This window comes from Amphiprion ocellaris, chromosome 16, assembly GCF_022539595.1.
Source record: "Amphiprion ocellaris isolate individual 3 ecotype Okinawa chromosome 16, ASM2253959v1, whole genome shotgun sequence".
Taxonomy (NCBI): Eukaryota; Metazoa; Chordata; class Actinopteri; family Pomacentridae; genus Amphiprion; species Amphiprion ocellaris.
The window spans coordinates 11730388-11861195 of NC_072781.1; the positions used below are offsets into that span (position 1 = coordinate 11730388).

Below are 130808 nucleotides of genomic sequence, written 5' to 3' on the forward strand. Positions count from 1 at the left end.
CCTTGAAAATAATGTGATTGGTTGATTAAAAACGTTGTGATATTATTACATATTTTGTAACAGTCTGACCTGTTTACTGAGGTAAAAATATCTTTCTGTCATGTCAGGTGCTTAATTATGGAGATTTTCTTCCATTTTAAAGGTCTATCACAGGGATTTGATACTGAAATCATTTTTGTATGGTGGTTTCTCAAGAAATACAAAAAACAATACTGCACATTGCTTAAAAGGAGTTTGATTAAAGAAATAATTCTAAACTGTATGATGTGATAAAAGTAATCGTAACGTCACAAACAGTGACACGATCCATAGTGGTAAGTGAATTGACAACCTTCTAGCAATAAAAATGTTAACATACAAATCTAAAAAAAAAATCTATCAAATATTTACCATTTGATTCCAATTAATATATGCTCCTTTTGTCCTCTTGAAAAATGCTAATTTTGTTAGTGTCTCATTTCACCAGTTGCATATTGTTAAAATAAGACATTCTTCTTTGTCATTTTAATAAGAACAAAATGTTTTTGAGCACCACAAAGTACATGCTGTCTTTAAAGAAATCTGATTTTTAACTTGAATCAAGTTTCTTCTGCAGGTTGTAGTAAGGAAGGTAATATTTGTAGAAGTGTGTCAAGTTAGGAGTTAAGGCACTGACATGATTCTAAAGTATACAGTTTGAGAAAGTGTCACATTTTTCCAAACTCACTCTTTGACAGCTGAAGCCCAGTCCGCCTCTGCAGTTGCTCTTCTCTCCGCCTGTTCGCCATCTTTGCCGGCCTCCTTCCAGCTCCTCCTCTTATGCTAAACAGCCTCGGTATCCGGAAATTAACAATCCCGTGATGTCAGGGGCAGTGCTAGCATAGCATCGAAGTAACCGGAGTGCCTTTCTCGATTTAGTCTTAAAAGTTATTCCCCGGTTACTGTCAGTTAACATTTCGGCTCCGTTGTCGTCTACCGACATGGGTTTAACCGGGTGGAAGGCTGTCGGCGGCTGTATCCCTCCGCTCGGACGTTAACGGGATGAAGGCTCCGTACAGGACCTAACGGGATGCCGCTCGGTTAGCCTCTCTGGAGCCCGAGGTCAGACTTATGTGCCACACAAGCTAGCAGGCTAGTTAATAACGCTGTGGCAAAGTAATTTACAAACTGTTCAGTGGAGAGAAAAAAATGGCGCAGTTTGTGTTGGAGCAACTGTCAGATTTCAGGGACTACACTGGCAGTCAGGAGCTGACCGAATTAATCAACCCGAATAACAGCAAACTGTCAAATGTCCGCCTGAGCCCAGATGGTCGTCACATCCATGTCATCCTCCGCAAACCTCAGGTCGGTCTTGTGACTTTTGACAAGTATGAAAGACCACCGCTGGCTCAGAACCAGGAGAAGCAGGATTTGTGGCTGACACGAACTGTGCCCATTGTGGATGTCTTATATTTGGACCATCACAACAGTAAAGACACAGCTGTAGTAGCGGTGGTTTATGAGAATGGAAAAGCTGAGTTCTGGAAATTCCGGGAGTTTAAGTCTGGCTGGCATCTCTTGCAGACATCAGATTTGTGCAACAGCCCCCGGGCCAGAGTGGTGTCTGTGTGTGTTTGCTCCAATCTTATCATCTGGTGTGAGGAGCGGCCGCCCTCAGAAAGCTCCCCTGCTCTCAGCTCCACAAGGAACAAGTTAAGATACTGTGTTTGCAGACGGGACTTTGACGTGGAGGAGGGGGCTGTCAGCTTGGGAGGGGTGAAAATCGCCCTCCACAATAATCCCAAATTCACTGTGACCAGCTCAGGTGAATATGTTCATCTTCTTCCTGACTTGAAAGTGAAACCGCTGCTGAGCATCTCCAATTTTTTCCTCGCCTGGTCCCCCCACCATGACTCCTTCACAGTCAGCACCACGTGTAAGAACATTCCTCTGAAAAAACTTTCAGCTAAAGAGTCTGACTTTAAGAAGCTGGTGACTGATTGTTTGGGATATTTATCAGCTCTGGAGCCGCCTGAGATCTACAACTTCTCTCCTACAGCATGTGGAGACCTGCTTCTGCTGCTCAGCACAGGATGGCTGTGTCTCCTGCAGAAAGATGGGATGCTGCGCAAGGTATACAAACTGGCAGACAACTGTTTGGTACAACACAATACTCACACCAGCCTATGTATATACCAGGATACTGTGGCACTACTGATCGGGCAAAATCTGTATCTGATAGACTTGAACTGTGGCAGAGAGCTGGAAAAGATTGTCCTGAAGAGGGAGGGGTCATTATATGTAAACCAGGCTGAAAGACGGACACCTCACCTGCTCTCAGAAACTGGACTTTTTGTGGTTGTGAACAGGGAGACAGACTCCAGAGACTGCCACTCTAAAATGAAGCCCTCTGGTTTCAGTACAGAGGAGGCTATTCATCCTGGAGCCCTCCTGGTGGAGGCTGTCTTTGAAGAGGCCTGTAAATACTACCAGCAGAGGAGCCTGAGCAGCGCCCAGCTCACAGTGGACATACTGAAAAAAGGAGGCAGATTCCAAGCTCCCATCTCTTTAGCCTCCATCCTCAGGAACTATCTCAACACGGGGTGGAGGCAGAAGGGAGCAGAGCTGTCCCAGAATGGAGGAGGTGGATATGTGGCAGGACAAGATAAGCTAATGGGCTCTCTGGAGGCGGAGCTCAAGGCTTTGGTCTCTCTGGAAGAGCTAAAGGGGAGTTTAGTGAGGGGAGGTGTTAAAGAGGTGGAGGCAGTGTGTGAGAGTCTAGTTGAGAAAGAAGTACTGAGGCTGCTGTCATCTTCTGAGCTGGATAAAGAGGCTCTGCTCTACCTCAACTCCATCTTCAGCATCTTCCCCTGCCAGGCGTGGAGGGCCGCACAGGCTGCTCTACAGCTACACTACAACGGGGAGGGCTGTCTGTCCAGCAGGGCTCCACCAGATGTGTGGAAAACTGTCCTCAGTCCTGCTCTGAGTTCCAGCTCCATAGCCTCCCTCTCATTCACAAACGGTGGGACAAAACACAATCACAGCCTTAAAGATGATCGCCTTGCCAACTGTAAAGCCAAACTTACAAGCTCCACTACCCCAGCTGTCCTGCCTGTATTTGAGCTCCTCTGCCAGTCAGTTGTTCACTTCCAGCCCAGCTGGCTGCCCAGGTTCCTCGAGCTCACCCAGCAGCAGCAGGGTTCTGCAGGTTTGGGCCTGAGCCTTGCCTCTTCCTCCTGGAGCTTTTCCAGCGGGAGAGGAGGGGAGGGAGGGGAGAACAACGTGCCGCTTTACAAACGAGCACTGTGCATCTTGTCCAGCCTAAACCCAGACAGAGACCAGCATCAGGACTTAGAGGTGGAGCTGCTGCTGGTCAGTGGGCGGCCCAACGCCATCCTGCAGGCACTGAGGATCCTCATGGGCAGGCAGCAGTGGGAGCGGGTCACCCAGGTGGCCCAGAAATTCTGCAAACAGAGTCCGCTGCTCAACAAAGAAATTTTCACTATTCTGCTGTGCGAGGTGGCCCATCACAGGGACCTGGATCCCTACCTGGACCTGTTGTGGACTCTCTGCCCTGAGGACTTCACCGTCACCACCATCCTCAACTTGGTGCTAAAAAACCTCCCCTCTCCCAGCGCTTCCTCTCATTCCACTTCTTTCTCCATGTCCGGTACAAACTCCCCATCTCCTGCTCCTTTTGCAGACTCCCACAGCAGCCAGCTGACCATTGGGCTGTTGAAGCCCCTGCTGAGAAAAGTGCTCCAGAGGGAGACCAAGCCGAGCCAGCGCTACGTCGACATCCTCCAGTCACCATCATTCCCCCCTGCAGCTCCTCCTCGCCAGCCTACTGTGCAGGCCAGCACTGTCACAGATCCCACTACGGACTCAGCGCTGTGCAACAACATTGCCCCGACTCTTCTTGCAGAATCACCTGAACAACGGAGAACAAAACCTGTCTCGTGAAGCATTCCACACATAATCGAAACCAAAGTGTGAATCAGTGTTGACGATCATATCAAAACAGAATATCAGTATGTTACAAATAATACAAGTATAATGCGACTAATTGTCACATTTGATGGTGTTTTTAAACAGGTTGCTAATGTGACTTGGAATATGACTACTAGTTCCTATGAAATGACTTCTGAAGATTCTACCAGTGTAAATACTTGAGTTAATTTTAAGTCTTAATGTGTATATACTTTATCTGCATTGTTATTTATCTCTTAGGCCTTAACTGCACATGGATGAGAATGTTCTTGCATTTAGTAACCTATATCAAAATACCATCAAAACATAATATGTTTCTGAGTTAACACAACTGCTCAGGTGAAGAAAAAGCCACAGACTCTTATTCTTGTGTATTAGCATGATGATTTGGGGGGAAAAAAAAGAAGAAAAAAGTTTCTGCCTTTAAAATGCTAATTGTTGACAAGTATAGCTTCCTTTCACTCACTGAAGTGTGTTCATGCGGCAGGTAATCAGCTGTGTAATTTCAGACAAGTTGGCTTTTGTGAGTAAACGTTTGTTTAAGTGAGGCATGATTTGGAAGGGGAAGAAGGGGAGGCGAAGGGGGAGGTCAAGGTTCCTTTACTGACTTTTAGTTTTGTAATTAGTTTATTAAACGAGCTCAAACATTAACCATGTTTTAATTGGCTCAACTGGACTATGTAACGTCTGTAAAGCAAACCCCAAACAGGATGCCTGTTCATCTTTTGCCTGTATTTTTCCATTCCTGTCATCCATTTTTCTCCTTAGACTCCATGTTGTCCGCTCTGCTCCCTCACAGGACATTCCAGACGGAATGTCCACTAAAACTGACGCACAGTTCGATGTTCAATTCAATTTCAGTGGTAACTCTGTTAAGATTCGAGTGTGTGTGGGACGTATTGTGACTAATGCAGGCACCCTGCTGCTTGCATAAGGTCACGTATGTCCTCCTTTGTGGATCCAGTGAGGGTAATGTTATTACAGATGATAGACCCTCTGTCTTCTTGCCCCTGCTAGTCATGCTCTGAAACTGATTGCACTTTTATATCTTACCAGTCAGCATTGTTTGTACCCTGCTTTTGATGCCTCTGTTGAAATGAATGTTCTCTGATTAAGTGCTCTAAACAAGGGTATGTTAATGTGCCTATTGTTGTTGCTGCCTTTACTACCCTTTGGGTGGTTCCATTTAGCTGGTTTTATTCAAAGAAAATGTTTTTTTGCTTATTTATTTTCTAACAATCTTTGAAAGACTACTAAAAGATAACCCCAGACCCATTGCATTGTGAGTTCCTAGGGAAATTCAGGCACCTCATAAGTGTTCAGTGACAATCAGACTCTAAAATGCTGCAGAATAATCAGAGTGCCTTTCACAGTGCTGCTCTTCATTTACAGGGTAGTGTCACATTTCCCACTGCGTCTCCTCAGCTTCAGTTGTATTCTGGAGAAAGAACATGAGGTGGTGCAGAGGATGTGTTTTCTGTATTGTAGAGTACAGTGGAATGTTTAATGCAATCCGCTCTTCTTGTGTGGATCAGATTTTCAATCATTGGCTGGTGTGACATTTTAATTTCAATATGAGGCCCTCTGATTTCTCACTCAAGTGTAAATCGTCTCTTTCCAAGATCTGTGCTCTGGCTAACAACACAAGACACAATCTGTGCAGCTGTGAGTTTCGCTTTGTGTTAGGCGTGTGCCAGCCAATCCGAGATTCACTGGGAACTCCCTAATTTCCTCATGCAAGTCACAAACAGCCTCATAATGACTGCTGGGATGTTAAATATTAATCTGCCTTAAACTCTGGCTCTGGTTGCTCTTAACAAATAGGAATTCCTCCTGGTTTTCCTTGAAGAAGCTTCATATCTACAATGTAACTTTGTTTACTCCTGGTGATGCTCACTTTTAGGCAGTATATTTTAAAAAAAAGAAGAAAATGTATAAGTATTTATGAACAGATACTGTATGCCATTAAACTGAAGATAAAAAATGTTTGCTGTTGAGTTTTTCCACAATTTATTATTTTGAATGTATTAATATGCTTGTTTTAATAGCACTGCAACAAATATGAAGTCTGGGGGTTTGATTGTACTTTGGTAGCCTTTAAGAGTTTTAATTTGGTCAATTGTTGCTTTACATTTCAATACACTGTTGTATTCCTCCCTGGTGCATGGGGAAGTTTAAGCACAATCAACGATAAATTTGTCTGACAGCTCATTTCAATGGTATTTTCAAACATGCATCATTATTAGCTACCTGTCAGGTTCATGTTCTCACAGTTTAAAGAAGTTCAGGTTTGTTCAGCTCCAGCAACATACTCCTTTGACATGACTGCACAACAGCAAGCTGACAAGTCAAACTCGGAACAACTGCGATGTCATGGCCAACGGGCAGCTTTTTACAGTCCATTCAGTCTAACCTGGAAAAGTACTGATATAAAAGCTAAGTTACAGCAATGTTTGAGATCTTGTGCACACAAATATTCATTCATATGATCCACTGCCTCCGTTTCTGAGTTTTGCCACATCCCCCCTCCATGGGCAAATCCACTTACAGCTGCAGTCATATGTGTGTGTGTGTGTGTGTGATCCAGTGGAGGGATTTGAGTGTGTAAATGCACTCAGATGTTTTCATGGCCGAGGCCTGTAAGAGGAATGTTGTTCAGCTTTTGATTTGAGAACTGACTGGGTGCATGTTTGCGGCTCTCGCAGCAAATAAGCAGGTTCCACATGAGGCTGTGAAGGTGTAATCACAGAAAATGGAGGGTTATTCCTGCATGTTCACTGTAAGAAGTAGAGGGTAATAAAAGGCTTATAAAACAGCAGAGGTGGATAAAACCTGCAGAACCTGATACCTGCCATCCCTCAGCCGATCGTTATTTCCTCCTTTCTCCTCCCTGTTTCTTTCTCTTTCACTTTATCTCACTTTTTTTCCCCCTGTGGATCGATTTTCCCCGCACCCAGCATCTCCTGTTACAAGATTTTGAGTCATGCTGGTGCTGTAATGCCATTGATTCACTTGTTCTAATTATAGATGGCATCCTGTAAACAGCAATAAATCTAAACAGATGCTGGCTGGCCCTCCCCGCTGCTCCGTCCTCTGCTTGTCTTTGAACAGCTGAACGCATCCTACAGAGCGACACAAATTAATGCATCGGTTCTAGCACATTTTCATCACTTGTGGAGGTAATTAATATTTCACACATGTCAGAAACCCACTCTAAACCCAAGCTTGTAGGGATTCCAATGCTTCTGATGGTGGTGATCATTTTTAATCTGTATGCAGTTCTAGGATTTAATAACCAAAGTTCTGCTTCTGTTTTGTTTCCATCCATGGATCACTGGCCTAATAATAAGTTTGGACTTTCCCCCAGAGGATCATTATTAAATTTGTATGCTGATTGGCAGAACAGTTGAATGTGTTATGAATGCAAACAAGTTTAAGTCAAGGATGAAAAGTGTATTTGTATAAAACGTCCCTTGCTTTAAAAGTCCTAAACCCTTATTTGATTTTTCCATTCAAATGAATAGTTTCATTTGAATCCCTACAAGCTTTGGTTGAGAATAGTTTCCAACAACATCAAACAAAGATCAAGTAGTGCTCAAATAAAAGTCAAATCTTTACATTTCAGTTTTCAACCAGATCACTAAAGGTTTTCTTCCAAGCATGTTGATCTACAGCGTCACGAGTAAAGAAGTGAGTTCTTGATGTGTTTTTCATGGACGGTCGAAATAACAGAGGCATGACAGTAATCATGGTCATAAAGACACACCATAGTAAAGCATGACGTTGTATAATCAGTGTAATCTGTGTAAATATGCAGGTATGTGTGTTTTAACTGTATGTGAAAGCTTCATGTTTACAAGGCACAAGACAGAGTCAAGTCAAGAGTACAGAGGTTAGAGCTATACACAATAATATTAATGGTGTGTTATTGTTACACACAGTTACTACATTTATCACTTGTGACACTGCCTCTCTCCCTCGACCCTTGACTACAGACTGAGACTCGATGCATTTCATTAATGCAAAATAGGATTATTATCCTTTGCACATCTCAGGTTGTTTGCATCATACAATATGTCATTTTTCACTTTCTCAGGCATGTAATTTGCACATTCCTGCACACTGTACGTATCTGTATTACTTTATATGACTTATAAACCCTACAATTTGCTGTACTTGCTTCTAATTTCCTTGTACCGCTTGCACCCTTTGCTTTTAAAAATCTTTTGATGCTTCTTTAAAGATTTTCTACTTGTCAGCGTTTGACACCGCATCAGATTCCACATATGTGAAAACGTACTTGGCAATAAAAGTGATTCTGAATCTAATTCTATTAAAAGCAGTTTCTGAAAAAGTGTAGCAGTGCGATAAAGTTTCATGTACTCTGCAAAAACATATCCATAGCAACAAATGTGCACGATGGAAAACACCGTCATGGTTATGTATAAAAATCAGACAGTGGCAGATCTCAGATAATAAAATTATGTGACAGTCAGTAGTTTGTTCGTTGAGCAGTGGCAATTTTTTTACTCAGTCATTTTCACAACAGCTGGCAGAAATGTTCACAACCTTTCAATCACACTGAGCAAACAGACCATATAAAGTGCTGTGGTACAAAGGATAAAACTCAATCTGCTGCCGAGTACAAATAAAGTAAAAAAATCATCTTTATCAAATCATGAATCACAGCAGTCGAAATCAATATTTACAGCAAGATATCTCTAAACAAAATGGTTAAAAAAATTTAAAAAACTCAATAGTGGCATTGTATAGTCAGCAAACAGCAGGTGACGAGTGTATTCATCGAATTATTCATACAGGAAGTTGTGCTTCTAATGTTAGTGCAAGTGTAATTAGGAATTTAGTTAAATAGTCTTTCATATTAGAATTATGCTGTCGAACCATAGTGATGTGTAGACAGAGACACGATCTCTGAGAGAACTGCACACCAACATTTATACACATGTATAAATGTGATGGACTCTAAAAAAAAGTCACATTTACAGTTTGAAATAAGGACAATTCTGCAGCAGCTCAGTTCACACATGAAATGCATATAAACCATTTATGGAAAAAAAAAGAAAAGAAATAAAACTCTTTAAAATGTTTATCTCAAATAATGAAAAAAAATCCCTGCAGGTTCCCTTATGCCCTGTGTCCCCCTGAGGTCTATTCAGAGATGCTGTGTGTGACATGTGAAACATTATTTAAAGACTGCAGTCCCTTTATTAAATGGCTTTGCTTCTCCACCTAATGGTGAAAATTAGAATTTAAAAAAGACTCAAGTATGAATCCTAATGTGGTTTTTTTTCAGTCAGGGATTTTTGGGTTGGAGTGGCAATGTGCCACATCTGTGCAGGCGTGCACCATGTGTTTTTACTTTGTCAAGCGCAGCAACATTTGTGCCTGCAGTCTATTAAAGTTGTACCGCACATGTGCCATCCTCTCAGGTGAATTTCATCTGGGCCCGTGGGATGTGGTTCATGATTATGTGGTTTCTGCAAACAGAGACATTAATAGCGGTCAGAAGCAGATCACCACGGTCAGATGAACCAGTCATTTAAATCATGATGCATGCTTAAAGCTGCCGTTTGTTTGTGACACTTACTCGTGGACATCAGAGTACTTCATTCTCCTGTAGTACTTGGCTAGTTTGATGGAAAAGATGATGCTGGGGATGAAGAAGATCATGCACCAGCCCAGACTGAACCAGAATGCATTCTGAGGAGAAGAAAGATTAATGAATTCCTACAGAGGCAGCAATATGTGTGCAGCACATGAGTCAAAGGCAAATTTCCATTTGAGAATATAAATTGTATGCTGCATACTGCATCTTGTCATATCATTGTTTCGTATTATCATAAGAATACAATGACCTCATACAAATATAAACAAAATAAATGGCTTCCCAAACGTGACACTACTCTCCTGACTGTATCGTATCAGAGTATTTGTCAAAAAGAAATCAGACAGCTAGAATTGTAGGTGGAGCTAATAAAAGCTGATCCTCACCAGAGACTCCACCATGTATTCACAGAGGATGATCTCAGCAGAGTCCACAGCTCCCGCCACCGGCCCACAACGACCCACCTGCTGTGTGATCTGCAGAGAAAGACACACACATCAGTAACAGTGCAAAAAAGGTGTGTACGAACACAAGGTATTTATCTGAACAAGCGTAGAGAAAGAGTAGAATACGACTTTACCGTGACATTGGCCCAGTCAGCATAAGCAATGAAGTACTCCAGTTGACAGTCTAAAAACTCTCTGCTCTCCTGGGATTGAGAGAGAGAGAAAAAAAAGAAAGTAAATTCCTGACATTTTCTCAGTGCTTTACAGTGGGAAGTCATGAGGAATCAATGGAACGCCTAACCATCTTGGAATTCTGGTTAAATCCGCGGAAGTGACCCATGCATAACTGCAGTGGCATTACGATTAGACAAGGCAAGAAAAGGTTATTCATACAGAGATTTCACACTCAGAGTCAATTCAAAGTGCTTTACAGAATGCATTAAAACTAACACATTAATCCGGTGATATGGTCTATGGTTTTTCTAATGTACTGACTGCGCATCCAAACCCTCTACATCTGGGTCACGTTGTTTTGTTACAAAAAATGTGGGCATTGACTGACACTCGGTGATCATAAACCCGAGCACCATATATGTATCTATAAAAATTGAAATAGTCCACAACAAATGCACTAATGAAGAGGCTGTTGCAGAAAGTTGCATCTTAAGATTTCTGTCTTCAGTAGGAATGAATGGAGCCTTGGGGCAAAGTGGAGCTAATGCTAACACAATATCAGTTCCAGGAAATATACCACAATATCAGCCTTGTAAATGCAAGGTGGATAATTAAAGTCTCAGTTAAAGGAAATGGATTTAAAGGTCATTAAATGTAGGACAAGCTTGTTTGTTCCACTTTGTTGCAACACTGAGGGTCAATGCTATTTCTGCATGTTTAGTTTGGACTCTATTTACCCTATTTGCATTTGAATCCCCCCTTTGATACTCCGGATGCAGCTTTTATAATAAAATCCACACTGGTGGCTAAAATACATGCACGACAATAACTGAAGACAAACAAAACTGGACACCAAATGTAACCCTGTGAATGTGGAACCAACAGCCACATTATTTCCACTACAAGCAGCAGATCTGCCTCTGCTCTCGCCCCCCCACTGGCTAAATGACTGACCCACCTCGGGCATTAACAGACCACATGGAGCACTTTTCTTCAAACTCGTGACTCGTGGCTCTACTCACGGTCTTGACGATCTGTGTTGTATTTGTGTTGAGGAAGTCTTGTGCTGCCCCCACGCTGCTTAGCACCTCCCCCACTGTTCCCTGGAAAAGGCAGAGAGGAAAGAATGATCCCCAGAAAGTCAGAAAAAGAAGAAAAAGGAGAATGCTTTCTGTTCTTGGCAGCTCCAGGTGTTACTCAGTGTACTCACATTGATCTTTTCTGCAGTGGATTGAAGGATCTTGATGGTTGAATTCAGGTTTTCCTTTGGGCAAAAGCAGTAATTATTTTTTTAAAATTTGGATGGAATGTTAGCATGGGGAAACTGAATACCAGAATGAGGAAGATAAGGAGAGATGGCAAGAAAGATGGGACAAGTGCTCACCAGCTGTGGGATGATGGTTGTTTCTATGTCTGGCTGGATCTGCCTCAGGTCCTTGGCCCCATTTTGGAGTTCTGTTTGAATTTCAGGGTTAGTCTAATAAAAGGCCAAAGCGCAAACAAAGTAGCAGTGATTAGTTACAGAGTAAAATATTAACAAGGGACGGTGAGTTATCTTCAAGTCTCGTGACTCACTTGACGACCAGCGAGCTCATCCAGCTTATCTGCTGTTGAATTCAGATTGATGCTGGAAATGTTGTTCATCTAAAAGAGATGAGCAAAGGGCATCGGAGTACAAATACGTTACTCATTGATACGTAGCATCACAGCAAATCTACAGATGGATGAGGCCTACCTGCTGTGTGATAGCAGTAGCGTCGAAATCTTTAGCCTTTGCAGAGATGCTGATGAGTTTGTTTTTAACTTCGGCGCTCAGAAGAGTGACTGATGACAGAGTGATATTGGTATTTTCAAAGTGCTGTTGGATCTCCTCTGTGTACTGTGTGAGACAAAACAAATATTATAGAGATAATCATTTCTGTTTGGTGAGCAAAGCATTTCTGCATGTATCAAATTCACACTAAGTTTGGATTTGCTTTATTTTTGACACTTAAAAACTCACTTTAGATACATTGAGTAGATCTCCTAGATCCACCATCTCATACAAGTGGAGTGTTGTCCACAGAGGCTGGTTTTCTTCACAGTCCCTGTAAAAATTCAATCAAACATAACTAAATCCAGCATCTGTATACAGCTCCTGATCACAGTTACAGATTTAAATTGTGTTATAAAACCCATTACAGAAAAAACATATGCAAAAAGCAAATTTTAGGTGATTAGGTGGTAATGGATGTCATAAAAAACAACAAAATTATAAGCTGGGTAAACTTGTATTACGTACCTATAAATGTCAGAGATGTTGATTTTGGTTTTCAGTCCCAAAGTTGAACTTATATCCAACTCTGGAATTAAACCTGGAGTGTCAAGAAACTGCAGGCAGAAAAGACACAGCATTTGTAGCATCTTTGTATGCTCTGTGAATGTGTGCAGATGCTGCATGTCTGACTGTACATCACTACCTTCAGCAGCTGTCCGTTGTTCCAGGGCTTACAGACAAGAGTGTAAACGTTTCCACCCAGTACAAACAGCACCAGCACCGCTATCATGAAGAGCCAGGAGAAGAAGAAGCTCAAACCAGCACCCCTGCAAGCACATCCAGGAAAAGTGGTTAGAACGGGTCCATGTTTCTCCTCTGGAAATGACACCGACAAGAGAATACAGAACTCACATCATGAGGAAGGTGCCTCCACAGTCTGCTGTACAGGAGCGTTTTGTGGGATCAGCTTTGGCCGTCAGACCCAGAGGACCCAGGATGAGACCCAGCAGGTTACATACGACCACCAGGAGAACCACACAGCACAGAGCCACACACACCCCCCATCTGGATGAGGATGCACACATGATGAGTGGTGATTATTGTTTTTTCCTTCACTGATGATCTGCACTTTCAGGCTTTTTACCTGATATGCTCCACTCTTTCAACTTCTGGCATGGTTCTGTCGACTTCTGTCTGCAGCTGGTTCAGACTCGCCGACACGTCGTTCAGATCAGATAAAGGAATTTCACTGGAAACCTGGGAGATCTGCATTTTTATGTCTTGTAGCTGTTGCTTGCTTCCTGAAACACATAGAAATATAAAGTATATCCTTTGAAAATTGATTTAACTAATTGATTCTTTAACTTATTCAGGTAAATCAGACATTTTGTGACTACAAGAGGCATCATTTACTCACTTTGAACTACATCCTTGGTCTCACTGGTCACCCTTTGGGGGATGCTTTGGAAGTAGTCCTCCACCTGAGATATCAAGAAAACAGCTTGTTTTTTTTTACATTACAAAAAAATCAGTAGAGTATGTATCTTTCTGTCCTCCTTGCTATTACAAAGTAGCTCTGTTGCTGTCAGCCAAAGATTTATTTATTTTTACTTACATTTAATACGCTTCACCTCAAAGCGTGAGGCTAAACAACACAGCCTCAGAGAAGTAAAAATCCATTCTCCACGTTTAATGACATTATCCTCTTCACATCACCACCCCACCTCATCCGTCTACTTACTGATACGTCAACAAGACTGGCGTTATATTCTAAAGATTGATGATTTTGTAATCATGTTTTCATCTGGCAGGATTCACTGACCTCATCGATTCGGGATTGGAGATTAGCTTTGACCACTTCATCCACTGCAGACTGAAACTCATTCAAACTGGGAAACTGTGGAGAAGAACCAGACGCACAGCAACTACATGTAATCACAGGCCTCAAACTAACAGTAGGGGGCAGCAAGCTGCAGCAAAACAAGCATCAGTAAGTTTTCTCTGATGATCTCAAAGAGCCACAAAGGTAAATGAGCAGAATTCAAAGAGTAATGAACGCTTTAGTCAGTGTGGTTTCTTGCTGCCACGATGGAGGTTATAAATTATCCAGTACATTCCCTTAAATAATGATGAAGAAAGGAGATGAAAAGAAAGGAGTGGAGACCACAGAAGGGAAGAAGAAAGGAGAGATGAAAGGACAGGAGGCAGAGAGCAGAGAAGAGGAGACTAAATGTGTCAGAGCTGGAGAGGCGTAGGAGGAGCAGATGAGAGGAGGACAAATCAGCTGTTCAGACAAAGCTAAGAATGAAGAGCTATTATCATGTGTCACGGTGTCTCAGCCTGCGTCAGAGCTAGTTTCTGGAACAGGCCAGAATATTTTAACAGTGATGGCATTCATCCAAACAGGTCCGGCAGATCACTTTTAGTCTCAAATATCCAATACACCGTCCACACTTCAGACTGACTAGTGCCAGTGTTTACATCCATCTCTTCTTCACGCTCCACTGAACCGCCTCCCAGCTACAGCGCCCCCCTCTGTCCCCACCTGGAACTCCCCCCATCTTCCCCTCCAGCACACCCACTGCCTCCCCCCTCTGGCTCCCCCTGCCCGTCACCCCGGCTCTACCAGAATTCAACTAGCTGCCAAATCCCCACCATCATCAGCTTCAGACAACCTCGGCAGCCCTCCCTCAGAAACTGCCATTTTGCTAACCTTCGCCCACTTCCACGGACCTCACAGCCTTGTCCCCAGAAGCCCTCCCCTAATCACACATCCACACTTCACCTGAACTTTGCCCTCTTCAACACCCGCTCCGTCACCAGCAAAGGCCCCATTCTACAATTATTCATCCTGGACAATAAACTGGACTTCCTCTGTCTAACCGAAACATGGCACAAACCACTGGACTTCTACCCACTCAACCAAGCCACTCCCTCCGGATACACGTACCTCAACTCACCCCGCCCAGAAGGTCGAGGAGGCGGCATCGCAGTCATCCACAAACAGGTCTTCACAACCATCCCACTTTCCATCCCTGCCTCCCCCTCCTTTGAACACCTTGTTTTTAAATTACCCGGTCCCACCCCAATGGTCACTGCTATCATTTACCGCCCACCTAAACCAAACCCCTCATTTCTCCCTGACTTTTCCCACTTTGCCACCCAGCTATTAGCTACATCTCCGTCAGTCCTCATCCTTGGTGACTTCAACTTTCACATGGACAACCTTCACAGTAAATCTGCCTCTGACTTCCTAGACCTCCTACAATCACTCAACCTCACCCAGCATGTCAATTTCCCCACCCACAACCATGGACACATCCTCGATCTGGTTTGCTCCTCTGGTCTTACAGTCCTAAATATCTCCAGCTGTCATCTCTCCATCTCTGACCACCTAGCAATAACTATGGACATCAGCCTCCCCACCCCCCTGCCCAAGGAAAAACGGACAATCTTTTTTAGAAACACTAGATCACTCTCCCCCTCTGTATTCTCCGCCTCACTGACCACTGCATTGTCCATCTCCCCTCCCCCATCAATCAATAACCCCACTGACCTCATCAACCACTATAATCATACTCTCTCTTCCTGTCTTGATCAGCTTGCTCCCCTCAAATCCAAATTAGTCACTTTCTCCCACTCTGCTCCATGGTACACCCCCGAACTCCACCGCATGAAAGCCCATAAACGACAGCTGGAACGTCTTGTCAAGAAAACAAACCTGACAGTTCACCGTCAAGCCTACTCCGACTTCCTCCAACAATACAAAGATGCCCTGAAATCTGCACGGTCCACTTTCTACTCTGACCTGATCAATACCAGCTCCAACAACCCCAAGTCCCTCTTCTCAACTGTCAATAAACTCCTTGCCCCCCCGGACACCGTCTCAAACTCGTTCACCACTGACAAGTGCAACCTATTCCTCTCTTTTTTCCATAACAAAATCATCTCCATCCACAGCAGCCTTGTCACCTCTCCCACCTCACTTGATCCCCCCTCTCCTCCACCAAACCCTCTGAACTTTCCCCCCCTGGCCCACTTCTCGCCCGTTTCCCCCCTGGACCTGCCCAAATTCATCACTGGAACTAAAAACTCCACATCCTGCCTGGACCCCATCCCCACTGACCTCCTCAAAAACTGCCTCCCTGTTATCTCCCCCCTCATCTCTAACATCATCAACACTTCCCTCAGTACTGGCTGTGTCCCCTCACCCCTCAAGCTCGCCTCTGTCTCCCCCATCCTCAAAAAACCTGGTTTGGATCCAACCTCCCCTCACAACTTCCGGCCCATCTCCAACCTCCCCTTCTTATCCAAAACATTAGAACGTGTCGTCGCTGCCCAGTTGAAAACTCATCTCACCTCCAACAACCTGTATGAAACCTTTCAATCCGGATTCCGCTCTCATCACAGCACTGAAACTGCTCTCCTCAAGGTCACCAACGATCTCCTCCTCTCCTCAGACTCTGGACAAGTCACCATCCTCATTCTTCTCGACCTCTCTGCAGCATTTGACACAATCAATCACTCCATCCTCCTGTCCCGCCTTCAATCCTCCATTAACATCACCGGCACCGCCCTCACCTGGTTCACATCATATCTCACAAATCGACAACAATTCATCAAGGTCAACAACTGCACATCCGCCACCGCCCCCCTGTCCCATGGTGTCCCTCAAGGATCAGTCCTTGGCCCCCTCCTCTTTATCCTGTACCTCCTCCCCCTCGGCAACATCATCCGCCGCCACAACCTACACTTCCATTGCTACGCCGACGATATCCAACTCTACATCTCCACCAACACCACCGCCACCACCACCCTCCCCTCTCTCTCCAGCTGCTTGGCCGACATTAAATCCTGGATGAGGAAAAATTTTCTCCTGCTAAACTGCGACAAGACTGATCTCATCTTTATTGGACCTAAATCACTCACACCATTTCCCCACCCCCCCATTACCATTGATAACACCACCCTATCTCCTTCTGCTCACATCCGCAACCTCGGTGTGATATTTGACAGCAACCTCACTTTTGAACCCCACATTAATCAGATCACCAAAACTGCCTATTTCCATCTCCGCAACATCGCCCGTCTCCGCCCCTTCCTCTCCTTCTCAGCCGCTGAAACCCTCATTCATGCCTTCGTCACTTCCCGCCTTGACTACTGCAATAGCATTCTCTTCGGCTCCACCTCCAAAGTTCTCAATAAACTTCAACTCATTCAAAACTCTGCTGCCCGACTCCTCACCCGAACCTGTTCTCACGACCATATCACCCCCGTCCTGCAGAACCTCCATTGGCTCCCCATTTCACACCGCATCCAGTACAAACTGCTTCTCCTCACCTTCAAGTCCATCCATAATCTTGCCCCCTCTTACCTTACCGATTTGCTCCTCCCCTACACCCCCCCCAGGAATCTCCGCTCCTCCCACACAAACCTCCTTTCCATCCCGCACAGGACCAGCCGGCGACATTGGGGGGACAGAGCCTTCGCCATTGCCGCCCCCACACTCTGGAACTCACTCCCCCATGCCCTCCGTGACTGCACCAACCTCACCACATTTAAATCCCTTTTAAAGACTCACCTTTTTAGATCTGCTTTCCTTAAGTGATTCTGTATTTTATCTTGAACTTGTTTTACTATCTATTGATTTTAATTAACAGTTTTGTTTTATCTTATTGTATTTTATGTACAGCGTCTTTGAGTTTTTGGAAAAGCGCTTTATAAATAAAATTTATTATTATTATTATTATTAGTTTGATTACATAAATGATTCTTCCTGTTTCTCCGTAAAAACGTCCAGCAACAGGGCTGATTCATCGTCTGTCAAACCAGACTCCTCTTTTACTTAAACACACTTCAGATGAGTGGAGTGGATGCTCAGACCCGCCTGGATGTTTTTGTCTTTCAGAAATTTGAGCACAAATTCATCAGTGTAATTCATCTTTTATATGAGGCTTTACTGAATCACTACTTACAGAAATGGAGGTGTCCACTGTCAGTTTCTGCAGCTCCGGCTTCAGGTTGTCGCAGTGAAAACATTCTGGCTTGGATAAAGTCTGATCGATGTGATTTTTAACAGCTGTGACATTGGCTTGGATGCGGTCCAGGCTGGACTGCAGCTGGACCAGGGATGAGTTCAGGTTGTTCAGCTGAGCACTGGTGTTTACAGTCTCTGCTCATTCAGATGGAGAACACACACATATCAACACGGCATACACACCTTTAAAAACTAATAATCACTTGAATGCATCCATCTCTGTCATTTTTGTTACTATGAATGCTTTGTTGCTTTGAATTCAAAGCTAAAGGACAATGAGCAGGAGGATAGTCTGTTTCGGGAGATATTACACAGATGCCTTTAGCAAAGCTTCACAAATATTTTCCATATTGCCTCTACTAAGTTTGCTCTGTGTTACTCTGAGAGTAGATGAGCTGTGTAAAGAAATCTTTTAGTAAATGGTGTGTGAGCACTTAATTCATTATCTTGGGAATGGGAGAACTACTGCAGCCAAAAAAAAAATAGAAATACTGGAAATTCCAGTATGATTTACAAACACTCGAGTTTGTTCACACTTGCATGGGAGCATAACTCAAAAACTAAGAATACTTTGGGCTGGAAGTATGTTTTAGTTTGTTGGTCTGAATAGCATTAAATAATTATCCACATTTATTTTACTGTATTTATTTTCATTGTGTCTGAAGAATTTCAGTGAGATTCTGGATGAGTTTTTGTTGACAGAATCTGACACAATAGAACCGTGGCAACAGGAATGTACACAGGTTTAGTGTTACAGATCAGCCTTCACCACTGCCATCTGAACTGAAGTATTTTGGCGTAGATGAAGATAGGGGCTGTCTCAACATGCACCAGATTATTACACAGCAATAAAACCTGCGTGTGACTACAATGCTTTATTAATGTTGAAGCTTTGTGTACCCAAAGTATTATAATGATAATAATACTTTCCCTCAGTCCCAAAATGGTCTTGCTTACCTTTAAATAACATTGGAATCATCTTACTAGTGGGAGGAAATCAAAAGACATGCTGATAAGATATGAGGATGTAATATTTTGATAGTACAAAATAAGCCTCCGTGCTCTTTTAAAAGAATATACACTACCTGTCAAAAGTTTTAGAACACCCTAATTTTTCCAGTTTTTTATTAGAAATTATGCATGTTAATGTTTCATTGTACTCTAAAATGAAAGCATAGAACAAATAAACAAATGAAGTTAAAAGAAAATAAATTTAGAAACCAAAATGTATTCTAAGCATTTGACTAATCAAAGTACACAGATATAACAGCTGAACATACTCATGGCATTCTTTCTACAATGGAAATCAAATGTTCTTCAGAAAGTTCTTCCAACTCTTTAGCAGAAGTTCCCATAAATGTGTGGCACTTGTAGGTTGCTTTGCTTTCACTCTTCTGTCCAGTTCAACCCAAACCAGCTCCATGGGGTTTAAGTCTGGAGACTGCTGGACTCTCCATGTTTTCAAGCTTAGCATCTTGTTCTTTTTTCCTAAGGTAGTTCTGGCATAGCTTGGACTTATGTTTTGGGGTCATTATCTTGCTGTAGGATGAACCTCTGAAAAAGGACTTTGTGAATAATTCTGAAATGTATATTATTTTTTTCGTTTTGGGTAACCTTAGCTTTTTTTTAACCTCTGGCTGTTCACCACTTACCTTTGTACCATTTCACGCTATTCATTGGACTTGAACTACTTGAATTTCAATAAAAAACTGGAAAAATTGGGGCGTTCTAAAACTTATGACCAGTAGTGTATATAAGCAAACGTTCTTTACTGTTAACATGAGAGTCTTTTCTGATGTGTTATCTATTAGTTTGAGCAAAAAAATAGTTTTTTGTAATATGTGAAAGTGGCCTCCCTGAAGAATTACTTGCTACTTCACGCCAAGCATCCCTTTTGTTTTTTTCCACTAAAGAATGTCAAGATACTTTGAGCAAAAATGTGAAAGTGATTCCCACCTCAGGTCCACTGGATTGCAGATGTTTTCTGCCTGACACATTTGTTCACACAAGATGATAAAAAGAAAACCCCTTTGCTGAAATTGATATTTTTGAAGGAAAATATTCCTAAACTTGTATCGTATTTTGTCCTTTAGCTTGAAGTAGTAAATGACTTTTGATTGCCGAATACAATAGACATCTCATTTTATATAGATTGGATGTTTTCAAGTTCAAAAGTATGTTACACATTTTGCAGTAACCACACAAGTCATGGAAAAATGCCAATTTGTAACGGAGAATGTTTGATTTGTGATTTGACATTGAGATTGCACTCTCGCAGTTAAATGGATGAGATGTCACTGGGACATTATTTCTGTATTTCTATGCGTTTATATGTATCTCTCCTCTCCTTTTTTGTTATGCAATGACTAAACTTATGAAAACAGCTGGTCCCAACCAAACCTTTTAGTGCATTAAAGACTTAACTCAAGACTTCCCATTGTCAGAGGTAAGAAGTTATGCAGATAAACTGTGCGGTGCCCGCAGGAGCAGGAGTCGCCTCCAAGATTACTGATCTTGTCAAATATGTACACAAGCATTTACATGTTCACCCTGACGCAGGACACAGCATGCAGGCACATTATACCTTGGTCAAGAAGTTTAACTGACTGCAGCGCTGGGTCCAGGGTTCCTCTAAATCGCTTTTGGATCTCTGTTCCCAACAGAGGTCCAATTTCTACAAAAAAAAACCCAGCGTGAGATAGTTAAACAAGAGGTGGGACTGAAGTGGTTCCTCTGATTTACATAATTTGTTCCTTGTTATTACCTTGTAGGTTTCTAGTGACCTCGTCCACAGTTCTGTAGCTCTCATTCACCACATTGTCAACTTGCTGAAGAACGCAGAGGAAAAACAAACTATTTCAAAGTGTGTACATAAGATATGGGTTGAAATACAACATGCAGCAAGACCGATTATATGAGCTAATCGTACATTGCAGCTTGGGCAAATGAAGAACAACAAACAGAGGACACCCTTGTCTTTACCAGCAACCTTTTCCCACTCTCCTGTACCTTGAGATAAGTATATTGACACAGCCAAACACGGAGCTGCTCTTTAACAAGCGGCTGACTGGAGAATTCGGAGTCTGTTTGCATCTCACACAAAAACTGTCGACTCACAGCAGAGTGATGGAGGAGTGTGAGACTTAATGTGACTGATGCTAAACACTAATGACATTATTCATGGTTTTCACATCAAAACCACAATTAGTCATCTGGACATTGCTGCCACAATGAAGCCATCGACCTTTGCACTTTGTATGTTTCCATACTTCAGTCAACAGGAAATTTTCTCTTACCTGAGGCACAGATGTGAGGAAGGTGTGGATATTGTCTACAGTGTTGCTGAGCTCCACTGGGCTTTGGTCCACACTCACTTTGAGGGCTTCATTACTTATGAACATGCAGATGTTCCCAGCGCTACAAAACAATCAAACAAACAATATATATATTATTATATATAAAAATATAAATATATATGTATGTATGTATGTATATGCAATTGAATGTGTGCCATGAACATAATGTTGATCTGAGGGAGACGCACATGGGCAGTGAGCCATTCATATTCAAGCTGTCATCTTTCAGTGCTAATTTCAGATAACACGCCATCATTACGCTGTTCAAAAACAAGAACACAACAGCGCACGCACACACTCACAGAATAATGATTGTGGTGACGAATGCACTCCAGTAGAGAGTTCTTCTGCGACAGTGAATGGCGGATGTCTGCTTCTGGTACATCTTCCCACCACAGTTGCCACAGCAGCGACAGCAGGCCAGGAAGAAACCAACTATGGGCATCAGAACGATGTACAAGATGCCGATGGCTATACACACCAGGAAACCCACTTGATACACCAGGGCCTAAACACACACATGCATACAAATTACATATATTACAACTAAAATGACACAAATATTACTTTCTAGGCCAAGATGGCAGAAGTGCGGGAGGTTTTTGTGGCCTGTTGTGACGTCAAACATCGGTGGGACATCACTAAACAGTAGTTTTATTTTACTCTGGTGATGGTCCACAGTCACAGTGCATGAAAGAGGCTCAGTCACTTCAGTGGACTGTGATATATGCACACAAGGAAGCTTTCATGTTAAACATTCTCAGATTACCAGCTGGAGGGGCTCTGATGAGGGTGTGTCTGTTTGTAACACACAAACCTCCCACGGAAGTTCATTTCAACGTCCTAGAACACAAAAAGCTGACGGACATTCACTTACTTCTTTGATGTGTTCTTGATTTAGCTGCATTTGATCAAAATCCTGGACTATTTTCAGGATCAAATCTACAAAGAAATGGGAGAGAAAAGACATTGTGGTTCAAGAAGGCACAGGAACACATTTTTCTGAAGAGCAGGGGTAGCTTTTAGTATTTTATGGTCACGGTCTCTGTCAACCTTGGACAAAAGTGGGGATAATGTGTCTTGTTCCCTGTACAAACGTTTTAATCTTTTGCATTGTAAAAGTGGACATCTGACACCTCCATCTCCTTGTTACTTGGAAACCAGAACAGCTTTCAGGCAAGATTAACAAAAAAATATGATACAAAGCAGGCGGTTTATGGTTCCACTGGACCCTGTTATTGTGGGAATTTAAAAAACACAACAAAACAAAAAAAAAACCCTGGAGTTAGCTGAGAAGACATGTTCAGGCATTTATGTTGGTCTCACCGTCTGTCTGTGACACATCAGATAGCAGCCTGCCATTAATGTTTTGTAAATTTGCATTTTACCTCACTGCTTTGCATTTCCACTTTCTGTCAAACAAAATCTCACAATCAGCCTTTAAGTTACTTCCCTCCCCCCTGTATTACCCAAGATAGATAAAAGACTGTGTGTTCAAGCTCTTATTGTCACCTACCAGTTAACACAAAAAGTTTTACAAGCTCTTTGTGAGTCATACAGTGACAATTGCTGGAAGTCTACTCATAAGATCTACATTCAGTCCACCAGATCCGATGACCATCACTGAGTGTACAAAGAGTTTGAACTGGTCAAAGGTTGCAGGGCAGGAGTTTTCTTTCTTCTTTTGTTTTCTTTTCTGAAATCAATACTGAGTAGGAAGTAAAGTGTGAAATAGAGAAGGGGATATGGAGCAATTACAACCCATCACAGGAACAGACGAAAGAGCACAGGTGTGGCATAAGTCATAGACGTGAAACACTGGGCTGAAAACAACAGAGCCCATCAAGGTTAAAGGCTGACTGGGTGAAACGCAAGAATTTCCATTAAATTACTGATTAACAACCCCGTCATCTTTTTGTATCGGTGTGATTAACACAGAGGAAGTCATGTCTCAACTTTGGCCCCGTAGGGAAATCTAATCCAGCAGTGTGAAAACCAAAGGATTTTAATGTGATTTAAATTGCACCTGTGAGCTGTCAGCAGGAAATGGAAGCTATGAAAGACTCAGAAAGGTGAAATACATCAGAACATGACAACAGACAGCCAACACATGTTTTGGGGGAGTGATACTGATGATACTGACCTGCAGGAAAGGGGTTAGGTTGGATTGTGTGGAGGAAGGACCGGACCACAGGTGCCATGAAGCCCACACCGGTGTCCTCCTTCACTGTCTCATTGTACTGAGGCTGGGTGAGGCTCTGTGGCATCGCAGCTCCCGAACACGCCGCCTGCGGAGGGACGGACTGGGCCGAGCTGAGACCCAGCAGCAGCATCACTCCCACGACACCCCTGAATGCTGCAACGCTGCCCTGCCACCTCCAGCTCCTCGTATTCTCACATAACGCCATGTTTAGGAAAGACTTGGCAGGAGAAAGCTGGCGTATAGATTCATTAACTCATGGCACGAGCTCTGTCATGATGCATCTGGAAACAAGACAAAGGAGCTGAACACAATGGTACACTCATACAAGGCAGGAAAATTAGAGATTGGAGATGAAACTCACAGAAACCCACAGACTGAGTCACGCTGAAAGAGGTCGCAGCGCAGTTCATTGCAGCACGGCGACTAGAAAAAAAAAAGAGAGAGACTGCTGCTATTTTGCAGAAGAATGGCAACAATGGCATTTAGTAAATGGGAAATCTAAATGTTAAGCCAACGCCTGTTCAGTTTTTTAAAAGGAACCGTGCCCTTTAAGCTTCTGTTTCATACTATACTCATCTGGAGACCTGATGTCATGGAGTATAGGAAGTGCTGACATTTAAAAGTTAAAAGGAAAGTTTTGAAAAATTAGATAACACATGAAGGATACATACAACCTGTCCAGGTTGTGTTCACAGTGTAAACTCACAGATAAGCTGCGTCTGCCTCAGATACCTGCATCTCCTCTGTTTATCCCAAACCATGTTTTTCTGTGAGAACTATAGACTATAAAACATTTATCAGAGAGAAGCCATCTTCCACCTATAATAAGCCCATGCGCAGTATTTGAATATCACTGTATGTTTCTAAGGTGTAGCTCCCTTAAGCAAATAACTTAAGCAGAAACTAACTGATATCTACTTCTTTTAATGCTCAAAGCAGTCCTCCTGTTTTTCTTGGTGTCTGTAAACACACTATTATTAACCAAAGACAAAGCAGCCTGAGGATTTTTAGTTTACATGAAAAGTAACTGCTCATTTCCCAAGTGAGAACAAGGTGAAAAAGTGAGCTCAAAATGAAAAAAGAAGCAACAGAAACATAGAGGAAAAGAGAATCTAACAGCATAAGACCAGAGTGAACATTGAGCAGTTTTCTTTCAATCAACTCACCTTTCTTAGCTGGACACAGAAGGACAGTCAGGCTGCTCTGATCCCCAGTAATTCACCAAGGGGTGTTTGACTCTTATAGTCCTGTAGGAGAAATCTGATATATGCTCTGCTCCTGTTGTCAAGTTGACTGTGTGCTGGCCTACAGAGCACTGGCACTAAGCAGAGAGGGAGGGAGAAACGGGATCGGAGGAGGGAGGAAGGGAGGGTCTTATAGAGAGAAATAGGGAGAGAGAGGGAGGGAATGACATGTAGGAGTGAGAGATGAAGTAAATAAATGACAGGGTTACCATCAGACGGATGAGATTTGACTATTCTGTTTCCTGGATCCTAAAAGTCTTTGAGGTCAAGAGGGTTTTGTGCCAGTAACAGTCATGGAAATAGTTATGAAAATGTGTTCATGGAGAAGTAAACAACAACCAAAAAAAAGGTTAAAATCAGGAAATTATTATTCTGATAAAAAAAACATTTTTTGCTCGCAGGCTAAAAAAGCAATTTTCAGTCGTGCAACTCACTCCACATAAATCCATCTAAATCTGCAGCGGTGTGGTGTCCAGATGAAGAAACAGCCCAAACATCCAGGACAAGATAGCTGGGGAGGATACACTTGGGGAAGGGAGTTGGGAAAACAGCAAAAAGCTGCCAAGAAATTCTCAAAAATATTCCATCGCACTAGCATATTATTGGCAACAGCTGACAGATAATATGTTCCTCATGTTATCAGCTTGTCAAGAATGAAGATACACAGTATAACATTGCAGCTGAGCAAGCAAAGACAAACATATAACCTTTGTTTTACAGACTGAGTATTAAACTGTTCTCAGGAGAACAGCCAATTGTGTACCGATAACCTACTTCTTTTCTTTGATGGGATTGTAGAAACTGTGATGAGATTTTTTTTCATTTTTGAGAAGTTGGTCCACAATATGCAGGGAAATGTAATCCTGAACATTCTGCGAAGAAACTCTAGAAGTCTGCGCTCTTCTGTTATAGAAAAGAAAGAAAACATATTCACAAAAAACACAGAGGCATAGCAGTGCAATAGATGTGAATCTAGCTTCCCTTTTGTTCCTGAAGCGATGGAAATAAAGCATCTATCCTCTTCTCTTGTTTGCATTATCAAGTCCACAGTCTCTTGTCCCTGATTCACCTCAGCTCCAAACTCATCAATTACCAGCTGATCCTTTAATCCACTAAAAAACGCTTATCAAGTGGCTTTGGCACATGGGGGCTATTATGGCCTTGCAGTGTTGTCTCTGATGACTGTGTTTCTAAAATAACAAAACCTCATGGTCACAGGAATGTCCTTGTGAAAATATGCTAAAGTGGGCAGCTTGACAGGATATTTTTCCCCTCTTTCTCTCAATTTGGAGAACTGATACACAGAGCTGTTTCCTCTGCCAGTTCCTAGTGAGAAGCCTGTAAGCGATCATGTCCTTTTCCCAACACTGGCGACTCCTACTGGCTGTTATGCAAATATTCCAATGAGGCTATCAGACTCCACTGGTTTCCCACGTGTAAACATTCCCACTGAGAGGGACTGGAGTGTGACCGAGGGTGACTTTTTTGTTAGTTCAAGCTGATTTGCAACAAAATTGAAGTGTGCAAAACCGTGTAAATGTCGAAAAATATTAAAGTGATACAGAGAATTGTGTGGCACAAGTTTATCCACAGTCATTTACATTGTGTATCTGTTAAGTAACCGCTTTGAAAAATGACCTGAATTACATACTTTCAGTGTGTAGTATGAAAGCAAATATCTGCTCATGCCCACATTTTGCTTTTTTTGTTTCACAGATGACCTATATCTGACTTTCTTGTTTGACTTACAACAAAAACAAATACTTTGCTCTACTTTATTGACTGTACATCACATAAATTGACGTCACAGTCTGTCATTAGCTGGCCTTCCTCTTTTTGCAACTGCCACCCATCATGGTTACTCATTTTTAACGTCACTGCCGCCTTTACCGACAGAATGAATGAGTTCCTTTTAGAAAATGGCAAAAGAGATGAGTCACAATTTTGTGTTTAACTCACAAACAAGGGCTGCAGCGTCTCAGATTCCACTCCAAACTTTCAGTAAAAAAAAAAATCAAACAAACAGCCCACTGCTCTTGTGGTTGATTTCCATTCTGTAATGAACTTGTCTTGTTTGTTTTGTTTGCAAGAACTAGTGATTTACGAATCCACTGAGGTTAGAGTTACCAAAGTATACTTAATTGCTCCCACACGACTAACAGAGAACATATCAACGATCTACTTTCTTATTTTTAGGTCTTTTGTGCAGTTTTCTTACAGCTCTTTGTGATGAGAAACAGCCAAAGCATTTTGTCTGACTGAGAATCACCAACAATAAAGACAAACATGTTTTTCAGTGAAAATTCATCTTTATTGATACCATACATGAATTATCAATGACAGAAACCTGGCAAAAAAATATAGATATAAAATCACCCCTATGATGAGGTGCTACAAGAGCCAGCTATGGGTGCACTGCCATTTCATCTCTGTCTCACACACCCTTATATTTCCCAAATTATGTCAACTTAGGAAACGCATTGTGTCGATAAGTTGCCCCTAGATTCAACTCCGAGTCTGCCCGCTGAACTGATACACCACAAAAGTAGACTAGGGGTGCTGGAGACAATGAATAAGGATTTAAACACAACGGCCTGCAGCTCAGTGCGGATTTACAGATGGCATTTCTGCCAGGTATAATGATGGAGGAATTTCTGACAGGCTGCTCAGTCTGGTGCTGAGAGACCCCTAGTGGCAGAGTCAGGAAATTACCATCAAGTATCTGATCAGCTGAGTGGCATTAGAGTGCTGCCGAGTTAGGCTTTTTTTCTTTAATTCTACTGTATGCAGGAAATTCTGATACAGCAGCTTCTATTTTCCCGTTAATTAAATATCCATCACACGCAGATTTGAAATTTATCTGAAAAATAGCACAAAGAGCAAAACGATAATCACCACATCATTGAAGATCAAGGTGAATTTCAGTAAATTTCATAAAACTGCACCATTATGGCACATTTTTAGCATATGAGGCAGAAAAACAGACAAATTACAGCTTGACAGATTCTCTAAATGTGGTTATTTACTGGTTTTCAAGCATCTGATGAGCATAAAATGCCTCCTTCATGATCACAAGTGATAGACAATCCTGTATTAGCATTAACAGACTGAGCAGCGCCATAAATTCCTCCATATATTGTCATGAATATTGTACAGGTGATTTGGACCTAAACAGAATGTCAGTACATAGAAAAATAAATACAGTTTGCTAAAATGAGGGCAAAATTCTTTTATCAGTGATTGTACCATTAAAAATCACGTTTAAAAAAAACTTTTAAGAGGCTTTTCATCTCTTTACATTAGATTGAGTTTCTCATAGTTCTAAGGAGGAATACATAGAATAACTTTTACAGAAATTACTACCTAAAAATATACAAGCACAGACACAAACATGAGGAGTAAAGCCAACAAAATGATTCATCATAAAACATAAAACAGCGCCGTGTAATCAGTATAAGAATCTTTACATGTAGCTCCTTGGTCTGCAGCTTTCTTAATTGTAATTAAAAACATTTCTGGGAAACTTAAGTTAATACAAAAGTCTTTTTTTCTTATTTTACAATCCTGTCAAAATGTGTTTTTAAAATATTTTTTGAGTAGCAAATTTGAGAAGTTTTCAGTTATTATAATGTCTGAAGAGAGGACCCCAAGATAAGAGATTTCAAGACAAAGCAAACATTTCTGCGATGATAAGACGACAGATCCGAACCAGGTGCTTGATGGAAATTTAATGGGGAAATTGGTTTCCAGTGTGCTGCTTTGGACTCGCATCAAACAAGATGTAGTACCGGATTACAACACTAGCACTGATCTCCCCAGACTGTTTTAGCACTGAAGCCAATGGGCCTGATGACAGTGTGATGGCTGACACAGATGGATGACTCTATATCAAGCATAGACTTACATGAAAGTTATTACCATCACAATAAGAATGATCTAACAGCAATACTTATACACTAATATACTGCAGGTTTCAGATGTTTTACAGTTCTTACATTAGCAATAATAGAAAAGAAAAAAAATACACCGTCAATTCATAAGAAAAATAGATTGCCGTTAATAGTGGAAAACAGTGCAAAGAATATTCTGGGGTGTTTTTGTTTGCTTGCTTGTCTGTTTATTTTTAGAAATTGTTTACAAAAATAAAAAACAAAATCAAAACAAGTCTAAAACATAGAAAATAAAAACACACTTCTGTAGCGTCTGGTGCTCTGGTCCAGACATGCTGCGTACCGCCTCTCTCCAGTACCTCAATGCTTTATGCTGAAGGTGTGGGTGACTGTGTGTGTGTGTGGGTGACTGTGTCTGTCTGTGTGTGTGTGTGTGTGTGTGTGTGTGTGTGTGTGTGTTAGTGTGTGCACTGGTCTGGGTGTGTGTGTCAGTGTTTGTGTGTGTGTGTTTAACATTTAGCGTAGTGGTTCTCAACTCCGGTCCTCAAGCTCCGGCACTGTACAGGTTTTTGTTCCAACCAGGTCCTACAAAAACAAATAATTGAGTTTTTAAAAACCGAACGTTGAATTTTGATACTAAGAGTGCACACAGTTTTCTGCAGCCTGCAAAAAAATATGTTAAATAAAAGCTAAGCATTTCTTCCCTGTGATATGAGCACAACAGAAACACCGAGGTGCGTCGTCAAGGTAAACGCACGCCTGAGAGACCCGAGGTTGGAACAAGAACCCACTGACATGGTCGCCATGGCGAGCACTCGGACAACAGGAAGCGCCAACTTTGGCTCAAACACCGTGGTGAGCGATGATGGGGGTAAACACACACGCACACACACCGCCACCCCGCCAGTCTCACCACCACACCTCTAGGAGGCCGGACTGGAGCCGAGCACACAAGGGCCAAGGCTGAGCACCACTGATCATGTGCAACAATGTGACGGAGCGAGAGTGGGATTCTTCTGAACTTCCCTTCATGTGACAGCAATAATCTATCAGTCCATCAGCTGGTATCCCTTTCCCTAACCGCTCTGCCTTCATAAGAACATAACGAAACAAAACAAACAAAAATTAACTGAACACAAGTGCTCGAGGCCACCCTCCCTGACTCCTCTTGCTAGTGCGTTGGCTCAGGTGGATCCCAGTAGGTTTTAAGCACTGAAAAAAGGGGCTGGCTGGGACCTCAGCAGTCTACTGGGATGACTGGGAGTTGTCATTCTTGCTCTCCTGACTGGAGGGGGCTTTGTTGTTCCAGGGCGAGTGTGCCCCCAGTGCAGGCGAGCTGTGGAAACTGTCCTCATCCTCCAGGCCATTCGCCCCATCGTACTGCGTGTTCTCCAGCCGCGTGATCAGACGCTCGTCCTCGTCACCAAACTCCCCTCCCATCAGAGTGGGCTCTCCCACCATCATCACATCCTAAAGGGGACAGCAAGGGCCGGTACATATTATCCCCATAATACAGGGGGGTGCGCGGAATGACTGGCTGCACGGACGGGTTGCTAACTCTGTTGGTTTTTTTGGCATATCGTCAAGGTGCAATCTAACTGGGTCCAACACTTGTGTTACAAATGAATCTTAACTAATGAAATGCATTATAATTCATATAAGGTGAGTTTTGGGGACCAAGAGACCTCAAGTAATATAATCCTGAGATATCTGTGTCCTCGCTTCTGAACTCAATCACTGTGTTATCAGGGCGTCTACCCCGAAGGTTCAGCAGTCCATGTGGCCCTGACTCCCTGCCCCCGTTCCAAGAACCAGGGTGAAGAGGCCCTTCCTACTGGCCAGCAGTGGGCATCCCTGATCCTTGAGTGCTGCATCACAGGGGTTTTCATTCCACCTCGGGTCTCGTTCGCTCAATCAAGCAACCAAGTAAGCAAAGACAGCAGTGCTGTGTGAATCATGTGCTCTGATAGACTCAGTGGTAACTCTAAGACCAAGTTTATACAGCAGATTTAGAGAGAAAACCTATCTGTCCCACTGGAAATCAGAGCAAGGTAACCCTCCCCCATGGCCCCAAAATATATTAAGCACTACTCAGAGTCAGAGGTCACTTGTACCTCCTCTATAAAAACCCATTAACCTGTTGCCCTAGAGGACCAGGGACTGCCCATCACTGGTTCACATGAAGGGATCTACTAACTGCATCTACTCATCCTCTATAGAATTACAGAAACCAGCCCTTATCCTCCCCTCCCCACCTAAGTAGAACCTCCACCTCCAGAAGCCTCCCTAAGCTAACTATCCTGACCCGCTGTTACACCTACTCCTAAACAGACTAACCACCCCAGCTCCCACCCTCTACACCCCCAAATAACTTTCTAACCTCCTTGTCTTTCTTTCTAAACCTTCCACCCTCTGTCTTATTCTCCAGTGCCTTGCTCAGCTGAAGCTGGGAGGTTCAGAAAGAGGTCAAGTAGATGTAATGCTTACAGGTACCTGGCTGGAGAGTGAAAAGCTGTTGGCTGGACTCTTCTTTTTGCTGTTACTGTTGTTATTGCTGCCTCCGCCGGAGCTCACGGTGCTTCCACCGGACACCTTCCTTTTCCGCCGCTTGTTTGGAGCTTGTCTGGCTGGCTCAGCTGCAAACAGAGAAAGGGGGAAGATGTGTTTCATAATCAAGTGTTTAAATCTCTATAAATCTGCAGTTTCTAGGTCATCTGCAGATAAGAAACTCTAATGCAACTGCAGCTGTATTTGTTTGTAGGAACACGACAGCTTAAAGAACTTAAAGGAAACTCTGCAGTAGATGTCACTAGCAATTTTAAAGGCATTACCTGGAGGTGCTACCATTCTTTGCCACTTCTGGAAGAGGCAGGTCTTCAGGCAGTCTCTGGGGCTCAAGCTATAGGTCTTATGCCTGGACATCAACTCCTGCATGGGCTCCAATATCACACATAGCTTAAAAGAAGACAAAGAGAACAATACATGAAGGAATATTAGCAGGTTGTTTATGTGTAGTTAAGTTTAATTCAGCGACTGATTAAAAAAAAAAAAACTCTTTTCAGCTGCTATGAGTAAAATGTACTTACACGGAGGTAGTTGAGCGTGGAATTAGACAGCCCACATCTGGTGATATTTTTAGCCAGCTGATCGAGCATCTGGGGATCCTGGATGAAGGGGTTAGAAACGTGTGATGAGTAAGTGTATGTACTGTATGCAAATTTGTCTGTGAGTGTGTGATTTTTTATTTTTTTTACTCTGTAACCCACATGCATAGCCAAAATGCTCCTTGGTAGGACTTCTCTGTGTTGCCTGATGCTGAAATGCCACGTCTTGATCCGCATCATGTCGTCAAACATGAACTCTAGATACAAACGGCCCTCAACACAAACCTAGTCCACAGGAAAGAGGTCACAGGTCAGACGTCAACAAGTAATAGAAAAGTGATGGTAAGATGTACATTTCTTATCCGTCATGAGATTGACACAGGTAACTATACCTGTGTGAACATAGGTTTGCCATTCTGGGTCACCATGGTGCACTGATCGCAGTCGAGAGACACAAAGTTACTGTGGAAGGACTCCTTCGGATGCTTCAAAACATAGAAGAGCTCTGTGGCACCCCCCTCAAAAATGCTTCTAAAGTATCGAGGAATCAACGTCCTGCCGATAGCTGCAGGCAAAATGACAAATAAATTAAACTTCAATCACCCACATAATAAAAACATATGGAAATTCGAGTGTGAGATATACATTATACGCGATGCTTTACCCAAACAAAAACAGCCGAATTAATATTTGCAATTAGAAAATGAAAATTCTCTCTTACTATATCGTTTGGGACCATCTTCAAGACAGAAAGTGATGGTAAGCATGGCGTCATCTTCAAAAAACTCTGTGGTGAAGGCATCCCACCAGAGATTATCACAGTCCTGCAAGAAGAGCAAGAACCATTCCTCTCAGTTTTCATTTCCATTTCGTAATATGTGCAATCCAAAAGTTTGTTAATTTGATGCACATTCATTAGAAAGAATGTGCTGTTGACTAGAAAGAGGCGAGGAAGCTACATAAGATCAAACACATAAAAAAAAACCCACCATGAATATAGATAAACTGCTGAAAAGGAAGAAGTGGTGATTGTTATTTCCTCAAATGTACCACTTCTTCAACCTTTATAATATGATCAAGACAACATTTGTGTGTGTAAACCAGTAGAAGTACTCAGATTACATGAGAGCTCATTGGTTCTAAACATTTATTTAAAATGTTTGGTTACTGGTTCAATGAAGAAAAGCAATTTAAACTGAAAGGTAAGGGGATGAATTTTCAAAATAAACGCATACTGCAATTTGGACATTGCTGGATGCAAAACTGAACTGTCGTTAAATTTCCTCTGATGTGCAAAGGTTAGCTTGCATGTATTTGCATGTATGGCTCATAGTTGCTACTCGTTTGCACGTTTCTGCATGCAAACAGTTGGCACTCAAATTACATTTTAGCCAGGTTGATCAGATAATCCTATTACAGCTTGAATGTAAATTAAGTCAGTGAGCTCTCTGGCTTAATTTCCCACAAAATCTCTAGCACCATTAGTTATACATAAACAGCTGCTGGAAGGGAAATCTGAAAACACAGACACAGTTGTTACGCGCTGCAGAATGAAGCATTATGCGTGAATATGAAACGCTGATTATGCCTTGCGATACAGCAACAGTTTGGTGTTGAGTTCTAATTAAGAAGTGACTCTCACCTCTGTCCAGTTCTGTAATCTTTTGTTCAGCTCATATATCCGATAATCTGTCTGGTTCCCATACGGTGTGGGTCTCCTGAAACAGAAAACAGGGGCAATTCATCACTCTGCGCTTGGAGCTGCTTCAGTGGATTTCTACTCCCACAGTGAAAACAAATGCCATAAGCCAAGAGCAGCCTAAAACTAAAGTTAACTAAATGCTAATTTTATGCTGAAGTTTTTACGTAAATGGAGACAAAACACTATGAACATTTAACAAATGATTTGTGACTTCGAACAAACCACAACTGTGTGTGAATGATTCAAGTGTCAGTGTACTCACCCCATTCCAGGCTCCATGTATGAGGGGGGGTACATGGGTGTGGGCCTGCAAGGGAATAATTACAGAGGCAATTATTGATTTCAAGGCTTTGTTACTCTTACATGACTAACACAGAGCTTCAGATAACCCACAACACAAAAGAACAGAGAGGCGTAGGAAAAAGCTTTAAATATTTAGTGCTTGAAGCAAACAAGTGTACATTTAACAATCAGGGCGACACTAGATGTTAGCCTTTTAGTTAAATGCAGCCTTTAAAAGCCACACATTTATGACCAATCTGCTTCTGTATGGTCTCATTTGATTTTATTCCAGTATCACTATCAAAGGCAGGGTGTTCAGACAGTTCTGTCCAATAAATGCATTTATTAAACACGCGAAATACAGACCATAAAACAGAAATATAGGTTTTTATTTAAAAACACAATCTAAAAATACAAGAATACGCATGTATTCTTCAGTAGACATATTGAGGTTAAAACATATAATGACATAATCAAAATTTACGGCTCACTACACATCATTAAAACTAGTAATTGACAGGCTTTATTGATCGATTCCATGCAGGAAATGCCCTACTTTTAGACATATTTTGCTTTCGACAGAACATCCTTCGACAGAAAAACCCAGACCTACCCCACATCTCTGTCCAGCATAGCGCCTGGGTGGAAGGGGGGAAAGCTGCCGCCGTTGGGGGGCTCCTTAGGAGAGTACAGCTTGAATGACTTTGACGAACAGCCTGCACAAAAACCCAGGGCAGAGGAGGAGGAGGGAAAAAAAAGAGCAGAGAATTAAAAGAGATTTAGATTACTTTGGATTTAGCTCATTCAAATCACAGCATCATCTAAGCAATCTAGTGTTGGACGATTTTGTTGAGATTTGCTGAAATAAAAGCATGCTGCCAAAACAATTTCCTGCTGCTTTCATTATCTAATGCGTCTTCAATCTGCTAAATGGACGAGAAAACAAATCATAGTGAAGGAAATAATGCAGCACTGTTTATTAGCCTGCAGAAATCTGAAAAAACAATCAGGGAAATGGAGGGATGCAAGAAGAAAAAAAGGTCTGGCATGTTCTTTGTGTTTTTGTACCACTTGTATTATAACAGGGAACCCTCTTCTCTGCATACAGCCCCATGTGATCCAAACCATGCTCAGCACTGTGTGTGTTTGTCTCCCCCTCTAGTTGCCTCTTCTACCCATCCCCCAACTCCATATCCTGGCTGTTGTTAACCCTTGTCTGCCCAGATAATTCATTCATGCTTAAAGAACTCTGGGTGCTGACAAAACATCCAATCTGGCAAAACACAAACAGCACCAACATGTAATTAAGTCTGACCAAAGACATTTTATTCACAAGCAGACGAAGGTAGACTTGAGATGTTACGGGAAGAACCGCCAGTGGAAATTTGACCCAGACTGGCCAATCACCACTACTCTCCTGTTACCTCTACTTTCTAACACAGAAAAATGTGAAGCTAACAAGAGGAACTGAAAGCATGTGGTGTTGCTACATTCACAATCCAATAAGCAGATATCAGCAACATCGAGGTAAAAGCAATTCATGTTTGTTCCTGCAGCTGCACACTTAATGTTTATGCAAGCTGTGTTTTTGAATGTGGCGTTCCCAAACAGGCACCTGAAGGCAACATAATGTTAATCTGACTTAATGTATACCCAACAGTCGGTCACTGTAAACTCAGCATATGAAAGGCTGACTGTACCTAATTAAAACCAGCAGGGGGAGAAACATGGACTCCCAACATGGACCACTCTAAATGCAGGACCAGACCTTACAGGAAGGTAATATTAATATATTCACATCAATTTTAGTGAACTAATGGGAGTCCCGCAGGCAGACTACTGCACAAACAGTGGTGATTAAAATCGAGACAAATACAAATAGATAAAGAATCACAACCTTTTCTTTTTTTTCCCCAAGAACAACTGCAACTCCTCCTTCATTCACTTCCAGTCTTTCTTCATTGCTTCTGTATACCCAGGAGAGTCATGGCAGGTCACCTTCTCCTCCCCATTACTATGAGGGTGAACCTGCTGTGTGGCACCCAACAATGCTTTTCTATGCATTACCTCTGACCTATACACCCACCCACCTCCCAACACCAGCCATTAGCCCCACACCACACTCAGCCCCATATAAGTCTTTGTTTAATCTGATGCTGATCCACCAGCGATGTGCAAAACACAATTTCCACTGCAACGGATGATTCTTTCATTGTGAAACATGTTCATAATAACAATGTTCGCTGTGAATTTAACAGAGGGTATCTAATTTTTTTGATATACAATTACTACATTTTATGAAGCAAAGCTGCTCTCTGCAAAAAAATAAAATGCTGACATAAATTATACTGGCATGTAATAAACACCAACACGTACCCTTTAAACAGGCCCAGTTGCCAACATTAAACCAATGTAAAAATGTTGATTACAGGACTAAGCCTCACAGAAGCATGTATCCAATTACAAGTGCTCAACCCAAACATAACATCGTAATTAAAGACGGGATCAGTCAGTGAAGCAATCTCAGTTAAGGTCCACATGACAAACAGAGATGAATGAGTCCAGCCTTTAAACATCCTTCAACAGAGGAACCTGATTAAGATAGGATGAGAGCTCATGATGCACAAGCGCTCCAACAAAGGTTAATTTTACATAACGACACTTTGGTGCAGTTTAGTCCGCCCCAACTGTCCATTGCAAACAATAGAGCTGCATCCAGATAATGGCCCACAGCCAATAAAACATCCGAAGCTATGTGCAAACACTCCCAGCACACTTGCAATGCACACTGGGTGTCCCCCTATTCCTCCGTGTGTGAGCATGTACTGTGAACATTTAAAAATGAGCTACCATTCACTTTACCAGCAGGGACCAGGCGTGAACTGAGCCGCAGGGCCGCATTCATTTACACAAGACGGATGCCATTGCTAAGCTATTAACCCAGTTGCTAAATTACCAACATGCCCGCCGCTCACTTCTAACTCACACGGCTTGTTTACAACCGGTTTCGGCGGTTTACTGTGAACCAGTGGCGTGGCTGACGTGTGTAACATTTGAGTTACCTGCAGAGAAACGTCCACCGAAACGCGGTGTCGCTCAACACCTCGGCTCGGTGCTTGTAGCCAGCTAGCCTCGCTGCTAGCCAGAGCGGCAGGACGGGGAGAGCTCCAGCGCCGACCGCCGATATTTCACTCCTGCGATCCGAAACAAGGCGGCAAGCGACGGGAAGTGAAACGCGTCGGCTAGTTGCCCCGGTTCCGCTCAATTTGCAATTCCCAGCTACGCGTTTTAAATGTCATTTGCGAAGAGGACGGGGCTACCTATGTTCCACTATTATAGGACCCTTTGTTCATGCCAGCCGAGACACGAACAAACAAAGGCCCCGCCTCCTCCAGGCTCCTCCGCCCATCAGACACACAGGCCGGGACAAAAACAGGCCTCCCTCCCTCTCAGCGGCCCCCAATTTGTCTTGTCCGGGACCCATCAGTGGACCAGCGGCCCCCAGTGTGACACAAGGTGGGTCTCCATTGTGAGGAACAAGCCCCATTACAGACAGTTAATCCTATTCCACAGTCTGACAGCAACATGTACAGTCAGTACCAATAGTCAAAACTAAACGGCTTTATGTTTTCATCACTGCGCCATTCTAACAGATAGAAGATGTTCTTAATGTCTGAAAATCTGTATGCATATTTCCACAAAACTTATCCTCACTAAATTTAGGTTTAAACACTATTTGTCTGCACAGTCTGAGTTGGAAATGATAAACTGGTAGGTCAGTCTTAAGGGATGAATCTCATTTAATTGCTGCAAGTCTTGCACAAACATAGTGTCCTCAGATTTAAGCAGCACTGAGAAGTAGGATTTGCGATAAAGACAGTCTATATATGTGTCATAATAAAATTGGATGTCTGAAATATATTTCACCAGATTATATTAAATAATATAGAAACTCTGAGACTTAAAGTATACACTCTCCTGGTTCCAAAGGCCTAGATTTGGGAAATCTGTATTAGATGTGCTTTCCCTCAGATATGCTATCTTTTTTCCCCAATTAATTTCAGACATGCCACAGTACCATACAGGCAAAGCATAAAATAAATACACAATTTAAAAAAGAGCAGACTGAAGTTCAACTTATTAGTTCCTACCCACTACATATCTGTACATCTCATATGTTATATTACATCAAACTTTGTACTTTTATACCTCTTTAGAAACTCCAGAACACATTAACTTTTCCACATTATTATATTTTTCAATTATTTTTTAAATTGTTTTACAACTATGATCATTCTGAGATCATCAATCAGACAGATCCATAAATTTACCCTACAAACTGATGCGAGCAAATGGCTTTTTAAATTGAAAATATCCTCTTTATTCATAATTAGCAATTTTACTTCTGAACAGTTGTTGTATGTTATTAGGTAGTAAGTCTTTGCTTGTTCTGAACATTATTTGAGGAGCTCTAAATGTAACTTAATCAATACATTTCTGAGTATTTGCTTCGGAAAACAATGTTAGTGTGCTCATTATACCAAACATTATGTACTATCCTTACAGCTTTTTTTGGTAATATGTTTATTGGATGTAATGTATTATATGTGTTACCTTCAGGTATCACCCAACTAAAATTAGTTTGGGGTAGTTTAAATTAGTTTGCCAGCTGTCCTCAGGGAAGATAACATTTTATCTTTCCCCCTTAACTAGTGCTATGTGAAAGTTTTCTATTTTCTTTGTGCTTGTTTGTCATCTCAGAAAGAAATGAAAGGTTACAAAAATGTCAGCACTTTTTATTAGTAATAAATAAAAGATGAAATTGAAATATGATGAATATATTTCTATGCAATGGAGTTTGAAAAGTCCTGTGTTCAACCATGGATCTAAAACCGGCACAATTATGTGTATAGATATAGAGATAAGCTGGCGTGTATAGATTTATACAGTATATATAGATGTCTAGCTATTAAGATGTATTACATATGAAGTCTTATTTTGCTGGGGCTGCTGGAACTATGCAGAGTCTATCCTGACCTTTACAACAGTAAAATGAAAAAAAACATATCTTTGATTTCCATATTCTTTATTAAATCCAAGGAATGTGACTCAAATGCTCTGTTTATACTGTTCAGAAGTTTTAATTTAAGCCAACTTTGTAAAGGCTTATTAAAAATGATTGACTTGGCTGATGACTCACATCTTTAGGAGCACAGCATTGAGCCTGCCATAGCCTCAGATTATGTAAGGGTATAATCTGCAGCCTCACTTTTAATCAATAACCGCTCTAATGTTTACAAGCAATATATCTGAAGGTTAGAGAACCTTTTGTGGTCTTAAAGTGCATTTAAAGCTCATTTGAGGCTTTCACTTGAGTTCCCAGTCAGTTTGTAGAATTTATACAAGCCAATCGAGAGAAGTGAAGCAATGCATTTCATTGATATGGTAAATATATCTGACCCACTCTAGTCCCTCTTACTGCATAAACCCTACATCATGCATAGAGCAAAGATAGAAATTTGTATGCCAGTTTGAGCCCCACTCTGCAAATTACACATTTTGGTGAGTTTAGAAGTGAAAAGAAGTAAATATAACTACTGCTGAAAGCAGACATTCAAAAGGATTGCTTAGAAATCAGCAGCATATGTGCTTTGCTAAGGGGTGCAGAAATGTTTGCATGAGACTGTACAGAATCAAAACTAAAAACATACATAGACTGAAAAGATGTAGTCAATTCTTGTCAAGATAATGCTGTTAATCTAATAGTTATCCTGCATCATTTGGATGAAGGGATACAACTCAAAATATTATTCAAAGGTAAAGTAAACGGGGCCGCATTTAGAGTGCTGATTTTGTAGTTTTGACCAAAAATAAGAGACTGAAAGACTAAAGCCTTTAGTTATAAGGTAGGTTCAACTGTAAGATCTCTTGTTGAATAAATTGATGCCTGCAGTCTGTTTGGTGTGAATGGACGCAGACAAGGAGAGATGTGAAAGAACAACATCTCCCTCTGCTGGCCAATGCTGAAAACATTTTCATTGTGCCTTAGATTGGAATCAAGCAGAATACAATAGAATGAACTTCCGATCAAAGTTGAATTAAACTTAAACAGCTAACATATTGTTTTCCTATTAATCTTTCATTTTATCATATAGTGAAATCTTTATTTTTGTGCCTATTCTATAATTATAAAAGTCAATAGTTTTTTCATGCACAATAATGCTTTTATGTCAGGTCTAGGGCATCTAAATGCAGTCTGCTTTACATACAGAAATAAAACCAATAAACATGGACCAAATGGTACTGTGGATCATACGGCACAAAAAATGGGATATCGCAGGCATTGCTGTGGGAGTGCTTCTGTACCGAGGATTGAATCCCATTTCATCTGTATTCAGTAAGAGTCACATTTAGTACACACATTCACCGAGTACCTGGCAAGAAGGGCTGGTAGGCAGCGATAACATTAAAAGCAGAATACACGACTACTAAGTCCTATTTTAGTCACCGGAAAACCGGTCTTGTACTCCACAAGATCTGATGTACCGTCTTGTATTTATAGATCCCTCACTCCCAAGGCCACTTTACACATGTACTGTTTTATGCAGAGATGGGCTACACTGAATTCAGACTGTACTGCCACCCATGCGCTGTCATGGAAAATAATAGTGTGGTTGCCAAGATAGTAAAATATAAAATCAATCAGACTTTTAATTATGTGGTTTATTAGTCAAATGCTGGTTCATCAGAGGAAGCTGACCTTGATAAACATAATGAGGTCATGATACGAGCCACATGTCAACACGGCTTGAAAACATTTTCCAAAGCCTTCAGACGTGTTGTGTCTTTACAAAAGTGTTTGACAAAGGCAGTGAAGCAGCTTTGTGTAAATCTGAAACAGGATGTTCAGATCCCTGTTGCTGCTTTGCAAGACACCACAGTGGAAGCACAAACCTGTCAGGGAAACTGTTGTGACACCTGACTGGTAGTGATAGCAACAAGGCAGCAGACAGGACTAACACAGGCTGCACTCGGAGGACGCAACTGTGGCTTGACAAGAGGAAGTTAAATAGCACGTGTTAAATCAGAGATAAAAAAATGGGAAAAAAAAGCAGAATGTGTGTGTGAGAAGGCTGGTGTTGTAGACACTTGCAGTAACAGATCACTGATCTGCATCCAGACAGAATTAGCCAATCCCTTACAAACAGGATTGTTGTTGACACATGGGATTTGTTGCAGTTTAAATTGTAGGTTTATTGCTGCACCAAATACTTTTTAAGCATGCACTTGCAATTCTGCACAGTGTAATCCTAATGTCTCTTTTTAAATTGAACAACAGAGACAGACTGTAGTAAAGATGTTATTTAGAGACTAATTATGGAGCCGCACCGCAGATGTATGAAAAATAACATCGTGATACTGGAATACATAACACAAAGCCTTTAAATAACAGTTATCACGCCTCAAATGTAAATTCTACAAGCCAATTCAACCCCTTTTCAGTTTAGGGAGACACTTTGCTGATTTTACTGCTCTAAATCCCCAGCAGCAGCACATATTTTCTGCTTTATGGCAGAAATCCCTTGAGCAGTCTCAAAATTTCCACGACTTACATATGTTTGATCCCATGTACAGTGTGCCATTCACTGTTCATATGCACAATTTATCTTTGACACCAACCAGGCTGTGAAATACAAGATATAAGAGACAAATATAAATCCAGTTGATAACATTAACACACTATTCCTGAGGATTAAACAGTCTCAAGCCCACACACTTATACGTACACAAGTGGCACAAAGATACAGTTTTCAGACAACACTGCAGCTGTCCTCACACCTTTTGTTTCCAGGACAGCTTCCTTTCATTCTGAACACTGCCTCCGTCACCTTCTGTGCACCAAACCTGCTTTTATGTTTTTAAGACTCTGCAGCTTGTATATCTCTCACAAATACAGGTGTGCTTTGATAGGCAATCGTTTTCTTCTCAGGCGTTTTAGTTTCCTGCCCATCCTCCCCCTCCTCTCGAGCTGCGTGGCACATGCCAGCTTTCTATTGCCATCCTGTCGGCCTGCAGCAGATGTGACATCACTACAGCTCATCTCCACTCTGCAACCTCCCCCCCCTCCTCATTTCTCTGACTCCCCAGCATCTCTGTCTCCCACGCATTCCATCTTTCTCTCTGCCTCTGCACACACAGCCATTTTGATCTAGCAAACAAGATCTGAGAGACTCAACCAGGGTAGAGAGAGGAGGGGAAGAGAAAAAGTGAAGAACTGAGGATGAAAAGAAAGAGAGGCACACGCTTTCAGTGCAGTGAGATAAAGCTGAGGCAGTCGTGTTGTTGTGTAACAGTCATAAAAAAAAAAGAAAAAAAAAACCCTGGCTGTTTGGCTGCCATCTTGGCTCTGCTTTAAGTCACTTTTTCTCCAATCAGGAACCATGTGACTTTCTGCATGAGGTAGCACCACTGTTACTGCAAAAGGCAGTCAGTGAGGGATGAAGGAGTGACAGAGAAGGAGAGAAAGAGGGGGAGAGGGTGAAAGAGGAAGAGGGGGGAGAGAGTGAGATGAGGAAGGCAGAAATGGGAGGGAGGGGTTAGAGTGAGATGGGTGAGAGACGGAGAGAGTGGTGAGCAAAGGGGAGCGCATGCTTGAGTGGGTGCATGTGAGAATGGGGAGGGGGGTATCTTCAGCTCACAGGCAATCTATTTTTACCATTTAGCCTGAATAAAGGATGTGATTGGCTCCACTGTGTTAGGACGAATCTCCTTCATGCCGGGAACAAAGCCTTAAAAAGGCTGATTCACAGCAAAGTCACAACAACGGCAGGATGTCACAGGGTTGTCAGTGAACTAGACACACAGGAGAAAGTCTGTTCTTTATTACATTATCCTCCATGCATATATGCTTAGTCGAAATTCTTCTATTATATAATATTCTAACCCAATAACCAAACAAAGACAACCACGACCAGATGAAAGCGAAAGTGACGTTCAGCCAAGAGAGGATTTGTTTTTACAATACAGATTCGCACACAAACCATGAGGAGGATCTTCCATCCACCATCATACAAGAATGTAAACAAACCAGCCTTCGAGCATAATGATTTACAGCACACGCACAGGGAGGGAGAGCGAAACTGCACACCAGTGTTGATCAATGCTGTTCTGTGGTTATCTGTGAGATCTACTAGTCTGAACTTGTCCCAGCGGGCTCCTCATGAAGGTGCACATGTGCACGAGTGTTCAAACGCGCTGTGTCTTTGCAAGCAAGCAGGAGTACAGCTTGGTAAGCCTGTGATTGTTCGAATATTGGTACACAGCATCCAGATGGCAGATCTTTCCAGTGGACCTCATACTCTGTACATCCTTCAGAAACATGTGGATGTCATTAAAAGTTTCTGCTCCACGGTAAAGTCGGTCAGCAGGGGGAGCGAAGGAGGTAGAGATACTGAGAAACTACAAGAGGGAGTGAGGAAGCCAGATAGTGGAGAAAAAGGAAAGATGTGAGAGGAGAACATCAAGCAGAGGCCTCATATTATTCCATCTGATAGCCCATTGCCAATGAATCAGAGCAGCCCCATTAAAATGATACTGACACCCTAATTCAATCTGCCCTCTCTGAGATCCCCCCGAGCAGATGCTACGATTCAATTTCTATCTGATACTCGCTCCCCTGTGCTTCACAGAGCCCGTCCCCTGGCACTGTGAGGCTTTTCACTGTGCACAAGGCAACCATCTCTGTAGCCTGCCTGCTCTCAGTGGGACAGCATTAAAGAGAAATTGCTCCAAAGTCAAAAAAAAAAAGGATCAAACACTCCATGGAGGAGAACAGATTATAAGATCTACTTGATAAAAATTGCCAAAACATTCTGCTTGCCAAAGACTGACATGTGCAGACAGACTCAGACTGTACAAGATTTCCTTCTTCTTGCTCTGATACAGCAGCACAAGAGCGAGAATACCAACAAAATTCTACACAATGGTACTAACCTCAAGAGCTTGATTTCGGAAGAAGTGTAACAGTTTGCATCAGGAAGACAAAATGCAAAGTTGCAATGACAAAGAGCTGTCTAGATTCCAAACAGTGACTTAACGCCGAGCAAATTCAACTCTCAGTTCAATCTTAAGCACCTCATTAATGGTTTAAATTCCTCAAGAGAAACCAGCTGCAAACCATGTTGCAACAAGTAAATTAATATACTTATTCCTCAGTCTGTTCTCTCTCACTAAGCAATAATTCCTACCAATGCTTTTATTTATATATATATATATATATATATATATATATATATATATATATATATATATATATATATATATATATATATATATATATATATATATATAAGAGCACAAATAATTTAAAAACAGATCTATTGTGCCCATATAAAGCAGAGAAAGAGTAAAAAGAGTCAGCAAGCAAAGTACTTATTGACATCTCAGTGTCTCTGTTTGTGGTAAAACTCCAACAGCCATTGATCTGCTGCACAGCCAGCTAGCGTGACTGAGAGGGTCTGCTGAACAACTCAATCCTAAAGTGTGGTAGCCTCAGTCTATAACCTTGTTTTAGGACATGTGTTGAGTGTGTGAGCATGGCTTCACCAACACACATCCATGCACACACAAACTCACACAGCTTGGCGCTGGCCCTGGGGGGCTTTGCAGCACTTTTACATAAGTCATCTTTCTGACAGCACCACTGAGCACAGAGACGGAGGAGGAAAGAGGGAGACGGCAGAAGAAGAGAGAGTCGGCACTCACCGGGACAAGCACAACCTCCAACAGACATCTTCTCACATGTTGGGCTCTTCTCTGAACGAAACAGCTGCACTCAGTCCACACGCTGCTCGCATGGGCTAACTCTGAGGAAAACAACACAGACAGAGGGGTGGAGAGATAAGAGGGAGTGGTACAAAGCAGGGCATGTACACCACAACTACACTCCTCTCTCTCTCTGTCAGAGGCAGGAAGTTGGCAGCGGTGCTCTAGCTGCATCATTAATAGGCATATTGCAACACAAGTGGGAGGGAAAATGAGAGAGGAGTGAAATAGGAAGAAAGAGCCTTAGCGGTATGTAAGACTGGAGAAAGTAATATGGAACGGAGCGAGGGAGTGTGTGTGAAATGGGGAATGCAGGAGGGAGGCAATTAGAGCAAAGGAGAGGAAAAAGAGAAAACGCACAAGGTGTGTGTGTGTGTGTGTGGCAGTGATGCATCGTCTATTTTTGCCCGGTGCTGCTGTGGGAGATAAACATACTCAGTAGGAGCCCAGAGGCAGAGGGTCATTACTGCCAAACAAACACACACAATCACACAGAGGCACACTAACTCACACACCATGCCTCATGTATGACAGACTTCCATCTCTCTTTCTGTCTCCCCTTCCTTCCTTCTATTTTTCTGCTGCAGAGAGAACACTGGTGTTAATCACTACAGACAGTATCGATTAAAAATGCAAAGCCCACCTGGAGCGCAGGGACACTGGAGACCCATGGGAGGCAGGAAGAGCGTGCACGTACTAATGTGCGCACTCTCACAACCAACAAGCTCCATGTAAACAGTCTGACTCGACTGCAGACGTCTACCCACCAGCCTCTGCCTTGTCTCTCTCTTTTCGGCTTTTTTTCCCCCCTACCGCTTTTTAATCTCACTTCACTCTGTCAATTTAATCTCCTCGCCCTGTTGATATTACCTCAGCCTTTCTGCAGCGTGATGTGGCTTGATGTGATTGTGTTTCATTTCCTTTCCCTCCTCCACTTCTCTGGTTTCCCTTCCCCTTCATCCCATAACTTCTCTTGGCTCAAGACTGCCTGTTCTCCGAGCCAATAATCTCCTAATCTGACACTTCACTGCATAAACACACAGGCACATAACTGACTCCCATTAGTTGACATCTTTGTTGCTCATGCTCCTGATCCTGTCAGGTGGATAACAGACAGTTCTGTATCACTGAGTTATTGTGACAGAATAAAGGGAAAAGTAAAGAACGCAGTTAAGGGAAATACATACTGAGTCTTAAATAGTAGTCAAACATACAGTACAGTTTAGTATATAAAAACTGTGGGGAAGCGCTCAAAAAATAAGATTTCATTAAAACATACATTCACATATTGAGTCATTTTTAAAACTTGAACACTACCAGCCAGTTTCATCCTAAACTAAAAGAAAAAGCCAATCAAGATTTCCATACAAACAAGATTTTAGTCTAACACTGCCTGACTTGTTTTCCATGTCTGAGAAACTGAGCCACATGTTGCAGTTGAGAGTGCATGAAAACTAGTGCAAAGCGTAGAGAAGTCTAAACATGGCTAGGTGCAACTGTTAGCTCTGAAGTAATGGATAAATATTTGGGAGGCAGCTAAAAGTTATGGGTCCATTCTTCCATTTCCATTGTCTTCAGGTTGCAGTGGCAGCAGGCTAAGCAGGGCATTCCAGATGTCCATCTCCCAAACAACATTTTCCAGTCCAGTTTCCAAGTCAGCCACAACAATAAAACCACTGACAGGTGGACTGAATAACACTGATCAATGCAGGGCTCTGCCAGGAAACCTTAGGTTCTGACATTCATGTTGATATTTCTTTAATACAAACCACTCATCTAAGCATTTTGCACTGTAAAAACTGCAAAGGGACATGACAAGGAACCCAAAGTGTTGACCTGGCCTCCACAGTCCCAAGATTGTAGTTCAATGAAGCATCCACAGGTTGCGTTGGAACAAGCCCAATCCAAGGAGAGCCCACAGTATCCAAAGGACACCCCAGAGGTCCTGTGTCGATGCCACAACAGTTATTTTTCTGACACAAAGGTCATCTATACAATATTAAGTAGGTGGTTTAAATCCTTTAGCTGATAAGTGAGTGTGTAAGTCAAGTGGCAAGCAAAGTTGGATGGGGTCATGGCAAGCAAAAAAAAGGGTTAAAAGCAATAAATAAATTAGTACAATCATGTACAGCTCATTTAATCTACAGGTAATTGTATGAATGCAAATTTGACAGTCATTCAATCGTATGAAAAAATGGAAGAATATCAACTATTGCACTATCCACTTTCAAATTTAATTCAAATGGACGTACTCATTTGTTTCAAATTTGTGACAGTTTGTGTCAGTAAAGGGGTACTTTGGTATAAGCAGAGCGGTGAAAAAGGTTACAACCCCCTAGTCTATTATAGCCATGTATTCCCTGCACTAACAAAGCCCCCCCCAAGTGAGTTGAAGCCCTGTTCAACAAACCTCTGATCGCTGTTTTCTGTCACTCACTACCAATATACTAACAAAAGACAAACAACTGTCTCCACTGAAACGAAAGCTGACAGGCACATTCCCCACACACCAGCTCACTGGCAGAGGCATCACAGTTAAATGTCATACACAGTGTCAGACACTGCTCTCAGGACCAAGACACAATGAACAACCCTGCGGGCCTCCTCTTCTTTTGCCTTTGCTTGTCTTCTTCCCGCTCGTTTCATTTCCCCTTCACACACACGCACACCTTTTTTTTAAAAAATCTCTTTCTGTTTTAACAAGCTCAGTGTCTTTCTCATTCCTCTCATCTCTCCCTGCTATTCTGTCAGCATTTGTTTTTTTTGTGTGTACACCCTGTAGGTCGCGATCTGCGGGTTTGACATTTACAGAAGATCCCGCCACTGTAAAAATGGTGAACAATAGAAGATATGAGCGATAGAGAAATCCCTATGCTGCAAGAGAGAGAGAGAGAGAATAAGAAGAGATCAGAGTGCAACAGAGAAAATAAAGGAGGGGGGCTATGTGAATGTGATTTGGGAAATGGCTTCTGTTTCCAGGAGTGATTAGGCTTTGAAGCTGAGCACTTCAACATTAACTGCACTGTTGGGCATGCTGTTTCTCTCCCTTTCTCACTCTCTCTCTGCGCTTCCTCTCACTCTCCTACTCCAGCAGATACAGAGATTCCCGCTCTGTCAACACATCGCTCAAAAAGCTCTCTGAGAATAATGAAGTTCCCCCTCCGTTCGCCTCCTTCCCTCCACTGTGGGAACACGCAGCAGCAGCAGTTCCATAACACTATGTGACAGACAGCAAAGTGCCTGCACACAGACAGACGCACTGACTGCTCGGCTTACTGAGGCGCACATCTCATCATGTTGTCCTCACGCAGCGGACAAACACTTGTTCAGGAGCGCTGACAGCCTCGTTTCTCTCGTAAATCCCCAACAAAATGTTTAAAAAGGCTCCTGGTGAACACATTTCTTACCACATGTGAGTTCATGCCATCAATGCTTTCCTCTCAGTCTTTTGTCTTGCAGGTGTTCTACGCTGCCACCCTCCCTCGTCCTTTCTCCACACTCTCTCACACAAACACCCGTAAATATCCTCCGTATAAACGCTTACCTTTGTCTTCCTTCTTTCTTCTCTCCCCACGCTCGCTCGAAAAAGTCCGCTCAGGTCAGCCACGCAGAGGAAACCAAGCTGGGCCAGCAGAGAGAGGAAGAGAGAGAGAGAGGAAGACTGTGATGAGCAGATGCAGATAGGAGACACAAATGGTGGTGGTGGTGGTGGTGGGAGGGGGGAGATATAGCAGTGTGCAAATTGGATGATGAGAAGGAAGGAAGGAGGGAAGGAAGGGAGGAAGGAAGAAGGAGGTGGAGGTGGAAGGAGGGGAAGGAGGGGAGGGAGGGGGAGGTTTCAGCTGCACTGGTATGAATATGACGCAGAGGCAGCAGCCAGAACCACTTCTCTTCTTCCTCTCCTCTCCCTCCATACCCACCGAGGGGAGGGGGGGGCACTGTATCCATGGCAACGGCAGAGCAGCGGTAGGTAGCAGTTAGGGAGTGTGCTGGGGCACAGTGGTGTTCCTCTCTCTGTCTCTCTCTCTCGCACAGACAAGCTCACAAGTCTTTACAGCTCCCACAGATGTACAGTACACGGCCTCTGATAGACTGGAAGAAAAAAAAGCTACAGAGGAAACACGGGGCAGCAGAGATTCATTAGGACGTGAAGGATAATGGGATGCAGACTGTTTGGGCCTGTTGGGTCTCAAGAAACTTAGGGAACAAGGAACAAGGAAGCACGGGTTTACTGTAAATGCAGGAATCAACAGCAACTGGCAGCTGTTATCACAGAGATTACTTTCATTCTTCACACTACATTAAGTGCAACACAAGGATGTTGTGAAACAGTGCAAACAGGATAACTTAATTAGATCATTCTTGTGCTATGCAGATGACAAGGAGTGATACTGATAAGAGAAACTGCAGAAGATCAGCAAACTAAACAGAGATCTCCTGGCATTCAAGTTGAAAGACAAATCCAACATACTTGGTCTGTCTTGCTCTATCTAGCCACATTTACTTATATCATTTTGTTTAAAGCTACACACATTTTTCTTATACATTTAAACTCTTAAGGAGCAGTTTGGGGTTCTGTGTATTGCTCACTGATACTAGTAGAGCTACTACAAATAAGACTGCAAACACGTCAGTCCTTTCCAAGCTACAAAACTTATAGCATGCAGTAGTTCTACATACATATATGCAAAAGGGCCTGTTGTTCATAGGAAATTGATCAGTGTGACTCAGATATGTTACCTCAGGGATTCCTGGGTCCATGCCAGAGAATATACAGCACACAGACACAAATCTAGTGTAGCCTGATGTGTCTCTTCTTGTGGATGCTCTCCTGGAAAATGCAGATAGATTTTAAACACAACAAATAGCAGCAGCAAAACTTTTATTAATCACACAGCAGAGAATAAATGGCAAATGTCGAACAAGGACAGTCAATGTGGTAAACCACAATGGAAGACCCCAGTGTGTATGGTTGTGTGCTTGTGGTTGGGCTCACCTCTAATCCATTTCTACCTGTGAGACACAGGGAATTGCCTATGGCTTTTCTACGGCATGCAATACGAATCCTAATGAGAAACACATAACCCCCACTTTTGTATCTGACCCAGTTTAATTTTCACCTCTCTGTTGCCTGTCGTCTTGTTCGCTCGTCATACCTTTCTTTCATGTTCATATGACAAAAAAAGACATCAGGCAATGTTTCTGATTTCATTTACCCCAGCTCTGACGGGAAACAGTTTGTCTTTTCACTGTGATGTTTGGTTAGTCATCAGTGAGTGATGTGTTTATAAAGGTAATCCTTTGTGTAAATTTCATTTCATATGTGGCTTACTCTTAAGGTAAAGTATTATCAGCCCTAAACCAGAGAGCAAAGCTTGACAAAATAAAACCTTCACTTAGTGTCGACTTATTTGATTTTTTGAGTTTTACCATATCTTAAAGTCTTCACCAGCTAATGCAATTTGCTTTTTTGTCATCACTTTACCTCAAATATGGCATTTTGGTTGAATGAAAACAAATACTGTAGGTGTAAGTACACAGGGGAAGAGTCATTCTTGTGTGATGGATTTGGCTTGTTTGATCTTTCTCCTCCCATTCATAGACTCCTGGAAAGCAGGGGCTGCCGTATTATTCTTAAGGGATAGAAATTTTGTATCTTTCACAATAAAAGCGGGCAGCACAGTGGTGCAATGAATAGCACTGCCGCCTTACAGAAAGAAAGTTGTTGGTTCAGATGTGCTGGTCTGTTTGGGCCCTTCTGTGTGGAGTTTGTCTCCTTGTGCCTGTCTGCGTTTTCACCAGGAGCTCTTGCAAAGTTTAGTGATTTTAAATTGTAAAATTGCAGGGCTTAATGTTTGTCTGTCTCTTTATGTTTGTCCTATCATAGCCTAACACTGGAACAGTCTATGTAACTTTAGCTGAACAACAACCACACTTAAATTAAGTTGAAAAATAGTCATAGAGTGACAAAACTGACTCATTAAGACAGTATCTAGCCAAACTTTGCTTCAACTTGTCATTCTAACTCAATATGGGGAAGAATATAATGACGGCTGAACACTAACTGAAACAAAAACTGTGTTCAGAATTCCATTTCTGTCATTATGCAATTCCTCAATGTGAGCAAAGTATAAGATTACAGCATATTTCTTGTCAGAGAATACCACTCAGTCTAAAAGTAAGACAATCTCAACATAAATGATGTTTTTCTCATTCAAAGAATGACTTAAGTATCCTTCAGTCCTGGAGAGCTCTCTGTACTTCCATGTCTCCACAGTGACTGAAAGCAAGCTAAAACCGTACTGAACCATGAAACAGAGTTACAGGCGCTGCTAATTAACTTGTTCCAAATAATATATATATTATTTAAGAAACGTTATTTTTAGCTTTGAAATGTTTATCGTGAAAAGTTTGGCAGGTACTTTGGAAGTGCTGAGATTACTTGTTTCTTCCTAAATTAACAATTATAAGTCTGAAGCCTAAAAAAATATTATTCTCAGAAAAAAAACAGACAGATGACAATGGAATTTTTGCATTTAGGTCATTTCAACCTCTACAACAATGCAACAAGAAACTGGAGGTCTGCCGTATGGTGAAGAGGTAGAAATGACCCATAACACTGAATATTTGCATTCTTGGTTGTTGTGCGTGCTGCATGTTTTGTATAACGTGTGTTCCTTCTAATGTTACCACATTCCTGGGAGAGTTATGAGCACTTTCTTGTGTTGTTGTATTGGATTGCATTACACTGTAGGGAAATTCTTGTACTTCTGCTGCTCCATACTGTGTAAACAGAGACAGACAAAACATTAGAAACATGTTTCACGAGCCTAAAACGGAGTCTCTTGCAACAACAACACAAGCTACATTCTCAAAAGTAATCATAGTGCTAAGTCAGCATACAAACTGTCTTATAAAGTAAGCTTTTGAAGTTAAGAGTATTACTTTGCATTAGCTCTTTATATTTTCCTAGTCACTCACAATCATGTCTTATTTTGTACGTCTAACTCTCCAAAACCTCCAAATACATCTTTCAGATAAAACAGAAGAAAGCAGTAAAAACTGACATTTAAGAAGCTGGGACCAGCAGTGTTCTTTAATATTTTTGCTTGAAATATAAATTACCAACATTGCAATGCAATGCAGTAAAATGAAACCAACAAGCCATAAAATCACCAGAATATAAAGGACAGATAAAACTGCAATGTGGTGTATAGAAACCAATATGGTGTACAAGAAATAAAGAAAGCAAAGCAATATAACACAGTTCAAAATTAAATTAAAATTAAGATAAAATCAGGAAAGGCTCTCCTACAAAATGTGTTTTAGGAAGGGACCTATAGTCATAAAAAAATAATTAAAAAAACAACAAAAAAGCAGGAGGGCTGAGAAAAGTAATGACCAATGATTTCTGAGAGCCATAATAAGATAAGTTTATGGTTCTTTAGAGTACAGGAGACTTTGGGCTCCTGCTAGGAAAGGCAGCAGGAAGTGGGAATATGGAAGGTTTGTGAATGTAAAATTCAGCCAGCAAAATATAAAAACTGACCAGTGAAAGTTGCTCTTATGTAAAAAACAAACAAACAAAACAATTACATAAAAATACGCCACTTGAAAAACTATGTTCTTTCAAGATACATATATCATCAGTATAGTATTTATTCAAGAAGTATGCTTCGGTGAACAAATTTAGAGGGCAATTAATTCTATTCTATGCTCGTTTTGACACACCTGGCAGCAGAGAGAGTGTTCATCTACCCCGACTGGAGGAACAGCATCAGTCTCTGGTCCTGCAGCTGCACCAAGTGAGCTCTTCCATGAAGAGAGTCAGCACCAACAATGCTGAAGGACCAGCTAGGGTGTCGAGTCGCACTCTGAAATCATGTGCCGACCAACTGGCAGGAGTTTTCTGGACATTTTCAACCTGTCCCTGCAGCTTGCCACAGTCCCTGTTAGCCTCAAAACCTCCATCATTGTGCCTGTGCCTAAAAAATCAGCAGTCACCTGCCTGAAGGATTACCGCCCTGTAATCATGAAGTGCTTTGAGAGGATCGTCCTAAAGCATATCAAGGACGTCATCCCTGCTGGTCTGGATAAGTATCAGTTCGCCTACAGGGAGAACAGATCAACAGAGGATGCTGTCTCCATGGCACTTCACACAGCCCTGACCCACCTGCAGCTTTCTAACACCTATGTGAGGATGCTATTTGTGGACTTCAGTTCAGCTTTTAATAAGGTGTGCCCGGACAAACTGACACTGAAGCTCCATAACCTGGGACTGTCCACATCACTGTGTCACTGGATCAGGGACTTCCTCACCAACAGGCCTCAGAGGGTGAGAATGGGAGACAGTACATCCTCCACACTGGTCCTGAGCACAGGAACACCACAGGGCTGCGTGCTCAGCCCAGCCCTCTTCACACTATTCACCAGCGACTGCACTGCCATCCACTCCACAAACACGGTCGTGAAGTTTGCCGACAACACCACCGTAGTAGGTCTCATATCAGACAATGATGAGACCCACTACAGAGAGGAGATCCAGCACCTTATTCAGTGGTGTTCAGATAACAACCTTGTTCTGGACACCAACAAGACCAACGAGGTCATTGTGGACTACAGGAGGTCCAGGAGGACAGAGCAGCTCCTCTCCTCATCAAAGGGGAAGCAGTGGAGTGTGTTCACAATATCAAGTTCCTGGGCATCCACATTACATCTGACCTGACCTGGTCTCTGAACACAGCTCACCTAATGAAGAAGGCTCAACAAAGACTCTTCTTCCTTAGGAAGCTGAAACGTGCTGGTCTCTCCCCTCAGCTTCTCGCAAATTTCTACAGGGCCACAATAGAAAGCATCCTCTGTCTTGGTGCAACAGTGTGGTACAGCTGCTGCACAGCTCAGGATAGAAGGAACTTATCCTGGGTGGTGAAAACAGCACAGGGGATAGAAGGAACTTATCCTGGGTGGTGAAAACAGCACCCGGGATAGAAGGAACTTATCCCGGGTGGTGAAAACAGCACCCGGGATAGAAGGAACTTATCCCGGGTGGTGAAAACAGCACAGGGGATAGAAGGAACTTATCCCGGGTGGTGAAAACAGCACAGGGGATTGTGGGAAGTCCTCTTCCAGACCTGGACTCAATATACGCAGCCCGGGTCCAGAGGAAGGCCCAGTGTATCGCTGCCGACCCCACCCACCTGGGAAATGGACTGTTTGTTCCGCTTCCCTCGGGGAAACGGTACAGAAACATAAAAACTCTGACCTCCAGACTCAAAAACTGTTTTTATCCAAGAGCTGTCCAGTCCATTTCCCCCCTGCACACACAACAGACACACTATGTGCAATAAAGAACTGAGTCTTGCACTGGACTGCACTTTACACTCATCCTACTGCTTATATGCACTAAGACTGTTTACATATTTATATCTTTTAAGTATTTTTTTAAATTTTATTTGTACACAGTGTGCCTCTTTCTGTTTTTTATATATAGCTAGGAGTCACCAATCGTAATTTCCCTGTGTGGCAACACAATGACAATAAAGATTCTTGATTCTTAAATCATAACTAGGATAACAACTTGGCTATTAACTAACTAAATGTAAAATCTTGAAAACCCCCCCAGGGAATCTTAGCTGATGAGTCATTTCGATAAAGACAAACTTGTTACTTATGCATGGCATTAGATTAGATTACATTTGGAATGAATCCAACTTTATTGTCATTGCACAAAGTACTGAGACAATAAAATGGAGTTTAGCACTTCGTTGAAGGGCTTCTTACATCTTAGTTTACCTACAACTTGGAGTAAAAGTTGTTCTGAATCTGAAAACATGGGTGGCAAACTCGTGCAAAACCCTCAGTATAGGAAGGAACTCGTGGTAGATAGAACTACAAAAAAATGTGGCTACGCAGCCTCTGACCCCCGGCGTCATTTTGCGTCATTTTGCCGGGAATGTTGGACCACGTGTCTCGTGCCGGCGTGCTTCATTACTTTTCATTCCGACTCGAGTCCGGCAGGGAGTAGACCGTAAGATGGCGGCGCGGTGGGGAGCGGGAGAGGAGACTTTAACTGCGTGCAATATGGAATTTTTCCCCATTGATACACTAGACGAGGTAAAGAATACTTTCTGTACTCTATTCCCCAGCACGTAATCCTGCTGTTAGTAGTTTTATGTGTGTTTTTAGAGGACACAGGGCGCGTGTTGTCTGTACGAGCCGCACACTGCGCATGGAAAAGTGACACGTGGATAGCAACCGTAGTATTCCTGGTAAAACTTATTCAAGAAGTGCTTGTAGTTTTGTGTTGCATACAGCTTGATAACTATCGGGTCGCGTGTTTGTTTAATAACACTCGGTGCTTCGTTATAAATGAGTTGTTAGCTGTTTGTTAATGCTAGCTGGTGAGTCAGTGAAGAATGGCTGGCCGGCTGCTGGAGTGGACGAGGCAGATTTCCTCCCTGATAAAACAAACACACCATTTAACAAGTGAAGTGACAGTTGTTTATTTTTATTGTTGGTTGGTCTGACATGTGCACACGGTGTGCAGTTGGTATCAGTGAATCACGTTTTAGCTCCTTCGGGGGGCTTTTTGTGCAAAAGTACTCTGTGTACTGTTTGATACACACGTGGCATTAAACAATGCGAGATGCAGGTCAGATAGTGTTATCATATTAACACTATGGGTGTGATGTTTTTCCTTGCCAGTGGATCTTTGCTTTATTCGTAATGCCATGATGTAGTTTATAGGCTTTATGCCAGCACATTGCAGTAATGTGTCATCAACTCAATGATGCACACGATAATAAAAAAAGTCATCTATATTTATATAAATACTGTAGTCAGTGCAGTCACGCACCTGTATAATGAACTCTGACACAGTTGAAGCAAGTTTTCATTCAAAATCTACGTGTGTGTATTTCCACATGTGGTTCAGTCGTGGTGAATCACATGTTGGATTTGATTCACACATGCGCAGGAGAGATAGCCAATTCAATCTCCACTCTCACTAAACTATAAGAGTTTATAAACTATTACCCGCAAAGTTGAGTGTAAAAACGCACAGTGAAATGTTGCACTGGGGTTTTTGGTTGTTAAAATACGAGGGAAGAGGAGAAAACGGGGCCCTGCTCATGTTTGTTGTAGTGCAACACGTGGGCAGAGTGGTGGCTTCCCTTTTGTACGGGGTGAGGCGAGGATCAAATATGTCTGCGCTCTGTGTGCATGTAGACAGAAACACGTGGGTCATTGTAAGAGGCTGCTGCACATGGAGATTAAAGTGCATAATGTTGTCACTTGTGTTTACTTGTAAATGGGGTCTGCGTGCTGACGTTAATGTAGTTATGCATAGAAGTGAAATTTGATGAGTAGTTTTACACCTAGTGAGTCTGGTCACGTTATGCGTGTTTAATTTGCTTGTGAAATTTGCTTCAAAAAAGTAAGCATTTCTTTGGCTACAGTGAAATGTTTAATTCAGAATTTGTTTAGAGGTTAGTGCTCATGGTAACTTGTTTTTAAATAGGTGTCACTTGCTCCAGTGTTTGTGTGTATTTCAGATTTCAGAAAAACGCCTCCAGGGTTTTTCTCTTTTTTTATTTAAAAACTGGAACTATTAACATGCAGCCTCTGTTGCCCTCTGGGGTTTCCTTATCTGACTCTCATTTTAGGATGCTTCGCTTATGATTATCCTTAGCTGCAACCCACAAAAATAAATAAGGTTGGCTGACCTACTTCTCTGTCCAACTTCTGCACAGATTAGACTTAATTTTTAATGCTGTTTAATATTAATATATGTCCAAAGACTTAAAATGAGGCTGCACTTCATTTTGAAAGACAGGAAGTACAACCAAATCTGAAAAGTCCAGTTGTAACAGGCATGCAGTCCAGTGATCCAGCTATGATACTGCAATATGTACTTTGATCCAGAGTAATCTTTAGTGTCATTCTCCACATTCCAACCTTGCATACATTACAGACATTCTAGCTTTTTAATTAATTGAAGATGCTGCTAAGACAAGTTACACTTTTAACTGCTACTGACCATGGCATTTGTTTTTTGGAGAATGTTGGCATTATCTTTTTTCCTGATTGATTTTTCAGATTTGTATTTTTTGTTTTAAAAAAAAAACATAGTCTGAAGTGCGCTTTTCCCTCCTTAGTCTGCTGCGTTGAGCCCTGAAGAATCCCTGGAGGTTCTTCAAAGCTGCTTAGACCCCTCAATCCTTTCTATCTTTGAGGACACACCAACAATAGAGGTAAGACTCATTTTGCATGGTTGAACCTGAGTGTTGTAGTATCCTGTTTGAGGTCAATAATGTGTGAGCGTGGTGCGCTTGTTTGTTTACAGTACCTGACATTCACACTTTGACCTCATTTGTTCTTTATTTAGGCTAAAGGACTAGACGAGGAAAGTGAAGCCACGCTGCTAACCGCCCTGACAGAGATCCTTGACAATGTAGATGACGAGAACCTGTCCCCATTTGACACACTGCCTGACTCAGACCTGCTGTCAGGTCAGAAGGGCAGGGAACACTCTCCGGTTAGTGCCCAGCTGTCACACATAATTCTCAAAGTGTCTCATAGACTTCTGCTCTCAACATCCTCCATCTGGTCTTTGAGCTGGGGTTAGAAAGTGAAAGGCTGTGGACCTCGTATTTCTAAATATACCTTGTGCCCATTACGTTAAAGCTTTCAAATGCTATTGTATTAATGTGGCCGTGCTTTTGTTTTTCTTACACTGTCCAGCTCAGGAAATTGCTGTGTCTATCCCGTTCGCCTCCAGAAAAAGAAAAACTGTGTAATCCACGAGCTTTATCAGCTGGAAAGGTAGCTTTTCTTACTCATGGCAATGCATATAAACTTAAACTGCAGACAGATTTCAGATATTGACTCGATATTTCTTTCTGTATCCAGAGCCTCCCTAGAATACAAACAGACTCTCTCCAGAGGAGTGATGGGGAGGAAGAGGAAGATGGCTCCCTCACTCTGAGCCCATTGAGGCAGGACTCATGTCCTGAGAATGGCCTGCTAGACTGGGAAGGTCTGACCCTGTCACATCCGGTCACCTTTGAACAGGAGGGTGAAGACGGTCTTTCAGTTAGCCTGGGGGACTTGGTCAGGCATATGCACCCATACTGTATGACCATATGTGTGGAGAATGAGGAGGGAGAACAGATGTTGCCTGAGGGAGGTATATTACTTGAGGTTGTGGATCAGGGGGAAAATGGAGAACCAATCCTGGCCATCCCAAACATGGATCTACCGGTCTCTGTGCCTCTTAAAGATCTGTCTTCAGAAGATGAGCAGAAAGCTTCAGATGAAGCAGAAGAGGTGGCCTCTGACAGTTCAGAGCATATAGTTGTTGATGATGATGAAGATCCAGTCAGTGAGGCTTCAGTAAAAACTGCACCTCCAGTGACAAAAAGCCTATGTTCAGATGTTAAAGATAAGATGATCATTAAGAGACAGAAGGAGGAGATTAGGGAGAAAAGCCCATCCCGGAGGAAAAAGAAAAAGAAATGCAAAAAACAGTGCCAGCCTAATCCTGCGGAGGAAAGGGTCCTTCGGAGTGGCACTGCAAGAAAGACTCAAGAAACACCCAAAAAGCCTGAAAAATTATCTGTTAAAGCAGAGAAGAAACCTAACGTCCCAAAAGTTCCTCTTGAATCAACTCCAGCTTCAACCCCTGATAAATCTACAGAAGAAGATTCATGCCAAAGTGAAACACAAGCAGAACTCACCACTACAACACTATTAACTGAAAACAATGTGCAGTGTCTGTCACCCAGACAGGACACAGCTCCATTAAGTTCTAGTCCTGAAAAGAGTCAGTCTAGCTGTTTACCAACAGCAGTGAGCTCCCAACAGCCTGACAAAACACCAAAACCCCTTGTTGAGCTAGAAGACTCGTCCCTGGCTCCTGCTGTTATTCTCTCCCCAGTGTCTTCAGAGAGCCCCACTGCTGCTCCTAGCTCTGTGACTGCTCAGATGACACCGGCTGTTAGTGAGGCCCTCCCTCCTGTGGCCCCAACATTTCCAGAGCCTAAACCCAAATCACTCAGCCTGGCAGAGTACAGGCGGCTTCGACAGCAGAAAAAGCCTGCCCCGCTGGAAAAACTGGACAGCAACACCACTAAGTGGCCAAGTCTTCCAGAGCTCCCTAAAGAGCTCCTCCCTATTCCCTGCCTGCCTGACCCAAGCCCCAAAGATCCTCGACGGCCCAGCCCCCAGGCAGCAAAGAAGGAAGTGGAGGAGGTCAAACCTGCCTGGCAGCCGAGGGGACCATGTGCACCACCCACCCCTGAGGCTTTGTTGGTGCCACCAGCCTACATGGTTGCTTCATCAAGTAAAGTTTCTGCTGCTGCTGCTGCTGTTCCTAGACCTCAGCAAACACCTGAACCTTCCACACTTTCTCCACCCCAAAAACTCCCAGTCCCTCTCCCTAGTTCTGTTAATTCAACTACACAAAACCACAACACTGCTCAGCTTACAGTACCTTGTGTGCCTCAAAGCATTGGATCTTCAGCATCTTTAAAACCTGCCACTCAGCTCACGTCTTCAGTAGATGGGAAATGTCCCTCTGCACTGTCAGGAGGAAAGGCTAGAGTTATTGTAATCCCCAAGGCTTTACCTGAGTCTTCCAAGTTTGTGGAGAGCTCTGAGACCTGTCCTAAAACCACTACAGTTGCTGCTATGTGCTCTGGTCCCAGTGCCCTCCGGAAGACCGCTGTTGCTTCCCAGAAGGTGCCTGTGGTAGCTGCACTTACCTCGTTTAATAACCCTGTCCCCTCCGAAAGCAAGTCTTCCAAACCTACACCTAGTGGTACCCAGCTTTTGAACTCCCAGAGTCTAATGAAGGAACCTGATGTGCTTGAAACTAAAAAGACACCCACTACAACGGTGACACCACAGAGAGCAAAGAGCCCCACACAGGAGCTGATTGAGGCGTTCACCAGTGAAATAGGTGAGCTTAATGTTGATTTGATATTTTGAAGAACTTTTTGTTTGGGAAGGGATCAAGTGCACAGTTAATTCAATGAGATAATTAATTGTGGAAAAAATGCCTTGTTGGTGCTACTGCTGTGCTAACTTCAACTCCAGCTTGTACTTAATCTGATTCTGTGGTTCGCTGATGTACAGGAACCTAATAGCCCAATAATGCAGTAAAATATTGTAGTATAACTGTAAAATTCAAACATTTGCGCCTTGCTAGGCCATAGTCCTCCTACACCTTTTATCACTTTACCCTTGAGAGCCTCTCGGAAGTGCACATTCACATCTCTTCTTCTTGGTTGAATTGCTCTCGAAGTATTTATTGCAGCAGGGTGTGGCAAATGAAACTGCAACACTTGACCTTTCTCACAATGTTAGTTTCTTGTCTCTGTTGCAGCCTGCATAGAATCATACAGCTCCGCACCCATTAGTGGGGTTTGAATTACTCATGAACTTGCCATTGCACAGACGTATGCAAATGTTTGCCACCTCTGTAAGTCAGCAACCTGGATGATCACTTTAGTGAATAAAATGACAGTTATTTCCATTAGGCGCTCAGTACATGTCTTTCTGATATGCTAAGTCATAGAGCATCCCACTGTCGTGATTCTGATATTTCCAGATTTCAGACACTTTCCCCTGCAAAATTATGAAATGTTTTCTCTAATGCTAGCACATTACAGCGAGATGCATGTAAACACATAACCCTTTCATAATGTGACTTTTTTTTCCCGTTGCTACAAGGGCTAATATAAATTTGTATTTATTGTCACATCAAATGATCTGGATGATCTGGTTAGTCTAGACTGTACTGTAAAAACAAGATACAGCATGTATGGCGCACCCTTAAAATGACCAAGATAATCACTTAAAAGTAAAGGTAGTTAAATTACCCTGAAAATAGCCTCAGGCTCATGTGGTTAATTGAGCCTGTGTCCTGTATGTCCAGTCTGCTTTGTGTGTGACTGGATTCTTGTTCTGTTTCAGTGTCCCAGAACTGAGTGTTTGTGTATTAAATCAAGTTTTCTTAGCCACCCTAGCCTGTATAGGTAACGATTAAATAATTATCAATCTGTTTTGTGTTGTAATCCACTACATCATGACTTTTTTTGTGTAGGCATTGAAGCTGCTGATCTGACCAGCTTATTGGAGCAGTTTGAGGAGACTCAAGGTAATTCATATTAGTTCAGCTTTCACTTTTTCCACTTTGTCTGAAAATAGACCCCTGTCTATTAAATTCTTGAAAATGATGAACACTCAAAAGTATTTGTTTTTTATTCCTAAATTCTGCCATGAGGTGGTTGCACTGGCCAGTAGCTGAGTGGACCACAAAGTAGAGTACTGAGCTAAAAGTAGTCAGAGTATCAGTTTTCGTGGTTTCATAATGGTGGGAAGTAGCATACTACATTGCAGCACTATCTTTGGTTAGCAATAGTGGGCTACTGAGAAGAAGGGCTTTGACTAAAACTCTTAAAGGGATAGTGAGAGCCTACCTTATGAACCTATCTAATTACAATAAATACACCACTGGTGTGCATTTTCACAAGTGCGTTATCCATTAGGTTGGTAGACGGTTTCCTCATATTTTAAGCATATATACAACAGCCACCACAAAGTTTAAAGTCCAACAAAAGTAACCTATGAACAAAGATGTCATTAGGTTGTTCATGTGAACTTGATACTTATCTGATCCAGCTGAATAAGTGTGTTTAACATTCAAAGATTGTTGGGCTCTTGTGACTGTTTAAAATGGCAGGATCTTTCTCTACTGAAACGGATGCTGCAGGGGGCAGAGAAGCTGCTTTGTGCTCTTGTCTGCTCAGCTGCTGGAATTCTGCCCTGTCCGCAAATCCATTTAACTCTCGCCCTGCTGTCTTTGTTTGGGCAGATGTACAAGCCCCAACTCATAACAAGTGGTTGGACTGCGCATGCCATGACTCCTGTCTGTGACTGTTATTGAACCACCTTGCTGTGTACTATGCCAAATGTAGCTACTGAGTAATAGCTAAAATTCTATGGAAAATACACAGAACTTATCCAGCATTAATCCATTACTTGGTGCAGTTACACTGAGAGTTTATTTCACGCAATCTTAACACTTCTGCATTTTCTTTTTCTTCTGTTGGTTGCCATGCTGATGTATTTCCTTCCCTGTTCCTTTCTCCTTTAGCCAAAGAGGAGCAATGTGTGCCGGAGGTCTCTGGTAGAGCAGCAGCTGTAGGAAACTCGAGGTGAGTTACCCTACAGCACTCAAGCTGCTCTGTGTGAGTGACTGCGTAACAATTTCTGTCAAGAAACCGTGGGCGAGTGAAATTAGTTTGATGTGTGTGAATGTATGGAGGTGATACAAGTCCACCTTTTGCCAAGACCTACCGCAAGCCCTGTCATTGAGGCCACACTAATGGCCTTCTCAGGTCTGAATTCAGTCTGAGGACCAACCTGAAGTTTATGAGCTGCACTGTTCAGGACCGACATACTAAAACACCCATGTGCTTGCTTTGCAGCGTTGAATTGGTTCCAGAAAAAACTGTTGTGGAGCGTGTAAGAGCAAATGACCTCTCAAGTACTGCAGGTAATTCAGCATTTTAACTTTAAGATGACGCCATGTTAAATCATTAAAATAAGAAAAAGAGGTGACGTAAGAGTCTTGTCAACAAAAGGTGAAAATCAGAGGTGTTGTTCGACAGGGTTACCTAAAACAATCATAATCAAAGACTGTGAAGGTTCAATCTAATTGTGGCTCATACTTTCCTTTACTTCAGCTTTGACTCCCCCAGCCACTCCTCCTCACCACATGTGGAAACCTCTGGCCCCTGTGGCCTTACTGGGGAAGAGCAAGACTGCTGAGGCCTCCAAGTTGAGTCCCTCTAAAGTTATCCAGATAGAAGCCCGGCCTTTGCCGTCAGTCAGGTCCCGAAGCAAACCCACTCCCGCTGCTGCCACTGTAGCCCCTGACCTGGCATGCATGGATCATGACTACTGCCTCCCCAACAAAGGCACTTTGCCAGGAGAGCAAGGCAAGCACTGGAATGTCAAACAGCAATCTTTTATCACTATTAAACCCATCAAACAGCATGCTGCAACCACTACACAAACACCCACAGCTGTTCCAGCATCACCTCTGCAGTCAACCACAAATCCTACGGTTTCAACCAAAGCACCAGAGTTTCCACTGACAGGACCCCTGGAGACAAATGATGAGATGGAGGGAAGCTCAGTTCTAGAAACTCCGGATGCTTCCCCTGCTCAACAGGAGACTGAATCCACTTTCAAAGACAGAAGCCCCAGGAAAGGGCCACATGAGAGGTCCTACCGTCGACATGCCGCTTCTCGCTCACCCAGCCCTAGATACAGTCCCAAAGCGAGGACCGGAGGACGCTCTAGAAAAAGAAGATCTCGTCATTCTCCCAGCCCTGTGTCCGGCTGTTCAGAGTCGGACTGCTATTCCTCTAGATCTCGTTCTAGATCATGCTCGCCAGCAAAGAAAAGGTTTGTCTCTCTGTCAAAATATCTGGTTGATTCAGTAGCTTTATACTGATTTCTTCGGGTTGTGATTTATTTTATTCCTGACGGTCATTCCTTCTTTTTGGTCTCTAGGTATCGTCACCGTAACTCTGAGAGCAGTTCAAGCTCCTCATCCCGTTCCTCGTCTCGGTTCTCTCGCTCTGTGTCCCATTCACCTCCGAGGAGGAGGAGGTACTCCTATTCTTCCTCTCGTTCTGGCTCTTGGAGTCGCTCCAGGTCGCGTTCTTGCTCCCCTCAAAGACGAGCACAGTGGCGTAGAAGCAGAGAATTGTACAGGTATGGTACATGAATTCTGCTTGCATAAAAACCATTATGTGGACTTTGTAGCCATTTCGTTCGTGCATGAAAGATACTTTGACAAGCCTTAAAAAATGACTGGAGACTTCATCTTCTCTTCCTCGGTCCTTCATATAGGCCAAGCTATGGCAACGAACCAAAGGCAAACATGGAAGAGGTGAAAAGGCGGAAGGAGAAAGCCATTGTAAGTTCATATACTGTGGGGAAAATACTTCTCTAAGAAAAATAATTCCCAAAGTTAAAATGTTGTACTGAATAATCTGCATACTTTCTCTCTGTCAGGAGGAGCGCCGGGTTGTTTATGTTGGTCGAATCCGAGGGACAATGACCCAAAAAGAACTTGGGGAGCGCTTCTCTTTGTTTGGTGATATTGAGGAATGTACCCTGCACTTTAGAGACCATGGGTAAGAACATACACAGCTACTATTATATTTTTGTATTGTTTGCTTTTGTAATAAGGTTTTAATATAAGAAAACTGCACTGTCTTTGAACCTAGTTGGTCTCATCTGTGACCTCTTAGGCCAAGCTACAGTGCTAAAGGAAACTCAAGCTTGTTTATAACTGGGGCCTCCTGGCACCACCCCCAGGTTGCTCTTTTAAAAGCAAGTTACATCTCAAAACTGCATTGAAGACCTGTCTACTGCCTTCTTTAGATCTTTTGTCAAACTGAAAATAAATAAAGGCTGATGTTTCTTATCTGCCACAGGGACAACTATGGGTTTGTGACTTATTATGACACCAAGGATGCGTTCACGGCCATTGAGAATGGAAGTAAGCTGCGCAAGCCTGATGAGCTGCCATTTGATCTCTGTTTTGGTGGAAGGAGACAGTTCTGCCAGACCAGCTATGCTGATTTGGGTATGTTCCTCTAGCTCTTACCTACAGTGGCGCTAGTCTGTTCAAATAGCACTGATGGGGTTTAGAAGATTTAAAATACTTCTTGTCGATCAGCCTGACTGTGTTGTCATCACAGGATAAAAGGGACTGAAAGCCTTTGTACTTGGGCACGCACACTGTTTACAGGGATGAACACATTGCTGGAAAGAGGGAAAAAATGTTCGAGTGGTGTCATTTTAATGTGGTGCTTGCATGATTAAAAATGCAGAAAAGTAAAAGTAATTCACAACTTCTGCATTTGAAAACTGTAATAGCTGCAATGAAAAACAGTGTTGATTGATCTGTCAATTATGTGTTGTTTCAACAAAGTATGTCATGTTTCTCAAAGTCCAAGATGACGTCCTCAAATATTTTTTCTACAACCCAGGGATATTCAGTTTACCATCATAGAGGAGAAACCAGAAAATATTAAAATATAAGATGGAAGCAGAGTTTTTACTTTTAAAAAAAAAATCAAACGGTTTTAATCGTTTGTTACAATAATAGTGATTTTTTTAATAGTTGGCAACTAATTGGCTAATTGTTGCAGCAATATTTGGACTTACCGAACTTGCAGCATTTTTGTTCTCTTCCATCCATTATTTTAATGCAACATTGTCTTTGTCATTTCAGATTCAAGTAGAGAGTACGATCCATTGCCCGCGAAAGGCAAGTATCATGCACTAGACTTCGACACTTTACTGAAGCAGGCCCAGCAGAATCTGAAGAGGTAACAGGAGGCCTGCAGCAGGAAGCAGCTGACACTTACCTCAGAGCCGAAGGTTGGCTCCTCACCTGCAACACTGTCTTTACATTTTAGTTGTTGCATTAGTTTTTTTTTCGTTTTATTTTGTTTCTGCAAGCTAACACCTTCTATTGAAGTGAAAATTTATAATGAAAGTAGGAAAAGAAGTCAAAAAAATGGAATAAGTGAAATTAAATTTTTTAAAGTTTATTTAAATGTACAATTGACTTTGAATTGTATGGAGAGAGAATCATTTTTAAAAGGGTAAAAAGTGGTGGAATAAAACTCCCTAATTATCAGGAGAGGATGTATTACATTGAAATGTACTACAAACCTAAATAAAAAGGTAAAATGGAAACATTGTTTGTTTGTTTTTCCCATTTCAACTCTCCTGTTTTGTCTCCTGTTTTGTCAATGTTTTGCTACATCTTTAGTTAAAACATGGGGGGGTGGGGGGGGTGTCAATTGACTTCTTCCTTATAAGACCCTTTGACATGTCACAAGAACACCACTGATCTAAATAATTAAATGATGGCTGTGTTTGGTTTTGGTGCTTCGATCAGATGTTTCAACATGTCGGCAACAAAAACAGTAGTGAAACAAATTTCATTAGCAGTAGCTTGGTTTTCTGAAGTGTCCCAGTGGGTCAGTTTAAAAGACACTTTGAACTATCATTTAAATGGAATTTATTCATCATTAATGTTGGAAAACAGCATTCCTTTTACTTCCATGACATTCTACCACTTTCTGCTGCAATAAAGGATATGTTTGGCTCACTGTTACACTATCATGGCTTTTTGGGTCACCTTGGAACACAACCATCTTTAAAATCACCTGTCTTTTTCCTGAGAGGTTGAAATGTTTACTATGAAAGAGACTTCATACATAGGAGTGACGGGTCTCTCCTTCCATTTATTAATATGCGCTGCAAAAATATACACTTACGCAAACATATATGCTGGATTTTCCTGGTGATTTAGAACAAAGCATGTGCTTTGCTGACACAGACTCAGGTCATAACAGATGGAGAGCACCTCCCCACTGTTTGAAAGTGGTGTTGGAGGTTAACTGCATTCCTAATATGGACTGGAATCTCAAGATGTTACACAGCTGTGGAGATATTCAACTCGACCACGAAATGAAGCCACTAACCCGAACTTATGTTGCAAGTTTAGGAACCTTTAATATCCTGGCGCTTTGATAAACCATTGAGACTATTGTAGCTATCCATAATTACAAAAAAAATAAATCTTAAGTCATGTCCTAATTGTGCTTTTGTAGTAATTTGCCACAAGTTGGTAATTTTTTTCAACATTAAATGTCGTCATTTAGCTTAAAATGCTTGGTAAATAATCCCCCGTCACTGATAGTTCAATAAATCACAAAAACGGGTTGTTTTCGAGTGCTACCCGCGTGTTGTTTTTACCGTTGCGAGGTAAAAATGTTATCTATCTTTTCTCCTCGGTGACATCTTTGCGGTGTTTTGTCACGCAGATCTAGTTCTGACTGGTTTGAGCTAGTCCCGTGAGCATGCGCACTCGGTGTAAACAGGAAGAACCAACGAAAAGTAGGGTAAATCTGCCATAAAGACGGGGAAATGATCGAGCAAGAACGAACCAATTTCTCACTTTTCTTTGTATATTAACCAACGTAAACGATGTCAAGTACCACCTGATAGCAATTTCGATTTACATCCCGTGAAAGCTGTTGCTAAATTTTCTGCAAAAAAAAACATAAGCTAAATCCGTAAGCTAGCTAACAGTCGAACAGACAGTGACGCGATTTATTTCCTCCGGGTTTTGCTCGGAGAATTTGCCTGCTAAATTGCGTTTTGAAATAATTCTGTGCTCTCTGGATTCGTTTGAATTTCGTGACTTTGAAACGAGAGAGATTGCGAACAATGGTTCAAAAAGATAAAACGCTGGAGACGCCGCAAGTGGATGGCGAGCCGAGCCCCAGCCCAGTCTCCGGAGAGGCTTGTGCAGAGGCCCCTGGCCCGGTGGAAGAGTCCGGAATTGGAGTCGAACTGACGGGCCACAGGAAATTCATTAGCGGAGTCGTGGAAGGTAATGTCGTGTATATGCACATATGTGTGATATCATGCTGTTAATTGTATATAATTGCATGTAGGACGTCGAAATGCAGGCGCAATTGTGCTGCCCGTGGAGGTGTTTTTTGCTATTCGAAACGGAAAATATACCACATATGGTTCGTGTTCCAAATGGATGACAATTTCAGATCAGTAGAAATGGGGTGTAATTTGCTTATTTTGGACTTGCATTGTAAATCAAGTATTTTTAGGCCGTCTTCTGGAAAGAATACATTTTTTAAAAACAGCACTGGCCTCTTCTAAATGAATTTAGAATGATCATTTGTCGACAAAATCATAAATTGGTTCGTTCAGAAAGACAGCATTAGTCAATCTAAGCACAAATTGCATGTCTAATTGCTCTTCTAGCTCAGCCCACACCAGGGGGTAGATTGATAGCAGTAGCAGTCAGGCAGCTCAGTATGATCAGGAAATGTAGATCAGCATTGCAGACTGCATGGAAAATGAATGCATTGTTTGCTTATGCAGGCTTTTATGGTCGACCATGGACAATGGAACAGAGGAAAGAACTATTCAGAAGGTAATGTATAGTATTTAAGTATGTATATATACATACAACATAATGGTTGGAGTTGTTATACTGAGTTTGTCCAACTTTGAATATCACAGGCAGCAGAAATGGGGACTGAATACATACCTTTATGCACCCAAAGATGACTACAAGCACAGAATGTTTTGGAGAGAGCTGTATTCAGTGGAAGAAGCAGGTGACTACTTAGAACAGATCTTGGGGAAAGAAAAATGCATGCTGCTTGTTACCTAAGCTAAAGAACAGCCTGCGCATTACAAAATGTATATTTTTTGAAATCACAAGTATTTATTATTAAGTGACTGATTTCCCCCTTCTTTCTTGTAGAGCAACTCATGACTTTGATTGGTGCTGCTAAGGAGCATGGTATAGAGTTTATCTATGCTATTTCCCCTGGATTGGACATCACCTTCTCTAATCAGAAAGAGGTTTCTGCACTCAAGAGAAAACTTGATCAGGTATTACACCATTTTGTGCAACAGCAGAATGAACATTGTGGTAAAACCCCTGATATATATATATATATATATATATATATATATATATATATATATATATATATATATATATATATATATATATATATATATATATATATATATTTCAAGAGCACCATACACTGTGTCACTTTTTAAACATTTTGTTGGATTTTATTTCCCCCCTTCAGGTTTCTCATTTTGGCTGCAAATCATTTGCCTTACTTTTTGATGATATTGACCACAACATGTGCCCTGCTGACAAAGAAGTGTTCAGCTCGTTTGCGCACGCTCAGGTTTCCATTACCAACGAAATTTACCAGTACCTGGGAGAGCCTGAAACTTTCCTCTTCTGCCCCACAGGTACCTTAATTCTATGTTTGAATTCTTTGCACATTTTACAAACTTGTTTGATGTCCATATTTATTCAATATTTGTTTGTTTTCTTGCCTTGCAATACAGAGTACTGTGGAACATTCTGCTACCCAAGCGTCTCTCAGTCACCCTACCTCCACACAGTAGGAGAGAAGCTACTGCCTGGCATTGACGTCCTGTGGACAGGCAAGGCAAACATTTTCCTGTCAAAAAAACCCCAATCTTATTACTTTTGTTAAGTAGGTAGTCATTGTATGTTGGACAAAATAGTTAATTCTGATATGTTGTCTTTTCTCCAGGGCCCAAAGTGGTGTCCAAAGACATCACAGTGGAGTCTATTGAGGAGGTGTCAAAAATCCTGAGAAGAGCCCCTGTAATCTGGGATAACATTCATGCCAATGACTATGACCAGAAGAGGCTTTTCCTGGGTCCATACAAGGGCCGTTCCACAGAGCTCATCCCCAGACTGAAGGGAGTCCTTACCAATCCTAACTGCGAATTTGAATCAAATTTCGTAGCGATCCACACTTTAGCCACCTGGTATAAGTCTAATATGAATGGGGTGCGCAAGGATGTGGTTATGAGTAAGTATGATCCAAAAGTGAATCAATTTGTAATGTATTGATGTGGATACATAATCTCTCTGTATGAGGTTAATAATTAATTCATTAATGTGCCTTTCTGCATTTGTTTCTTCATCTGTCCCTTTACCAGCTGATGGTGAGGACAGCACTGTGTCCATCCAGATCAAGTTGGAGAATGAGGGCAGTGATGAAGAACTGGAAACAGACATGCTCTACAGCCCACAGCTTGCTCTAAAACTGGCTCTCACAGAATGGCTCGGAGAATTTGGTGTGCCTCACCAGTACAACAGTAAGAGCAATCTCAATATAATATCAGAATTTAAAGGTTTTATAGGAATGTCACATGGAATACACGCTTAATGTTCAGACTGAAGAATACAATGCAGTGAGACTCTACTCTTTCAGGCCGACAGGTGCCTCAGAGTGGTGCCAAAAGCACAGCCATAGATGTATCATCCATGGCTGCTCCCTCTCTTTGCTCCTCCACAACAGTCACGACTGTATTCCAGCAGCCCATCATGTCTCCAGCGATGCCTCCTCTCTGCCTGGATCCACTTTCACACCCTTTGGCAAAAAGACCACAGGAGGTAGAGGAGGTGAGGTTTATTATTAGAATGAGACACAATTGTTGTACTTTAGTGACGCAAATGAGTAGTGAATGCTTCTTGTAGAAAGTAAGCTCTCTGTTAGTGTGAACATATTATTTGTGCAGTTAATGCTTCGTAATCAGGACCTCGAATAACTAGATATAAATAACTAATGATTACATGACTGCCAGTGAAAATGCACACCCCTGAATCCCTCTTTCTGATCAGGTTTTCTTTTGGATACAATGCATACATTTGTCTACTGGAGAAGAGAGCATATGTAAATGTTTCTACACATATATAACACATATACATACACACATATATATATATACACATATATATATATACACATTTTTTGCCTATGCAGGTAGAAGTGGAAAAGAAGGATTCAGACGAGGAGCCCATGGAGATGGTGGTTGAGAAGCAGGATGAGCCAGAGCCAGAAGCAGAAGCTGACCCAGAGGAGAAGCACGTCGGTCCTATCTTAGCTGACAAGATGGCTGAAGATCTGAAGCCTATGGATACAGACAAGGAGAGTCTGGCAGAGTCCAAGTCCCCAGAAGAGTCAATCCAGGAGGACTCTGGGAGCGATATCGCACCTATGCAGACGGACGATCAGCTCAAACAGGTGCCGCAAGCATTTGTGAGTTTCCAACTCCTTTTTTTCCCCCTTGTATCTGCAGTTGAAAGCAAAACCAAATTAGAATTCAAAGTCACGTTGTAAATTTCTGTCCTCAGGATGTGTTTGTGCCTGGGCCCAACGAGAAGCCACTGTTCACAGCAGAGCCCCTCACACTTGAGGATCTGAGCTTGCTGGCAGAGCTCTTCTATCTGCCTTATGAACATGGGCCCAAGGCCATGCAAATGCTGAAGGAGTTCAACTGGCTAAGAGCCAACAGCAGCGTCGTTAGTGTCAACTGCAAGAGGAAAGAAAGTGAAAAGGTGGGTTGATATACTGAAATGATTGCACAGAGCGGGTTTAGAGAGGTAGGTATATCTGTGAAAACTAGTCCATTAGTAACTAAACTTGCTGGTGAAACAAAATGGTGGATGTGTATTACTCATACTGCCCATTGGGTGGTGTAGTTATAACAGCAGATGGAGTGTGCTTACACCTCACAGTGTTGTATGCTATTTGTTTTTGTAAACTACAGTTTCCCTTATTAAACCATCAATTTTTTTCTCTATTGTCATTTTGACAGAAAGCATGGGTATAAATAATAAAATGAATCATGTCATATAGTTTCTAATGGATTTTGTGATGTTTACCAGCAGCGTTTTTAATAATGTCACCTGTACTTCTTCTAATGTGACAAGTCAAAATGTTTGCTTATCAGAAAAGCCTGTTACAAAAAATACATGGTTTTGTGTCGTCCATTTTTTTTAGAGATTATTTGTTCAATGACTGTGTTGCATGCAGGTGGCTGAATGGCAGTTAAGGGCAGAGAAGTTTGAGGACATGTGCTGCTCAGTCATCCAGATGTTCACTCGGCTGTCTAATACGGCCAATCGCACCATCCTTTACGACCTCTACCCGTACATCTGGGACATCAAGAGCATCATTTCTATGGTCAAGTCTTTTGTCCAGTGGCTAGGTATGTATGAGGGAAACCATTGGGCCCTTATTGTTAGAGAGATGTAGCATAGCATCAAGCCCAGTAAACCTTACTTTTGTAATTCTTAGAAACACATTTACATGAATATTACATGACTTTTGCAATAAAATAAAGTCAAAACTTAAAGAGCAAACCATTAAATTAGGGATTATTGACCTGCATGGATTCTGTTGTAGTCCAATGCTGTTTAAAATTATTTCACAGTCTGCTTAGCATTTGGTAGTATTTCTGAGCAAAGAGTTACAGCAGTATGGCTCCTAGAGATCTTTGCCACCACCTGTATACAGGAGGAGAGTGTGCAGCTAATAACCACAGTTTTAATATAGATCAGCTAAGCACTGGTCAGGTCAAATGCATCACCTCTCAATAGTTATGGATCTATTAATTGCTCTTGTTCACATATGTTGGTTTTCTTTTTTTTTCGTCTGACTGAATGCCGCTTGCACTGCTAGCATCCTCCCTGTTTATTCCATGACATGTAGCTCCATATTGATGATGCCTAAACTGGGTCTCTGTGGAAAACGTCCAAGCAGGGTTACTGCTGCTTGCTGTGTGTCCAGTAACATCACTGCTGCATTCCCACACAGACACACTTGCTTCCATTTCTTCGTCTGTGGGGATGGGCGCCAGGGGGAAGTCCCCATCCCCCCTTCCTCCATGCCCTAGCGCGCACGCGAGCTTGGAGAGCAAGTTGACTGACTCACTGTGGAAGGCCATTCTGGTGCATAAACAACGAACAATCAGAAATATCTGAATTGGTTTTGACACGAAGCATGTGAATGCATCACAGTAAGCTTTGTGTTGTTGCCTCACTGAATGGTCTCTATAATGAGGCTGTTGGTTTAACCGTCTGAATCATTTGCTCAATCTGTATCAGGGTGGGATCCATCAGCTTCTAAAAGATATTCTTTCTCTCTCTCCCTCCCGCTGTGTCCCTCTCCCTTCACCTCATATTTCTTTCAGTCTTTCAGATGGGACGCTGTGATACAGTTTGAGTGACATTCATTGTCGTGATAACATCTCCATCTTTTATGGAGTGTTCTTTTGAATAGTCTGAAGCACCAGCATGGCCTGTAGGTTACTCCCTGTAACCCAGTTTCATTCACAGGTTTCTGTCCTGTCCGGCTATATGGTAAAGCTGAGGTCTCTGACCCACAGTACACAGCAGGCAGCATACCCACACTGGCAAAACCACATCAAAAATACACCCTTCTGGCTCAATGTGTCAGTAAAAGCTCTTAAACACTTCAGCATCACTGAGAAAATAAATGCCTCAGAAGCATAGTTGTTTTTCCATATTCTTAATGACTGCAGTGCCATTAATTAATGTTGGCTTCTGCTGTTGCTGTTAGCAGGATTTTTCATCAGTCCCCATGTTTTCCCCTTGGTAGATGCTGTGCAGCCGGCACTTAGTCACAACCTCCCTGGTTATTGTACTGAGAGCACTTATTAATAACTCTTTTCTACTGTTTTCTCCCTTCACCATGTACAGATGGAAGAATCCACAGTACAAGTTTCTACTGCTATTGGATCGACAGTGACCGATGTATGCACAGTGCAGGCGTTGTCTCTTTCTTTTCATGTTTCAAATGGATTTATGGTTTTTTTTTCTTAAACTAAATTTAGAAATCTAAGACTGATTTGGAGGAAAAGGAAGCAGCCCTCCGGATGAAGTCACATTTTGCGCAGCGATTTGAGTTTGAATTCTAAGTGTTAACTCCCAAATTTCTCTCTCTGGCAGCATCTCTCTAACTTGTTTTTTTTTGTTTCTGTCAGTAGGCCTATAGAAATGGCTCAGGGCAGCCTGATGCACCTACTCAAGGGAATTTACGCTTGGCTTTGAAATGTATTACACCACATGAAATTCATCCTGTTCAGGGTAATTTCTGACTGCGATATGTGGATTCACATGCACAATGGCAGGACCAAGTGTTAGTGCTTTTTGCACAATTGTCATTGTATTAAGACAATGCAGTCTGAGTAGATAATTTAGGTTGAAGTAATCCACTAAGAGTTCAATCTTTTGTCCATTGTGTGGCTTGTAATCCAGGTGGCCAATTTCAGAGTTCCTTCCCGTGGGTGCATCTGTGTGCTGTGTTGTGTCAGCCCATCAAAGGAATTGTTTTAGGTATCAGATTGAGGTTCATATGTAAAGCAATGTTAGATGTCCTACACGCGCGCTGCATTTGTCTGGTCACATGACAGGGCTTCTCGTCAACCAGAGGTAGACTTTGTTAGCAGCAACGCTACTGTATACGCACTCTAGGAGCCCTGTTTGCTTTAGAAATGTAGTGCTCTTTATATGCTTTGTCCCTGTGGTGTATTTCATCTTTGGTCTGTCTTGATTGGGGCTTTTAACAGAGAGTTGAGAGGCCCTTTAACTCAGGGAATGCTCGTACTACTTCTGTCTTCCTGGTTTTGAATGACTCATGCTCCCCCGTCATGTGACAAGGCAGATAAGATGAGAATGTGACTTCACACGGGGTGGTAAGAACAGTGGGGTGAAGGCAACTAAAGCTTACTTTTGTTGTCTATAGATAGCATGGGTTTCAGGTCTGATGGTCAGTGTAATGTTTATTAAGTCCGTCAGCTTTTCAAATAAGTGTTACCCGTACAGTGAGGATGCAAGAAACTGCACAAAATAACTTTTTTAGGTATTTAATATCTGCATACCTCGTCATGTAGATCTGCTTGTCAATATTGTACTGACATAGAATTTAAAAAGGTGCAGAACTCATACTGTTTTTGTAATAATTTATGTCTTGCACCTAAATTCCTTCTTGCAAACATAAGCTTTAGGTGCTTGAGCCCCATTTTATCCTAAAATACTTCCTTTGAATATAGTTTACCTTTTCCAAATTAGGTCCTTTTACGTTGCAATGATTAAAACAAAATTAATTTATTTACATGATTATGCTATTAGATACATATGACCCCCTTCATTCCCATTTCCCCACTCCCTTCATCTGTGTCAGAGAGCCCCATCCTGTGGTAACAATCTCCGCTTGGCTCTGCTCCTAACAGGGTGTCGTAGTCAGTCCTCAGCACAATTCCTTAGAGGAGACCAAGAACCCTGGGCCTTTAGGGGAGGTCTAGCAGGAGAGTTCCAGGTATCTAATGCACTGAATTTACAGCAATCAAATGGAAAAAAAAAGAGTGCTGTGAGCAAAGAAGACTATGGTAATGTGTGCGTAGGTATGAAGGGGTTTGGTCTGTCGAAGGTGAGCTGATTGTAATAGGTCAGGCTTTATAACGTCCAGGTTCCATCCCCTTCACTTGTTCTCCAAAGAAGCTTTTGTCCTTCTATCACTTTGGGATATTGTCAGTCTGTGTGGGGGGAATGGGTTACCTGCAGCCCATCCTGACAGAAAAGGTTGCAGCCAGTGTTTGGCATGGCATTTTTTTGATTGATTAATTTTAGTTTCTTTCAGCAACTGCTCAAGGAGATGCTGCTTTTCCCTGGCGCACGCGGCGCAAGCGAGCATGGCTAGGTTTTTATTTTCATGACATCTCATTTCTTTGCAGGAAAGCACAGCGCACAAATTACCAAGCCAGCCCTTTGCAAGCGCACGCAAAAGCATCGCAGCGCCCGCGAGAACGCAAGCATGTGTGCAATGGGAAAACTCCATGATCAAATACACCTTTCCAATCTAAAAGTGTTTCCAACCGAGACTCGTAATAGCAACTGATGGTGCTATTGAGTAACTCAGTTATCTCACATTTAATTTGCCTCTTTGGTTTTTTTTCCTGGAGTTCTCTCTGTCTTTCTGCGCCAGCATCATTATTTTTCTCAACAGGAAGGTCCTGCGCAGCGAAATATTGCGATGCCTTAAAGGGAAAGTAGCATCTCCTTCAGCCAGTAAAACCTTATTCAGACCAAAATACCAACCTCGTTTTATTACATGTGAAAAGCAAATATGTATGTTTGTGTGTGTTCCTTTAAGCAAAAATGAGAAAGATGTGAGGTTTGCTCTCGTTGTCCACTATCAGATCAACAAGGAACACAAGTTTATAGATTAAGGTGTTTTATGAGTACTTGTCAATCCAAAGCATTTTGCTGTCTTCTGTGGCACCTTTTGGGTTGATAGTGGTTCAACTTAGCAAATGCACAGTGAGGCAGTCAGCCAAAGCAACACACCATCTTTTTTTTAAGTGAATCTGACCCTCTTTGTCTTGATACCCACAGAGATTGTTGCCAATAGATGGGGCAAACGATCTTTTCTACCAACCTCCACCTTCAATGCCAACCTCCAAAATCTATTCCATAAGGCCGTACTTTCCCAAAGATGAGGTAAGATGCTCGTTTTTGTGTTTAGTCATGCAGCTGTATTGCACACTATATGTTACAAAAAAATACAAGTATTACATCCAGCGGTTACTAAGTATTAAATGATAGTAAAATTAAAACATTCTATTTGCTTTTTAATTGTTTAAAAATGAATCTTGGCCAGATGCTACAGTAGTACCCCAGCAACGTGCTTAAATACAGTGAACATATGTGCTGAACATAAAGTTTCTCAAAAATGTCCTTAAACACACTAATGTTCTTTGTGGCATTTTTTCTCAGCTTAACTTTGGCTTTTATAACTGGTATGTCATAGTTATTGTGAGCCTGTCATCTCATCCACTATACCTGTCTCTGTTTGCAGCCTGCAGTTTATAAAATATGTAAAGAAATGTACTGTGAAGGTATGGAGGATGTGCCGTTCACTGATGATGATCCTGACCTCATAGGAGACAGGTAAAACATCAAGATATCTTTATGTACAGTCAGCCCTTACTAAAACCTGGACTGTGTGTTTTTTTTTCCTGTGGTACAAATCCTCATGACTGACAAAATCCTCATTGTTTGTTCACAGATTAGTCGGAGGTCTCCTGACACTGAGTTCAGACTATGGGTTTGTGCTAGAGGATGATGAAGGGATCTGTGGTTATGCTCTTGGGACTGTTGATGTTCAACCCTTCATCAAGAACTGCAAGTTGAGCTGGATTCCCTTCATGCAAGAGAAATACAACAAACCTGACTGTGAGAAGGACCTTACAGAGGCTGAGGTATGATCTTAAGCCATCTCTTTTACCATCATCTGTATTGGAATTATCTGATTGTGTCTCCTGTCGTTGAACGTACTTTACATTCCCCTTGTTTCCCTGTAGAAAATGATGCTGAGTTTCCATGAGGAGGAGGAGGGTCTTCCAGACTCTTTCCTCTCCAACTTCCCTTCTCTCATCAAGGTTGACATTCACGCCAAAGTCACCGACCCCAGCGTGGCCAAAAGCATGATGGGGTGTCTATTATCTTCTCTTAAGGCCAATGGTAAGTGGCAGTTATCCTCCACCCCTCACATATTAGTTGTTACATAAAATATTTATGTTTGTTCAGTTCATTAGTTAGGACTACATGCTGTTAATAAAATGTAAATCTCATCTAATGGAAATCACTTCTATTCATTTATATTTTTAACAGACCAACAGCCAGCTAATGAACACATTGCATTTTTTATTAAAATGAATCTGATTAGATGAAATTTGATAAGTTTTAGTGGTGTGACAGTCAGGCTTGTATTCTGTCGGGCAAGACAGTGTTCACTGCAGCTAACTGCAGCAAAAATAGGAGGAGGAGGTTGAATAAATGATGTCACATGCAGAATCATGTCTAAAAGAAAATCCAGGCCAAAAATTAGTACATGTGTATTGACAGATGTCACAGTGACTGTTTTTCAACAGGCAGACCCATTTGTCTTATCTAGGAGTAATGTGAAAGTGAGCACAAAGTCCGAAACAACAAGCATGTTTCTGAATTGAGCGTCTATCTGACATAGTTTATCCCTGTTTAGTAGAATGCATTCTGCTGATTAGGGACCTGTGTGTTGACTTTATGACAGAGTAGTGGATTATCACTAGTTTATCATTCTAATGGACCATGGTGTTTGAGATTTTGTTTACTGACTTATTTTGTTTTGTCTTCCACTGTCAGGGTCCCATGGTGCATTCTGTAAGGTTCGTCAGACTGATAAGCGAATGTTGGACTTCTATAGTAAACTAGGATGCTTTGAAGTGGCTAAAATGGAGGGCTTTCCCAAAGACGTCATCATTATGGGACGCAGCCTTTGAAGAAACCTTGTGCGACCTTTAACAGACAGTGAAAGAACAAGTCAACACAGCTCAAACATGTTTGCTACCCTCATGAGAAAAACATTCATGATGATTTTATACTACATTACCATCTGGGATCGCCCTGGGACACCTTTTTTTTAGGATTTGTGTACAGAAGCACAGCCGCCGCACACAGATTCCCTGTGCTGCCCTTAGATGTTATGGCTCTGTTGGATTCAGCAGATCCGAAGCTAAAAGATCTGAGGAAGGATCTGTAGTTGCTCCAGTCAGTAACATGGAAGTGTGGCACTTGAGCATTGATTTCTAGGGTCCCACTGTTCATATACCTCCAGGAGGAAGGAGTAACTCTATAAGCCTTTTTTTCTGATTTAATCCAGTAGCCATTACAGGGATATTACCCGCATGCCGTAATGCAGAGTGTCTGTATCTGAAATGGAGGCGGAGCTGTGAAATGAGGGTGGCCCATATCTCAGGTAGTGTCTTACTACCCCCCAGGTCCTGCTTTCCCAGCTGTGACACAGAGAAATGCCGTAGATGTTGACATAAGTGGGACACCTTTTTACAGGACGTGAGGTGCTATATGAGAGTTTGCCTTTCATCGTCACTTTGTGGTATTTTCAATTGTTCCACAATAGACTTGGAGATAGAGGCCTTTTAAGTGGTGTGTTTCTAACAAAATTGTTGTGAAATGCTGTGTTTGTGCACATGAAGGATGGAAAATTGTAGCTTTTGAGGTTTGTGAAACCCTGAATAGAACAATGCTACAGACCAGCAAAGAAAAGGAATTTCATGAGAGTTGTTAAAGAATCAACCCGAAGGTCCTTCGGATTTCTGTTCAAGTAGTGGTAGACGTTTGGAAAGCAATAGAAAAGCTTCCAGGAGTTTACAGACATGGTTCTCAGCATATTTCTGCTTTTCTTTTTTTTGCTAATTTCTCCTTACTGTTGCCTTTTGGTTCATTGTCTTTGGATTTTAGGTTTATATTGTAGACCCTGTTACCATCTGTGTCCAGGTCTTCTAGCATACGTCGGTCACACACAGGTAATGATGGGTGATTTTATACGTTGGCCGTGTTGTTGCTCAAATTCCAGAGAGGTATCCTGACACTGACAGTTACATGCTGTATTCTCGCCCTACCAGATCTCTAACTTTAGCCCAGCAATCTAAGCTGACGGACTAAAAAGCTCTTATCATACCTATAAGTTACGTAAAATTATATATTTATGAAATGTCATGAAAATTTTTGTCTTTCATAAGCTTCTTTCTGATTATTTAGCTAGTTAAAATGTCACATTCGCTGGTTTACTTAAGTTTCTTTTTGGAAGCATGAAAGCTAAGCTAACACTTCCTGATAGCAGTCGCCAGTGGGACCAAAATATTCTGACCTGCTATAGACAGTTTTAAACATTTTTGGATGAACAATCCTAAAAACCTAAAAGCGTCAACCTCCCACTGTCACAAAACTGCCCAATTCCTCATAACCACTAATTCAAGGCCAGACTTGTGAATGAACAGTTAACTTTGCAGCTTCAGACGCTCTGTGTCAACAAGTCATTGGTAATCCTGAATAATCAATTTCAACATCTGTCGTCCCTCCCCCGCATTGTTTCCACGTTGCGTACAAGTGAATGTATTCTCCGTTGAGCTTCGGCAAGTTCTCTTTAACGTCACTGAGGTTGTTAAATCCCGTCATCCAGGTGGCACCAGGTCCCACCCTGTTCTACTTACAGCTGTTGGGGGTTTGGAGCAGAAAATTTGTAGGCCTTTTTCCTATCTGTCCATTGAATGTTTTATACTCTGACGCATTTCCCATCTTGTTTTTTGTAAATCTATATAGGTAATTTAAAAATGCACTTTGATTATAAATAGGAGTGTTCTGTTGGTTACACGAGGATCATCAGTTGCTCTTCAGTAGCTGCCTGCCAATGTGATGTCTTGAAACTGTACATTCATAATGTGCACGAGGTGTATTGGATTTGCTGTGGTGGACATTAGAATAACCTCATCTGATGCTACATAGAGGAAGAAGCATGCCACTCACCACTATGAGCATAATACTGTTGTACTTAGACAGTCTGTAAACACTGTCAGTCATAAAGTGTTATTATTTTGTATATCTTTATTGAAACCCTGCTAGCGTTCAGTTTTACTCAAACAAAGACGCTGGCCTTGTAACAACCCCCCTGTCCTGTACAGCCGTCCTACCTGTCAGCAAGGTGTGAAACTCACCAACAGACCTGCTATTTGTTAACTGGAATGGCAGCTGAATTTTCACACGTGTTTTAAACGGTTCATTTTGCAGTTTGTCGATGCTCGAGCTTTCTCCTCTGCCAACCAGGTTTGAATAAAAATGGGCTGTGACTGAGAGAAAGGGCTCCAATTGTACATTTTGAGTTTCGGGGTGGGGGGTCATTAAAGTGACAGTTTATCATTGTAAAATTTGTATGTAAGATGCATAAAATGAAAAACTAATAAATACTATTAAGTGACTGTGTTGCTTTGTGTCCTTTTGTGTTGCATGTCTGTACTTAAGAGATTTCTGCACAAATTACTGGTGGAAAAATAAACGTTTCTGTTTCTAGTACGAAAGATAATGACCATAGAGAAACAAAAAATTGAATGGGCTTTACTCTTAAATAGCACTGTTACTATAAAGGAAGTTAGTTGGATATCCCTGTTAGGGTTTAAACAAAGTGTTGTGATAAAATTTTACAAGCATTTTTTTAGTGAAACAAGCTAATGGGTTACAGAAAATTGTATTTCCTATCATTTACATTTTGTGTACAAATATTTATACACATTTGCTGCTTGTTTTTTCCCCCGATTATATACATTCTTGAGAAAAATGTGTTTTTTAGATCCTGTATGCCATTGTTAATGCTGGTGTGCTTAGAATACAAATTTTGGTTCCCTCAAATAGCTCATCACCTTTAGTTAAACATGACTAAATCTGGTGTTTCATGTAATCCTGATAGTAAATGATGCAGTGCACAAACTTGGAGGGATGGAGAGCAGTAACAGCTGGAGGAAAAGAGTGGAAAAATTTCATAAAATGGAGGTTGACATTCTTCTATGGCCATTCTGTGTAATATTCTTCTTTTTTGGTTATCGAAATGTTCAAAAACCTGTTAAGTGAAAAATAAGCATGTTTCAAACATGAAATCTTTCTTGTGTGGACAAAAATATAATACAAATGATTATTTTTAACCAAGATGCAAAAAAATTTCATAAAAATACATTCATTCTCATCTAAGGGTTAAACATCCAAAGAAAAACACCAACCAAAGCATGCAGGACAGAATTAGATCCGTTGATTGTGAACATTAATAAAAGAGCACTTACATTTTGATTACATCTCACATTGAGCCTCCAAGAGATTTCAAACACTACAAACCCAGTTGCTGAACCTCCAACAAAAGTCCCTTTTGTCAGCCTCACTGATCAGATAACATCCAGCACTGATCAACCTCAGAACAACGCTGCTTTCCAGCCACTAATTAGAGTCAAAGATGCTTATCTGAATGAACCAAACCAAACACATTTCACTGCTATCTGGCCCTAAACCATGAATACATACGGTCAGAATATCTTTTTACAGTCAGAGATACAAAGCAGAGACTTTTTCTGACTAAATACAGACTCAGTGATCACAATCGAACCCGGGAGAAAGGATGAAACAAGAAGTTCTGTCAGCTGAGGACAGAGTCTGTCATCGCTGCACAAAAGGGGAAGTAGAGACAGAGATGCAATACCTCCTAAAATGACATAAAACATGAATACTTCATAAAGTTTGATGTGTTAATCCCAAACTTTGGAGAACTAGACAACTGCGAAAAGCAATAGATTCTGTTCGGGGCACATAGCAAACCTTGTCCTCCAATACATGACTGCAAATCACAAGGACACATAATTAAAACATCCTACATATGACAATAATCTCTTCATAGCCTTTCACGGATATAGCACACAGAGATAAACAATAAATATTGTGGCTTTTTTTTCTTCTCTGTTGCCATTCTTTTGTTCTTTCTGTCATCATTATAATTTTCTTTATTCCTTTTAATTAAATTCTGTTTCATTTTCTCACTTTAAAAAAAAATACACCATCCTTGATGATTTTGGCAATTTTGTTAACTTTGTAGTAATTATAAACGAAATTCCCTTAAACTAAATCAAGGCCAGGCTGAAATAATTCTAATAATCAGAATAGAACAGACTGTTATTGTAATTTTTATAGAACAATGAAAAGTGGTTTAGCAGCTCTTAGAACTAGCAGCATAATAATAAAAAAACCATAACAAAACAAAGGCATCACCATAAAAGAAAAAACGTTCTAATAAAAGAGGTTTCACTGTAATAAAAGAATAGAATAATATAATGAACAAAAAAGGAATATAGAGAAAGAATGGATCAAGCTGCTGCTCAGTGTTTCCCTTGAATCCAGGCCCCTAAAAACTTACATTCAGGTCCAGAATCTCAGTGTCATCATAGATGATGATCTAAATTTCAGGCATATCATCACAGTTGTAACTAAATCTTTATTCAGGCACCTTTAAAACAAATGGACACACGAGATATGTCTTCTGAATACAAGCCTGAAAGGTTTCTAAAATGTGCAGAGTGAGTTAGTGGTGGCTGGAGTTTAGACCAGGCCAGGTGAAAAGGAAATTAGTCATTCTGCTGCCCACTGCTGGAACCACTGGAGCCTACATTTACCCCACACTGAGGCATTTATAACAGCACGCAAAGACAGTTCATATTTCCACTGCTTTAAGTCAGTCACTTTTATTTTTTATGAAAACTGTCTGTACTTTTATCACTTAATTTTAATTAGTGTTTATTTTTTAATATTATTTTTGTCTGTATCTGTTCATTTGGTGGATTAGTTTTAAGTATTGTCAAAATTGTATGGTTTTAATCAACTTATTTTGTACTGTCTGTTTATTTATTCATTTATTAAATTTTATTCTGCTGTATTCAGTATTTTATCTTTTACAAACTGCATTTATTTATCTTAGTACTTTGAATAACCTCTGTGTGTGATAAGATGATCAGGAGATAAACTTGCTTCATTCATTATTCATGCCCATAAATCATACTGAATTTAATTTAATTTACTTCCATGTATCCCAATTCTATTGTTACTTTGTATTCTGTTAATTTATTGTGTTTTAATTACTTATAATCTAAGTTCATACGGTTTTATTGACTAACATCTCAGATAAATCAGTTTTGTTTAACACACCAGTACGTCACCACCGACCTGCGGGCGCACAGTGATGACGCGTCATAAGCCGCGACGCGCTTGTTATTTTTCGCGTTGGCTTCACTCGGGCTGTAAGTCGTTACCAGCAAACCTGACTTTTACTGCTTCGACAAAATGTCTGTCCTCGATGATGAATCCTCGGATGTGGGACTGACGGGCCAGTCAAAGCTGGAGAGCTTCTTGTTTAGTAAGAACATTTTAAACAGTCTGTCGCCTCTGCTCTGGCGGCGCACACGTGGGTTTCTGCTGTGATGATCCCACTGAAAAAACGATCTGCCTCGATATTTAAAAAGCAGCACCACATTTAATCCCGGTTTTGGTGTCTCTTCCAGGCTGCGAGTTGTCCTCTAAAGTACCTTTCTACACTTTCCAAGGAGATGAGGAGGAGGACCTGGAGCACTTCCTTGAGCTCAGAACGGTATGTACAGTTGATCATCACCACATTACTAGGGGCTGGATGTTAGCACTCCACCTGGTCCATGCTGCAGAGTTGCACAGTGTTTAAGTCAGACATTTATGTGTGTTATTAGTATCCATACACCCCAGTTCTGTGTGTATTTTTGTGATGTTGCAACCACTAAATCCACCGGGCAACTTCGATCTGGCTGGATAAAATAAATCTGTGTTTTACTCAGGTTTGCCTCGGAGAAGGAGCCAAAGAGGAGAGCAACGTGGTGGAGGTAACCGCCATGAACCACCAAGGAAAGACTATTTCAGTGCCAGTTGCCAACCTTCACATCAAGTGTCTGCCCATGGTGCGTAAAGTACAGAGTAGTTCATCGACTCTACAAGCAGCCTGATGTGAAGTTTGATATTCTGAACTGTCACTATTCTGTCCTCAGGTGAGTCTGGGAGAGTTTGAGCTGAAAGCCCCAGTGACCATCCGGCTCAGGACTGGAACAGGACCAGTTATAGTCAGCGGGCTGCACCTTATTGGTAACATTTCACCTTATTTCCTCTCTTCACTGTAGCCCTTTGTAGCCCTTTCACTGCAAGCTTTTAAGTCATCAGCATCAAACATTCACTGGTCATTAATAGGCCATGAAAAAGTATAATGGATAAAGTCCTCCATGTAACACAAGCATCATTTTCACCAGTCCATTTAGGGAACCACTCTGATTTGGGCACGTCATTGGCATCTGCAGATAAGGGCTTTAAAACAAATTATCAGCAGTGACCCAAAATAAGGCAGATAACACCTGTCAGACTAAAGGATGATGGTTAAATTGGAAAATTTCCATGTAAAACAACCCATATTTACTTTTATGTAAGTTGAAATTTTTGCACAGTGAATGTAACTACACCTTCCTGTGGACCATCAGGATAAGATAAGAGTGGGCATATTATTATTATTATGTTGAGTCTGCTAGAGGGGATACTTCAAGTACTTTACAGTTAGGTGGAACAAACATGTGCATGTATCAGCAATCAGCCAAAATGAGTTGGAAAATATCATATTTGTTTGACTTCACTACATAAAAGGTTAGATGTATCTTCATGCAGTGAAATTTTACATTTTTTTTTTGTTGGTAAAAATTTTTTGATGTGCATTCCTCTAAATTTTAAAAGTGAACTAATATGTTCCAAACAACGGTGAAAAGTACATTTAGACACCCTCATTTTCCTCACTGGTTGTAATAGATCTGTGCAAGCGCTCAGCTGAGGATTATTTAGATAAAACAACTTTACTGGCTTTATGATAAATATTTACATTCCAGACTGAAGGTATTTAGGCGGCTCGCTTTTTTTTGTTCTTTCAGTATGAAGTAAAATAATTGATACAACATTAACCCTCGGAACTGCAAGGAATTTCTGGGCATTTTTAGTTTGCGTCACGTTTTTCCTCACTGTGGATAAATTTTTCACTGCATTATAATGTCCTGCACCCCCATGGAAACAACACAACCATGGCCAGATGTAGAAAGAACCCAACAGGTGTTTCTGTCCAGTATAAAATAGTCAGAATACCATACATGATAAAAACAAGAAAAAATGTAAGTTTCATTTCTTTGATTAATTTTTTCACAAAAATTTAGAAAACCACGACTGAACATGTACATGTTTCACACAGTGCTCACAAGTGTTACTGATAACAATAATAATAATAGAGAATGTGTGGAACTCGTCTCCTATCTGCTCGGTGTAAACACAGCCTGCAGTTCAACCCAGTTTCCAAGAAGTCAACAGAGTCACTAATGACATCCCGGTTGGATTTTTAAAAAATTTTTTGGTTTTGAATCAGTCCATACAGATTATTTTAGGGAAATGTGAGACACAGAATAAATTAATTCTGATAAAAGATTTGGTTTAGTTTAGACAGAACGGCGTGTCACAAATAAGTAGTTACAGAACAATTTTTCTGTCTTTACAGTTTGTTGCTCTAATAAACCTCACTGCCAATTTGCACCTGTGTGTACATTGTTCATCTGTATTTGCACTAGTTTGTTACGAAGTTGTTTTTTCTTTTTCTTTCTTTTCATTTTATTTTTTATTCTTATTTTATTACTTGCTCTATATTTGTATATAAATTTATCTCTATTTTTCTTGTTTTTTTTACTCAATTTCTTATGTTATTGTTGCATTTCCTGCTCTATATCCCTTTTTTAATTGCCCCTTTGGGACAAAAAAAGTTTTCTGAATCTAAATCTGAATTTATTGTACTATTTCCTTATCGCCTTTCAAACCGACTGGCAGGTTGTGGGGTTTAGCGGCTTAAAGTTCCAGGTCTCAGCTTAAATTTCAGTATTGCCTAAATACTTACAGTCTGGATTGTAATGCCAGCATTCAGCTCTGCACCGTGATTTAACGGTTTCCTGATCTCCTCAGCCTCACAGGTTGAAGACTCCGATCTGTCTGAGGATGACGACGACGAGGAAGATGAGGAGGAGGAGGAAGAGATGCCTGCCATTAAACCAGCAAAGAAGAAGCAGAGGCAGTAGGCAGAGAGGTCACTGATGGATTTTTCAAATGGCTTACTTGCTGATGTTTTAAGAAGTAACTATTTTTTTTTTTTGGATCAAACGGACACATTTTCCAAAGTTAGGACTTCTTCTTCTTCTTCCACACAGCCATGTGAATGCTTGGTGTGGTGGCAGCTAAACATGCCGCTGGAGGAATCATGACGGCTCTGATGTTCTCGTAGCTCCACTGCTCAGTCTCTCACTGCAAGTTTCTTGCTATCAGCAGTGTTTATATGCGTGGATTGGACATTTACTTGTAGAGGAACAGTTTTTGCTATCAAATGCTGCCCACTGTTTTATACTGTATATAATGCAGTCACCTCTGAAATGGTTCTATTGCACCAGTGGAGGGAAAGCATGTCTTTTACCACCAGTTGATCCTGAAATTGTTTAAAGATGCAGTTCTTCTAAAAGTACAAACATTGTATGAGTACTTGTCAAGACAGGAAACAAAGCTTAATTCTGATTAGTACAAATTAGATGATGCACACACAGTTTATTAACATGCTCCTGGTTCATTTGAGTTTGTTGTTGCAAAATACTGTTTTTCTATGTGACGTTTCAATCATAAATGTGAAGATTTGTACTAACTGCGAATGCATCACGAAAACCTTTGAGTTTTCAATTATCTCGCTTTTCAGCTCATATAAATAAAGTAATTTTCAGCCTAGTATTTAAAATGTATGAGGTTTATGCATCTCCATGGTCACTTCAGATTAGTGCCTTCTTTGAAACACACCGGCACAACAATTTTCTTTGTAGTTTACGAGAAATCTGACTGTGTTAAAGTCAATTTTAATCCATTTCTAACCACGGCACCAATATTAAAGCAGGTAAAATCTGATTTCATTTTCAGTGTTTCATTTTAGCATAATTTAAATAAAGATTATTACACAAAAACCTAAAATATGAGTACATCTCCGAAATACAATGTAAAAACACAAAAAGAAAATTGTGATTTGCACAGCTGAATTCAGTTAGTCGAAAAACAACAGAAGAAACTATGACACAGACCCATGAGCTCAAAGTTAGACAAATGACTAAACCTGATATTTCCTGTAAAGTTAACTTGCTGTGTGAAATCGTTGGTCACGCCGATAGTAAACCACCAATAATGGATAACTCAGGGTGGCTGAAGGTTGACAGTACATATTGATATCAGTTAAAGCTTTATGAGGGCACATGTGCTCGTATCGGGTTACATTGTGAATCATGCACGCTGCAGTGCCATCTGCAACGTACAAACGTCCTCACACGATGTTTGCAGGGCAGCTGTAGTTGTTGCAGAACCAGTTCTGCTGCAGATAGTCTCATGAGTGCTTCTTGTAGAGGTAGTCAGCAATCATCATGCTGAGATCCTCATCTTTGATAACAGCTTGGGGACAGACTTAAAGAGCTTCATCATCGCATAAAGTATACAGCACATTTAAGAGTTTCTCACAAGTACTTTATACTCTAAGGACATCAGTGTCAAACTCATTTTAGTTCAGGGGCCACATTCAGCTCAATTTGATCTCAAGTGGGCCAGACCAGTAAAATCCTAACATAATAACCTATAAATAACCACAACTCCAAATATTTCCTTTGTTTTAGTGCAAAAAAAAGAACATTCTGAAAATGTTCCCTTTTAAGGAATCATCTTTCTACAAAACATTTTGAATAAACTGGAATTTCTTAAGAAAAATAAGTTCAATTTATTATATTCTGCCTCAGTTTATCATTTACACATTACAACTTATAGTTCACAGTGTTTGTACAAAGTCACAAAATATTTAGTCACAGCTATCTGGAACTGAACGATATAGTATTTTACACAAAGCAATAAAAGTCAGACAAAAAGACAAAAAAAAATCACAAAAACATGGCAAAATACTACAAAAATGAGACACAAAATGACAAAAGAACAATGAGCAATATAGTATTTTACTTTATGATTAAAACAACTTGTTATGGTCTAGAAATTACTTTGTTTACTTTTTTTTTTTTTTTTTTTTAAACAATTTGCAGTTAATGTCTATCTGTAATTTTTACACTTTAAAAGGCTTCCTGCTGCCCGGATTGGACCCTCATGTTTGACATCCCTGCTCTAGGAGATAATTGTCAATTTCAAAATAAACAGCAGTCCAATCAAAAATTGTTCATCAGCTGCTGTTTAACACAGAATTTCTGTAAGAATAGCAAGCCTGCACCAAGCACCATGACAATATACTGGAGAGAAAGACATTCATTCAACTTTTAGTCAAGCTCGGTGTACATTTAGATGCAGAGACCTCATTCAGAATGTAGCCGAGTAAGAAAATAAAAGATGTAGACACACTAATAAGCCTGGGCAACACTAAAATATTAAAAGGTAAAGTTGGTAAAACAGTAAAAACTTTAATTATTGACATTTAAAATCTGAAAACATCAGCAGCTGGAAGTAAAATAAGATGAAATTAAAAACCTGAATTGCCAGAAGGATAAAAAGTTGAGCTTTAGATTATTCTGCATGTTAGTCCAGGTTGTAGGTGCACAGCCTTAGTAAAAGCAGACAGCACCTGCTGTGTAATCCAACCATTTGAGGATTTATAGCAAACGTCCATGTAAAAGACAGTAAATAAGTAATGTAAGAGGGTAAAAAAAAAACAGTCTGGGCTTTATAAATAAATAAAAACCTTTGTAAATTGTGCCTTACAGAGAGTGACGGTCACCCAACATGAGTGTACAGTTCACAGTGATGTAATTTTTATCAGACATAAATCTCAATGCAGAGGAATAAACAGTAAAAGGGGTCAAAAGAAAGAAATGAGAATCCTCTTTAAACGTTACACAACCTTTCCCAGCAGACAACATTTTGTATGCTGATTAAGCACAGAGGCTCCGTCCACTTAAACACTACAACTATCACCACTCAGGAGGAAAGTGATCCTCTTTAACATAAAACTACGAAGAAATGCTTCCTGTTTATCCAACAAAATAATCCACTGATGTGAAATACATTCAAATCCTCTTAAATACATTCGGTTGTACGGATTCAGAGTCTGAATCTGCACAGTGATGAGCAGAATGCAGAAGTTGAGGGAGAGAATGCTAACAAGAAACACCGCTGAGCACCAGATGTCAAAAAGAGGGTAACACGACCACGACTTTTGTCCTTACAGTTTAGTCATGCCAGGTGCTGCCATGGCAACGTGAGAAATGACCACCTGTGAAGTGCCCTTGATGGCAGCTTTCTGTTAACAACAGAACAACAACTCCATCTCTCTCCTTTTAGTCCGCCAGGGGAGGGTGACAGGACACGACATCCCATCATCTGCTCCAGATTTGGACGCTGCATTCACAGATTTTGAGAATATCTCCGCTCTTTTTTTTCTCGGAGGGTAGATTCATTGAATTACACACCGCTGGAGTGTGACAACCCTCGAAAGGCCATGTGGCAGACAGCAAATCAATGTGTAACAATCCCCCAACTAGTTAATGTCACCTTCACTGAGAACAGGTGCTGCTGCTTCTTATTTTCTGACTCATAAACCACATCCAACTGGTATACGCTGAGTGGGAGTTTTGTGAACCTTTACAGCACTTTTATTGGGTGTAAGGATTTTATAGTCCAGCGTCTGTGTGCGGTGTTAAGTCCTCACCTTCATGTCGAGGTTACATCTGTGTCCAGAGCTCAGCTTCTGTCTGCAGCATGAGGAACAACAATATGCTGATTAGCAGAAAGAAGCATGTTAAAGTGGTACTGAAAATGAGGCGTCACTTACTGTCAAAGAAAATACTGTAGTATATGGGTCCGTGTACGGATCTGGTAATTGGATTTTCCGTTCTGAAACGGGTATTGAAAAACAGAAAAAACGAGTGGTTATTTGATTTTCGTTTTAAAATACAAAAATTAAAATTGAAATACAAGGCGTTTTTCCTTTTCATGATCAAAAAGGGATATACGATTTTTTAAAAAATGCTTTGATTTTCGTTTTATATTTAGAATAACAAGAAAGTAAAATCAGTGAGAGACAGAAACGAAAAAAGGTCCGTTTTTTCATTTTCTGAGACCGGAAGTGGTCATCAGCAAGTGTGGAGCCAAACTGAGTACGGTGCATAGACTGTACATACATTTTTTTTCGTGAGTTTTCATGGTCAAAATGAGAGAACAGGTGGCCGGTCTTAAAATAAATCAATATTGATTTTTTATAGAGCGTCAAAGTTTTGCGAAGCCAGGGGGCGGGACTACTTGATTGACAGTCCGGTCTGGCGTGATTGACAGGTCCTATGGAGGAGGCAGCAGAGACTCTGCTTTCCTCGTTTGGATTAATTCTGACATAATAACTGTTGGTTTATTTATCGGTGGAGCAGCACAACATTTTCCACAGACAGTTTTCCTGCCCGCTGGCTTGTTTTAACCAGTTTTCTACCTTCGGCTGATTCTACCAGCAGACACTGAAAGGACTCTAATAGTTCGGTAAGTAAATGTTTATTTTCGTATCGGTTTAATGCACTTTATATGCAACTTTAGTGTCAGATGTAATGTGTGCCATGCACTCCAGATGTTGGTGGAGTTTGTTTCAGTGTGTGTCGACCAGAGAAGAAAGTTAGCATAGTAAATATTAGCTTTAATGTTAGCGATGCTAACCGAGCTAGCTGCTCAGTCGTAGCATGATTAAAGCTAACGTAGCATCAAGCTAATGTGTTGAGTTTCATGTAAACAGCTGAAGTGTGTTGTGTTTCTGTAATGTGGTTCATTAAGTTCATAAAACTGTGGCTGGTTGACATTAATGTAACGTTCAGGAAACTTAAATGTGATTAAAACAGTAACGTTAATGTTCTAGTTGTCAGTAATCAGCTTTAATTTGACACTGAAACAGACTCTGATAGTTTTAAATGACATCAGTTTCATTGATTTGTTGAAAATTGTCTCATTTGTTGTTGTGATGTTGCTGCTGATTCATTAAAAGCAGATGATCCGTGCTGAAGATATGTTTAGTCCTAGTATCAGAAGTACAAGAAGGAAAATTGAAGTTTAGTTCTGCTACATCAAAGATTTCAGGATTAAAATAACTAAATGAGTCTTAATGCCTCAAACTTTATTTTTACAATAAAGAAATAATGAAATAATCACAGATAATAAAAATATAAATAGCAGAGAAAACCTGAGAGAATAATTTCCTGAAAAGTCTGTGAAGGAAAAGCAGCTTTTTATCATGAAAGATCAGAATCAGCTCCAACATCTGCATCTGACAGCATCAAGTCAACCAGAAAGAAAAGAAATAAGAAAATGACTTCTTTCGGATCACATCTGTTCCGCTGCTCACAGGCTGCTGCTGCTCACATTGTTCACATTTATAGTCCACTTTTAAAAGTTCAGCAGACAGATGCTCTGCTTTGGAGTGTGACGATGTCGTTGGTGATGTGGAGTGTGAAGTTTCTGTTTCACCCACAGCGTGCTTTAGGGCAGCCAGGTCGGACTTGATGTTTGAAATACTGACCGACAGCTAGTGCTGGGCGATATGACGATACATACCGTTTTGATGGGTGTTAAACTTTCACTCAAAGCCGCCAGGAGCTGGGTCTTTAAAATAACCACCATCTCGTTACAGAGTGAAAGTAGCAATTCCTCATTAAGGTCAGAGATTGCAACGTCTGAGGGCCTCTTCAAAAGATGATGTAGTTGATGAAGGTGTTCTGGAGCAGGACCAGAGAGACCACAACCAAGCAGCCTTGAGATCTTAGGCAGCGTCTCCCTCGGGTGGGTGTCAACGGTGTTCACGGTCAGGTCTGTGGTAATCCCGTCAAAAAACAAAACAGAAAAAAATCTAGATTATAAATCAACATGTAACCAAAGCACTCTGTGTATAATGCCATAGTATAGGATGTAGTTCAGAAAATGTCAAAGTATAGTATACTTTTCAAGAATAACATAGTATGGCCTGTAGTTCATAGTATAGCATGTCGGCAAAAAAACACAACTGATTATTATGTGGTTCAAAAAGTACAAAATGATAGGATGTTGCCTAAAATTGTCATGTATGATATGTGGTTCAAAAAATGTCATAGTGCAGTATATTGTCAAAATAGTATGTTTTTCAAGAAAACATCAGAGTATATGTCGTCTAAAAAATGCCATAGAATGATATTTCATTGCACAAGTAAAAGTATAGTAATTTTTAAAACTGTTCAAATTCTTATATGTTGCTAAAAAACAAAAAAAAACTAAAACAAAAAAAACGTCATAGTAATATGTCAGTTTAAAAAGCCTATAGTATAGAGTGTCCCCAACAAACGTCATAGTATAGCATGTCGCTCTTAAAATGTCATAGCATGGCCTTTGGTCCAAAAAACGTCATAGTATAGCATGTCGCTCTAAAAACGTCATAGTATAGCATGTCGCTCTAAAAATATCATTGCATAGCCTTTGGTCCAAAAAATGTCACAGCATAGCATGTCGTCCAAAAAACATCATAGTATAGCATGTCGTCCAAAAAACATCATAGTATAGCATGTCTCTTTAAAATTGGCACAGTATAGCATGTCGTCCAAAAAATGTCAGAGTATAGCCTTTGGTCTTAAAACGTCATAGTGTAGCATGTCGCTCTAAAAACGTCATAGTATAGCCTGTGGTCCAACAAACATCATAGTTTAGCATGTCGCTCTAAAAACGTCATAGTATAGCATGTCGCCCAAAAAACGTCATAGTATAGCATGTCGCCCAAAAAACGTCATGGTATAGCATGTCGTCCAAAAAACGTCATGGCATAGCATGTCGCTCTTGAAACGTCACAGTATAGCATGTCGTCCAGAGAACATCATAGTATAGCATGTCGCTCTTAAAACGTCATAGTATAGCATGTGGCTCAAAAAACGTCATAGTATAGCATGTCGCGCTAAAAACATCATAGTATAGCATGTCACTCTAAAAACATCATAGTATAGCCTTTGGTCTTAAAACGTCATAGTGTAGCATGTCGCTCTAAAAACGTCATAGTATAGCATTTCGCCCAAAAAACGTCATGGTATAGCATGTCGTCCAAAAAACGTCATGGTATAGCATGTCGCCCAGAGAACATCATAGTATAGCATGTCGCTCTTAAAACGTCATAGTATAGCATGTGGCTCAAAAAACGTCATAGTATAGCATGTCGCTCTAAAAACATCATAGTATAGCCTTTGGTCCAAAAAACGCCATAGTATAGCATGTCGCACTAAAAACGTCATAGTATAGCATGTCACTCTAAAAACATCATAGTATAGCCTTTGGTCTTAAAACGTCATAGTGTAGCATGTCGCTCTAAAAACGTCATAGTATAGCATGTCGCTCAAAAAACGTCATAGTATAGCTTTTGGTCCAACAAACGTCATAGTATAGCCTTTGGTCTAAAAACGTCACAGTATAGCATGTCACTCAGAATATGTCATTGTATAGCATGTCGCTCTAAAAATATCATTGCATAGCCTTTGGTCCAAAAAATGTCACAGCATAGCATGTCGTCCAAAAAAACATCATAGCATAGCATGTCGTCCAAAAAACATCATAGTATAGCATGTGTCTTTAAAATTGGCACAGTATAGCATGTCGTCCAAAAAATGTCAGAGTATAGCCTTTGGTCTTAAAACGTCATAGTGTAGCATGTCGTTCTAAAAACGTCATAGTATAGCATGTCGCTTTAAAAACGTCATAGTATAGCCTTTGGTCCAACAAACATCATAGTTTAGCATGTCGCTCTAAAAACGTCATAGTATAGCATGTCGCCCAAAAAATGTCATAGCATAGTATGCCACCCAAAAACCGTCATAGTATACCATGTCACTCTAAAATTGTCATAGTATAGCATGTCGCTCTGAAAACGTCATAGTATAGCATGTCACCCAAAAAACATCATAGTATAGCATGTCACTCTAAAATTGTCATAGTATAGCATGTCGCTCAACAAACGTCATTGTATAGTATGTCGTCCAAAAAATGTCATCGTATAGCATGTCACTCTTGAAACGTCATCACACCACAGTAGCACCCTAAACTAAAACTACCAATGGGTTCCCTGTTTTCCTTTGTGAACAATTCAAAGGTCCCTCTCTATCTCCCCACACATCCACCAACCACTGGAACACATCTCCAAAGTTCTGCTGGGCCAGCTCAGCTTCCCCTCAGAAGAAGTTCCGCCAGATGAAGGAGCCTTTTGAGAGGCAGTTGGCATCGTGATTGGACTGTACTTTGGTCTGTTCCAATCCAGCTTCAGCTCCAGAGACGGCAGGCGGGACGAGTCAACGGAGACCGGGTGGACGAAGGCATGAAGCTGAGTACAATCCAGAAAACAACAGAGGAGGAGTGCAGGGCCAGAACAACCAGAGTAGCATCGTATGTCTCTTAGAAAACATCATAGTATAGCCTTTGGTGTGAAAAAACACCATCATATACATCGTATATTGTACAAATAACAAGTCAAAGGGACATACATTGTAGAATTGTAGTAATTGTGGGCTGACTGATTTACTGATTATCAGTATTTTATTTTTTACTGATTTATGGTAATAAATACATTTAAAAATGGCGCTACTTTGGCTCTGAACCTTTATCTACCTGTGGTCGCTCTGTCTTCTGGAGTGATTTGATTGGTTATACATCACGAGTAAAACTCCTTTAACTTAACATCTGTAAACAAAGAGTTTGTGTTCTTCGAAGTTTAACTCCAAGATTTTAAATACTTTCATTTACTGCAAATGAATATCGACTCCAAATTTCTCAGTAATAATCATTATCAGCCTTAAAAACCCACAAAACACCCCTCTATACTGGACCACACTTAGTACAGTCCGGTTCCCCCTTCTATAAATCTGCTTGGAATCGTCCACTTCCTGTTTGTCAAAGTGGCCTTCTACCTGGACAGGTTTTGTTGGAGCTCATGCAACAAACATTTTGGGTAACTGCACTTTAATATGGATGGATGACACTGAATTAGAGTCTGTTTTAATGAGACTGAGTTAAGATGTGTAGCTCTGTCATTAAATAGGAAAAAAGTCTGAAATGTTTGCTAGGTTAGCGTCCCACCTGTTCTTTGGCTCAGCTAAAGCTAACTCTCTCCAACTTCTGGATCTCTTGAGTTGCTTGTTGTTAAAATATCTTGCTAGAGGTGCTGAAGCTCAGAAAGTCTGAGATGTTTGTTCAAAATAAGCTCATTCTCAAGTCTTATCTGAACTGTCCTCTTTTGTTTGAACTTTCCCTAAACTTAAGAGTTAATGAAAGAGCGGCACATCCAGACTCAGTCTCATTTATGTAGAGATTAAACTTCAGTGTCATTCATTGATGTTAAAGTGCAGTTTTTCAAATATTTGTTGCACATGCTCCCGACCAAACCAGTCCAGGTGGAAGACGATGTGAAGAGAAAGCTCCAGAGGATGAATATCACACATTTACGTTGGAAATAAATGTCCTTTAATTTGATATTGTCATGCAAATGATGTTCAAATCTTTGAGTGTTTTGTTGATGTTGGTTTCTAAATGTTTTTTGACACTCTGCCCCAAAGATTAAAACCTTCTACGGCTCACAAGCTGCAACAATTCACACATTATCAACTATCTTTCTCACTAAACTAAGATAAAAAGTGAAAAACTGCCTGATTCTTGCATCATGAATGTAAATCTTTTTGGTTTTTATGACAGTAAACTGAATATATTTGGGTTTGACATTTTATAAACCAAAACAAGAAATGAATTACTGGAGAAAACAATCAACAGATTAATGGTCAAAGAAAATGTGTTTTCCAACATATATGGCTGAATTACTCCAACATTACAAGATACATACAATTTGAATTCAATTTTATTTATATAATGCCAATTACAGGTCAAATTGTCTCAAGACACTTTATTTTTATATTTTTTGTCATATTTAAAATATGACAACGAAGGAAATTTAAACTTCTTGACTAATCCAATTTATTATTTGGTTTTTAAGAAACTAATCAACAATTAAAATAACTTTCTCCACTAAAACTAATAAACATGAGGTCAAATAGAAGGAACAGTTTTAAATACTGCAGTCCCACGACGACAAGAATAAAGTTTGTCAACAAAAACTACATCTGCTGGTGGATTCCATTAAAGTCCCAATAAAGGATAATAAAGTGTGATACTAAAGGTTTGTGGTGCTAAAAATGTCAAAGTAAAGATATGAAGTTGAACATCTGGATGGAGGTTGATAAAAGTTGACCTTCTTTCATTTCTCTGGAGCGACTCCATGGATTTTATGGATGGTGGTTAAAGACCTGCTCTTCTAGTCATCGTCCTTCTAGTCGCTGTAAAAAGTCAGTCCATCTTGGCTGACTTCAACATCTCTTCATGACAACGTGTCCTGCCTCCGACCTGGTGGAAACTCCAGAAACTCGGGAAAACCCATGGAGACTCGAAAAACTTGTGGAGACTCGAAGAACTCATTGGGCAGGTGGTGGGGAGGTGGGGGAGTAGAAGGGGGAGGCCGCCACCCACTTCCCCGCCTACTCTCTGACCTGACTCCACCCAGACTCTGCCTTGGCTCCACCCATGTGGTCACTTTATTAACTACGATGCCAAAGGGACGACGAAATTACTTCTTTTCATCTGATCTGTAGCTCAGTGAGTTAAGGGTTTACCTGTGGAGTTGCAGGTTGCTGGTTCAAGACCAGACCCTTCTTAAATTTTATCAAAATCCTGACAAAGATGAACAAAGAAAAAGGCCAGTGGTGGGTCTTGAATCTGCAACCTTCCACTCTGTAGTCTCTCTTCTTATCCCCTGAGCTACTTGCTCAGATACTAATTCTTCTTTTTTTTGCGCATTTATCATCTATTTTTTGTCGTTTTCGAGGTTTTTTTGACTTGAGTCTCGTCTCGACAGTTTTTCACAGGAAGTTGCACTTCAGCCTTTGTGCTGGAGGGTTGAACCCTCAGTTCCAAGACTTTCAAAGCCTCCACACCTCCCGAGTCCTCAGGACCTGAGCTTTCAGACAGTCTGAGGGCTGAAATTTTCTAAGTCCCACAGTAGTTCTCTGTTAGATTTAACTTTCAGACAGCCCAAGGACCAATGTTCCCTCTAATTTTTCATGAGTCTGAGCAAACACACAAACTCCCTGAGCGTCCCTTGGACCACTGTGAGCAACATCAGACGTGTGCACTGTGGTCACACCAGCATCGCATCCATTCAAGTTACATGGTTCATTAAAAGAATCAAATTACAGCATTTACATTTCTGTTAAAACACTTTGTCAACAGGAGCCAGTTGAAGGCTGTAGTGATTTTAGTGACACTACAATGTATAAGAGTGAAGTTATTGAATATTTGTCTCTCTTTACTGTTGCAGCGGTTTTGCAAATTGCAGACGGACCCTGTTCACTCCATAGACACCAATGTTATTCCTGTAGCTTGAAAGACAGCTACTTTTGATAAAACTGGGCTTGTAGCACATTGTCTGCCTTGCAACGATGGGAAAGAGGCACCGTTTATGTTTTGACAACCTATATCAAATGAGTTATTGATGCTGGAAGCCCGAATCTGTGAATATCTTTCCAACTTTACTGAACTTGGGGCCACTACCACCTAAGGAGTGATATATTTAATTCTGAAAAAAGCATTTAGCCATACTTAAAGCTTTAAGTGCTTTATTAACACGGAACTAAAAAATTTGTATTGTTTTATTATCACAGGTTCTGTCTGAAAAGAGGTGGCATCATTTTAAACAGTGAAATCAAACTAATAAAATGTAATGACCAACCAGTGAGCAATACTGGATTCTGCAAAAACATAAACAACTTTTTTTAAAATCAAAATCTTATCTTAACACAGTTAATGTATTAACTTATTTATGTGTGTATGCATGTATTTATTGATTTATTTAGTACTGTTAACATATCAGAGTTCTGAGTGATTTTTTCTTAAGATAGGCAAAGGCCATTTACTGATTACATATAGGCTGTTAAATGTTTATTAAAAACTAAAAAGCTTTAAAAAAAAAAAAAAAAAAAACAACTTAGGCATTTGTTGAGTCACTAAAATACTGTAGAGTACAGACCACATCAGCATGATTATAAGCATCCTCTGGTAAATTAACAACCAGATACTGATGTCTCTCACCATATGGACTTCAGGAGATGACTGGGGGATGATAAACTGTGACCTACTGGTTGGGTTCTCTCTGTTCTCATGTTTCTTACATGTTTGTCCCCTGACAGCCGGGTCCTAATGTTTTTTGAGCAACACACCATACTATGACGTTTTTACAATGATGGTTCTACTATGGAACCAGTTTGACATGTTCAGGTGTTCTTTGTGTGAAAACTCAGAGATTTCAGGTTGATACCTGAAGAAGGTGGTTTTCAACTTTCTTTATTAACTTTCTGCTTCAACTTTAAACTAAATTTCCTTCACTAACCCAGCCCTCTGGACTTCCAGGAAGCTGTGTTCCTATTGGCTGTCCAGGTGGCTGCTTGGTGTTATCAGGAACACCTGAGCAGCTCAGTGTCTTCCTGCTTTATTTGGCTGCAAACATTTCCTCTGCTTCTCTTCACCACAGAACCGGGCTTGGTTTTGTTGCTTTAATTTGTTCTTTAGGCGTTGGCTTGCAGCTTCCAGCAGTAAAATCGGCTTTAATATGTTTCTTGGTGTGTTTTAGGGCTTTGTACTGGATAATTGTCTTGGTTAATGTGGTTCTTTAGCCACAGTTAGCACATGGTGCGAATGTGTGCAGTGATTAGTGGGTTTGATGCAGCTGAGTTGTGTCTTTATCTTGGCTGTAGTGAGTTCAGAGGTTTTTGGTCAGACACATTCTGTATTCTTGTTTGTGAACCAAGGTTGGTTGTCCAGAAGGTAAGAGTTCCTGTCCTGATTCTCTGTTCTCAGAGGTTCTCTGGTAGGCTGCAGGAGACTTTCGCGTTTGGGTTGTGCTAGTTTGGTTTTTGTATGGTTTCATTTGGACGACTATCTTGAGGCCCCTCCATGTGGTTTAGTGAGGTTTTCTGGAACAGTTCTACAAAGCAACCTGCAGCAGAAGAGACTTTGAGAGTTTTTAGGAAGTTCTGGAGACCAGACTTTAGAGCAGCAGAAACATTTGTCAGCAGTTTGAGCAGGAGAAGGTGAGCTTCAGAGTAGAAATGTACCAAGAGTTTGAGCAGGTTGTGAAGAGTCTGTAGTTCTTTGGTCTGAAAGCACAAGAAGAGTCGACTCATTAAAGGAGAAAACAGGAGATATTGTTGGTTCTTCTGTCGCTCTGCAGTTTCCTTAGACTGAATATCAAGTTTATATTTTAAATGATTTCCCAAGAAGACTTCAATAAACTCCCTCCATCCCTTGGACACAAAATATTTTGTTAAATTTTTTTGAGTTTTAATCAGAGTTTTAGCATAATTTTTTTTCTCTTTGCTAGTTTAGTTTTGTCATCTGTGTAAAAGGTGCTAAACAAATAAAGTTGAATTGATAAACTGAATAATTGATTAACTCATGATTGTGACAGAAATATTTTCGTTGTGATTTAAGGGTTTATTTCTTTTTTAAGGTTGGGGTTAAAATATTGACAGAAAAAGAAGATTAAAGAAATAAACTACATAACAAAAAGCAATTAAATCAAAGGAAAAAAAATTAATACAATAAAACTTTTAAAAAGGTTTATTCTTAAAAAGTATTTTTTGAATGTTTAATTATCGAAAATATTTTATCTGTAATTTTTAATATTTGTATTTGAAAAATTTTGTTTAATTTCATAATTACATGTATCTTTTTTAATTATCTAATTCAATATTTTGTCTGTTTAATATAGTTAAACATTAAATACAATTAAATTCTATTAAACAGACAAAATATTGAATTAGATAATTAAACAAGATACAATACATGTAACTATGAAATTAAACAGAATTTTTCAAATACAAATATTCAAAATTACAGATGAAATATTTTCGATAATTAAACATTCAAAAAATACAATTAAACAAGAGTATTAAACATTTAAAAAAATACATAACATTTAATTAGATTATTAAACCTTTAAAAAGACAAAGCATTTAATTAAAAAATTTAATGTTTAATTAGAAAATTACATCTTAAAGACAATAAAACTTCAAATAGGAATTAAACAGAAAATACCATGAAGCATTTAAAAAGAAAATTAAACATTAAAAGGTGGTAAAACATTTAAAAAGAAAAACCTTCAAGATTTAATCGAAAAATTAAATATTGGGAAAGAAAAGGAAATTTTTCAAACAAGCCGATAAAACATTTGAAAAGACAACAAACATTAAAAAGACAAAACATTTTGAAATCAAATCAGACATTAGAAAAGAATAAAAGGTGAGAAAAAAGCTAAACTAAACATTTAAGAAGAATCAAACTAAAGGCAAAGCATTTGAAAAGACACCAATTAGACTTTAGAAGATCAAATTAAACAGAAGAGACAATAAAACGATGAAAAAGAGCAAAAACATAAACGTCTTAAAGCGTTTTCTAGTCTGAAATGAAAACATCAAGTTGTTTCTTCAAACATTTCCTCTTTCTATGTTCTTGGTTTGATTGTGAACAGATTTACTAAGAACTCATTTCAGAAAACTGCTTTCCGGATAAAGTCTACTAGTATTTGAAGGCATTTATCAAACTAATGTTACCTTCTGATCTCTACAAACTTTACTGTTCAGTGAAGAGAATCAAAGTTAGTTGAGGATTTCTAAAAAACCCACAGGTGAAGGTCTGAGAAGAACTCAGATGGATGGTCTAAATGTGAAATCAAGACTCATGGTCACAAGTTTTAAGGCTTCTGTTAACCAGAAAGTTCAAACTAACAGAGAAGTACAAAGAAACTTTTAAAATTTCAGTCCTCAGACTGTCTGAAGGTTCAAACTAACAGCGAACTACTCAGGAACTTAGAAGATATCAGTCATTGGACTGTCTGAAAGTTAAATCTAACAGAGAATTACTGTGGGACTTAGAAAATTACAGCCCTCAGACTGTGTGAAAGCTCAGGTCCTGAGGACTCGGGAGGTGTGGAGGCTTTGAAAGTCTTGGAACTGAGGGTTCCACCCTCCAGCACAAAGGCTGAAGTCCAACCTCCTGAGAAAAACGGTCGAGTCGAGACTCAAGCTTAAAAAAAAAAATCGAAAACGACAAAAAATAGATGATAAATGCGCAAAAAAAAGAAGAATTAGTATCTGAGCAAATAGCTCAGGGGATAAGAAGACAGACTACAGAGTGGAAGGTCGCAGGTTCAAGACCCACCAGTGGCATTTTTCTTTCTTTGTCTTTGTCAGGATTTTGATAAAATTTAAGAAGGGTCTGGTCTTGAACCAGCGACCTGCAGCTCCACAGGCAAATCCTTAACTCACTGAGCTACAGATCAGATAAAAAGAAGTAATTTCGTCGTCCCTTTGGCATCGTAGTTCCTCAAGTGACCACATGGGTGGAGCTGGGGCGGAGTCTGGGTGGAGTCAGGGTGGAGAGTAGGCGGGGAGGTGGGTGGCGGCCTCCCCCCTCTACTCCCCCACCTCCCCTCACCGCCCACCACACCTTCCCCCGCCCGACGAGTTCTTCGAGTCTCTACGAGTTCTTCGAGTCTCCATGGGTTTTCCCCGAGTTTCTGGAGTTTCCACCAGGTCGGAGGCAGAACAAGTCGTCATGAAGAGGTGTTGAAGTCGGCCAGGATGGACTGACTTTTTACAGCGACTAGAAGGACGACCACTAGAAGAGCAGGTCTTTAACCACCATCCATAAAATCCATGGTGTCACTCCAGAGAAATGAAGGAAGGTCAACTTTTATCAACCTCCATCCAGATGTTCAACTTCATATCTTTACTTTGACATTTTTAGCACCACAAACCTTTAGTATCACACTTTATTATCATTCATTAGGACTTTAATGGAATCAACCAGCAGATTTAGTTTTTGTTGAGAAACTTTATTCTTGTCATCGTGGGACTGCAGTATTTAAAACTGTTCCTTCTATTTGACCTCATGTTTATTAGCTTTAGTGGAGAAAGTTATTTTAGTTGTCGATTAGTCTCTTAAAAACCAAATAATAAATTGGATTAGTCAAGAGGTTTAAATTTCTTACTTTGTCATATTTTAAATATGACAAAAAATGGAAAAATAAAGTGTCTTGAGACAATTTGACCTGTAATTGGCATTATATAAATAAAATTGAATTCAAATTGTATGTATCTTGTAATGTTGGAGTAATTCAGCCATATATGTTGGAAAACACATTTTCTTTGACCATTAATCTGTTGATTGTTTTCTCCAGTAATTCATTTCTTGTTTTGGTTTATAAAATGTCAAACCCAAATATATTCAGTTTACTGTCATAAAAACCAAAAAGATTTACATTCATGATGCAGGAATCAGGCAGTTTTTCACTTTTTTTTAATCTTAGTTTAGTCAGAAAGACCGTTGATAATGTGTGAATTGTTGCAGCTTGTGAGCCGTAAAAGGTTTTAATCTTTGGGGCCGAGTGTCAAAAAACATTTAGAAACCACCATCAACAAAACACTCAACAAAGATTTGAACATCATTGAAGGGAAATCCAACTTTTGCATGACAATGTCTAATTAAAGGACATTTATTTCCAACGTAAATGTGTGGTATTCATCATCTGGAGCTTTCCCTTCACATCGTCTTCCACCTGGACTGGTTTGGTTGGGAGCACGTGCACCAAATATTTGAAAAACTGCACTTTAACATCAATGAATGACACTGAAGTTTAATCTCTACATAAATGAGACTGAGTCTTGATGTGCTGCTCTTTCATTAACTCTTAAGTTTAGGGAAAGTTCAAACAAAAGAGGACAGTTCAGATAAGACTTGAGAATGAGCTTATTTTGAACAAACATCTCAGACTTTCTGAGCTTCAGCACCTCTAGCAAGATATTTTAACAACAAGCAACTCTAGAGATCCAGAAGTTGGAGAGAGTTAGCTTTAGCTGAGCCAAAGAACATGTGGGACGCTAACCTAGCAAACATTTCAGGCTTTTCTCTGTGAATTCTGAGAAATAATTTACTATTTAATGACAGAGCTGCACATCTTAACTCAGTCTCATTAAAACAGACTCTAATTCAGTGTCATCCATCCATATTAAAGTGCAGTTACCCAAAATGTTTGCTGCATGAGCTCCAACAAAACCTGTCCAGGTAGAAGGCCACTTTGACAAACAGGAAGTGGACGATTCCAAGCAGATTTATAGAAGGGGGAACCGGACTGTACTAAGTGTGGTCGAGTATAGAGGGGTGTTTTGTGGGTTTTCAAGGCTGATAATGATTATTAGTGAGACATTTGAAGTCGATATTCATTTGCAGTAAATGAAAGTATTTAAAATCTTGAGTTAAACTGAGAAGAACACAAACTCTAACAGAAAACTTTCTTGATACGTTTTTGTTTTGTTTACAGATGTTAAGTTAAAGGAGTTTTATTCGTTACGTATAACCAATCAAATCACTCCAGAAGACAGAGCGACCACAGGTAGATTAAAGTTCAGAGCCAAAGTAGCGCCATTTTTAAATGTATTTATTACCGTAAATCAGTAAAAAATAAAAAACTGATAATCAGTAAATCAGTCAGCCCACAATTACTACAATTCTACAATGTATATCTCTTTCCTTTGACTTGTTATTTGTACAATATATGATGTAAATGATGGTGTTTTTTCATAACAAAGGCTGTACTATGATGTTTTCTAAGAGACATATGATGCTACTCTGGTTGTTCTGGCTCTGGACTGCTGCACTCCTCCTCTGTTGTTTTCTGGATTGTACTCAGCCACATGCCTTCGTCCACCAGGCCTCCGTTGACTCGTCCCGCCTGCCATCTCTGGAGCTGAAGCTGGACTGGAACAGACCAAAGTACAGTCCAATCACGATGCCAGCTGCCTCTCAAAAGGCTCCTTCATCTGGCAGGAGGCGGCACTTCTTCTGAATGGAAGCTGAGCTGGCCCGGCAGAACTTTGGAGATGTGTTCCAGTGGTTGGTGGATGTGTGGGGAGATAGAGAGGGACCTTTGAATTGTTCAGAAAGGAAAACAGGGAACCCATTGGTAGTTTTAGTTTAGGGTGCTACTGCGGTGTGTTTTTGGGTTTTAAGAGGTGAACAGGAAGAGTTTTGTTTCTCGTATTGATTATCTTTTACTTTGTTCCTGGTTGGAATGCCCATCAAAGTCAACATGAAGTTCACTTTTAGTTCTGTTTATTTATTTTTATTTTACTAACACCCATTTGTTTTTAACCCTATACTATAGGCTTTTTTAATTGACATATTACTGTGACCTTTTTTTTGTTTTAGTTTCTTTTGTTTTTTTTTAGCAACATATAAGAATTCAAACAGTTTTAAAACTTACTATACTTTTACTTGTGCAATGAAATATTATTCTATGGCATTTTTTAGATGACATATTATACTCTGATGTTTTCTTGAATTACATACTATTTTGACAATATACTGCACTATGACATTTTTTGAACCACATATCATACATGACAATTTTAGGCAACATCCTATCATTTTGTACTTTTTGAACCACATAATAATCTATGTTTTGTTTTTTTTTCTTGCCAACATGCTGTACTATGAACTACAGGCCATACTATGTTATTCTTGAGTAAAGTATACTATACTTTGACATTTTCTGAACTACATCCTATACTATGGTGTTATACACAGTGTGCTTTGGTTAGATGTTGATTTATAATCTAGATTTTTTTCTGTTTTGTTTTTTGACGGGATTACCACAGACCTGACCGTGAACACTGTTGACACCCACCTCAGGGAAACGCTGCCTAAGGTCTCAAGGCTGCTTGGTCGTGGTCTTTCTGGCACGTACTCTTCCAAGATGAGCCGGGAAGTTTAACACTGATGGAATGACACCAGGTCTAAGCTGACAAACTTCCAATTCCTCCTCAACCCATAATCTCTGGGAAACCTACATGGAGTAAGAAAAGTAGACAGAGAAGTAATTAAGTCTGTACACAACATATTAAAAAGAAATCATGCTAATAAATTAAGTACAAAGAACCGAATTCGCCAATATACTGGAGACCAGAGCTATTTAATTTGATAAGTATAACCTTGTTTAGTAACATTTCAATTATTTGAGAGCAGTCCTAAAGAACTGCCTGTAATCCCAATCATAAAATGGGTTTGGAGGAAGAACATAGATGGTAATCTGGATATATATGAGTTAGGCTTTATAACTACTATTGGTAGTATTGGTGGTAGTAATAGCAATGTGTCTACTACTACTAGTAGTGGTAGTACACTACTGCTGCTGATACTGGCACTGCTACTACAACTTGTAATACTATTACAAATGCTGATACTACTTCTACAACTCTAACAGCTATTTTATACTACTACTGCTGCTTGTACCTTTAGTATTACTACTACTGCTTGTACAACTATACTACAGCTACTATTAATCGTCTGGTATTAGGTTGTCAAGCTGCTAGCTCGCCTTAGCGTTTTGCTAGTGGCTAACTAGTTAGCTCTCATAGACTGGAAGCTCTCAACAAGATTTCATAATGAAAAAAGAGCCAAAAGCTGTTCTTACCTATGAAAAGTCATTCTAAGTTTCCTTTCCTTCTGAGTTCGACCCGTCTCTGCGTCCTTCACAATGACCCTGATATCTTCTAAGTTCCTGAGTAGTTCTCTGTTAGTTTGAATCTTTCCTCAGTCCGAGGACTGAAATCCTAAAAGTTATTGAGTAGTTCTCTGTTAGTTTGAACCTTCAGACAGTCTGAGGACTGAAATTTTAAAAGTTTCTCAGTACTTCTCTGTTAGTTTGAACTTTCTGGTTAACAGAAGCCTTAAAACTTGTGACCGTGAGTCTTGATTTCACATTTAAACCATCCGAGTTCTACTCAGACCTTCACCTGTGGGTTTTTTAGAAATCCTGAACAAACTTTGATTCTCTTCACTGAACAGTAAAGTTTGTGGAGATCAGAAGGTAACATTAGTTTGATCAACGCCTTCAACTACTAGTAGACTTTATCTGGAAAGCAGTTTTCTGAAATGAGTTCTTAGTAAATCTAGATGTTTTCATTTTAGACTAGAAAACACTTTAAGATTTTTATCTGTTTAATTTGATCTTCTAAAGTTTAACTGGTGTCTTTTCAAATGTTTTGTCTTTAGTTTGATTCTTCTTAAATGTTTAGTTTTGCTCTTTTCTCACCTTTTACTCTTTTCTAATGTCTGATTTGATTTCCAAATGTTTTGTCTTTTTAATGTTTAATTGTTGTTTTTTCAAATGTTTTATCGGCTTGTTTGAAAAATTTCCTTTTCTTTCCCCGTGTTTAATTTTTCGATTAAATCTTTAAGGTTTTTCTTTTTAAATGTTTTGCCACCTTTTAATATTTAATTTTCTTTTTAAATGTTTCATTGTATTTTCTGTTTAATTCCTATTTAAATTTTTATTGTCTTTACAATTTAATTTTCTAATTAAACATTTAATTTTTAATTCAATGTTTTGTCTTTTCAAAGGTTTAATATTTTTTATTTTATTTTTTAAAAATGTTTACTATTATTCTTGTTTAATTGTATTTTTTAAATGTTTATCTAAAATATTTCATCTTTAATGTTTCATATTTTTGTTTAAAAAATTTGTTTATTTTCATAATTACATGTTTTGTATCTTCTGTGTAATTATTTAATTAAATATTTTGTCTGTTTAATATAATTTAATTGTATTTAATGTTTAATTTTCTTTTTAAAAGTTTTGTTGTATTAAATGTTTTTTTTCCTTTGATTTAATTGCTTTTTTAAAATGTATTTTGTTTGGTTTTTTTCTGTCAAGATTTTAACAACCTTAGAAATGAAACAAACCCTTAAATCAAAATATTTCTGTTGTCACAATAATGAGTTAGTCAATTATTCAGTTTATCAATTCAGCTTTATTTGTTTAGCACCTTTTACACAGATGACAAAACTAAACAAGCAAAGAGAAAAAACTATGCTAAAACTATGATTAAAACTCAAAAACATTACAAAAAAAAAAAAAATAAAAAAAAAATTAACATCGTAATTAAACGTGTCCAGGGGATGGAGGGAGTTTATTGAAGTCTTCTTGGGCTCACATGGGAAATCATTTAAAATATAAACTTGATATTCAGTCTAAGGAAACTGCAGAGCGACAGAAGAACCAACAATATCTCCTGTTTTCTCCTTTAATGAGTCGACTCTTCTTGTGCTTTCAGACCAAAGAACTACAGACTCTTCACAACCTGCTCAAACTCTTGGTACAGGACCTCACCACACGGGTCAAGAAGGTTTCTGTCTCATTTCTACTCTGAAGCTCACCTTCTCCTGCTCAAACTGCTGACAAATGTTTCTGCTGCTCTAAAGTCTGGTCTCCAGAACTTCCTAAAAACTCTCAAAGTCTCTTCTGCTGCAGGTTGCTATGTAGAACTGTTCCAGAAAACCTCACTAAACCACATGGAGGGGCCTCAAGATAGTTGTCCAAATGAAACCGTACAAAAACCAAACTAGTACAACCCAAACGCTAAAGTCTCCTGCAGCCTACCAGAGAACCTCTGAGAACAGAGAATCAGGACAGGAACTCTTACCTTCTGGACAACCAACGTTGGTTCTCAAACAAGAATACAGAATGTGTCTGACCAAAAACCTCTAAAGACTCACTACAGACAAGATAAAAACCTGTAAACTCTCAGGCAGCTTTTGTTAGTTTGTCTATAATTCTATCATCATGTTCTGGAACCAGGACTCTGCAGAAGTTCCTTCAAACAGATAGTTGTGTTTCTCTTTAAGGCCTCAGGTTTGAACATACAGCAGAGGATTAGAAAGGAGTGATTTTAATATTTAAATCAGATCAGTAAATGTTTCGAGTAAAAATGATTAAAATTCTGATTTAGATAGATTTGTGTCAAGTAATATTGTAGTCTCACTTAAATATATCGAAATGAGTTCAGTGTATTTACATTTTATAGAATATTTGATTTCTTAATCTCAATACTGTAGGGTCTGACCCTAAATATTATAATAATGATGTCAATTTAAATAATATTTTAGTGCAGACTCGTAAACTTTAATCAGCTAAACTTACATAATAAATATCACTGTACAATCTTAACCTGAACATTCATATTATTGAGGTAAATTTACATAAATCATGATATTCTAGAGTCTTAACTGGAATATTTCTAACAATCGTTTTGTATTGTGCTGATAAACAACAATAACTCGACTTTCAGATAATATTTGTTGTCTGTGATCGTGAGACTAAATTCCTCCACATTCTGGAACTGGACTGCATTTCCCAAAATGGAAACATGGACAGAATTTAACACTCATGTATCCATGGCAACGCTAACGTTTCTGCTTCTTACCAAAGTTCACAACACAAGTAAAGATTTTAATGTAAAACTTCAGGGATGACTGCTAACCATAAGTATTCTGATCAATACTTCATGATCAATATCAGGACAGATGTTACAATTCCAGCTGTTCCATTAGACTGCAGTTATTCACAGAGAAATTAAAACATCACATTCCTCATAAAAACTAGATGGGACTTTTATTAAATAAAGTGTTGGTGAATAAAGAGTGTAAAAAGTGCAAAGCAGCTCCATTAAATCAGGAGATGTGAGACTTCCACAGCATGGATCACCATCTGCTGTGTTGATTCATAGCTGAATGTCAGAATGAACTGAGATAGAAAAGCTGCTTTGAGCTGCAACATTACGGTCTGACAATCCAACACCATCACAGTTTTCATCTGGTTGTTTTGCTCCAACATGCTGTGAAGTTCAGTTTTTACCTGAATCAATACAGAGATTCTATTTCCAACCAAGACTGGAATAAAAATTAGAATGTTATGAGGTTATTAATGCAACTAAATCCTTTCAGATGGAAGGATTTACTTCTAAGTTCTAATTCAAGTTTCAGTTGGAGCACATTGCATTCACAAAGAAAAACAGCGAAACCTTCATAGTAACATTTAATAAACCTAAAGCTTCCCTGTTGGCTCATTGGTGGAGTTTGTTACTGAGCATCTGAACCTTAAATCCAGTGAGACGACCATCTTCAGTTGAGGCCAGTCAGAGAACTTCAAGACCTTCCATCAGCTGGACCAGATGTGGCATCATCTCCCTCTGAACATCTGGATGACAGGAGAAAAGACAGAAATCAAACACAGATCACAGAAATACAATTTATTCACTTTCATCATTTTATAAAAGTAGCATGAACTTTATTAAAATGTGACAATAGTGATGAAAGTAAATGTTTTTATCTCGTGTTGAAGCTGAATTTAAAGTCAATTTTAATGACAGTTTATCCTGAGAGGAGTGAGAATGGAGCTTTTCTTTCCTTTTTAGAATATTCCCTCAAAATATTCTGTTTATTATTGGCTTTAGAAGCATTTTTCGTTACTTATTTATTTTTAGATACCTCAGACTGATGCACTTTGCTGGTTTGCAGATAATTTCATGCACAATGACAATAAAGATCTTCTATTAGAACATATTTTGTTAAAACAAGAACTGCAAACCTTCTCAACCATCTCTCAGTCTGCAAAATTCCAACTGCGACCAAGAATAATCTGATGTAGTTATTATTATAATCTTTACTGAACCAGCCCTGGAATTAATAAAAATCTGTATATGGATATGATTTCCTCTGATGGGACCACTATGGAAGCTGTAGTAACAATTAACTATCCTTTGAAGGGAAAGATTGGGTCTTCATTCAGGTGGATAAAAAAAATGCTCTCCCTTAAAAAAAAAAAAAAACTGCATACAATAAAGTAAATCTCTTCTGCACTGCACACATACTACACTTTTGTATAACTCTGGATGTCAGAGTAAAGGCAGACAGATCCACCAATCAGCCACAACATTCTGACCACTGACAGCTGAAGAGAACAACATCCATCATCTTGTTCTAATGTAACGTTCTGCTGGGAAACCTTGACGTTCGTGTGGATGTTTGACATGTACCACCACCTAAACACTGCAGGACAAACAACCCCCTAGTCTCCATGGCAACAGCAGTCCTTGATGCCAGCTGCCACCCTCAGCAGGGCAAACGAAAACTGCTCAGGAGTGGTCTGAGTAACATGACAGAGCTAAGTTGTTCACCTGGGTTCCACACTCCCCACATCCAGATCTGATGGAGCATCTGTGGGATGGTCCAGGATCAGCCTGGTCTAGGTAGGACCCACCCTGTAACCCACAGAATCCACAGGACATCCCCAGAGGTTCTGATGAACCACTGGGTCAGAGGAGTTTTAGCAGCATAAAGGGACCAACACAGTATTAGTCAGGTGGTCAGAATGTTATACTGTTATATTGTCATGCTGATTATATGATCAGTAAATGTTACCATCAATTATAACGTCCACATTGATCAGGAAAAAAACACTATCAGTTCATTCAGAAACTGTGGGGTTAAACCTAAAAACACAGACCTCAACAGCAGTTTGTTTCAAAGCAGAACACCAGCCGGTTTTCACTAAAGAAGCTTTCAAAGCAACAATTAAATGACAATTTTGTTCTCATTAAGTTCAGAGTCAGCCAAAATAATGTATATACATCAGGAAAAGAAAAACTTTTATAAATATTTCATTTGTATAAGTACTTCTACACATATAGATTCCTCTTTCAAAGTTTGATCAAATCACGATAACTCTGTGTCCTGTTGTACGATGTTTTCCCAACAGATGGCATTATCCTCATGAATGGAGCATCAATAAGTGACGTCTACAACAGAACAGAAATGTCTGGAAGCCAGTGGCCACCACTTTGAGCACCTCTTGTAATTGTAGAGGCCAAAGATAACTTTTATTAATCTCGTGATTTCTGAATAAATTTGGTATTGAAATATTTATGCAAGTTTTTCTTTTCCTGATGTGTGTAAACATTATTTTGGCTGACTCTGTATGATGGGTTTCTGACAGGTCACCAGGCAACATCTTTTTATAATAATGACAAACATACCTGCATTCTACAGGAGTGATTTTCCTCATGTGCAGGTAAAGATGTGTGAGGAGCTTAGAGATGACAGGAGCAGGAGTCATCCTCACTAATTCAGCTTCCACCTAGAAACAGAAAGACCACAAACAAACACACTGACATACTCTCAAACGTTCAACCTCACAGCCTCAAAATATCTGTTTAGGAAGTGTTGTGTTTCTAAATTCTGCTGAAAGCATTGACAGACTTTCTCTTACAAGGTTGTGTAAAAAGCAGCCTGTCCTCTGAGCTACTGAGAAATCTTCCTGAACAAAGTTTCTACGTGTAAATCGGCTCAACAAAAACTAAAGCCTCAGTCAGAGATAACAGGTATTGCAAATTATAAACAACTTTCTTTATTAACTCAGACTTTCTACTTCAACCTCACATAAAAAGGAGAGCTTAACTCATCGGGTGACTGAAAATGAACGGCTTGTGCAGTTCTAGATCCAAAAGTAGGATGTTTCAATAAAATACATATAATACAAATACATGCAATAATAAATAAATACAACGGCTGGTTGTCAGTTTATTCACTATTAATGTCACTTTATATACTGGATTGAACTTGAGCAGTGGAAGAGAGAAGGAATTTAATGAAATTATGGAGATTCAGAGAGGTAATGTTGCGCAATGTTAAGTTAAGCATGGTTTAATTCAAACCAGCTGAATATTAAACTTCAGTGCAGCTGAATGGGTTTCAGTTAACCTTAAAGTAAAATAACTTTTTTAAAAACTAAAATATACAGCAGAGAAATACAGGTTGAGAAGGTCATTCTAATAATGAGGACAGCTGTGGCAGCAACTAACAGGTGTTCAGCGGTAAGTTAGCCAACTGTGTTAATTAGCCCGCTAGCTAACTTAGCCGCTTAGCTAGCTAACGCGTCCGGACCAACTGCTCAAACACGACAAAACACAACTCTTCACAAGTCGCTGACTTAACGTACAACAAAACAACGCTATTGGTTAGAAGTATTTATCTTCTTACCGTGTTTTACTCCAAAAACAAGGTCAACAGCAGCCAGAGACGCTACCAGACGTGACGACCATAGGCACATATAATACTAGATACGCTAGCGCGCTGTCTCCTATATTATCTATGGTCTGACCAATCGCTGCTCTCTGGCTCCGCCCTCCGAGAATCTTGCTGTCGTTTGGCTCCACACTTGCTGATGACCACTTCCGGTCCCACAAAATAAAAAAACGGACCTTTTTTCGTTTCTGTCTCTTACTGATTTTATTTTTTTGTTATTCTAAATATAAAATGAAAATCAAAGCATTTTTTAAATTTCGTATATCCCTTTTTGATCATGAAAAGGAAAAATGCCTTGTATTTCAATTTTAATTTTTGTATTTTAAAACGAAAATCAAATAACCACTCATTTTTTGTTTTTCAATACCCGCTTCAGAATGGAAAATCCAATTACCAAATCCGTACACAGACCTATATGCTACAATATAAATTTCTGTTTTACCTTCATATCAAACCCCGCTGAAATTTGTGAAACAATGGAAGTCGTTTTCTTTTTTCATATCTTGTCTTCAATGATAAAGCAAGATACAATGTTTAGTATTTATGTACACCTTAAATACACAGATGTATAGACTGATTTGTATTTATCTTCTATATTTTTGTCAAATCTATTTTTCATTTAATTTTAGTTTGTTTTCTGCTCATAGGACCTTTTCATAGCTCTAAAAAAAACCATAAAATGCCTCAATTCCCCTGCTTCAGCTTGTGAAACTTAATGCAAGTCTGTCCAACAAATTTACAAGATAATGTCACCTTCATCGTTTGTATACTTTCCTCATTCACAACATTACGGTTGTTTGTTTTGCCACAGCCATTTTCAAGGTAGAGAATTTCTTTTTCTTTCTTTTTTAAAAAAGCATCAAACTGCTAATCTGGGGAAATATTACGGCTGTACCTGGATGACTGATTCTAAATTCCATTTCATTTTCATTTTCAGTCACTGATGACTGGGAAGTACCATGAAGTACGCTTAAAAGTAATTCAGCTTCACCTTTGCCAGAGGTTGTCTCATCATAAATGTGGCTGATGCTGAGTCATTGACTTCATTCATTAGCATGATAAATAACTTGGCATTTTATGAGAAAGGTGATGCAGCATTGCATTTGGCAGTGGTGACCAAGGTGCTGAAAGACTGGTTCGCCCACAGGGTTTTTCCTGGCTCAGAACAGGCCTTTGGGGGGCGACTATGCATGACATTAAGCATCATCACTCCATTTACAGGAAAGACAATGAGTTTGCATTAGCTCACTAGACAGAAGTCAATGAATCTTCCTGTTATTTCTGACCATTTGAGAAACAAAAATGTATATTGTGCTGAAGTTATTGTCAGTTCTAAAACCTCTAAAATTCCTCTTGAAAATCTAGGTCAGGAAAAACCCCTGACCACCTTAACACCACCATATTATTGTCCTGAGGAGCAGCACTGTTAAAAACACACAGTGCAGATTGTACTTCTATACCCAGCTGAGCTTGAAGGCTGTGGGCAAACCTGCGATGACATGTGTTCAGTGAGGCCACAGTTCAGTGGTGGTTTCAGGGCAGAACAGCATCTTCAGAGGTGCTGGGTGGAAAATTGCCCACTCTGAAACACACAATCGTGAACAAAATATCACATTTCTTGTTTGCACTGACTGAGTGAATCCCTCCAGAGATGGTTGCCAGGGGCGTGTCATCTGTCTACCTGCAGCTGTCCACCAGTTCTCTGACCTGGTTCAATATTGTGGCGCTGGAGTGGGACGGCTGAACAGTCTGTGACAAAAGCCGCTCAGATTCTTTGTTGAAGCACTGAGAAGCAGGTTTTCAAAAATGGACATTTTATAGCTAACAAACATAGCCTATTGTGGCCAGAATTGTATGAAAATAATCAGAAACATGATTTTTAAAAAGGACATCTCTGTTTTCTTTGATATTTAAATTAGAAAGTGCAGCTTCGTGTATGAATAGTTTGCTTTGTCTGTGCACCATACAACAGAAAAAACACTAGGAAAGATTGCTTTTGTTACACTGTTAAATGCAAAAACACAATGATGAATATATTTAGGCATATTGGAAAATATACTATAGACTTAAATCACCCAAAAGTGCTGAAACATTACAATGCTTTTGGTATTATATTTGGTTAACTATACTTTGTTGTCACTCAAAAATGTACTTAACCTAAAAACACTTATTTTTTTGGGACGCTGTAATGGGGAAAGTACCCTACATTTGAAAACAAAAACAGAAAACTGAAAGGGAAACTAGGTATTGCACTAGACTATCTCAAGTAATAAAACCTAATCTGTAAAGTGAAACTGGCATTTGTTGTTCCTGTTAGGTCGTGCAGACACACACACACCTTAACACATCCTTGAAGCATACAAACAAAACCTTCACATATACTTTATGAACAAAAGTCTCTAAATTCAGATAAAATTTTGATGCAATAACTGTTTTTATTGTTTCCTCTCCAGCTTTTAGAAAAAGGCATTTGAGTATTTTTGTGTAAAATGTGGAATAAAAGTACAGAAGTGTAGGAAAATGAAAATAATATAGGGAATAATCATAAGCTCCAAAGTGAACATACAGGTGCAGTGCTAGAGTAAAGGTACTTGATTAGTTTCCACCTCTGACACTTGAACGTGTCACTCTGTAGCCTGCCATTACTATGGCAACAGCTGACATCACTTTGCATTCTCACTCAAAAACTCATACAGCTGATCTCCGCACAGCGACTCTGAAATGCCCCGTAGTTTTCATGTGAAATCCCTGCCATATTTGCATATACCAACACTTATCCACTGTTTCAGCTCGCTTGCACGCCCACCTCCTTCCTGACGTGCTCATTTCACTTACATACATTGTTTAAATGCTGCCTGCTTCTCTTCAGCTCAAACTTGACAGAGGACTGGTTTATGTTACAATGATTTCCACGAGCAAAAAATAGACCTGAAGATCAATAAACATTGGCCACGGATCTTTGTCTTTGATGTTTGTGCACTCTGTGTGTCTGTAGGTGTGTGTCTGTGTGTGTTTGTGTGCTATTCTGGATTTGAGTTTTGGCACAGATTTCAAAGACCTTATCAGATGAAAGTTAGAATTCTGCAGGGTTGATGAATAGCCACTCTGTATGCATTATGCTGTATATATCCATGTTCCTGTCAGTGTTATGGATGGACTGTAAAGACTGTGTGCGTGTCCAGACTAATAGCACTTACAGTCACTCATTTATTTGTCATATTATAATGCTTAAAGCTTCCACCTCTAATATCCACTGCTGAACTGGCAGCATGGTTACACAAGCTGCAAGCTGTGCAAATGTATAGCGACTATGTCAATACCATTCATCAGGGCCAGAATTACAGTGGAAAACTCCATCCTTTTACTCTCTTCAACCAGTATTAGGTCCCCTCCATTGTTGCACACTTCATTCTGTTGCAGATTTAATGTAAAATTGGTATTTTTTTCTCATCACTAACACATAATGACAAATATTACATTTTTAAAAAATGTTTTAAAAATCAAACATGGAAGTGTCTCATAAAAAAAATATATTCAGATGATTTTCTGGGGTCGGGTCCAAAATCAGTTTTAATTAGGCCTGTAATGTGTCTAGAACTTGACTAGAGTTCACCTGTGGGCAACTGAATGGATTGGGCATAGCTCAGAGAAGCACGCACCTGTGCATATTTGGTCACACTGCATTTCATGACAAAAACCAAGTAAACCTCTGTGATAAACTGCAGCCAGGCATAGATCAGGTCAGGGGCATAAAACCATTTCTGAGGTTTTGACTGCTCCCACGAGAAGCAATGGCCTCAATAAAGAAGTCACCAGGATTCTTCCTAAAACTGACTATACAACCAAACTGAGTAACTGAGCAAGTAGGTCCTTGGTCGAGGAAGTGCAAGAACCCAAAAATCAATTTATTAGAACATCAGAAGTCCTTTGTGGGAGAACCTGTTGGAAGGAGGATAATCTCAGTAGCACTTCATCAACCAGGCCTTTATGATAGAGAAGCTAGGTGGATGCTGCTCTTGAGTTAAAGACACATGACACTCCTTGGAGTTTACCAAACTGCATTGAAATGCATCTGATTATGTTAGGAAATAGATCCTACGGTCTAATGAGACAAAAATTTTATTCCTTTGAGAAAATGTCTTGTTGAACAGCAGGCTCATCGCCTGGCTAATACCCTCCCTACGATGAAGCATGGAGGTGGCATCATCATGCCTTAGGCTTACCTCTCGGCAGGAATCGGAAAGTTGATCAGAATAGAAAGAAGGTTGAATGCAGCCAAATACACAAGGGCTGTTGAAAAAAATCTTCACTAAATTATATTATGACACAGGTGACAGTTTACCTTTCAACATGACAGTGACTCACAGCAGAAAGAAAAGACAAACCTGGAGTGGCGTCAGGACAAGTCCCTGATTGTCCTTTGGTGAGCCAGTCAAAGCTCAAACTTAAACCCCACAAAACCTCTGAGGAGAGACCTGAAGGTGGCAGTTCAGACACTTCACATCCAATCTGACAGAGTTTGAGAGGATCTGCCAGGAATAATGGGATAAACTGGCCAAATCCACGTGTGCAAATCCTGCAGAGACTACCCAAGAAGACGCAAAGCTGTAATTGCTGCCAAAGGAGCTTTTTCAAGGTACTGAACACTGTGACTACCTACATGACTGAGAGTTTTTTTTATTATTGCTAAAAACAAACCCATCTGAGTCCTTATGGGTTGCTGAGGCTAAATTGGTTGACAAAATGCCAGTTTTTATCCATTTAAAACTGAATTTACAACTCAAGGTGAGGAAAAGATGAGAAGCCTGGAACACTTTCGACTGTGATCAATGTCTGTAAAACATCCTGTTTTCCATTAAACACTCTCTTTTGGGGTGAGCAGCATTGGATCTGTGGCCGTGTTGCAAATTTTGCAGAGCTATTACTGACATCTGAGATCGCAAACACTTTTCGCAGTATCAAGATCATATCAAATGTAAACATACTCTGAGGAATATAATTAATAATTGATGCCGAGCAAGAAAATATGGGAAAGAGACAGGGAGAAAGTGCCCACCTCAACTCCAATAGTATCTGTAGCCACTGGCAAAAGCATACAAACAACAGCTGCACAGTTCCCTGCACACTGAGCACACACTCACGCATACTATGGACTCACGTCCTGCTGCAGGCAGGGGCGTGTTGTACTCATACATATACAGGCCCAACACACCTGCCACAACAGAGCACAGCTGTCAGTGCATCACCCTTTAGCCTATACGTAACCTCACTGAGCACACACACACACACACACGCTGAGCCTAATTCAGCACATACATGACGAAACACACGGCTGATTGTGTGCCAACACCTGAGCACACATTCACTTATAAAGCAGGATTCAACTCGCACTAAGCCTGCACAGGAGGCAGCATAAAGCAAACATACATTTTTCTTCCAGGTCAGTGTTTGTACCCAAACTGAGATGAACAACGATGCAGACGAAAGTGATTCAAAAGCTACTGACTTCAAATATTTCACTAAATAAAAATTTAAATCAAGAATACCAAAATATAACACAGTGCATGTAAATGGCTTGGACTTTTTGCTCTATAAATTGGAAGGGTTGTTCTAAACTCAAAGCTATAATTGGATGAAATTAAAGGTATGGCCTTCTTTCTAATATCTGCTGTATGTTTTATTAATAACCTCTCACACACACACAGAAGGAACAGAGAACAAGGGGAATGCTAATTGGCTTGCACACACGCACACGCACACACACACACGCACACGCACACGCACACGCACACGCACACGCACACACACACACACACACGCACACACACACACACAATAAATGTCAGATCACCACAATGTAACTGAGCCTCAGCTCCTCCCCCTTCTCTCCCACATGTATTTGCTGCTAAAATGATATCAGAAATGTTGAATGGAGACGAAACAAAAACAAAAGTGTGCTCAAAACACGGGAGAATGAACTAGAAGGGCGCAACATTTTATAGCCCATAAATAAGTGATGTGCCTCACTTGCCGTGTGTAACCCCCTCTTTTCCATACCATTCCTCCCTCTCAGCCCCGACTTTGCCCCCCAGCTCGCTGCCGCTATCTCACCGTCTCATCGAGGGGGAGGGGAGCGATGAAAGGAAGTATGAGTGACAGATAAGTAGATGACTATACTGTCCCAGCCCTCATTAAAACTCTGTGCTTATATCATCCGCCACCCCAGCCCTCCTCTCCTCCTCCTCCGCATGGAGCCCTGGCAAATGATACCCCGGGAGAGGAAGAGAGAGGAGAGAGGAGGGAGGTGCTGCTCATCAGTTATTCCTGTTCTCTGACCTAACTTGACAACCAGCTCCAATAACGAGACAAAGAGGGATGAGACAGAGATTTTGTCAGAGACCAGGATGTTGACAAGGAAGTGAACTGTCCTAAATTGGCAGATAATGGGCCTGCTGTGGGCCGGTCTGTAACAAATCATTGTCCAAACCTCCTCCACCGTGCTCTCAGATCACTCTGCATACAGTGGATCTCAAACATGTGTTCATTCATTGTCTTTTTTTTTCCATTTTACAAGCCTTAAGCTATGAATAGATTGTTGGTCAGTCACAGGGTGGGATGTACTGCAATAATGGCCATTCTTTTTGCTCTGACATTTCATCCGTAACCCAGTGAGTCACACTGTAAAACCTCTTAACCCAAACAAATCACACAATGTGCCTCTCAGTACAAACAGACCTCAAACTATAATCAGACACAATGTTTAAAATAACAAATGTGCCACTCGGTTTACAGTATACGTTAAAACCAGGGATAAAAAGCCCACAAGACTGCATACAAATGTGTGCTTAAAATACAACAAAAAGGTCATTTAATATGCTTGTTTATTTATTCAACCTTTCTCCACAGATTTTGGTTTATTCATAATCTTCTATAAAAATTCATGAAAAACCTGACAAGCATTTGTCGTCCAGTGTTTTTAGAAAGCCACACGGACTTCGCAGTGCATGGAGAGGCTCCCTGCATGCTTTCAGCCACAAACAGGATATAATCAAGAGCTAGGAAATTGCAAGTACAATAAGTGTGTTAACAGTCTTTTTAGGCACTGGAGTCTCTGGAGTCCCATGCTAGGACTCATGATGAAGGATATGTCGTTTCTTTAGTTCACTGCTTGAATGGATTTAAGACTACATTATTCACATTAGCACTTCCAGTTGAATTGAAACGGGAAATAAATAAAAACACAAACTTATGTTCTCAAATTAGAGCAATACTAGTGTCACCGTGATTCAGGGAGTAAACACTGGTTTCCCAAAACGGAGCCAAATAAATGTCAAATGAACGTTATCGTGAAGGCCTGTTTTAGAAACAAACATTTCTCTGAAACAAGATGCAAAGGAACAAAAAGCATACATGGAAATTCTGATGCCAACTCTGCCAAAACAAACAGAACGAATGCTGATTCTGGTTCATCACTTGGTCCCATAATGCTTGGTTGAAGACTGGCCGTATAGCCCGTAGAAGTCGGGATGCCTGGCTGTCTGTGACGCCTCCATCAGTCCCCTCATGGGAAAATGCTGCAGTGGCTGACTTGCAGGTAGCGGGGCATGTGCGGGAAACTCCTGAGAGGTCATGGAGGGGAAGGAGTCCGACGCCGGGTACGGAGGTCGGGCACGAGCAGCGGGGGCCCTGGAGCAGCAGCAGTTATTCAGAGTACACATCAGTACTTTCCTCCCTTCGTACATGGCTTGTTGCGAGGCACCTGCACCGGGGTAGTGGGACGGTGGGAAGATGGTCCCTGAGTGGTGGCTGGAGCTGGACCCTAGACCCACCATGTGATGGGCTGGAGCCTCAAGCAGCCGACTGTGGCCGGGGCCAGCGTGAGGATTCTGGGAGAGGACTTCCGAGGGATACAAAGATGACGCACGATGGCTCTGGTCGGGCAGGAAGGGTTTTTTGCTGCTGTAGAGCAAAGGTGGAGCATCCTGGGAGGAGGAGTTTTCTGTGTTACTCTCCAGGAAAGCCATGCTGTATTTTCTTTTCTGTAATCCTGAAGCAGTCCCAAGTTGCGAGCCAGCAGAGCTGCTGTGAGGCTGGACAATTTCAAGAATAGGCGCCTCATTGAACGGTTCTGAGGAAGCAGTGGTGGGGGAGACAGAGATAAAAGTTTATTCTGGCTATGTTATATCCCAGAAACTGGTGAATGTTTTGCAGTTTTACATAACTGCTATCTTCATTTAGTCACTGCATTTCTTTCTTACCTTCCAGCATCTTTCGCAAATTCTTCTCTCTCGTTGAGAGCTCAGACAGCAAATGACTAGAGTTGAGTTGACCCACTCTGAGAGGAGGGATGGCACTACTCAGGTATGAGTTTGACCTGAGAGAAAGACAAACACAAGTAAAACCAGTGGGACAAGATTCAGGCTGTTTGGACCTTTAGTATAGATCCACTCTTCATTTTACTTTACATGCCAACTATCAGACACACAACACATGTTAAGTATCCCTGCTATGATCGGATTTTTGAATAATTTTTGATTTAATGACTTAATAATTGACTTTGCAAGATGAAAGTATGTCAGAATATATTAGGTATTAAATAAAAACTCATGCAGCTGTTCTCCAAGCATTGAGTAAAAATGTTCTAGATTTTTTGTACACACTTTTCTTAGATTTAAAGGTTTGAAACTCGACGGCTTAAATGCCAGTTATGTTTCATTCACAGCTCAGTGAGTAAAGGACAGAAGTCAGTGGTGTGAACTGGAGTAAGAGGCACAATATGCTGTCCCTCTTTCTGACTGAATCAAGAATTGATTCTACATCAAATTGTGACACTGTAAAAGATCCCCACCCGTTATCTATATCAGTAAGAACATGTTATGCATATGGATATTTCTGTATTCTATGTCTATGCCATCTCCTAAATATGATTAAAATCATGATAAGTCCCATAAACTTTTTATATAATCACACTCATTGAAGCAGACATCTGCCCTTTACACACATACATTTTGGATAGGATCATAGAGATATAATAAGTGAGGTTGTTCTCCAAATTTAGGCTATTTTTGCATGAACAGTTCACTGGTTGTAAAACACAGGTCAAGAATTGCTCTGGTATATGAAGAATAAGTTGCAACTGGGAAGATAATATTTGATTATGAAGTGCTCCAAGTTAAGTTTGCACAGAATAAGCATCGGTGCAACAAAAACCATGAATGAATTAGTTTGCTACAAAGCAATTAGCAGCTTCTTAGGAGAAATACTCACCTGTCCATTAGCAGCTGGTAAGGTTTTGTGTTCTAAAAACGACAATAAGATGTACAAGTCAATGAGACACACCATCTGCCTTCAAAGATCTCACTAACAGCTACTAGCAGGAAACAAGAATGCACAAAGCGTTTGCTGTAATTTATCTGTGTACATTATGCACATGCATCAGAGTTTCTTGCACATGATGTGTTTGAGTCCCATGAATCGTCTGAATGATTGTACAGACATAAATGTATTCAGGAGAGGAGGAAAGAGAAGAGCAGATTTGTACCTTCATGAAGGTCACGCTGTCTGCTCTTTGGAACAATGTTTGCACTGAGCTCAGGAGTTTTTCTGCTTCCTGGTGCTTCTCGTTGAGCTGCAGGACCTGCTGGGAGTTCTTCCTCACGTACATGACGTAAGTGTTCTCCAGCATCTGCATGGTTTCTGCCTGGTTTGCTTCTAGCAGCGCATGCATCCTCTGATACTGGGCTTTCACACGCTCCTTAAGCTCTGACACTGCATCCTGTGGAGAAAAGACACGTTGGGGACAAGTTGCTACACAAGCACAGACACACTTACTGGCTATTCACACAGAAAGTGCGATTTTAAACATCTAAATCCTTTTTTGTTTTTTACATTATTTAGCAGGAAACAAGTAAAGACAAAGATGAAAATGTAACTTTTGCTGCAATACAGAGTACTGAATTGATGTGTCCAATTACTGTATATTAAAGGAGTTTATTTCTTTGTGGAATCTGTGCTTTTCCTTTTTTGGACTGAAAGCAGGAAAGTCGTTTGTAAAATGCATTTTCAGTCCTAATGCACTAACCAGTCACAGCTAGAGATACATTTCCCTTTCATTTCCCAACAGTGAAAAAATGCAGTCATATCATTACAGCAGACAAAATTATAGCACAAACCCACATGATGACAAAGCAGGAAGGGACTGGTACTGATGATGTTCAGCAGTCTCTATAAGTATATGCTATGCGCATGTTGCACTGTACCTTCATCAGCGTCTTGTCTAACTCAAGCTTGTTGAGTTGCTCATCGATGCTCTGAACACGACCTTCCAGTCTGTCTTGCTGCCTCATTAGCATGGCCTGTGGAGAGATGACACAGAGGAGATGGATTAGACAGATGAACCACAACAAGACACTCTGAAAATAGAAAAACAGGACAAACACACTCTGCAACTTTCCTAAATCTTGTGCCTCTGCCGTGACCTCAGACAACTTCCACCACAATCCTGATTAGACAGAGGAAACAACAGTTGCCGACGACAAGCACACGCATTTATCCATTACGAGGGCACCAGCAAAGGCAAACAAAATTGCTCAAATCAATCTCTGATTTCTCTCTAGTTTGTCATGGATCCTACAACATCAAGTGAAGTCCACTGTTGGGACCAGCCTACTTCCTCTGTGGGCTCAATCAAGAGTGCAAAAAGAGCCAAAGGCCAGTGAAAGAGCCAGCAAACATAATCCTTCTCCATTTACTGCAGGAGATGGAAATCAATCTGCAGTCACAGACTGACAGCTAACTGGGAGCAGGGGAGGGCAGGTACGCTTTTTAATGAACTGTTTCTGCATGGGAAAGGCACCATGCCCAAATAAGAGAAAACCTGCTGTCATGGCAACAAAGCCTTGTGTATGTATTTATATGTGAAAACTAATGTGTATGTGAGGGAGCTGAGAGGGGGAGCAAAAAGCGGGGGTGTCTCACTACCCCTCTGCTTTCTCAGTTTGCCACATGCATCGCTCCCATTGTTTGCGTTGGCCTCTGTGTCAGTGACAGATTGTCGTGTCTGTGTGCACAACGCCGGGGTCTGCTCACTCCCTCCCCACCAGTGTGCACCGGAGAAAGGGAACGGGTAGGAAAGGCACTGCTTGCACATGCCAAGAACGGACCGAAAGAAAGTGAGAAAGACATACAAAAAAAAAGAGAGAGTGAAACCAAACGAGAAAAAAAAGTTTGAAGCAAAAAAAAAAAGAGATAGGGAGAATGAGGACATTCCTGTGGTCTCAAGTGAGCGAGTTTCAGGGTAGTTACACTGCGGTATCACAGCAACAGGCCTCTTCAGCTGCTTACAACACTCATGTTGTAAGCAGCAGTTGATGTCCATAAGACATCCACTGGCAGGCCACAATACTACAGTGAACACAGTCCAACCAGTCTCTGAAACAAAACAACAAAAAAGACTTTCAATGACATAAAATAATACTATTATAATAATTACTTGCATATTCTTTAAACTGTTCTTTGAAGTTCAGAAGACTGCTGACAAATTTTGCACCTGGGAAGCAAATGAAAGATTTTTTTTTGCCTTCTCTGGTTCCTGAAGGAGACAGACACTTGAGTTATAAGATGAAGTTTGGAACACTGACAATAGGACGGACTAACAAGGGTCACTTTTGGGTCAACTGGGAAAAATGGGACGACCTGTAAAGGCAACACTAGCATATTATCACCAAACAGAACTGCTGACAAAAGTATCGCAAACAGTAGTGCAGTTTATTTGGAGTCCTATTTCTAGACAACCATCAAATTCAAGTCCAATATTTATTCTCCATTTTGCTCCGTTTGGTGCCCATCAGCCCTGTTTGCAGCTAAATGCACTTAAGTGGAAGCAAGTCTCAAACTTTGCTGTTAGCTCACTTCAATGTTACTTTGTCAGGCTGTTACTTAAGGCTTTGCAGATAGTGTGCAACTGATTTATAAAAACTGTCCACAGCTGCATGCAGCTGTTTTCTGCGGCTTGAAATGTGGCTGATTAGAGTTGTCTAAATCAGTAAAGTCACCATAAAGTTGTAAAACCACATCAATTAACTGAAAATGTCGAAAAGAAAGCAAAAAACTGCAGAGCTGGGTGACAGCTCTCTTTGGATTTGTTGCTGTAAGTGACCCCTCTCACATCAGCCACAGCCATATGATCCATTGTTAATATAAAAATATTGATCAGGGCAGCTTTATGCGCTTAGAGGATTTGGAGAAGATTCGTTTCTGCATTTCCAATCATTTCTCCATGCATTAATTACTGCGTCACCACTGCAGTGCTGACCATCTTTAGAAGAAATTGGTCCAACGAGAGAATACATCTTGCTCTATGGGCTGTGATACTGAGGCTTATACATTGTTAGCATAAGAGATGGAGACAAACATGAGCCATTGGAGCAACAAGCCTGTCTTTAGTTAGTAACTTTAAACTACACCATTTTTACTTCAGTGATATGTAACTGACAGCTTCACTTGCATGGGATTCTTTGCAATTCATGACCAGAAAACAAGCTCAGCAAGTGCTCAAATGTTTTCCTTGCAGCTTAGCAAGCTCAGCGCCATGCACCTAGGAAACTACTCTCCCTAATTCTTCAACTTTGGGGCACTTGTGCTAAATTCATATACAGGATTTAACGGTGTAAAGAAGAAAGCTGAGCATCTGTGCAATGATTAAGGACAGATCTTAAATGGGGTTTTCCTGGCTTCCTGGCTCAGACTAGGTCTTTAGGGGAGATGACTACACACTACAGTAAGCATGATCATTCCCGCGTACAGTAAAGGAAACGAGTCAGTCTGTGTTACCTTATTTGACAGGAATCTATGCATTGTCCTTTTATTTCTGACCAGTTGACTCACAAAAATGTCTATTTCTCGTCAGTAAATCATCAGTTGGTTTTTATTGTCAACTCCTATCATATTTGAAGCTGATGATTTTCTTTCATTGCTGGATAAAATTTCTTAGAGGAGCACCTAAAACCTGTTTGGGGGACAACAAACTGTAATACTTTTGCTTACATCTGAATCACTAGTTGAACTTTAGATGCCCTGTGGATTTTTTGACCACTCAAGGCCCTGTAGAGACATATTATCATGTCCTTGTATTGTTTGGACCACAAACATTCAACCAGCATGCACATGTATTAAAAGAGGACAGCAAGTTTTTTTCTAATGAAAGCTGGGCCATTTCACAGTAACACATCCAGTTTAACTTAATACACTGATGATGAGGTCACACATGCACACCAACAGCACAGGTGGAGGTGTTAAATTTATCAATGAAAGAGCAGCAGAAGAAGATATGTCAATGATGTGGTGCAGTCAGAAGATATACGCAAGTAGATAGACACTAACAATACAAGCACACACTTTTGTGCACCGAGCGAGGCGGTAACCGTTCCGCAGACATTGATGTGTTGCAGTGTGTCACATTTTTCACATCTTCTCACACAAGACTGGCAGAATTTATGTTGAAAACCAGCCCAGTGGTCTTTAATCCTGTTTCACACAGCCATAACACATCCCACACCTTTACTACATCTTGACACTACATCTTGCTTACACAAGAGGCAGTTTCAGCTAAACACTCCTCTTCAAACAAACTGATAATACCCATATCAACTGACTCTACCCTGCAAGCTCACGTGGTACCTGGTTAGATGACCGTGTTTCTTGTTCCTTCCAGTTTTCCATGTGAGTACCTTCTAACTTTTCAGGCAGTACTAAGACATTAGTCATCACTGTTTTAACACAACGTATAAAACTTCAGTGTTACCTCATACTGTCACCGTGAATGTTGTACTGACAAAATAGCAGAGAACACTTTGTTGAGTTTTGGTGCGTGAGCTGCTTTGGCTTCACATCATGGCAGCAGCTTTTTGCGGCTTGATGCGTCTGTTGAACAACTGTGTCTTCCTCATTTTGTCCTGGTTCCTCCAATTCCTTTTTTTTGTTGCGTTGTGTGTTTGAAATAGCATAAGGGGGCAGGGGCAGCATAGCAGCATGAAAGCCTACCTTTATCAAGCTTAAACCCGCCAATGATCACTTTCCCCACTGTCCTATTTAGGCATCCAGACACCCACAGGTTGCCAGGAAGCTCATGTTTAAATGAGGAGCCTCAGGCTCAATGAACAGAGAGCCTCTTTCACAATCAACTGACAACTATTCCCCACTTCTGATGTCAATGGACTGCCCTCAGCATTCTGGGGAACTGACTCACTCCAGCCCAGATACAAGAAACTGCAAACAGCAGAGCTTCCATGAGCGATGGTTTCCTGCTGAGGTGCCTGAGAAAACTAAGGTGAGGTTGTGTGGGAGGGCTCCTCCTCCGCTTGTCCCAGGGACGACATTACTATTATATTACACTTTCCTTCTCGTCTTGAAATTACCAGCAAGCCTGCAAAAGGTTACTGTAAAAGTCTCCTTTGGGAGCCAAAGATAACCATAGATATGAACATAGCTACATTGGTTTTTCCCTTTTTGCTTATCCCAAAAGCAACAAGAGTGTTGCCAGGGGAATTTAAAATCCTTTTACCAAAATAGACCACAGCTCAGTCAAGGAGAAAGACCTCTCAGTAAGTAATGATGAGAAGCCACTCTGGCCTCAGATTACTTTAACAAATGTCCCCACATAAAAGAAGCCTAACTTTTTGGCTATTGCCTCATTTATCAATAAATTAGAGTGCAATGTGACTGAAGGCCCAACCATGTAGAGTGTTAATCTGAGAAGAGGCAGGGACTCCTGGGTAACTCCATTTGGGAACATACAGTTGTGAAAGAACAGAAAGATGGGTGGGTGTGTGCATGTGAATGTGTAGAGAGAGCAGCTGTGGAAAGGGCTGAACAGACATCTTTTGTCCCAATAATAGCTCTGAACCAGGGCAACAGTTTGCACTAAAGACTTCAACTGATTTAGAGCTTTGTGATCTACAGTGGAAAGAAATGCGCCTGTAAGTTTCCCAACTGGAATAATGCAATCACCGAAAGTATCAACAAGACGGCAACACGGCAGATGCTAAAACTAATCTGATTCTCACTCCCACCCGTCACAGATAGGGAGGAACACGAAAGAAATGCGAAGAAGGCAGTGTGGGTGGTTGTTTTTTTACACCTTTCTACTCACATTAGGCTTGTGGAAAGAGAGCGAACTGAAATAGAGAATTGAGGACAACACATAGGTGGACCAGGAAATGACACGCTGGCCTTATGCGAGAGGAATTCCTCCATTCATCTTGAGGTCAAAACACATTGTAAAGAAGCTATTTTCGTCTTTCTGCCCTTTCTTTATATCCTCCCCCCAAAATTTTCCTCAGAACGACCTTCCAACTGCCGAGAAGAAGGGTTTAAGTTCAGGCTTTTGTGAACATTTTCACAAACCGCCTTCATTTATCAGCTTCCACAGCCTTGCCAGTGTGCATGAAACCGATAGGGGCGGCTAGCATAAACAAACCACATGTGGATCCACCCCCACTGCACAGGGGTCATCGTTTCCGGTGGATGCAGATTGCATCACAGCACTTACCCGAGGGCACAGCGCTGCTAATGGGAAGGCGTGGCGGTCTGGAGTGGCTGGTATGATCAAGGTTAAAAGCAATGTGTGTGTCTGTGTGTGTGACGTATTGCCTGCACGTGTGTGTGTGTGTGTGTGTGTGTGTGTGTGTGTGTGTGTGTGTGTGTGTGTGTGTGTGTGTGTGTGCGTGTGCGTGTGCGTGTGTGTGCGCTAACATCTACCCAGAGGGGCGGCTTTCACCTGTCCAGTCCTTTTACATCAGATTAGATTAGAGAGAAAGTCTTTGTGGACTAGTGAACTGAAAGAAACGTTCCTTGAGATTCAAAGACACGACCATGTAAATGTTTCCTTTCTGCTGAGAGTTGGCCATGTAGGAGAGCGTGTGTGGGTGCGATTTGTCTACCTGCATTTGTATGCGTTGTGAATCCACGTCGCAGACTGTGTGTCTTTGGTTAGTGCAATGGGAGATGCAGCAGAACGGACACAGAGCCACCTGCTCCTCCTCACAGTGGAGCAGCCTGTACTCCTCATGGCTGGGGCAGGTCCAAGCGCTCAGCTCCTCGGCGTCGACTAACAGGTGTCCCGGGGCGGCGCACGGCTGCTGTAGGTGCGTCTGGATGTGGATCTGACAGCAGGGCTCCTTGCAGCGCAGACAGACTTTGCGCACAGGCAGCGGGGGGCCTCGTCTGCAGAGGACACAGTGCAGCACAGCGGGGACTTTCTCAGCGTTCAGAGCGTTGAAGCGCTTCACAATGTTGGCCAGCTTGAAGTTCTTCTCCAGCGTGGGTTTCTGCTCGTAGTCATGGTTGCACTCGGGACAGCGGACCGCAGCGTTGTCTTTGGCCCAAGCCTCAGAGATGCAACCCCTGCAGAAGTTGTGCTTGCACGGCAGCTGGATGGGCTCGTCGAAAACATTCAGGCAAATGGGACACAGCAGCTCCTCTTCGAAGCAGTTTTTCCAAGTTGCATCCATGTCTTCGGCTGAACTGATGGCGGGCAACTAAAACAAACAAAAAAAAAAGCAAAACTGAGATTTAGTTTCTAAATATAGATTACTGCTGTCTTATTTTGAAATGAAAACATCCTTATAAGCAGATTATTCTCAATTATTACAATATTACCATCCAAAATGGCACAAAAAGATGTGAGTAAGCAGACACTGTTCTTTAGAGGTACTGAGAGTGCGTAACAGTAACACAATTGGCAAATGAAGCATTAGAGGACTAACACCAGCTAGAAAAAAAACAGGCAAAATTAACTCAGTAAGTAAAACTCAAGCAACTAAATTTAATTTCTATACAACGTCAGACTTGTACATTTCCACGGGGGAGCAGGACGACACAAGCTGTGGCATTTAAAAGCGAGTGACAACTTGCCAGTGAATAAAACTGGAACCAGGACTCTTGTGTCTAATTAAATGTTACACTGACATTTCATTTTTTAACGCTTAAGGCTTCTCTCTCCCCTGCTTTTTAATTAGAACAGTTTCCCGACACACACTGGGTGTATTCTTACGGAAGAAACGCAACGTTACCAACTATTTATTTTCCATGTCGTCGGCAGACTCCGGTGCACCTACACCGCGGCTCAGCTTGTCATCCAGCCCGGTGAGATCCAGCTCCTCCGGTTAGATTACAGGCGAGCGTCCGCCGCGGCGCTGCTCTCCGGTCTTTCGCAAAGATTCCCGGCCGCTTTCCTCGGCTGCTTTCGCCTCTCCGTCAACTCTTTGAGTGATATTTGACGGTGAAGTGCGGCCAGATTAGTGTGTGGTCGGAAGGGAGCGCAGTGCTTCCACACACCGACGGACGGCCCTCCAATAACGTGACCCGTCACGGAGTTGATACATCGACGGGGAGGAGCCGCCAGCAGCCGAGCAGAGAACAACCACAGCAAACTCTACCGGACACTCTGGAGAAGACCGGCAGAAGACTGGGACAGAACTGAGACCCCCAGGGGCCCACAGTAGATCTTATGTGTGGACAAAGGCTATATATATATATAGTAAATAAACCCCCCTCTGTAAGTTATAATACTGACTTTATGTTATATAGAACAGATTGAGAACAACTTTTCTTACCTAAGAGTGTAAAATATTTATTAACACAGCTTTTTAAAACGTATTTATTGAACTTATACGCTGCCAGTCAAAAGTTTGGACACACCTTCTCATTTAATGCTTTTTATTTATTTGTATTATTTTCTACATTGTAGATTAATACTGATTAAATCTTGTTTACAACATAGTTCCATATGTATTCTTTTATAATTTTGATGTCTTCGGTCTTAATTTACAATGTGTAAAATAATTAAATAAAAAGCATTGAATGAGAAGATGTGTCCAAACTTTTGACTGGCAGTGTACCTTTAACACATTTAATACAACACACTGCAAATAGAATAGAAAACATGCTTCCTTATTGCACGTCAGTTTACATCTTTTTTTTTTGTGCATTGTCCTTCTATCTTGTATGTAACACGTGTGAGCTACTGGAAATCTTGAATTTCCCCAAGGATAAATAAAATATCTATCTATCTATCTATCTATCTATCTATCTATCTATCTATCTATCTATCTATCTATCTATCTATCTATCTATCTATCTATCTATCTATCTATCTATCTATCTATCTATCTATCTATCTATCTATCTATCTATCTATCTATCTATCTAAGAAATGTAAAAAATACTGTAGAAAAATGTTATGTACAAGAGTAATCTATTTTAAAAATCATATAGATTATTGCTGTAGAATATCTGTTGAATGTAGATATCTCCCTGGGCGTGTCTGAAATGTGTTTTTTTTAGTATATATTTTATATTATGTGATATTTATTACCTTTTTTTTAACTTGCACTGTTTCTCTTGCACTTAATTTAATTGCACAAGTTGTAACAACAATAAAGATATTGAATTGAATGGAAATTTGTATAATAAGAACTATACAATAAATATTACTTCTGGATATTGCACATTACAGAACATATACTAAAATGTACTGGCTTAAAGTAGTGCAATAAAATGCATGCAAGGTGCAGTTTTATGTCAACACACTACAGGCTCAGTTTATAAATAGAAGGTGCGTAAAGAAGAAGGTGTGAAAAATGTGGATGTTTCCAGATTCTGCAAATGTAAAAGTAAATAAAATGCTTGTAGATACCCAAGTTCAGACAGCTAGTGTCAGTGTTTGTTTAGACCTGAGTGCTTCCTGCAATTTAATCACTGTAACATTTGCAGAATCTGGAAATATTTACAATTTTTGCACCTTCTACTTTACATATACATCATTTAAGGTTCCACGAAAGTGAAGATAAGGCAGTCTGGAAGATAAGACTAAATAATAAATATAATGCTTGGAAATTAAGGAATAAGTTAATATCAAACTGAAAAGGATGAAGACTGCAGTGGCACAAAATTAATGAAGTAAACAAATTAAATGACATGATGAAGAGAAATAATTAAAACACAATCACAGTCTTAACGCAGCTTGGAGCACTGATCTCTCACAATAGATTAATTACCTGCATGGCAGCGTTTCTCATCCAATGTTGCAATGTTTGACAAATACCAAAAACATATCCCAGATGTTGAGAAAATCAGAAGCTTTCTTCAATAATATAACTTTTTAAACTATATTTTGACTCAGAAACCAATTAAAAGACATTATAAT

General features: G+C 40.6%; 7 protein-coding genes, 1 long non-coding RNA gene and 1 other non-coding gene across 21 annotated transcripts; 5 read left to right on the forward strand and 4 right to left on the reverse strand.

Annotated features, from left to right (window-relative positions):
- The first annotated feature begins 814 nt into the window (after positions 1–814).
- LOC111578867 (HPS6 biogenesis of lysosomal organelles complex 2 subunit 3) lies at positions 815–5945 on the forward strand. Its single transcript, XM_023285845.3, has one exon. The coding sequence runs from the start codon at positions 1168–1170 to the stop codon at positions 3919–3921; it is 2754 nt and encodes a 917-aa protein (XP_023141613.1). The 5' UTR covers positions 815–1167; the 3' UTR covers positions 3922–5945.
- Positions 5946–8447: 2502 nt separating this feature from the next.
- prom2 (prominin 2) lies at positions 8448–24897 on the reverse strand. 2 transcript variants are annotated; one of them, XM_055018736.1, is made up of 25 exons: positions 24713–24897; positions 23918–23969; positions 23487–23827; positions 22221–22285; positions 21646–21851; positions 21284–21404; positions 20752–20815; positions 20572–20661; positions 17926–18122; positions 13773–13847; positions 13368–13431; positions 13095–13251; positions 12863–13015; positions 12654–12777; positions 12476–12564; positions 12197–12281; positions 11930–12073; positions 11770–11838; positions 11579–11671; positions 11405–11458; positions 11217–11297; positions 10155–10223; positions 9961–10050; positions 9557–9669; positions 8448–9446 (listed from the first exon to the last, which is right to left on the reverse strand). In XM_055018736.1, the coding sequence occupies exons 3-25, from the start codon at positions 23749–23751 to the stop codon at positions 9395–9397; spliced, it is 2520 nt and encodes an 839-aa protein (XP_054874711.1). In that variant the 5' UTR covers positions 23752–23827; positions 23918–23969; positions 24713–24897; the 3' UTR covers positions 8448–9394. The 2 variants fall into 2 exon arrangements, with proteins under 2 accessions (XP_054874711.1, XP_023141608.2); XM_023285840.3 differs by having other exon boundaries at positions 23908–23969.
- A 2182-nt stretch (positions 24898–27079) lies between these two features.
- On the reverse strand, positions 27080–48394 carry ldb1a (LIM domain binding 1a). 6 transcript variants are annotated; one of them, XM_023285836.3, is made up of 12 exons: positions 48137–48387; positions 44533–44633; positions 34382–34484; positions 33749–33793; positions 33427–33502; positions 32506–32608; positions 32177–32349; positions 31947–32069; positions 31767–31844; positions 31512–31635; positions 31168–31316; positions 27080–29265 (listed from the first exon to the last, which is right to left on the reverse strand). In XM_023285836.3, exons 2-12 carry the CDS (start codon positions 44558–44560, stop codon positions 29212–29214), a joined length of 1056 nt encoding a protein of 351 aa, XP_023141604.1. In that variant the 5' UTR covers positions 44561–44633; positions 48137–48387; the 3' UTR covers positions 27080–29211. The 6 variants fall into 6 exon arrangements, with proteins under 6 accessions (XP_023141604.1, XP_023141605.1, XP_023141601.1 ...); XM_023285837.3 differs by having other exon boundaries at positions 31174–31316; positions 48137–48381; XM_023285833.3 differs by lacking the exon at positions 27080–29265 and adding an exon at positions 29272–30150 and having other exon boundaries at positions 48137–48394.
- A 6152-nt stretch (positions 48395–54546) lies between these two features.
- On the forward strand, positions 54547–65382 carry pprc1 (PPARG related coactivator 1). Of its 2 annotated transcripts, none has more exons than XM_023285831.3 (14): positions 54547–54705; positions 56748–56843; positions 56978–57127; positions 57334–57414; positions 57502–59551; positions 60698–60751; positions 61751–61811; positions 62085–62152; positions 62343–63069; positions 63178–63381; positions 63520–63586; positions 63685–63806; positions 64110–64261; positions 64913–65382. In XM_023285831.3, exons 1-14 carry the CDS (start codon positions 54625–54627, stop codon positions 65011–65013), a joined length of 4014 nt encoding a protein of 1337 aa, XP_023141599.2. In that variant the 5' UTR covers positions 54547–54624; the 3' UTR covers positions 65014–65382. The 2 variants fall into 2 exon arrangements, with proteins under 2 accessions (XP_023141599.2, XP_035811198.2); XM_035955305.2 differs by having other exon boundaries at positions 63178–63380; positions 63507–63586.
- Positions 63879–64018, forward strand: LOC111578868 (small nucleolar RNA SNORA50). Its single transcript, XR_002747028.1, has one exon. It is a non-coding gene; the product is annotated as a small nucleolar RNA SNORA50 (small nucleolar RNA).
- A 1177-nt stretch (positions 65383–66559) lies between the features above and the next one.
- oga (O-GlcNAcase) lies at positions 66560–79908 on the forward strand. Of its 5 annotated transcripts, none has more exons than XM_035955307.2 (19): positions 66560–67090; positions 67603–67654; positions 67744–67841; positions 67991–68121; positions 68331–68502; positions 68602–68700; positions 68814–69098; positions 69229–69387; positions 69504–69694; positions 70056–70316; positions 70427–70630; positions 71109–71283; positions 72797–72850; positions 74329–74414; positions 75491–75595; positions 75954–76045; positions 76164–76356; positions 76459–76618; positions 77279–79908. In XM_035955307.2, the coding sequence occupies exons 1-19, from the start codon at positions 66925–66927 to the stop codon at positions 77413–77415; spliced, it is 2820 nt and encodes a 939-aa protein (XP_035811200.1). In that variant the 5' UTR covers positions 66560–66924; the 3' UTR covers positions 77416–79908. The 5 variants fall into 5 exon arrangements, with proteins under 5 accessions (XP_035811200.1, XP_035811201.1, XP_023141607.1 ...); XM_035955308.2 differs by having other exon boundaries at positions 69591–69694; positions 70056–70331; XM_035955306.2 differs by having other exon boundaries at positions 66561–67090; positions 70056–70331.
- Positions 79909–82704: 2796 nt separating this feature from the next.
- Positions 82705–86488, forward strand: npm3 (nucleophosmin/nucleoplasmin, 3). Its single transcript, XM_023285844.3, has 5 exons — positions 82705–82871; positions 83017–83102; positions 83320–83439; positions 83527–83620; positions 85511–86488. Exons 1-5 carry the CDS (start codon positions 82799–82801, stop codon positions 85621–85623), a joined length of 486 nt encoding a protein of 161 aa, XP_023141612.2. The 5' UTR covers positions 82705–82798; the 3' UTR covers positions 85624–86488.
- Positions 86489–108115: 21627 nt separating this feature from the next.
- Positions 108116–111687, reverse strand: LOC129350773 (uncharacterized). The gene is made up of 3 exons (XR_008604285.1): positions 111560–111687; positions 110557–110657; positions 108116–108719 (listed from the first exon to the last, which is right to left on the reverse strand). It is a non-coding gene; the product is annotated as an uncharacterized LOC129350773 (long non-coding RNA).
- Positions 111688–118468: 6781 nt separating this feature from the next.
- On the reverse strand, positions 118469–128958 carry LOC111577440 (E3 ubiquitin-protein ligase TRIM8-like). 2 transcript variants are annotated; one of them, XM_023283723.3, is made up of 7 exons: positions 128678–128958; positions 127543–128139; positions 121864–121959; positions 121146–121379; positions 120872–120903; positions 119863–119978; positions 118469–119732 (listed from the first exon to the last, which is right to left on the reverse strand). In XM_023283723.3, exons 2-7 carry the CDS (start codon positions 128110–128112, stop codon positions 119074–119076), a joined length of 1707 nt encoding a protein of 568 aa, XP_023139491.1. In that variant the 5' UTR covers positions 128113–128139; positions 128678–128958; the 3' UTR covers positions 118469–119073. The 2 variants fall into 2 exon arrangements, with proteins under 2 accessions (XP_023139491.1, XP_023139490.1); XM_023283722.3 differs by having other exon boundaries at positions 128674–128958.
- Positions 128959–130808: the final 1850 nt, after the last annotated feature.

Coding starts and splice junctions, on each gene's coding strand:
- npm3 (XM_023285844.3), top strand. CDS start 82,799: ATGTCTGTCCTCGATGATGAATCCTCGGATGTGGGACTGACGGGCCAG. Junction 83,103..83,319: donor ACTTCCTTGAGCTCAGAACG/GTATGTACAGTT, acceptor TGTTTTACTCAG/GTTTGCCTCGGAGAAGGAGC. Junction 83,621..85,510: donor CAGCGGGCTGCACCTTATTG/GTAACATTTCAC, acceptor TGATCTCCTCAG/CCTCACAGGTTGAAGACTCC.
- ldb1a (XM_023285833.3), bottom strand. CDS start 44,560: ATGTCTGTTGGAGGTTGTGCTTGTCCCG. Junction 34,485..44,532: donor TGGAGGTTGTGCTTGTCCCG/GTGAGTGCCGAC, acceptor GTTTTTGTGCAG/GCTGTTCGTCAAAGTCATTC. Junction 31,317..31,511: donor AAGAATGGTAGCACCTCCAG/GTAATGCCTTTA, acceptor CTCTGTTTGCAG/CTGAGCCAGCCAGACAAGCT.
- oga (XM_035955306.2), top strand. CDS start 66,925: ATGGTTCAAAAAGATAAAACGCTGGAGACGCCGCAAGTGGATGGCGAG. Junction 74,415..75,490: donor GTCTAGCAGGAGAGTTCCAG/GTATCTAATGCA, acceptor TGATACCCACAG/AGATTGTTGCCAATAGATGG. Junction 75,596..75,953: donor CGTACTTTCCCAAAGATGAG/GTAAGATGCTCG, acceptor CTCTGTTTGCAG/CCTGCAGTTTATAAAATATG.
- LOC111578867 (XM_023285845.3), top strand. CDS start 1,168: ATGGCGCAGTTTGTGTTGGAGCAACTGTCAGATTTCAGGGACTACACT.
- prom2 (XM_055018736.1), bottom strand. CDS start 23,751: ATGGCGTTATGTGAGAATACGAGGAGCTGGAGGTGGCAGGGCAGCGTT. Junction 18,123..20,571: donor AGTTAAACTTCTTGACCAAG/GTATAATGTGCC, acceptor CTGAATGAGCAG/AGACTGTAAACACCAGTGCT. Junction 11,839..11,929: donor CTACTGCTATCACACAGCAG/GTAGGCCTCATC, acceptor CATCTCTTTTAG/ATGAACAACATTTCCAGCAT.
- pprc1 (XM_035955305.2), top strand. CDS start 54,625: ATGGCGGCGCGGTGGGGAGCGGGAGAGGAGACTTTAACTGCGTGCAAT. Junction 60,752..61,750: donor GCAGTTTGAGGAGACTCAAG/GTAATTCATATT, acceptor TTTCTCCTTTAG/CCAAAGAGGAGCAATGTGTG. Junction 63,807..64,109: donor CTGCACTTTAGAGACCATGG/GTAAGAACATAC, acceptor TATCTGCCACAG/GGACAACTATGGGTTTGTGA.
- LOC111577440 (XM_023283723.3), bottom strand. CDS start 128,112: ATGGATGCAACTTGGAAAAACTGCTTCGAAGAGGAGCTGCTGTGTCCC. Junction 121,380..121,863: donor TAGACAAGACGCTGATGAAG/GTACAGTGCAAC, acceptor TTTTCTCCACAG/GATGCAGTGTCAGAGCTTAA. Junction 119,733..119,862: donor TTTGCGAAAGATGCTGGAAG/GTAAGAAAGAAA, acceptor CTGCTTCCTCAG/AACCGTTCAATGAGGCGCCT.